At 40.7% G+C, this 121,896-nt stretch overlaps 2 protein-coding genes across 6 annotated transcripts; both read right to left on the reverse strand.

Moving 5' to 3' along the window:
• Nucleotides 1-19,134: 19,134 nt before the first annotated feature.
• elf3 (E74-like factor 3 (ets domain transcription factor, epithelial-specific)) lies at nt 19,135-24,735 on the reverse strand. Its single transcript, XM_042494668.2, has 9 exons — nt 24,600-24,735; nt 24,261-24,421; nt 23,065-23,298; nt 22,160-22,267; nt 21,924-22,070; nt 21,743-21,829; nt 21,523-21,642; nt 21,087-21,282; nt 19,135-20,329 (listed from the first exon to the last, which is right to left on the reverse strand). Exons 2-9 carry the CDS (start codon nt 24,412-24,414, stop codon nt 20,218-20,220), a joined length of 1,158 nt encoding a protein of 385 aa, XP_042350602.1. The 5' UTR covers nt 24,415-24,421; nt 24,600-24,735; the 3' UTR covers nt 19,135-20,217.
• Nucleotides 24,736-48,348: 23,613 nt separating this feature from the next.
• Nucleotides 48,349-121,120, reverse strand: fbln2 (fibulin 2). 5 transcript variants are annotated; one of them, XM_088082564.1, is made up of 18 exons: nt 120,991-121,120; nt 120,390-120,445; nt 119,299-119,436; nt 114,682-116,624; nt 91,597-91,720; nt 90,618-90,744; nt 89,453-89,639; nt 86,780-86,986; nt 84,746-84,859; nt 79,750-79,851; nt 64,226-64,363; nt 62,571-62,714; nt 60,841-60,969; nt 56,937-57,062; nt 55,269-55,385; nt 52,918-53,046; nt 51,039-51,162; nt 48,349-49,994 (listed from the first exon to the last, which is right to left on the reverse strand). In XM_088082564.1, exons 4-18 carry the CDS (start codon nt 116,516-116,518, stop codon nt 49,634-49,636), a joined length of 3,966 nt encoding a protein of 1,321 aa, XP_087938690.1. In that variant the 5' UTR covers nt 116,519-116,624; nt 119,299-119,436; nt 120,390-120,445; nt 120,991-121,120; the 3' UTR covers nt 48,349-49,633. The 5 variants fall into 5 exon arrangements, with proteins under 5 accessions (XP_087938690.1, XP_087938698.1, XP_042361236.2 ...); XM_088082572.1 differs by lacking the exon at nt 120,991-121,120 and adding an exon at nt 120,816-120,952; XM_042505302.2 differs by lacking the exon at nt 119,299-119,436.
• Nucleotides 121,121-121,896: the final 776 nt, after the last annotated feature.

A 121,896-nucleotide genomic window follows, 5' to 3' on the forward strand; every position in this document is an offset into this window, starting at 1 on the left:
ACAGCCAAATCTTAAACATCTTTTCACACAGGACACAGTACTAATGAATTAATGAATGAATGAAAACCTTTATTCCCCCTTAGGAAATTTGTCTTACACCGAGAGAATAATAAACATGAACAAAAAAGACATCAACATCCATACTGGACAGCACATAACAACATAAGCCAAAAACAACAGGTCTCGACTAACCCGGTCTGGGCAAAAAAAACAATCTACAAGGGTAGAATGAATAAGTCAATCTTTTTTCTCTTAATCGATCTCCTTAACTCAATACTATTATTCAAACTTCCTTTTCAAAGGTAATCAGCTATCGAGGATATACAACACTCTAATTATTATGAAATGAATAGGTACACATCACATCACACAAGATATATCTGTGCCAATGAACAATTGATCATGTACTCTTATTTCACAATATCTATTTAAACACACAAATGAAATCATAGTATGCACCTTTAACATCTTAAATCTACTGTATTTATGCTTTTTAAACATACCTTAAATATAGACTTAGACTTAGACACGTTTATTTATCCCACTTGTGGGAAATTCACTTGTCACAGCAGCCGTGTGTACAGAAAATAAAAATATATGTAAAAATATCAATATATACAAAATATAAAATATGAAATATACAATAGTGCAAAAATAGGCATGTGTCAAGGAAAACAAAAAATGTACAGGTTGTAAATACAAAAAGTCAGAGAGTGCAACTTTTATTGTAGTGAGTCCAGGTTATTGTTGGCTCAGGCTGGTGTTGTATAGCCTGATGGCCGATGGAAGGAAGGACCTGCGGTAGCGTTCCTTCCTGCAGCGTGGGTAACGCAGTCTGCTGCTGAAGGAGCTGCACAGGTCTCCCACAGTCTCATGAAGGGGGTGAGAGGGGTTGTCCATGATGGATGTCAGCCTGGCCTACATCCTCCTCTCACCCACCTCCTCGATGGAGTCCAGGGGACAGTCCAAGACTGAGCCGGCCCTCCTGACCAGCTTGTTCAGTCTCTTCCTGTCCCGCTCTGTGCTTCCACTGCCCCAGCAGACCACAGCATAGGAGATGGCTGATGCCACCACCGAGTCATAAAATGTCCTTAACAGAGTCCTGCTCACACCGAAGGACCTCAGTCTCCTAAACAGGTGGAGACGACTCTGGCCCTTCCTGTACAGGACATCTGTATTGTGTGCCCAGTCCAGTTTGTTGTTGAGGTGAACACCCAGGTGCCTGTACTTCTCCATGATCTCAATGTCCAGGCCCTGGATGTTCACCGGTGCAGGCTGAGGTGGTTTCCTCCTGAAGTCAATCACCACCTCCTTTGTCTTGCTGGCGTTGATGCTCAGGTGGCTCCGTTCGCACCAGCAGACAAAGGAGGTGATGACCTCCCTGTACTCCAGCTCGTCCCCCTCAGACACACATCCAACGATGGCTGTGTCATCGGAGAACTTCTGGATGTGGCAGCTGTCAGTGTTGTGGGTGAAGTCTGATGTGTACAGAGTAAACAGGAACGGGGAGAGCACTGTACCCTGTGGAGCCCCCGTGCTGCAGACTACCACATTCGACACACAGTCGCTGAGCCTCACATACTGCGGTCTGTTGGTGAGGTAGTCGATGGTCCATGCAGCCAGGTGACGGTCGACCCCGGCTCCCTCCAGCTTTCCCCTGAGCAGGGTAGGCTGGATGGTGTTGAAAGCACTTGAGAAGTCAAAGAACATGACTCTCACAGTGCTCCCGGGGCCCTCCAGGTGCGAAAGTGACCGGTGCAGCAGGTAGATGACGGCGTCGTCCACACCGATGCCCGGCCTGTACGCGAACTGCAGGGGGTCCCTCTCGCTGCTCACCAGGTGCCGGAGGTGGGTGAGAACAATCCTCTCCGTGGTCTTCATCAGGTGAGAGGTTAAAGCCACTGGCCTGAAGTGGTTGGGCTCCCTGGGGTGCGAGGTCTTTGGAACAGGGACCACACAGGAGGTTTTCCAGAGGAGTGGCACCTTCTCCAGACTGAGGCTCAGGTTAAAGATATGCAGAATAATTCCACAGAGCTGGTCTGCACAGTCTTTAAGCAGTCTGGAGTTGATGCCATCAGGGCCAGTGGCTTTCTTTGACTTTGTTCTCCTGAGCTCCCTCCTCACCTGGTCAGCAGTAATGGAGAGGCGGGGGGTGGAGCTGTGGTGTGGCTCCTGCTGAGTGTGGACGGGGGTGGAGTGTGTGGATCTGTCTGGTAGGGGGTGGAGGGTGGTGACATGGTGTGAGGGGGGGCTGTTGGTGTCTGAGGTGACACGGGGGAGGGGTGGCGGAGGTGTGAATGCCCAGACCGGTCAGGGCTTTGGTGGGTGGGGGAGGGTGAAGTGGTGGAGTCAAATCTGTTGAAAAACAAATTTAGCTTGTTGGCCCAGTTCTGGTCTCCAGATTCTGAGCCCCTTCCACTGTCCTTGGAGTGGCCAGAAATGGTTTTCAGGCCCCTCCAGACCTCCCTGGTGTTGCCCCCCTCGAGGCGCTCCTCCAGCTTCCTCCTGTAGCTATCCTTGCCCCTCCGTATCTCCCTCTTCAGCTCCCTCTGCACCCTCCTCAGCTCTTCGCTGTCACCAGATTTGAAAACCCTCCTCTTCTGGTTCAGCAGGGCTCTCAGTTCTGGTGTCACCCATGGTTTGCTGTTGGGAAAACACCGTACCCTCCTGGTAGGCACAGTGTTTTCCACACAGAAGTTGATGTAGTCTGTGATGCATGTGGTCAGGCTGTCTATGTCGTCCCCGTGAGGTTCACACAGCACATCCCAGTCTGTGGTGTTGAAGCAGTCCCTCAGTGCCATGCTGGTCTCCTCAGACCAGCACCGTACATACTTCTTGGTGGTTGGTTGTTTATTCACCATTGGAATGTATGCAGGGGACAGACGAACCAGGTTGTGGTCAGAATGACCCAGCGGGGGAAGGGGTGATGAGCTGTATGCATCCTTGGTATTTGCATACAGTAGGTCCAAGGTTCTATTGTCTCCGGTGTGGCATTTAACATACTGGGTGAAGGTTGGGAGAGTGGAGGAGAGGGAAGCATGATTGAAGTCCCCTGAGATGAGGATAAGGGACTGGGGATGGGATGTCTGAAACTTCGACACTGTGGTGTGAAGAGTCTCGCAAGCAGCAGCAGCGTCAGCCGACGGAGGGATGTACACTGTTATCGCGATAATGTGCGAGAATTCCCTCGGGAGGTAGTACGGTCGGATGCTAACCGCTAGCATCTCAATGTCCCTGCTGCAGAACTGCTCCTTCACCCTGATGTGTCCCGGGTTACACCATTTGTCGTTCACAAACATCGCCAAGCCCCCTCCTTTCCTCTTACCGCTCTCCTCCGCTTTCCTGTCCGCTCTCACCAGTTGAAACCCGTCCAGCATGACGTGTGAATCCGGTGAAAGTTCATTCAGCCACATCTCTGTGAAGCACATAATGCTGCACTCCCGGTACTCCCTCTGCAGCCTGTTTAGCGCCGTTAGCCATCTTATTAGGGAAAGATCTCACGTTCCCCATGATGACAGACGGTATACAGGGTTTATACCGTCTTTTCTTCTCCCGGCGCATCTGTCCAGCTCTGCATCCCCTTCTCCTTCTCCTTAGTTCAGCGGGGATCTCCGGTCTTTCCACAGGGAGTACCCCCGTGCTGCACAGTGCTAACAGCTGTTCCCGAGTGTAAACAATAGAGCCGTGGCTGAACGTGTTCGCAGAAGTCGATTTAAATAATTCCAGAAAAAGAAAGAGACACATGCATAGTCTCAGGAGGTGTGCAACCATAGGTGCACTCCTCCGGTTAAGACTGGTGCAAGACGAAACGCGACAAAGCAAAAAAAATACCCAAAAACAAGGTAAGAAACACGGAGCTACTGTAACAGGCAGCCACTCGGACGGCGCCATCTTGCTCAAAAATATATATATAACGATCGTTTCCAGTTATTCATAACTTATATCTCCAGTTATTCGCAACTTATAATCATCTGTATCTGTATCTTTGTAGTATTAAACACTTGTTTTTTTTTTTTAAGAAAGAACAGTATGATCACTTCAAGCAGTCAGAAGAGTCAATGGCACTCAAGTTGACATTAGCATTTCTTACTGGAGCTAAAACCCGCAAACAGCAGCGTTTCATTCCACTTCAAGCTTTACACAGTGTTTCACCCTAATAACAAACAACACGTTCACAGTTGGCACAAGAGGATTTTTTATGAATTTCTGGCTCTGAGAGTGTATTTCCATACCAGGAGTTCTCAGAGGCTGATTGTGTGTTCTCGGCATGGATGTATTATAGTGAAATCTGGATACAGCCGTGGGGGCGGGGCCTCATTCATTCCTATGAGAGCTGCTCAGTGGCGCATGAAGCAGAGAAAACTGTTTTTCTGGGTTTAGAAAAGTGTAAAATACCTAGATCTACTGGCCCATAGAGCATGCGTAGAAGTGATTAATGACAGCCGAACACGGCCAACTGTACCCAAGCATTGACTCCGACTCACTGGCTTGCTCACACAAGTTACCTGAATCGAGTGCTCAAAGTGAACAGCGCTCGTTCACGAGCATTCCTCTCGTAGTAGCTTAGCTTATTAGCAACATCAGCTAATCGGCGGTATAACGACAGCGGTGCTGTCGATTTTAGTATTTACGTGGTAATCAGATAATGATATATTTATCTTTCTCTCTACACACACACACACACACACACACATACATACAACTTGTCAGGGATCATAATAATCTCCGGTCATAATCACGACTGGAGAAATTAAATTAACAGAATCAAAAAGTGTTGTGCCCACAAAAATATAATAAAAGGTGGTGCCTTGTAATATTGCCCCGTGTACAGCTCAACTGTAGATAAATACTACATTCAGTACCTTTTAGTAACTGTCATTAGTGCTTCGCGCTGCTCACTGATAACTGGTAGTTTGAATGCAGACCATAGACTGTATATACGGTCTCTGATACAGACACGGTAAGACGTCCATATTATAGGATTTACAGCCAACAGTGTATGGATGTGTTGTAAAATAGTAAAAATGATTAATTATGATTCAAAAATATCCATTACAACGGCCGACACGAAGCCTGTGTTGTGTCAGGGACTCCAAGAGTTACATGCGCGTTCACGAAGTAGAGTCCTGCGGGTCCTATGCGTGTTCATTTTATGTCTGGAGAAATACCGAATTCCAAATCTTGATTCGGAAAAGGACGCATTTTACGTCTTTAGGACTTAATGTTTTAAATAATGGCTATTAAAAAATGCGTTCTGAAAAGTCAACATGTCTCAAAAAAAATTATCCAGTGATTTAAGGCGGCCTCTTTCCCAATGTTAAGCAAATGGGTAAAAGTCTTTCTGGGCCAGTGTGCATCACGTGACGCTGTAGTTCCACTTTCGGGCACTATGTAAATTTTGCTTCAGGGGTTGGCGCACTTCCTGGGGGCTTGGCTCTCGGGCCAACGTCTTTACCCGGAAAAGAGTGAATACAGGTTGAGAATCTCCCTATAGCGTATGCGCCACCCTCTGGCAGGGAAGGGAATCGCACTTCTCCACAAAGCAAGCTTAGTAACCTCATGTGGGTTACAATAAACCTGGTTGAGTGGTGAAGTGGTTGGTGAAGTGTAACGGGCAGCTCACCAATGGTGTAAACTGTAAATTAACACAAAAATGATAGTTCTGAACAACAAATCTGACAAACACTGGCAAACACTGACAAAAAGGGGCACCAATTGGGCATGATGGGAGTATCAACTAAGACACACGTTCACCTGCATCTCAACAGGATTTACATGAGTCAAAGCTTACACCACAATGAGTAGTTTTACAATGTATGACACAGGAACACTCAATGAACACCAAAAAAGTTTACTAATTAATGACATATGTTCAGCTGCATCATCTCTCCATATTACTTTCTCCTCCTGTTCATGTGGTGCTGCAGCTTTATCAGTGCCGCTATCAGTAAAAAAAACTTTGCAGCATCAGCCTTCAGAATTTTTTTTTTTAGTCTCTTACCTTCTCTGCTGCACCTTTTCATTTTTTTAGGTCTTTTATTCATCTAATTTGTATTTACAGTCCACTTACTTTTCTCTTTGTTCCTTGATTTCATTAATATCCTGCTTGACCTCTAACATTACATGGTGGGCCGATCCACTTGAAGGGTGGGGGGAGTTGACGGCCAGTACTTAGCACTCCTTCTCTGCTGTGAGTGACCCATTTAAAAGCTGTTTTATTTTATCCAAATCGCAATATTTTTAAAAATACCATGGTATTGACAGCAGACTCATTACAAAGTGTCAGTTTTAAGGTTTCTGTCAATATTTTTTTCATGCTTGTATGATAAAAACTTATGAAGATATTAATGTAAATATTAGAGATATTGATCAAAATCCTGGTGACCTCCACAAGTGGGGCTTTTGTCCCCCTAAGGCTAGGTAATAATGGAAAAGCACAATACAGGTATTTCCCTCAAGTTGTTCCTGAGATATTGCATTCACAAGAATGGGACTGGTTAACTGGCGGACAGACGGACAGGCAACTTAAAAACATGATGTCTCTGGCCACAGCTATTTCAGATGTCCAAGTATAAAAACGTGAATACAAAAGTAAATTCCCCTAAAGAACATTATGTTTTGACACATGCATGATTTCTGTAGTTGATAGTATGCAGAAGTAGTGGTCAATCAAAAACTATAAAAGAGAAGTATAACTACTTTGTGAGCTGTTGAATGAGGTCTGTAGATAAAACAATGGAGAGGAGTAGAATTTCAAACCGTACTAGATTAAAGATTTGGAGATTTTGTTAAATTACATGCAGGTATTGCATTGCTGAATCAGCATCCACACTATTAAATGCAGTACTCAACACAATTGTTATTGTAACACCTTGAGTCCTCTTTGGTGGGGTATAAGAGACAAATATTTTTTTTTCTTTAGATGATGTGATGGTTTAAGGGCACAGGGGTGTGGTATGCTGTAAATCCCTCTGGGGCAAACTGTGTTTTGTGATAATGGGCTTTATAAATAAAATTGAATTGAAATTTACCTAATATCTGTTTAGGAGTAAGTACACCTTAAATGACAGGTTGCACAATTTGACTGAAAACTTCTAATATGAACTAGTAACTGTGCACAGAACCTCTGTATTGATATGTCAAACTTTCCGCAACCAGGAAGTGTGATGTTTTTACTTGAGGACACAAGACTGGTACAAAAACAACTTCACCAAGATCACCGAGTGACACAGAGGCTAGTGCTAGCAACATGGCTAACATAGCTGGAGTCCTAAGTAAGTTGAAATCACTCTGAGCTGACTTCAGAGCAAAGTTGGACAATACTGACACACATGGCAAGCACTATTGCCGCATTGGAATGTAAAGTGAAAGACACAAGATGAGATCTCTCTTCCAATGCAATTTGTATCAAAGAGGCTGAGGGTCACATACATGAGGCAGGAAAAACATTAAAAAAAACAGAAGCTGTACTTGACTGTGCCATCAAGTGGATTGCTTACCTTGAGTCCAAAACAGATGACCTGGAGAACAATGGCAGAACAGGGACAACAAACACTGATTTTATTAACAGCATGTTACCACGATGGCTGGGACTGAGTCCTGACAGATCTTTCACTCTGGAGTACTCACACAAGCATTGGGGAGGCCCAACAGAGCGACCCTCATTCGCTTTTTAAAGTTCTAGGAGAAGGAGTCTGTCTATTGTGAGTCAAGGCAACAAGACATCATACATGCTGGGGTCAAGAAATCAGTCACACAGGATCTTTCTGCTAAAACGGTGAGGATCTGAAAGGGATTTAACCCAGTTACACAGCCATTTGTTGACATCAACACCTTCTGTGAATTCCAGCACATCCCCTGCAAACTGAGAGTGCTGTACAAAGGCAGAATCCATCTTTCTCAAATCCATCTCCAGCTTAAATGCTACTACACAGGTTAAATGCTACTACACAGGCAGAAACATTTAATTGGCCTTAAATGAAAGACACTAAGCTGGTTTAAATCATACTTATCAGATCGTTTTTAGTTTGTTCATATTAATGATCAGTCCTCCGGGCATACTAAGGTCTGCTTCGGACTACCACAAGGTTCTGTGCTCAGACCAATCTTTTTCACTTTATATATGTTTTACCTAGTCAACATTATTAGAAATCACTGTGGAAATTTCCATTGTTAAGCAGATGATGCACAACTGTACCTGATGATATGATAAAGCCAGAAGAATTGATTAAGCCAGAAGAAACTGTTATCTAGACTACAAGCATGTCATAAAAGACTGGATGAGCCTCAATGTCCTGATGTTAAATTCAGACAAATCTCTTATTATACTTGGCCCCAAACACCTCAGAAACTCTTTTTCTGCATGTATAGTTTCTCTAGATGGCATTGCTTTTGCCTCCAGTGCTACAGTAAGGAACCTCTGAGTAATATTTGATCAAGTTTTGTCTTTTGCCTCGAATAAAACAAACTTCAAAGACTGCATTCTTTCACTTGTATAATATTGCAAATTAGGCATATCCTGTCTCAAACAGAAGCATAAAAAATTTGTACACGTATTTGTTACTTCTAAGATGGATTATTAGAATTCTTTATTTTCAGGTTGCTTCAACAAGTCTCTTTAACTGGTCCAGAATGCTGCTGCACGTGTACACGTGTACTTAGGAACCAAGAAAAGAGATCATATTTCTCCTGGTTTAGCTTCTTTGCACTTGCTCCCTGTAAAATCGGGAGTTGAATTTAAAATCCTTCTACTTACTTACAAAGCTCTGAATGGTCAGACTTCATTATATCTTTTGGAACTCATAGTTCCCTATTAATCTTCCAGATCAATGTGCTCTGAGAATGCAGGGTTACTTGTGGTTCCTCTGTCTCAAAAAGTAGAATGGGAGCCAGAGCCTTCAGCTAACACACTCCTCTTTTGTGGAACCATCTTCTAGTTTCAGTCCGGGAGGAAGACACCGTCTCCACTGTTCAAAGCAAACTTAAGACTTTCTTCTTTGATGAAGCCTATTGTTAGGGCTGGCTCAGGCTTGCAATGGTCCAGCCCCCAGTTAGGCTGATATAGGTTTAGTCTGCTGGGGGACTTTCACTACTACACTGAGCCCCTTTCTCCTTCTCTCGCTCTATTCATTTGTAAACATTCTTGTCCTATTACTGCATAACATCAACTCGGCTTCTTCTCTGGATCGCTTCTGCTCCCTTATCTCATAGATTTCTCGGATCATGGCTACGCCTGGATCATGGTCATGGTTGTGCTGGTGCTGTGGTCCCACCTATGGCTGCACCGTGTCGTGATTGTACTGATGCTGTGCTCCTACCTGAGGCTGTGCCTGGATTGTGGGTAATGGTTGCACTAATGACATGATCCTACTCAACTCCAACTACTACTGCCATTATTATTAGTCATACCTCCACTATTGATTTACACACGACTATTATCGCCACATACATGGGCTGCAGCTTTTGCATGTAATTTTACATGCTATCATGGCTTGGTTTGTTGGTTTTTGCGTCTGTTGCTGTTGTTTTGTGTTGTGTTGTTTCTATTATTGTTCCTCCCTCTCTTTCTCTTTTTTTTCTCTCATCTACTGTAATTTAATTGTATTTTGCGACGTCTATTGCACGTCTGTCCATACTGGAGGAGGGATCCCTCCTCTGTCACTCTTCCTGAGGTCTGTACCTTTTTTTTCCCATTATGGGGTTTTTTGGGAGGAGTTTTTTCTTAGCTTATGTGAGGGTCTATGGACAGAGGGATGTGGTATGCTGTAAAGCCCTCTGAGGCAAACTGTGATTTAATAACAAGCTTACAGGCTTTATAAATAAAATTGAATGGAATGGAATGTCAAAGTGAGTTGAGACAAAGAACCCCAAACTGCCCTTGTACAACAATGTGTTTGTGGAGGGTTCCGGTGATGACGTCATACTGAAAGGATCGAAGCCACGTAGCTCCCGGCTGAACTATCCACAAACTTGTTTTTTACGAGTCATATTTGTAGCCATACTTAATATATTGAAACGTGACGAGTCGATGAACATCTCGGGCCGAGAAATGCCGACAAACAAGACCGCAAAGACGCCGGTCCAGAAAAATAGTAGCCAGCAAGTCGACAGCGAAGCTACTGCTAAAGATGGCGGAGTAGCAGGAGCTAACCTGGTAGCTGCGGTAACGGCGGAGATTTCGGCTAAAGTTGCAGCCATCGTGGAAGAGAAGATGTCCATGATTTCCAACAAATTGGATATCATTGCAGCCAAGCTGGAAAGTGAATCACAGCGTATTGAGGAGGCAGAAAACCGCATTTCTAGTGCTGAAGACATCATTGCTGATTTGGAGTGCAGGCTAGCAGACACGGAAAATAAACTCGCTACCCTCAGTAACCGCATGGATGACCAGGAGGCAAGATCCCGTAGGGATAATATAAGGATCTTTGGCATCAAAGAGGGGATTGAAGGGAGCAATGCGCTGCATTTTTTTGAAACCTGGCTGCCCAAAGTCCTCCACCTGGAAACCAAGAAAGGCAGGATCCGGCTGGACAGGTGCCACAGAGGGCTCGGTCGACCTAAACCTGGCGTGCCACGCGTAGTTATCATGAAGCTTCATTACCCGGCAGATAAAATGAAGATATTAGCGCTTGGTGCGAAACAGAAGCTCGAATATGAAGGGGCCAGGATCTCCATTCGACAAGACATCCCGCAGAATGTCCTGCAGCAACGGAGGAGTTTCAACGAGGTGTGCCAAAAGCTGATCTCCAAGAACATCAGGTTCAGGATGCAGTACCCGGCGATCCTCCGCTTTACCCACAACAACAAGGATTTCTCCTTCAACACAGCTGAGGAAGCTGCACACATCATCGGAGCTATGGATGCAGTTCCGTGAGTACTGTGAAGAGTTACAGCAGCATACACAGATCGGGGTGTTTTGGTGCATAAGTAAATTTATATAACATTGTGTTTAATGTATAGGGGCTCCGTTAAATGAGTTCATATGCCACCCCATGCGTACAGCGCCCTATGTGCTGCTACACACAAGTTGACTTTGCATTATACTGGCTACACACAAGGTGACTTTATTGTGGAGATTCCAGTCGGGAGTGAGTGGGTGTCATGACGGCTGCTTTTCACGGAGAATAACTGTGGACCATGGTCAAGTGCGCTCACAACGCGTTTTGTTTCCTCCCAGCTCCAAGGGACCCTTTGTTTTGTCTTCTTGAGAGGACAGTTCATGTTGAGTCCAAAGGGACATGTTCGTTCCAGATGAGTGTGTTCAATGACGTGTTCCTAGTACTGGTGATGTTTGAAGATAGGTTTAAAGGGAGTGAGTTAGGTCCCCCTTTTTTTTTTTTTTTTTTTTTTCTTTTCTTTTCTTTCCCCCTGCTCCTTTTGTGCCCTTGTACTACTTATTTTACAAGTTTTGCCTTAAAGCTAGATGCATTCATAGTCAATCATCTAATTGGGTAGAACAATGAACACCACTAAGTATGTTTCATTTAACATAAAGGGAATAAACAATGCTGTGAAACGTAAGAAACTATTATGCTGGCTAAAAAAAGGAAAAGCTAACATAGTCCTGTTAAAAGAAACCCATTTAGATGACAATGAACATGAAAAACTTAGGAGAGAATGGGTAGGACAAATTTATTATTCTTCATTTTCTACAAGAAAGAGAGGGGTAGCCATCTTAATAAATAAAAATACTCCGTTTACTTTAGAAAAGTGTGTTAAAGATTGTCAAGGTCGTTATGTGATTATTACAGGATTTTTATATGGGGAGCATATAATGATTGGATGTGCATACGCTCCAAATGTGTACCAAGAAGAATTCTACTCTAAATTATTAGCTGATGTCTCTGTAATGTCTGCAACATTCAGTATCCTTGGAGGAGACTTTAACTGTGTTATGAACCCTGGGGTAGACCAAAGCCCCCTGACTAAAGCCACATCTAAAATGAGGGAGGCCACTGGAGAACTATGTGTAGACTTACAGTTGTTTGATGCTTGGAGAATTCTCCACCCTCGAGGGAGAGATTATGCCTTTTTTTCACACCCACACCAAAGTTTTTCCCGAATAGATTATTTTTTTTGTTTCAAGGATGGTGCTAGATAGAGTGGAGGAATGTACTATAGGTACCCGTCTACTATCAGACCATGCAGATGTGTCTATTGTGGTTTCTCCCCCCTCTCCCCAACCCTCATCATACTGCTGGCGATTAAATCCCTCACTCTTTAATAATCCCTCCTTTATGACTTTTATGGAAGAACAAATTAATATTTTCCTTTCAATTAATGATAATGAGGATACCAATCCATCAATACTTTGGGATACACTTAAGGCTTACTTGAGAGGAGTCATAATTTCATACAGCACAGCCAGGAAAAGGGAAGCTTTGAGAGAGCAGCTGAATTTAGAGAAACAATTGAGTGATCTTGATAAACAGCTAAAGGATAATTACTCTGCAACCCTGTCCAAAAAAGCAGAAGCCACACGGTCAGCTCTTAACCAACTTTTGACGCAAAAGGCTGAAGCAAGTATCTTTTATGCAAAACATAGGCTATTTGAAATGGGTGACAAACCAGGGTGACTACTTGCACGTTTAGCAGCTGGTAGGCGTGACATTAGGGCTATCTCATCCTTAAAGGACGAAACTGGGAAAAATCATTATGAGACCCAAAAGATGGTGGAGATAATGAAGAGCTTTTATGAAAAACTTTATACCTCAGAATCCACTACATCATCACAGTGTATACAGAGTTTTCTAGAAAAGCTTAGCCTCCCCTCCTTATCTGAAGCAGATAAATCTGCACTTGGAAGACTGATAACCAGAGAAGAGGTGAAAAATGCAGTCAATTCCATGCAGAACGGAAAAGCTCCGGGACCAGATGGTTATGGTCCAGAGTTTTATAAAAAATTAGCAAACTCCATAGATAAACCTCTGCTCAAGATGTACCTCTATTCAATAGAGATAGGCTCCTTACCATGCTCTTTGTACGCTGCCAATATATCTTTAATCCTTAAAAAGGGAAAACCCCCTGATGAGTGCAGCTCATACCGCCCTATTAGCCTGATGAATGTGGACAGTAAAATCTTCTCAAAAATATTAGCGAAAAGACTTGAGAACTACCTGCCACTCTTAATTGGATCGGACCAGACAGGATTCATTAAAAGTAGGAACTCTTACACCAATATGAGAAAATTACTTAACATCATTCAATATGCAAATCCTAATCAGGCACAAGGTCTCGTTATTTCACTTGACGCCGAAAAGGCGTTTGACCGCGTGGAGTGGCTTTATCTATTCACCATCATGGAAAAATTCGGACTGGGGGAGGGATTTATTAAACTCATTAGGCTGATATATTTTTCACCCAGAGCGAGTGTACTTGTAAATGGTACAAAATCATCGGCGTTTAAGTTAGGGAGATCCACTCGGCAAGGGGACCCCTTGTCCCCGCTTATTTTTGCATTGGTCATTGAGCCACTGGCAGAGGCTATTAGAAGCCATAACAGCATAACGGGTTTCCAAATTAAATCCACATCATATAAGATTGCATTATATGCAGATGATGTTATTCTTTTTCTCACCAACCCAGAAGAGTCAATACCAGCTCTGATGTCTGTCATCCAGACCTTTGGATCTTTTTCTGGATACAAGATCAATTTTAGTAAGTCAATGGCTATGCCAATCGGATATGGTCATAATGTGCCAAATTTACCAAATTTTCCATTCCTTTGGTCTGCTTCAGGATTCTCATATTTAGGCATTTTTGTATCCCAGAATATTAATAATTTATTGAGACGAAATTTTAACACTGTATATAAAGATATCAAGCGCGATCTTAACAGATGGATAGATTTGCCAATTTCTTGGATGGGCAGGATTAATTTAATAAAAATGAATGTTCTGCCTCGGTTACTTTATCCCATGCAGATGTTGCCTCTGTATATTTCTAAAAAGGTAGCAAGAGAGGTTGAAAGGGATTTTTCAAAGTTCATTTGGCAAAAGAAAAAATCCAGGTTAAGTATGAAAACCTTACAGCTTCCAAGAGATAATGGAGGTCTAGCATTTCCTAATATTATATTATACAATTGGGCCTGTCATGGCAGATCGATCTATGATTGGGTTCACTGCTATTTAAAGGGAATAGAGGACCCACCTGAATCTTGGGCTTGTGCTCCATTTAGATTACTAGGAGAACTCTCTTGCAAAAAAACTGCCCCGCCCAAAGTAAGGGACAATCCAATACTCCAAAACTCTATTAAGATCTGGCACGACATGCATAGGTTTGTTGGTAGAAAGGGTACCTTTTCATATCTGACCCCACTTGTGGGTTACAGGGACTTCTTACCTGGCATTGAAAATGTTGTATTTCGCTCTTGGCAGGAAAGGGGAGTAAGAGTGGTTGGAGATTTGTTTGATGATAATAATGTCCTCATGTCCTTCCCACAAGTACAAAACAGATTTGGACTCCCACAGAAAGACTTTTTTGCCTATCTTCAAGTCCGTCACTTTATTATAAATACAAATTTCAACCCAACTCAAGCAGAAACACTGAAGGGACCAATTGATAAACTCATAATTAATTTTACATTGAATAAAGGTCTTATCACACATTTTTATAATAGACTTCAGAGTTGTAACCAACACAATGTTGATGGGCTTATTAAACGATGGGAGGAGGACATTCAAAGTGTATATGATGAAGATGCTTGGGAAGGATGTATTCAGACCACCCACTCTCTGTTTCTCAGCAAAGAAATGCAATATAAAATACTTCATAGACAACACAGGACACCTCATGTTATGAACAAAATTGATCCTAATAGATCACCATTGTGCCTGAAATTTAAATTAGCTAGTGGGACATATATACACTACTTCTGGAACTGTCCAAGAATATCAAAGTTCTGGTCATGTGTATCTAAGGAAGTGACAGCAATATTCAAACACAAGATTTGTAAAGATCCAGGCCAGTTCCTATTGGGGTTGCCACCTTTAAATAGAGTTTTGGATGTGAAAAGATTAAAATTGCTCAATAAACTCTTATTTCTGGCCAGGAAATGTATACTATTTAATTGGATCAGTGAGAAACCTCCCACTGTGACTCAGTGGTACAAAGAAATTTTTAGAGTTTTTCCTATGGAGAGACTAAGTGCCAAATTAAAAGGAAATGACGACACTTTTATGGACATATGGCAACCTCTAATAGACTACCTGCCTAAGGATCTAAGTGAAATTATCCAGAGGGGAAATACTGGCTTAGAAGCTTCCAAACAGAATGATTCAGAAATAAGAAATACTCATTAACAGGTACAGGGACACACGTATTTTCATTTGCTGATAAGTTGTTGATCTTTTTCTTTTTATTATTATTATTTTTTTAATTAATATTACTCTATATAAGTTTTTATTATTACTATTGTTTATTTCATTGTTTTTTATCCTTTCTCTCTCTCTTTTCTGTCATTCTCTTTCTACTTTATTTAAGTCTTCTCTCCTAGCTCAGACCAATGTCGGATGATGTATGGTTGCATTGTTGAGTTACAATTCTGAAAATAAAATAAAGTATGATTATTAAAAAACAATGTGTTTGTGGGGGGCACTTTGGAATAGGAGCACTTTACCTGATTTTTAGCAATGCTGCAGGAAGCTGAAAAGTTTTATAAAAACATCTTAAACACAATGTAGTTCCCAGTGGCGTGTGATCCGTGGGTTCAAAATGTCGCTCCACCGAGAGGTGTTTTTACAGCCACAACAAACTGAGGACTCCGACGGTTGAAACAGGTGAGCAGCCGACCATCAAGATGTGCAAAAGTAACTTTATAGTTTACATATGCTTGTGTGTGTGTGTGCGTGTGTGTGTGTGTGTGCGTGTGTGTTATACATACAGATACTATTTCTTTCATATTTCTCTACACTCACCTAATATAACTATTTTGTTGAATGAATATTGATGTATTATAATTAGGTTGATTTCACTAACAAATGTTGCAGTTAATGTTAATTAGTCCATTCCTCAAATTTTGTGGATCAGCATTACTATAAACTTGTACTTACCAGGGAGGGAATGCATTTCAGTTGGGGAAATGTTGGGGCTAAAGGTGGATGTTGAAGGCAACTTACAGTATGTGTTTGTGTGTGGGGGAAATGTCTGAGTGTGAGTGTGTATGAAAAATTAAGAATAAAATTCCACTTTTCCATTCCACATTTAGTAGACAGATTTTTTTTTTTTCAATTCTGTGTTTGACCTTTTTTTCATATAATTTAACAGTACCATAATGTAAAAATCCTGGCATTTGAAATGAAGATGATTTATTTAAGTACAAATAAATAATAATGTATGATACTGATGGTAGTTTTAGGAAACAGACATTTTTGTCCTCTACTGACACCAGAGCAATGCTTTTAAAGTGAGGCACGGGGGTTAAACAGACAGTAATTAGCCAGGATGGAATAGTGGCAGTGGTTGGAACTACAGCAAAGGAACTAGAGGAAGTTGTTATGCAACAGAAAACAATCCAGACATTATCATGCCCTGTCACTTCCAACAGGCCAGACCAGTTGTACACCAAGCTGAAACCATTAACACAGTCTGCCAGTGTCAGCCGAATGAAGTGTGTAAACCACAAAGCTCTATTTTACTGCAAAATGTTGGAAATCTAACAATGGTGGACTGATAGTGTCTCTGCAGTCAGAAGCACAACACAGCTGTCAAAGAGCGTTGTTAAGTCTGCTGTCATAATGTCATTATACACACATGCACGTGCACGCACACACACACACACACACACACACACACACACACACAGTGTAACTGCACCTGTACCTGTCATAGATTGTCTTCTTTTATTCATGCATGTCAACTTTCACGCAAGGGAGATGTGTCGCATGGTTCATTTGAAATCTTTAATGTAAGTGTCGGGTTGCATAATGTTATCACATGTGCATGTTCCAATAGTGCCAGTTAAAAGGTGTTATTGTGAAACACTGGAAATGTGTGTGACCATTCCAGTAAACAGGTCTAACAGGTTTTTATGGCACCACACTGTTGAGTGTACAGCATGCATCAGTATGATGGTTCATGGTGCACAGCAGGACTTCAGTGATGTTCTTGCTCAAATCTTTACTGTACATTCATTTGGAATGCAAAAAAAGCCAGTCAAATGCAGTCGGTCCTAGTTTATAATGAAGGTGATTATAATGACTGCCTGCCATTCATACTGTCATATCTTTTCACTTCAGTTTATGTATTAGTTCTCCATTACTGACTCTGTCTGTTAAAGCTATGCTATACACAGGACACCTCAGACAGCATTTTAGATCAGCAGCCAGAGGTATTCCCATGGGATCCATATTCACAACATAATGCAGAAGAACATTGGATCAGAAGATCAGTATTAATGTGCCAACTGCATTTAATGACACAATAAATAATCTCATTGTATATTTTGATTATCTGCATTATAAACACATTCACTTGAGGCTGGTCTTCTAGTGGTGGTAGGATTATTGTTTGATTCCAAACAGAACTGAGGGCGGCTGGGGACATGTCTTAAGAAACACAGAAGAAAAAACAATCAATTGTCAGTTAACATTTCAACTATACAATCATCTAGCAATATAAATTGCATGACAAATACAATGATTATTACAACACATTTCAACTCATGATCTCATATCCAAATGCCTGCAGTTATTATTAAAGCTATGAGCAAACACTCTGTAGACAGACTGCCTGCAGTGGAAGCTGAGGTGAGGTGGAAAGTGAGCAAAACAAAAAAAAAAAAAGTTGTGGCAGGCTCAGTTTTAAAACTGGACTGAGGATACTGATAAATTAAAGAAGACAGCCTAAGGCAGCCATTGGTATAAAACATGTCATGCTATCTCATTAGTATGCAGCTAAATAACGCTCCAAAGTTAACATTTTAGCAAAGGACTGCACCAACCTATCCCAGTTCAAAACACTTATCAAAACGCACTTTTACAAAACTGCTTTTAATGTTGTGTCGGGTGGCATGGTGGCGTCGTGGTTAGTACTGTTGCCTCACAGCAAGGGGATCCTTGGTTCAAAACCCGGTTGGAACAGGGTTCAGTCCATGAGCAGAGGCCCTTCTGTGCAGAGTTTGCGTGTTCTCCCCGTGTCTGCGTGGGTTCTCAATAGTCTGGCAACCTGTCCAGGGTGTACCCCGCCTTCCGCCCAATGACAGCCGAGATTGGCTCCAGCCCCCCTGTGACCCTTACAAGGACAAGCGGTTACAGAAAATGACTGACTGACTGGCTTTTAATGTGTGAATAGTGTATAATGTTGTGTGTACTTTAGTGTATTCTATTTTACAGTTTTTTAATAACTAATTTGAATTTCTTTGAGTACCATATGAAAATCGTTCTATAAATAAAATGTATTTTTACCAGCGGTATTATTAAATGTGCCATTGCCATTTGCAGAATGGTCTGTGTTTGAATATTTCTGCATACATACATGGTCCCTGAACAGCCTTGAAATTGCATAAATAAACACATTATACACACTGGCTTTGGGCTTTGGAAATGGTGATGAAATAGATTTTTTTCTCTCCTGTTTTTGTGAGGTAAAGAAGGTACTGAGCAGAGCATGGTCTGGATGGGTTTAAGCCATTCATTTTGCAAATGGCTGTCAGAGACTCCATCTCTGTAATTACAAGGCCAATGTTCCAGTACTTATTTGAAACTGCCAATGTTGGTATTAGCTTAAGGTGGCTGGTGGTGGTGTTAGAGTGAGTGTGGATGGCCCAAATTTGCAAAATTTTACCTCTTTGCCCATAATTCCTAACTGCTCTGGAATCTTTTTAAAAAATGTAATTCAAGTCTTCTCCTGTACTCATGATCACAAGCCCAATTGCTATCTCGGTGCTCTCATTAACTACCCAATAGCTAAATTCCCACTCAGAGCGATATAGGGCTGCTGGCTGCAATTTTTAAACAGTCTTTCCACTCCTGCAATTTTACATGAAGCAAGTACATATGGAGAGCTTAGTTTGGAGAAATACTGCAGACAACAGATGGATGATATTGTGCTCTATTTTTACATTCTCCATCCTTCACAATGGTCATCTTTACTATTAAGTTCTCTGAGTGCTTTAAAAATCAATCCCAGAACACCAAGTACATGTCAAAATGTATTTCTGTTAAAAAAATTCCCATTATTTCAAAGACATTATAAATAATATGACATTTACTCAACAGATATATATATATATATATATATGTGTGTGTGTGTGTGTGTGTGTGTGTGTGTGTGTTTGTATATATTGATTTTCAATCAAGTCTGTGTCACGGCAGTGTGGGGAGTGTGTGCAGATGAACAGTATTTGGCCTCCAGCATTTGGTTTTGAATCAGCATCCCATTGATCACACACATTTTTAAAAATCATACAACATGCAACTCATTTCTTACCAATCAATACAAACTGTATACTGGTGATGATCATACATAAGACATGTAATACAGTTACTCCTAAACTACTTTTTGCTTTGTATAAACACACTTTATAATAAGTGATACCAATAGACATGTAGTGCACATCCTTACTGTTTAAATGTGAAGTAAAATCACTATTTCTAGTTCAATCTTTTCTGTCTTTGTTTTCTTACTTTGAGTTTAGCAGTAGAGGGCTTTTCCGAATTTGTCCTTACATTCAGATCCATAACTGATTGGAAAACTTACAATGAAAGTTTTACCCTTTCAGAATAACAAGACAGTAATATAAAAGTTTAAAAAAGTAATGATATAATATTTCCACTGCCACAATATATTAATATACAAGTCATTAATGCCTATACACTAAAGCAAACCCACAGTGAGAGATGAGGATGAGTTAGCCCTGCATCACTAAAGTAACTCAGGCTAAATACAAATACCAGAGTGAATCCTGTACAATGTTAAAACTTTGCTTCTTCAGCTTACAGCATCCAAAATGATTCATTTGGTTGCACATAGTTAGGTTTCTGCAGTGACATTAAAAACATACAACAGGTACAACATCAATATTGGTTCATAAAACCTACAAGAGCCAAAAACACTGGCTTACATTTTCTGCAACACCTTCCTTCTACAAGGAAGTTAATGTCTTAAACATCTGGGAAAGCTAAGGGCTTTTTTTTCAGACAGGTCACACACATATTTCCAGTTCCTGAACTAATGCTCAGATCAGCTGTTGGGTTTTTTACGTGCTCAGTGACTGATGCCTCATATGCCCATGCCAATGTCCTCGATCTTCCAGCCACTCGAGTTCTTTCCAAATTTGTAGACGAGCCTTCGGCCATCCACACGCTCCAGGATCTCCCTCTTATAGTAATACCTGAGGAGGAGGAAGTCGAGGCTTAGTTCGCCAAGGTTTAAGACACAAAGCATTCAGTTCCCCTCATCATCTGCTGCACTAAATTAATTTAAAGCACCTAAATTAGAGTGTCAAACATGGCCTCTAGTCTCTTTAACCCTTTGAAACCTTGAGCCACATTACTTATCTTGCATTGCTTTCACAAGTATTTAAACCATTGAATGTTTCACAAATCGCAAAAAAATAAGTAAATTTGAAAAAAAAGGTAGGAAAAAATGTCTAGGTGGAAAAAAAATAAATGGGAAAAACTTTCTGTTTAATGATCATAATTAAATATGTAGGATTATTTTTACCAAGCCAATCTGACCATGTTTGCACAGACCAGCACAATTTCCAATTTCATATGTCACGATCACCTGATTAGTCATAAGGAGGATTACTTAGCTTTTCTTAACAGTTGTAATGTCTTCTGTGGCCCAACTGATATCTTCAGGGTCACTGTATCTCAGTTTAGAGACAGAGTAGTTTGTGTTACAAACTAGGCTGTGGTAAATCACTGTAGTGTCCATTTTTTTGGCCACATAAGGTAAAACTACACCATCTGCATGGTTGTCTGTGTTGGAACATCTTCTTTTCTTAGCGTTTTCTGTTTCAGGCTCAGCCAAACTGTCTAACAACTGCTGAGGCATTTCAAATTCTGGCAGACACAAAGAAAGCTGATTGGATCGCTGGAAATTCCATCTAAAACTCTTCCCTATTAGCTGCTACACAAGCTCACCTCATGGCCCGGCTGAGTTTTTCGTACGTCATGCTGCTGTTCTTCTTCTTCTGGCCCCACATCTGAGCCACAGCCTCAGACTTGAGGAACTTAAAGACACCCTCGCGGCGGTCCTCCCACTTCATCAGGCCCTGGTTCCTCTCTGGGTGGATCAGAATGTCCCTGATGAACTCCCACAGGTGGGTGCCACGAGGTGCTGCAGGCAAACAGTGCGTTCCAGTGAGCTTAATGTATGTGTGTGTGTGTGTGTGTGTGTGTGTCTGTGTGTGCGTGCGTGGGTGCATGGATGCAGCATAAGCGGATCAAACAGATATGCATCTGAATGGTGATAAATATGCAAAGCAGAATGTGTACAGCTGAGCAGTGTTCAGGTACAGAGATCTTTTCAGCAGTGTTTTACTTGATGAGAGACAGCCTGCTGAGGCTTCAAACATACCGTGTTTGTTTTTCTTTGGATTTTCATAAATGCTGCAGCTGTGCTGTCTGCTGGCTTTGGGAGGTCGGCCCCGGGGTCGCTTGACTCGAGACTCTCCTTTTTCTGTTTTGATGTGCTCCTCTGTCAACACATCAGCTGATTGTCAGATATTTACTTGAACTCAGTAGCTGAGACTGTAAAATGCACTGAGCTGTGCAATTGAGTTTTTCAGCATACTCACTTGAAATCAGAGGGTAGGAGAACTCCGGGTCTGATTCACCACTGCCAGACTCTGGAGAGCTGAGGCAGGAGAAGTCAAACATGCCACCTGAGGACGTGACAGACATGTGTCAGATATATAGCATTCTTAAGAAAGTGAGAGGCAGAAGAGTGGAGCAAGATGACGAGGATGGAATACTGACTGTTGGAGGAGGAGCTGTACTCGCTGTCAGAGTGGTTATCAGACAGGCACTCCGTGTCACCCAAGGGGGTCATGGGCTCCATGGTGAGACTTGTAAGATCATAATCATCCCTGTAGTCCAACTCCCTCTTGCCGACAGCTCCTTCAGCTGTGGAGAGGACGTAGCAGCATTAACCCTGTGATTTCCATTCAGTATCAATTTCATGTTGGCATGCAAAAACACTGTACAATATGCACCTTGGCCAATTCTAATGGTGCTCAGCAGAGGGAAATTGAGATTGACCAGAAAGTTGTCCAGGAGCTGGCAGGTCTCGTTCAGCTCTGGCCCTGACAGGCTCTGCAGCTCTGGAAACAAAAAGGAAACGAGGACATGAAAAATGAGAATATTTAGGCATCACAATGATCAAGGACAAAAAATCTCCTTTGGGATCAGAGGCCAAATCTACACTTTTGACTGCATAAATTCTATGTTTATTGGGGTTTATTTGTTAATATATGAAAGTTTAAGTTGATTGTAACAGAGGCCAGTTTTATTCTTTATGTGCTTTGTCAATTTTGAGTGCAGTTAACCCTTTTAAACCTGAGCAAATTGGTTTGATTTCCTTTAAAAACATGGAGCAAAGGTGATAAGAAACTTAAGAAGACATGGCTCAAAATTTAGTAAGAAATTGGTTGAAAAATTAAAAAATAACAGGTAAAACTACCTGAGAATAAGCCTAAAAAAGGGGAAAAAACCACTGTAATTTCAAATACGTGATAGCTAATATAGTTTTATATTATATATAAAACTATATTAGCTATCACATACACACACACACACACACACACACACACACACACTAATTTTAGCTTATTTTCTTGTTACCTTTTAGTAATTTCTCACAAGAAATTTCTTACCAGGTTGCACCATATTTTGAAATAACCATGTTGCTCAGATTTCAAAGGGTAAAATAGCATGTGAAAGGTGTCTGAATGCACAAGAAAACTGATGTTGATCCGGATAGTAAATGGTTAAACCTTTGACTTCCTAAAATCTTAACTCTGCAATTACAGTCCAGTACTCCATCAACATGAGCTATATATGAATGGATTTTAGTTGTAAACTTCTAAAAATCCATCTTACATGCCAGATTGAGTTTTACCATATTTGGTCTTGTGTTCCTGTAGACTCTGGTGGAGGCGTGGGCCGAGCTGCAGGCCAAAGACCTCGATCATCTGGTCGCGGTTCATCTGGCAGAGAGAGGGGCCATCAATGGCGCAGTATGCCAGACTCAGAGTACTGGCATCAAACTTGGTGCACTCCACGTGGTCACTGATCCACTCCAGGACATTCTCTGCTGTCCAGCAGTGAGGGCTCACCTGCCTGTACCACTGACCTGCACACACACAGGCAGCAGGAACATGAGATTCTACAGAGTTTCCAAGTCATATTGTGATCTTGTGTCATGTATTTAATTAAGATTACTTGTCTCTCCCAGAATACACCTACAATATGGCCAACCTTGCTTCTTAGATTTACTTTTTGAAAAATGTTAATTTCTTTACATGGCTGCGTGCTGAGCTGTCTACATCCTCACCTGCTCTGGGCTTGAGTCTCTAAGGTCAGACAAACAAAGCCCAAGCTGTTTCAGCTATGAGGTGACAGCATTCTCCTGTTTGACGGTTATGCCAGTTAAACATTGACTGCCTGGTAAATGATTAAGCCAACAGTGTCTAAATGAGGTCAAAGCAAAGTTCAGCCAGGTAATGGTTCCACTGGCTCAAGTCTGACAATAAAGGATCATGTTTACTGTGAGATTAGTCTTCAGCTGAAACTGCCCACTAAACTCAGACTGGACTACAATGGTTACCAGTGGCTTCATAGCAAAGATGCCACATTGTTTAAGTTTTCTTTGGTGCCACAAACATCAACAACAACTGCGCTCTTAACCCTTTGAAACCTGAGAACCTGGATTGATTTCTCTCAAAAACATGGGAAAATGAGGGATGTGAGCAACAAAAGAAGAAATGACCCAATTAGTAAAAAGTACAAGAAAATTACCTAAAAAAATTAATTATTAAAAATGACCAGGAAAAACTGCTTAAATCATGTTATCAAATATCTAATCAAATATTAACTTTTATAACATAATTATAAATATGTAATTATGATAACTATGACAATGGTAAGCTTTTTTCTTTATTCCCTAGACATCTTCCCTAGCGTTTAAAATCTTACATACTTGTGAAAGGCGACTGAAAGCAGCACGAGAAAAGTGATGTGGCTCCGGGTTCCAGAACGTTAAAGCATTGATAAGGACGAGCTGAGTGTCACAGCAACAGGCAGTGAGCCTCTTACCGCTCATGTTGGAGTTGTATGTTAGATTGCTGATGTGCAGGCTGTTAATGCTGGGAAGCACACTGGGCTGCTGCGGCAGCACATCAGGGATGCCAGTCTGATACATGGTGAGGTTGGCATTAGTCAGGATGCTGCTGAGGCAGGGTGATGACATGGAGACACTGAGAACCACAGAAAAACAGGCTTGTTTTAGCGCCAGTTTGAAAACTGAAAAGATGCTTCCAATTCAAGGAGAAGCTATACATAATGAACGCACTGATGTTGTTCAGCTTTCTCATATATTTGAAATCTGTAATGATTCTAAGCATGAGCACCAAATAGGTAACTAATATATTTTACCTGATTACAGCAAAAGCCACAGTATGATGCAAAGGAATTATGCTCCAAGATAATCCGCAGAGAGCGCGTGCTGTGTAATTCCCACTGTTCAGGTATGAGTGCTTTTCTCTGACTGCTCTGTGTAAAACTTTATACTCCTGGAAAGGAGCGGGGAGCGGACTCAGGTGAGTTCAGGGGAATTCCACCTGTAGCTGGCCACACCTCCATCCCTCCTCCCCCGCTTTCCTGAGAACTTGATCAACAAAACAAACCTGCTCTGCTCTTCTCCGTAAACTTTTTTTCTCTTTCACGCCATCAGTCAGCGTTTAATTATACTAGTATTTAAAGGATTAGCTTATACAGGTTCCTGTACAGATTCCTTTAAGTGAACAGCAGTGCTATCTGCAGTGCTGACGATCTTTATTTTGTACAATTACATAAAAGCAATTTGTCAAACTTGTGGTGTCAAATGTTTGGCTTCGGTAACATCAGTTTTTATAGATTCCATAACATAATATTTATACCTTTCTTGCCAAAAATGTAGACAAGGCGAGACAGCTTTATTTGTATAGCACATTTTGTACAACAGGGCAATTCAAAGTGCTTTACAGAGCAATAAAATATAAAACATAATAGAAAATACAGATTTATAATAAAATAGTAAAGAGATTAGATTAAAGGTACTTATTAGTGGTTTAAAGTAGAAAAATTAAAATTTGAAAAAAATCACCATTAAAAATAGCAAAATGCAGACAAGAAGTGCAAAATGTAAAAAAAAATATACAAGCTTTTCTTTTTCTTTTGTTTCTCTGTTTCCCTTTCCTATTTCTTTTATCATCTTAAGCATTTTATTTTAAAAAAAGTAATTATTTTCTGTCAGCAGTTAACACAAGGAATTACATTGTACAGTTTAACTATTTTGAACCGACTTGAACTTATTTTCCATGACACAGCCACCTGTCATCACTACAATGAAATTGGGGACTGTGGATGACAGAAGTGTGATGGTCACAGTTTCTAAAAATAGCTGTACACAAAGTGTAGACGGGAAACAGCCAACTGTGTCGACAGTCAGTATTATCAATTAATAGCTAAGCCTGTGAGTGTTAAAGCTAAAACAACTCTGTGTGTGTGTGCGAGCATTTGAGCCCTTACATGCTCAGATGAACCTCAGGGGAAACTGAATTGCGAAACACACACTAAACTCAGATAAGGTGAATAAATGGAATGTTGAGGCTAATTGTATCCTCACAGTGAGAAAGAAACTGCAGAGCAAACACACACAGTGTTCAGAAGCACTGTTCTGGTGTCTGGTTTCACAGAGAAAACTTGTTTCTGAGACTTGATGCGGCTCACTGCTGGTACCTAGTGGTATGTGATGGTAACTTTTATTTGAACACAGAAATACATCAAAGACACACACATATATATATATATATGTAAATAACTAATTTAACTTAAAGAGTAAAATAGAGCTGTAAGCAGCAACCCCTGGTTCAAGCCCTTTTTCAGCCAACAGCCCAATTGCCAATTGCCATTAAAGTGAAAAGTGGCAGCAAGCAGGTTTTGGAATTCACACAATTAAGCAAAGTCACCTCAGCTCTTTCATCTAAAGAAGGAGTGACACCAAGCACACACCTGTTTCATCATTTCAGCATTTCGATAACTGCACACTCAATTTCTTACCTTTAGCTCACTCTTATTCAATACCAATGAAAATTGCACACGGTTGGGACTGACTTCAGAATTTCTCCACTCACTGACCAGGTCAGATTTTTAGTTAAAGTGTTTGAAAGACCTTTTTTTTAAAAGAATAATATCCTTTTTGTTAAACCAGAAACAGCATTTTAATCGCCATCACCAAACCCTCCAAACTCCATATAAATAAACAGCAGTTTTATCACTGTAAAACACACTTCGTTCAATTAAAGAAAACAAAACTTGCACAAGCCTTCTTATTTTTTTTCAACCATCCAACAATCACCATCTCTGGTCCATTGAAATAAACCAATCCAGCCAGTTAGATATGGCAGTGTTCCAGCTCTGTGCACACTTTATTTATTCATATGTCTGGTGGGTTTGTTGATGGTATACTCAGAGATTGTCTGGTTACCAAAAAGGATCTTAATCTTAAAAAAAAAGTCTCTTCAGGAATCCTTTCTAATTTTGTTGTACACTTATAACAATCTAAGCATGTCGTTGGCAAAAGCAATAGCTTTTAGTGCAAAATGCCCTGAGGGGTTACACACTGCAGCCTGTTTGGCCAGCTTGCTTAACACTTGGACCAATTAGTTACCCTATAAATGAAGACAAAAATTTTGCCGAATCAGGGACTTGATATATTTTTTAATATATTTTTCAAAGGTGTGCTTATCAGCTGCTGAGTTAAAAGTAGACTATGAAGGAATTTCCTGATAAACAGCACACATCCTCATGCAAAATAAGCATCACCTACAAGCCAGAAGCCTGTGGTGGTGTAGCTGCTGAAACCAAGTAGCCTACTCTGCCTGTATTTTATTATTTTCTGGGTGTCAGTCTTGGGAAGGGTCTTTGGTGTCCCCTGCTCTGTAGAAGCAACCTGCAGGTCCGTTTCTGTTTGATTTTGAGCAAGGCTGAACCACACACGCATGCACACGCACACACACACACACACACACACACACACACACACACACACACACACACACACACACAGGACAGGATGAAACATGGACTTTGGCCAAATTCAAAGACTCTGGAAATGCATTATCTTTCTGCAGGGTTGTACAGAGGTGAGGGTGTGTTTTTGTGCTCAAGAATGCAACTGTCTTAAAACAATCAGGCATTAATATTTTGTTACTCTAATTCACTTCAATTTTATTTGACAAAATGTAAATAACACAAGGGCTTGAAAATCAATGAAATAAAAGATAGTGCAAGAATAAGGTACAACTAAAAAATGGATGGTTAAAGCTGAAATCTATGAAGGGCCGTGTTCACACACACAAGAAAACCACACACACATACAACTGAAATGCTTTCACAAACACAACTAAAAACTTTTCACACACACAACTGAAATCATTACACTCACACACAACTAAAATCCACACACACACACAACTGAAATCATTACACTCACACACAACTGAAAACCATTCTCACACAAAACTGAAATCATTACACTCACACACACAGCTGAAGACCATACACGCAGACAACTGAAAACCATTCATACACACAACTAAAAACCATACACGCACACAACTGAAAACCACACACACACACAGCTGAAAACCACACATGCACACAACTGAAAAACATATGCACACATAACTGAAAACCTCTCTCACACACACACACACACACACACTGGTGAATTGCTGGCAAAAGACACAGCGAAAAATTTCAGTAGAAATGGAACACATTTCAGTAGAAACGGAACACATTTCAGTAGAAACCGGAAGGCAGAGTTAAACCGGTTAGTGTAAATGGGGGGAAACTGCATGGATGTCTTCCCAACAACCTACAAATAATCTCACTGAGGCAGCGACTTCACACCATTTTGCCTCGCTGAGACCATAAGAACACTGACAAATATGACAACAGTTGGACAGCAACCAGTCGTTGCAACTCCGATTGTGGACACGTTGGATAGCCACCTGGCAACCCTCTTTCATCAGGCCAGCAACACAACATGCTGCGGCCATCTACAACTCCGGTCAGAGGAAGATAGCCCCTCAGAAAGTGTCCCTCACTGATCGGCATGCTTGCATGCACAGCGAGAGAGGAGAGAGAAGAAAAGATGCTGATTTAAATTACAGCTAACAGAGAGTACAACCACTGTACAATAATTGTGTGGATATTTCAAACCTTTCCCCAGATGATCTGAATGACTCTTTTCTCTGTGCTGACCTGTCTCATCAGTGTGCTGCCAATAATCTTGTTCCACCTCGATTTTTCAGTTATGTATTCTTTTTTTAAATTTCTTTCTTGGGAAAATGGACGTGTGGCTCGAGTGTCAGTTGCGTTGCGGGAAGGATTTAAAGACGGCTTTGTTCTAAAGTGTAAAAATAGGCTACTACTTTTACATGCATGCTTCTCATGAGGACCCTTTATCGTTTGCTGGTGACGTAAATAGCCCTGTTAAGTGTAGGGAATTCTGAGGGGCTATCTTCCTCTAGTATGGCACGGCAATATCAATGATTTTGAATCATGGACTTCCGACACCAGGAGAAAAAGTTAATGAATAGTCAGAGTTTGAAATCAGCGATATTGCCATGCTATACCCATTTTCCCATGCAATAAAAAAAAGAAAAAAAAGGACATACTGTATATCTGAAAATAGTGCAGTGAAACAAGGTAATTGGCAGCACACTGACGACACAGGTCAGCACAGAGAAACGAGTCATTCAGATCATCTGGGGAAAGGTTCGAAATATCCACAACGACTGGTTGCTGTCCAACTGTTTTCACATTTGTCAATGTTCTTATGGTCTCAGCTAGGCCAAAATGGTGTTGAATAAAGTCGCTCCCTCAGCAAGATTATTTGTAGTTTGTTGGGAAGACATCCGTGCAGTTTCCTCCCATTTACACTTCCTAGTTTAACTCCGCCTTCTGGTTTCTACTAAAATGTGTTCTGTTTCTACTGAAACAGTTGTGTGTGCATATGGTTTTCAGTTGTGTGCGTGTGTGGTTTTCAGTTGTGTGCTTGTGTGGTTTTCAATTGTGTTCGTGTGTGGTTTTCAGTTGTGTGCGTGTGTGGTTTTCAATTGTGTTCGTGTGTGGTTTTCAGTTGTGTGGTTTTCAGTTGTGTGCGTGTGTGGTTTTCAGTTTTGTGCGTGTATGGTTTTCAGCTGTGTGCATGTATGGTTTTCAGTTGTGTGCATGTATGGTTTTTAGTTGTGTGTGAGTGTGATGATTTCAGTTGTGTGTGTGAATGGTTTTCAGATGTGTTTGTGAAAGCATGTCAGTTGTGTGTGTTTGTGTGTGTGTGTGTGTGTGTGTGTGTGTGTGTGTGTGTGTGAGAATGATATCGGTTTCATATGTGAATGTGGGAGGTAATTATGAATAATGTCTCATGGCCCCTCATAGAAATCAGTTTAAATCCATGGCTTAAAATGTATAAATATATAGCTGAAAATGCAGAAATATATTACAACTTGCCAGATATAGCCAAAAAACTAGCAGAAATGAAAGCTGAACTGTTTGAAAGTGACGAAGCTACGAGTTGAACTGGAAGTGATAGTGTTGATGTTAACTGAAAAGGTTTAAAAATATAGAAATTTTTAGTCCTTTCACACAAACACAAAAATAGAAAATAAAATGAATGTAGTAAATGTCCACAAAGAGCATAGGTAATACTAGTAATAGTAGCAATATTAAAAGTACGGGGTGTCAGTGGCTGAGTAGATAAAGCAGGTGCCCCGTGAATAAAGGCAGTGTCCTTGCTGCAGTGGCCTCGCATTTGACTCCCGCTCATGACCCTGTGCTGCATGTCGTCCCCACTCTCTCTCCCCCTTTCACACTGTTAATCTGTCCTGTCTAATAAAAGGCTAAAATGCCAACAAAAAAAAAAAAAAAATAGAGGCAGTAATAGCAGTAGTAGGGGTAGTATTAGGTTTAGTAGTATTACAGTATTAATAACAATGGTAGAAGTACCAGTAGTAGTTGTAGAAGTATTAGTAGTAATATCAGTAGTGAGAGTAGAATAAGTTGTTGTAGAACTGAGGGGGGGGGGGGGTAGCAGTAACGGTAGCAACAGTAGTAGTAGAAGTTGTAGTAGTAATGGTAATAGCAGGAGTATAATTACTTGTACTAGTACTAGTACTAATAGTAGTAACAGTAGTTGTAGTAGATATAAAAGTAATACAAGTTTTTGTAGTAGTACTACTGTGTTAGTAGCAGCAGTAGTAGTATAAGAAGTGGCATTAGTATTAACAGTAGTAATAGCAGTGGTAGTGGAAGTCATAGTAGCATAACTACTACTACTGGTTCACTAATAGCAGTGGTAGCAGAAGAAGAAATAGTTGTAGTAGTAGTAATAGTAGTAAGCGTAGTAGTAATAGTATTTGTTGTGGTAACAGTGATACAGAGAGAGAGAAAGACAGAGACAGACAGAGAAGCAGAGAAAAAAGAGAGAGACAGACAGAAAGAGAGAGAGACAAAGAGAAACACAGACAGAGGGAATAGGCTGTAGTAATAGTAGTAGTAATAGTAGTATTTATTGCGGTAGCAATATTATTATAGAAACAAACAGGAGCTGATGGAGCTCTGACCTGCTAATCAGAAGCACCTGTGTGTGTGACAGTGATAAGTCATGGTCAGAACTGATAAAAGATAGAGAATTACTGCTTGAAAAAGACACCCTACAGCAAAAACTCTCAGTTATGCTGTAAAAATATGTAGACATTGAGCACCACAAGATGTTGCTGAAGAGACTGATATGTGTGTGGATAAAGTGAACAATGACTGAGAAAATCCAGTTTTAAAAAGTCCCTTTATCTGGGTTTTGCTGAGACTTAATGAGAGAAATTAACATTGCAGCAAATGAGAGCTGGAAGCTGCTCTGAGGCAGAAAAAGAAAACAAATATTAAGTCTATTGCTTAAATGAGCACATGAAGTGAAATGAGACAAAAATGCCTATGTTTTAAAGTAAACATTGTGTATGAAGACCTTAAATTGTGGGCACCAGAAGAGATTGTTTGAGAAATGTCTGTGAAAGAGCAGAGTCAGAAATATCTAGAGTGGGTGATGTGGTCAGTGATGTCAACCACTCCAGCTCCCATATGAGCCCATTATAAACTCAGAGAACGTCTGAAAGGAGCATAAAACTTAAATCGCAAGAATAAAAAGACAGTAAAAGATGTAAAAGAGCTGAATCATAGCTGAATAGAACTGAACATTTTGACGGTTGAATTTTTAAATAGCAGAAAGTATGCAAAAGTAGTAAGCTGCCAAAAACTGTACGGAATTAAGGAATAAAGAACAGGATAACACAAGTGTGGATGCTGTGGAAGTTTTTTCTAAAAAGAATTTTGCAATTTTCTTTTTGTCTAAAATTTTTTGGGGATTTTTAAAGAAAACATTTTACACAGTTTATCACAGCCAGAAAAAAAGGGATCATCAGATTTGTCCCACATCATGTGGGACAAACACTTCATGCATGCTTCAGTCAGGGAGGCTCAAGGAAAAATATTCATAGCTTTTAGGAGGGTAAAAAAAAACAAAGAAAACTTATAGAGTCAGTTATTCACAAACTCAAAATGGTCATGAGTCACTTGCAGTCCCATGACCCGCTTTTGGACCACGACCCACCAGGTGGGAACCACTGCCCTAGAAGAAAGCATGGGTCTTGAAGACATCAGACCTCAGCTGTCCTGCACCACAGAGACTCAATCGCCCAGCAACCGAGCTTCTTTGCAGCCAAGCGCCCCTGTGGACGCCTGAACATTGGACCGGAGCCCGAGTTGATTGTCTTGGACAACACCAATATGTTCATGAATCTGTTCACGAACATCCTGTCTGTTTCTGTGCTCCAGCCAGCCAACATCCTGTCTTTTTGTGCGTTGCAGGTTCCTGCAGACAACAAGTCTCTTCCTAAATCTGTTCCTGGGTCAGGGTACTTGAATTTGGGGTCCTGGATGATGTCCTATCTGTTCTTGTGTTGAGGTCCCAGCCAATGTCTCAAATGTTTCAGACTTTCAGTTTCTCTTCTTTATGAGTTTTATTTTTTTCTGAAAGGCGACTGTTTGTACAGAATTATGGTCTGAGCAAAGCTGCTGTCATTAGAAGGGAAGATGAAATAGGAGGTGTGGGCAGATGGTGATGTTGGCACATGCTTTTTCCTATAATTCCATTTAGCTTTGGCCTTTGGAATGTATTTCAACCAAGAAAGGTTGGCAAACCTCTACATGTTTTCTCCCAAATTTCACAACATCCCTCACACCCTGTTTCCACAGCAGGTTAGAGGAAAAGCTTGGCTTAGAATGGAATGCTGTCCCTCAGGTTTCTGCTTTCTGACGAGGCACCAGCTTTCATGTCCTGGGGCTGAACAGGCAAACAATTTCATCACTCGCTGTCTTTTCTCACCTCCCTTCATTACTCTTCTACACCTGGCATGTTGCGAAATGGCGGGGTTTTCCACAGATACGCTTTGTGTGCTTTTAAAGAGACTTGAGGAGTGAAGCAATATTGCAGTGTTGTAACTGTTATGCAGCTGTATTGGTCGATATCCATTATTTGCATTTTTTGGTGGTGAGATTAATAAAAATTAAATTCAAATTTTAAAATAAAAAAATCAGTTAAGCAAACAGGAAAACAGCACATCAAACATAAAAAGTAACAGCACTGAAGAGCAATAGCAAAGAAAGAAGTATAATAAGAGAAACCTTTATGAAACGCTGATAGATGGTCAAATATATATTGAACTATCCATATAAGCCACCATTCCTTCCTAGATTCTTTAAGAAACAAATTTCTACATGACAAACATATAAATTTGGTTTTCTTTTGGAATTTTTCTCTAAAGACTATATCTCAATTTGAGTTTGTTTCAATAAAAAGCAATTATTTTATTCCACCCCTGTCTCTTATGTTTAACAGCAAGAACTCTTTAAAGGAAATATAATGCTGACGGTATTCCATTTAATATTACCATCATGACGAAATGTTGCCAATTAAATACTAAGCAAGTAGCAAGTCTCACAAATTTTAATAATGAACATGTCAGCATGATGTTTACTGACAATGTTTTCCATTTTTTTTTTTTTTTGTTTTTTTTACGAAAACAGGTAATCTTGTAAAACACTACTTACTTGTAGTGCAGAGTGAATAATTAATTTATTATTACCTTTTTTATTAACCTTTTCACCAAACACTCCTCTCTAGGGTGAATGGCTTGCAGTCCCCAGCAGCCTTTCAGACTGCAGATGGGCCGTTAAACAGGCTTCACTAATGTTAATGTGGATGACATGGAGGTCACAGAATGTAGTGTATCAAATAAGATATAAATGGTATTATAGGATTAATGAGGAAAACAGTCTCCTGAAACATGATTTGTTATTAGGTTTTGTATTAAAATACAAGCTCCATACTGTATTAAAATAAAGGGCTATCCAGAAGGCAGGACAGAAATGAGTATTTTAGAGTCTTAAAAAAGGGAAGAAAACTATAAACCAAGCAGAATAAAACTTTACATAAAATGGTAAGCAGTAAGATTATCTCTTTTTAGGTTTAATTAAAATGATGTAACATCAGACTTAGACGAGGCCTTTCAAAGTTGTTCAGTTCCTGACCATACTTACCTCACCAGTTTTCACAAGCACTGAATGTCAATCAGTTTTTCAATAAACTTGTGTTCTTATTCTGCACTTATAGAAACACCATTTGTTTGTGGGTGCACATTACAGAAAAAAAGGTTCACACTTATATATACTATATAACAACATGAGTACACTGTTGGCTGGTACATACTGGCACAAGTTCCCTCTTGGATAGCATGGAGTGACATTCACACTCCACCATGTGAAGAACAAATAAGCACAATTGATAAGACTTATACAAAAAGAATCACCTAAATAATTTAGTAATTATGCCTCAACTATGATTACAATGACTATGATTACTATGATTATAACTTACACTATTTTACAATATGGCTTCCCAAGAGGGCATGGGGATACTTTCAAATCTAAAAAAGGGAGAAATAATAATAATAATAATAATAATAATAATAATAATAATAATGATGATGATGATGAACAGTAGAAGATTTGGAGAAAAAAAATACCAGCAAGATTCAATGAATTGACAATGAATTGCTAAAATCAGTTTATTATCAGAATTTTGACCTTGAGATTAGCTGTCCCCAAGTTTTTAGATGCACTAGAAGCATCAAATCTTATGCTGTACATATGTTTGTTGTTGTTTTGTTTTCCTGGAATGCATTTTATTTTTTGATCTACTCTAGAGGTATTTATTCATTTATTCATGCAAGTGAAAACAGTTAAGGTGCACATTTAACTGTGGTTTTGTAGTTTTTATCTTTTTGTAATTGAGCCCCCCCCCCCCAAAAAAAAAAAAAACAAAAAAAACAAAACTTTATTATCTTATTGGCTGAGATTAATAGGGTTCCAATGTTGGAGCTTTCATTCAGCAGTCCACACCACATAGCCTTCACTATCCAAGTGGGAACTTCTATTAGTGGTCATTTTAAAAATACAAAAATAGAACTGAAAATCTACTTTTGAGATCTTTCACAATATTACTGCAAATGTGATTTTTATAATTTTTTTAAAGAAATTGCCAAGAGGGGACTTGCAGCCTTGAGCGACATCTGTCTATTAAAGAGGGGACCTCCATATGCTGCAGTCAAACTGTCTGTCCCTGTTCTCTCACCTATTAAGAGTTTCTTTTCTGCAAAAAACTTCATTTGTATCTTTAAAAATGGATAAACTTTGATGCTATCAATATATCAACATTTTTTGTGATCAGTTTAGTCAAGTCAAGTCAATTTTAGTTATAGAGCCCATTATCACAAAACATGGTTTGCTTAGAGGGCTTTGTAGTGTATGACATCCCTCTGCCCTTAGACTGTCACATCACCCAAGGAAAAACTCCAGAAAAAGAACCCCTGTAACGGGGGGAAAAAAAGGAAGAAACCTCAGGAAGAGCGGCAGAGGATAATGAGGGACCCCTCTTCCAGGACGGACAGATGTGCAATAGAAGTCGTAAATAACAAATGAAATATAATCATGGCAAAAAGGAAAAAGAAAGAGAGAGGGGAGGAGAGGGGGAGATGGGGGAAAGGGTGATGACAAGAGTCTTATGCGCATATTGATAGGGAGTGTCCAAAGGCAAGATCACATCATCAGCAGACCTTAGTATGTGCGGAGGGTTGATCGTTGATGTGAACAAATTGGGAACGATCTGATAAGTATGACTTAAAGCAGGCTAGTGCCATTCCTTTAAGGCCAATTAACTGTTCCAGTCTGTGCAGTAAGATTTGATGGTCAATGGTGTCAAATGCAGCACTGAGATCTAATTGTATTAAAACAGAGACCAGACCTGTATCAGAAGCAATAAATAAGTCGTTATTAATTTTTGCTAGTGCCGTCTCTGTACTATGATGAACTCTAAAGCCTGACTGAAAGTCCTCGAATAAATGATTGTCGGAGAAAATGAGCTTTCTCCGTAGGGTGGCTGGGCTCTCCCTTAGAGATGGTCATCCGGGAGCATGGTCATCCGGGACAGGCTCGGAGTTGAGCCGCTGCTCCTCCGCGTTGGGAAGAGCCAGATGAGGTGGCTTGGGCATCTCATTAGGATGCCTCCCGGACGCCTCCCTGGTGAGGTGTTCAGGGCATGTCCCACTGGTAGGAGACCCTGGGGAAGACCCAGGACATGCTGGAGAGACTATGTCTCTCAGCTGGCCTGGGAACCCCTCGGGATCCCCCAGGAAGAGGAGAGGGAAGTCTGGGCTTCCCTGCTTAGGCTGCTGCCCCCACGACCCAACTCCAGATAAGCAGAAGAAAATGGATGGATGGATGGATGGAAAATTTGCATAAAATGAAGCAAATTATTTTAAAAAAAAGCTTTGCTGGTCCAAAGTTTTCTCTGTAAAACATCAGAGCCAGTCAGAAATATTTAGAGGGCAACAGCTAGGTCCACGAGTATAAAACAGACCCAGTGTAAAGACAGTGGGTATCAGGAATAATATGCTACATCACAAACAACACAAACGCCACAGATGATGTAAGCATCAGATTAGAGAAAGAAACCCACTGTGCATTTAAACAGCTGCAGTGGCAGGTGAGGGAGAACCCAATGTCCCATGGACAACTGTGACACTATTTTTAAAGTGTTGCAAATGTTATTTGTGAAGTCCAAAGCCTCAACAATTTCTCCAAACAATATTCTTTTTTTTTAAAGTGGATTGTTAAACTTCAATCTGCTTTTGAAATGATAAGTGTCCCTAGCTTTTTGATGCCAACAGTTCTTTCTGTCACTGTATGTGTGTGTCTCTGCCCAAGTCTAGGCAGCAGCCTCAAAATAAACAGAGAGAGGGGAACTGAGTTGATTAGTTGTGGGCAGATGTACAATGAAAATCAGATTTTAACTGGTTTAAATAGTCAAGTATTCTGTAAAGTTGCAGTGATTTGAAAAAAATTGCAAGGTCTCCCAGAATTCACAGGAATCAGCTGAATTTGCATTTATTGTTGTGGTCGCAATTATGAAATTATTAATTATGAAATCCAGTGTATGTGTGCCCTCAATCTATATTCATAGGAATCCATTTTATTTGTTGCTCCACATTACAGAAAAGAAGTTGAGTTAAGCTGAGTTGTATAAAGATATAAGAGTCCACTGTTTGCTGGTATATAATGACAGAAGTTCCTTCTTAGATAGGATAGAGTGACATTCACACTCTAGTATGGATAAATGACAATCAGAAGTAAGATGCATTATTTTTCAAAGAAAATAATCTCATAAAAATGTGATAATAAACATTTTTTTAGGAAACTGGAATAAGAAACGTCATTTTAGTTTTTTCATACATTGCTTTTTGAGTCGTGCACCTGAAAGTTTTTCAGTTGCTGTGTAGAGCGTGCTCCTTTTTTCCTTGTGTTGAAAACACATTGACAGCCCATCATGAAATAAATGAGTAGAGCAACAAAAACACCTAAGTACTATTTCTGGATATTGATTGTCAGTGACTTTCTTTAATGGTATTTATTATATCGGAGATTTTGTGAGTCATCAGTTTGTCTCAGATACAAGGATAAGTCAGTTAGAGGACGGATTGACCTCCGAAACCTTCTGTTCAGCTGCTGAGACAAACTTTTTCAAAGTACATAGGTTTTTGGCTGTACTTTTGGCTGTACTGGATTTTTCCCCTAATTGTCTACATTAACGTCATGAAAAAGCATACTGGAACTAAAGTGTCTCTTGTTTTTTTTTCTGATGACTAAAGTCTGTGTCACATAAAGTTATACATTAATTGACAAATTAAAAAGACAGACTTGAGGGCTCATGAATGATATAGTATTGTCGAAATGGCACAGAGAGTTTGCATAAAGTGAAAGGCACACAACGAATACTACATTAAGTTCACATTGATACTTCGGTATTGACGTTCATAGGTCTTTCCATCCCAGCATTATCAACTGAAGCATTTCTCTCACACTTATAGTCTAACTGGTATATTGGTGCTTTAAATGTGGATTGAAATAGTGATGAGCCACCAACAGCTCATCTCCGAACCATCACAACAGGATGCAGATCTATGAATAGGCTTTTATATGTTGACTTTTGTTTGGAACTTTAAATTCTAAAAAAGAAAAATCAGGTCCACACTTTGTCCCCTCTTGACCTGTACAAAATGACACTTGGTTCCTAGCAAGAAACCTCAGGGTTATCCTGGACTCTCATATAATTTCCACAGTCACATCAAATCAGTAACTTTATCTGCGTACTATCATTTAAAAAACATTGCCAGAGTCAGAGCAATGATGTCACAGCAAGACCTTGAAAGGCTCATCCACGACGTTATTTCCAGTAGATTAATGGTCTGTTTGTAGGCCTTTCAAAACAAGCTGTTCAGCATCTTCAGCTTATTCAGAAAGCTGCCACAAGAGTCCTGACAGAAACTAGCAAATGTGACCACATTACTCCAGTTCTAAAATCCTTACACTGGCTACCTGTCACTCAGAGAATTGATTTTAAAATATCACTGCTTGTCGACAAATCAATATGTGGCTCAGTGCCAAAATATATCTCTGACATAATTGTGTCAAATGAACCTTCAAGGACCCTCAGAACATCAGGGGCCGGCCTACTGAGCGTACCAGGAATCAGAACTAAACATGGTAAAGCAGGATTTTGTTATCATGCAGCACAATCCTGGAATAACCTCCCAGATGATGTTCGACAAGCCCATACTCTGATCACTAAGGCAAAGCTGAAAACATTCCTTTTTCACACTGCCTACTCCACCTGCTGACTACCAACTTATTTTTAAATTTGATTTTAAATCATTTTAAATTATCTTGTTATCTTTGCACCTGTTGTCTGCACTTTTTTAATCATTTAGTAATTGATTACAACTCGTATATCTTATCTCTTTCTCTTTTATTGTAAATATGTATCTTTTATTATGTTTTTATAATGTATTACTCTGTAAAGCACTTTGAATTGTCCTGTGTATGAAATGTGCTCTACAAATAAAGCTTCCTTGACTTTCCTTGCCTTGTTTTGTTTTGTTTTGTTTTGTTTTAACATCTCTCCAATGGTTTTTATTAATCTTAAATCTGCATTAGATTGACAAAATTGTATATACACATTCCTACATCTCAAAAAAACTAAAACAACAACCAAAGAAAAATAAAACAGCAAACAATACAAAAACTGCAGAACTAGAATTAAAACAAGAGTCATTCTCAAGTAGAGGTAAAATAAAAAATCACGTTGTGAGATTTGGATTTGGATTGTCTACTGTGTACTACCTAGAAAGTCTTCTGTCGTAGGAGAGGGTAATGTGTGTTTTTTAAAGAGTGTACTGACATACAAAATTACCAGCACATTTATGGACTGTGTCTTGAATGGAGGTTGACTACTCATTTTGTGTAGGATTAAATGATTTGCCATCTCTCTGTGTGTATGCTGCAGTGAGCACAGTGACTTATTATTATTCAACACAGTTTTGGTTTATTTCAAGAATTTCAAATTCTTTCATGGGTTTTCACTTCATGATGTGGCAATTAAACAATCCACATTGAAGGATTGGAGTGCCCAGCACCCATGTGCCTTTAAGGTTGCCTCTGAGAAGTGAATGACTTGGAGAGGGTGAGGGGTCAGTGTGTGCAGCTCTGTGTCAGTCCTTGATTCTCTGCAGTGTGGGGAGTGGTGTCTTTACAGTTGACGATGGTTAGGCCGTTCCACATTACGCTTCAGAGTTGCTAATTTCTCATTGCCAGAATGTTACATAAAATTCAGACCTCCTGAGACATGGGCCTATCCTCTGTCCTGGATTAAACAAGTGGCACACACTGCTTATTTTGGCTGGTACAACATCCCTGCATTATTGGGAAGAACATCCCAAAAGTGTACAGAGCAGGCATACAATTCTCTACTCAAATTCCCACTTTGAATACGGATTTTTACAAAACTTGTACTATTATGGATTTTTAAGAATTTGAACATATTTAATCACCTAATAATTACATCTGTTATTTCATGGCATATCAGTTTGATGTTACACAGGTTATTGCCTCAAGTTAACATTTCATTATTCTAATCATAATAAAAGGTTTAGTTTCAACTAAGAGGTAAAACAATACTAAAGAGTTACATAGATACTTTGTAAAGCATCTACAAACATTATTTAGATAGTTAGTATAAGCTTCCTCTTTGATAAAGCTTATAATTAGGGCTGGCTCAGGCTGCCTGGACCAGCCCATAGTTAGGCTGACATAGGTTTAACCTGCCGGGGGACTTCCTCTGATACGCTGAGCTCCTTTCCTTCTCTCAATGCCGCCATCAGAAATCATGCATGTCTGTTTACTGCATTGCCATGTGCAAGCTTAGCTTAGCTCTGTGATAGCCATGTGGTACTCTCACTACCTGGGGCTCGCGATTACAGAGCCTGGGTCTGTTGAACTGCACTACGCTAATCCTGTTGCCTCTCGGGAGCGTTCGTGCTCCCTTGTTTCCTAGTTTCCCTGGATCCTGGCCGTAACCTTGACTGTGCCTGACCGTGGTGATAGCTGTGCTGATGCCGCAACCCTGCCTTTGGTTGTGCTCGTGCTGTGGCTGTACTGATTCTGTGCCCCCCGCTCGCCCTGATCGTGGTCTGGTCCTGGTTGCGTCGATGCTGTGATCTTGCCTTTGGACAACTCCCTTTCACATATGCATGAGACTGTTATCATCTCTATCAACATCATCATAGAGAGCAATTACTAATTTCACACCTACCATTATTGTAATATGACATGCATCTGTTTCTATTATTGCTGTGCCCCCCCCCCTCCTCTCTCCCCCACCCTCTCTCCCCCTCTCTCTTTCTCTTTCCTTTTTTGCCATGATTGTATTTCATTTGCTATTTACGACATCTATTGCTCGTCTGTCCGTCCTGGAAGAGGGATCCCTCACTATCCTCTACCACTCTTCCTGAGGTTTCTTCCTCTTTTTTTTTCCCCGTTACAGGGGTTCTTTTTGGGGAGTTTTTCCTTGGGTGATGTGAGGGTCTAAGGGCAGAGGGATGTCGTACACTGTAAAGCCCTCTGAGGTGAACCATGTTTTGTGATAATGGGCTATATAAATAAAACTGACTTGACTTAAAACTGACTAGTTAAAATGTTAATGGTTATTGATTACATGGAGTAAAACTAATTTGGCCATGTTAAATATTTTATAGGTGTTCTGTAAAAAGAGTACATATTTGTGCCCTGATTGTCTGATTATCATTTTAAACAAATTTATGAACAGAAAGTCAACGTTAACATGCAACTTTGAGCCAGAGACAAATGTAGTGGGTTATTGTTGTTTTGTAACTTTTGTAACCTATTAAACATTTATTGGAGGGCAAACATGTGTATGCATACTTTACAAAGTGCTTAGAAACAAACCATTTATTAAGTGACTGTAAAGATTTAAAACAGGAACTGCAACATTATAATGGTCTTCCAAATAATATTTCAAGATTTGCTACATGGTATTTATTAACATTTTAACAATACATTACCATAAGCAGTTGCAACTTTATAGAAACCATCCAAACAATGTTTATAGACAGTTTTCAAGCCAACTGTTAATTATTTATATTATTTACAAAGGTTTACAAATCATTTGGAAAACATTAATACTTAGTTTATGTATTTTTTAAAAATTATATAAGTCTTGTGGCATTAAACGGATAAAATAAAAATCTATAGCTTTACTTATGACCGGTAAAGTTAATTAGTTATCATTTCTTCATTAGTTAACAAGTAGTATTGCATTTTTTTCCACTTTTGAAAAATGTTGAAATGTTGAATCCATTATTCAGCTCCTTATAAATGTAACTGTTAAAAAAGGAAATAGAGTGTGGACAAACTTTTTATTTCTTTGTAGAGTGCAAAGTTCCAAACAAAAGTCAACATATGAAGGCCTATTCATAGATGTGTATCCTATTGTAATGGTTCTGAGATGAGGTGTTGGTGGCTCATCATCATTTTTACTCCATGCACACTCTCTGTGCCACTGTGACAATGCTGCATGCCAGCCTTGTATTTGTCAACTAATTTATGTGTTACAGACTGTAGTCCTCAAAAAACAACCAAACAAAATAAATTAATAAATAAATAAAGCTTGGTTCTAAGGTGCCCAAACTTCTTTGAATGGGGTCTGGAATAGATAATGTTAAAATACACTTACAAACACAGCTGTTTCATTCATCACTGAATACAATGGAATACAGTCCAAAAACAAGGTATTTGGTGTTCAAACCCATTATCTAGCTATAATCTGTAACAGCATCAAAAGATTCAGAGAACCTGGAGAAATCTCTGCATGAAAAATGAATGACCATGACCTTTGACCCATAAAGTTGCATTGTATCTAATACCAACATGACAGTAGGATATCACAAAATGAGCTTAGGGACACTGAAAACCACTGCCAGTGTACACAGTTCATCACTGCATCTACAAATGCAAGTTAAGACTCTACTATGCAAAGTGAAAGCCAGATATCAACAAAATCCAGAAACACCACTGACTTCTCTGGACCGAAGCTCATCTGTCATGTCACACAGTGGGAAAGATGCGCCTTTGCCAAATTTCTTCTGAGGTGTTGCAGGCATCCAATTCAGAATGAGGGTATATCTCCAAAAATACTTAAGTTTATCAGTTTGAACATTAAATATTGTTAGAGGTAAACACAGCATACCAACTTTTATTTTGGAATTGGGGTTTTATATTCTGACTGACCTAATGTCAATATCTGTAATAGTACTTAAGTGTTTTTGTTACTATAGTGAATATTATTACTGGTTGTAATTGTGTTTTTATAGTATAGGCCATATTTCAAAAAGCTACAATGACAACAATTCTGGTGCCAATTTACTAAACAAAAAACAGCATTACAGAACAGATAATGTTTTATATTAGATTGTTTTCTCTTAACAAAATGCGCCTTTCTGTGTCTTTTTTATTAATCCATGCTGGAGTGTGAATATCACTGTATCCTATCCAAGAGAGAACTTGTGTCATTATGTGCCAGCCAACTGTGGACCCCCGTTGCTTTATTCTATACAAGTGTGGACCTTTTTTCTGTAATGTTGATCAACAAAGAAAATGCATTCTTATGCATATAGATTGAAAACACACATACATTGTAAAACAGATACAGTGCTTGTAAGAACTCATAAAGGGAATTTCCAGTAAAAGCCTGATAATAAATCTATTTTTATGATTAATCAGAAAATATTGTTGCTGACCTTGATATTATTTTGGTCCTTTCTGGAAGACCCTTCACTGTAAAGGTGAACATCTAAATAAGGCATTCCAGTATGTTTCTTCCGTGGCCAAGGGATCAACCAATACGTGTTATCTCTCTCTGATCCAGAAACTAGAGAAAGAAGTCTCAAACTTGTAATGTCATGAAGTATAAAGTCTGGAGCTGCTCCTCCTGCTGACTGAGAACCTAATTTTGTGGGTCAACAGAATGTTTGTTTTCTCTTACACCCAAATGAACAGAAAAACAGAAAATGTTCCCATATACTCATAACATTGCTCTGGCTGCTCTCAGTGTCATCTAGAAATTCTTTCACCATTCATTATCAATGGAGCAGTGCTACACTTTATACCCCATGACATCACAGGCACTCCAGTTTTTGGATATGGGAGAGAGTTTCCCATGTTTATTAATATTTTAGACTGTCTTAGACCATAGAAATAACATGCATGTATTTTAAAAATGGACATAATTACCCATTAATACAGTAACAAGCCATAAAAAGGTTAAGCCATCCACTAAAGTTGAGCCTTTTCATTCTATTACAAAAACATAATAACAAATCATATTTGAAGAAGAATTGCTACATCATTCAGATGAGGTTCTTTTTCATAAGTATTATTAATTGTGTTTCTATGTGCTTTACATGGTGGAGTGTGAACGTCACTCCATGCTATCGAAGAGGGAACTTGTGTCATTATGTACTAGCCAACTGTGGACTCATGTCGTCATAGCCTACACTGTTGAGCTGAATCTCAGTACATGGGACTACACTTCCCAGAGTGCAACAGCGAGAGGCAAGAGGGTGCTTGATTGCACTCTGATTTAGAGCACCTGGGAAGGACTGGGGAAGCTCAACAGTCACACACACACACAGAGGAGAAAGGAGCAAGAGGAGACAAAGGAGAGGAGACCCAAGTCCACCTTTGGATTCAGGCCAAAGACGCCAATGGTCTGTAGAATGTTTATTTGCTTCTTGTCGTCTGAAATGTGCAGCATTTATTTGATTTTCTGTCCAATAAGCTATTAAGATATTTAATTTTGAGCTTAAATAGAGTAAAAATATAGCATATATATTCTGTTAAATGTTAAAACACTACTCTTTTTCTTGATTATTCTTTATTCAATTTAAGGCTTAAATAATTCATTAATTGAAAATGGGTAATGTGCCAACTTTTTGGTTCTGTGCTGGATGGTAATTTTGTTTTCTGTCTTTAAAGGTTTACAACCTAAGAAACAAGACGACCAACCAACTAAAAATAAAATAAAAGTTTGAGTTGGAACCTTGAATCGAGTTGTCCTCGCGTCAATTTGGTGGAAAAAAGAGGTGGACTTGACATACACAAGTGTGGACCTTCTTCTGTAATGTGAACCCACAAACAAATTAAATTTCTTTAAGTGCAGACTGACAACACAAGTATATTGGAAACTTGACTGACATTCAGTATTTGTGAAACTGGCCAGGTAAGTATTTTTGGGATATAACAATTTTAAAGGTCTAGTCAAAGTCTGATATTGCATAATTTTATGTATAATGTGACTCCTTTATACATTTATTTTTCTGAATTTTTAGTGATACTAAAGTACTATTTTCCTTCCTTCTGGGTTGACTTTTTACATTGATAGATTGGTAGATGCAAGACTCCAGCAAAGTTATTTAAAGTAAATATAAAATAAAATACAACTAAATCCACAGGATGATGGGAGCCTTCTTTAAAAGGTATACTTTGCTTTGGCAAGTATTATTTCTGTAATATTTATTATCACTAAAAAATTTGATACATTGATAGCATTAAAGTCTATACATTTTTAAAGATACAAATGAACAAATGAACTTTTTTGTGGAAAAGAAACTCGGTGAGAGAACAGGGACGGACAGTTTGACTGCAGTATATGGAGGTCCCCTCTTTAATAGACAGACATAGCTCAAGGCTACAGGTCCCCGCCTGGCAATTTCTTTGAAAAATTATAAAAAATCATATTTGCAATAATATTGTAAAAGAAGACCTCAAAAGTAGATTTTCAATTCTATTTTTGTATTTTAAAATGACCACTAAAAGAAGTTCCCACTTGGATAGTGAAGGCTAACAGTCCCCTGTTGTTAATGTTGACGTGTGTGTGTGTGTGTGTGTTTGTGTGGACTGCTGAATGAAAGCTCTTACCTTGGAACTCTATTAATCTCAGGCAATAAGGACTTTCTTTTTGTCCCTTAAGTGCAGTAGGGATAGTTTGACCTGCAAAAAAAGGTTTTGGTTTGGGGCGGTTTGGTTTTTTGTTGCCTCAATTACAAAAAGATAAAAACTAGGAAACCACAGTTAAAACGTGCACCTTAACTGTTTTCATCTTCACTTGAATTAATAAATGAATAAATGGAAAAATCATGGCCTGTTCATTATTCATTTAAAACCAAAACACAAAAAGAGAAACAAAACAGATTTTCTTTTCTGTGGTCTGAATCAAAAGAGAGAGAGATTCCATTATTTTGTTTGAAATAGAACAATGAAGGAAGACAGAAGGTAACCTGAAAGTTATAATAATATCAAAATAAAAGCCCATGAGTGGCATTTTAACAGCAGTAGCTATGGTTAATTAGGCAACATTAATATTGTGCATTTATATATGTACACAGCAGTCAAGTCTTGGATCAGTGAGTACTGTAACCTATATAGGAGTCACTCTGGGGTCACATGGTGTAAAAAAAAAAAAAAAATAATTAAATAAACTCATAAATGTATGCAAATGGTTGTTAAATGCCAGGCTACTGTAGACAAATGTAAAGAACTGTTATATAGTGTTATGATAATGTAGCTCTTCCGGGATTTGAGCTTTTAAATGCCTTATTTTGATCAGCCCACTGCAACCAACCTAATTTTGTGAGAGCTTATCCTATTAGAGGTAACACCTAAAACTTTCAATATCATGTGCATGCAAAGGGTGCCTTTTGGCATTGTGCACTTATTCCAAAGGCTCTGACAGAGTGGCACTTTTTACAAGTTCAGAGGAAGAGCAGGCTGGATGGAGCTACATTGTAAATATGGTTTAGATATATCGTATAAAGTAATGAAAATGCACGAAGGGAATGTGAATACAGGAAAGGAATGTGAAATGTCAATATCTTTAAGCTCTGCTGCCTCTTTTTCTAATGATGAATATTGATAAACTGGAAATAAGTCTTTTTGTTTTTTTTTAGAAACAGCAATTTCATAGGGTAATGACAAGACTAAACAAGATCTGGGGACCTCTGGTGAGGAACAAAGTTTACAATATTGTAACCCTAGTTCTATTAGCACAAGTTCTCTACTAGATTCATTCTGTAATACTACCTTGATCAGAAGAATACATTCACACTTTGAGAAAAGAATTAACATCACCATCCAATCAATCAATTCATCAGTTTCCATAGAGGAGTAATCCTTAAAGTAATCCAAGTGTTAATTTGAGTAATCTCATGGAATATGTCACAAATGAGGACATGTATTCAGTTATCTGTAGTGGATTACATTTTACTAATAAAAATAACTCTCCCAACATTGTCACTATGTGTTTACTTCAGTTAGTTGCTGTATAAGAGAGGTAACAGGGGCCTAAAGCACTATTTAACATTTTTATACCAACAATGGATTGAATGGCTGTGTGTATTGCGAAATGGGTCAAACTGTCCAGATAAACATTACAATACAAGTGACCAACATGAAAACAGACAGCATGGAACAAGACAAGGAGGGGAACAATGGTAAAATTAGACAGAGAGGTCAGTTTGTTTGAGTGTGTGTGTGTGTGTGTGTGTGAGGGGGTGGGTTGGGTGCTCTCAGTGTTTGCTTTATCCTTGTTTCAGTCCTTACACACACATTAGGCTCATTCGTCCTTCCCCTGTTTTAGTCTGTTTTAGGGGTCTTCTGATCAGGTGCAAATATTTCATTTTGAACACCTAGGGAACAGTAAAACAGGGAAAAAATCAAAAATCCAATGTAAGAACTAGAGAGCACAAGGCCTCATTGAAATGGTCGATGAGAATGAACATGATGTGAATTAAATGCTATGGCCCTTACAGTCTCCAGATCTATCCTATGGGAGATTCTAACCACTGCAACGCACATACTCATTTTTCTTTTTCTATGCAGGGGCTGGGGGTGTTGGGCAACAGCAAGTGAACAGTAGATGCCAAATAGAAGTGGCATGTATCATCTGAAAACAGGAAACCTGAAGATTAATTTGACATGCAGTTCATCACTGAGCTGTTCTAGTCATAGGTAAGAAACATTCTTTTTTTTCTATGCGATATGATGGTGAGCACTTCTGTTCTGGAGCTTTAATGTTTCATGAGGCTGTGGTCATACTAAAAGTCACTATAGGTCATTTTAAACAGTGATGTCCATTTTCAAGAAGTGGTCTGCAATGAAATGAATACAAACATCATCACTCTCAAGTAAAACTGGGCTAATTGAATCCATAAGAATCTCAGCTTTCCGGTTCATCTTATAGGTTTTTTAACCCTTAGGACCCACTTTAGTATTACGCACGCTAATTTCACTCTGCACTTTTCAAAATCAGGCTATAAAAAAATATTATACATTGATATTATTCCTCTACTGTATTTTCTCCATATGCCAAATATGGGCAAAATGAAAAATTTCAAGGCAAAAGCCCAGAATGACTCTCAGAAATTATACAATGCATGTTTTTATGCTTTGATGGAGCTTTTTTTTTTTTTTAACCATAACAGTCTGAATGTAACAGTTTTGTTTCCATGGTGTATTTTAGACTTATTGTAGGAGTTGAACTGGAAATTCCAAGATTAAACAAAACGGTCCCAAAGGGTTAAGACACTCTACGTTGGTTTGTTTATCATATAATTTCCACCCAACCGCCTCAGGCCAAACATACATGTGATGATATTATCTTCTAAAACCTTTGTATAGGTCAGACTGTGGTCAGACTGTGGTGTTTATTCATATGGTGAACTGTGACAGATTCACCCCTCAGTGCATCTTATTTGCAAAATAATCCTTAATGCCTTCCATCTCATAGTGAAAGCTGAATTAAACTGCCTAGCCTTGTGTTGAAAGGTGCTATAAAAATAAAACTACCTTACCTTGCCTTTTATAGAGAGATGCATTGAGTGGCGAGGACTTGTTCTGCTGACAACCATTACCAATAGATGGGGATGTTGGCTCACTGTTCAAGCACAATGACAGTCATAGCACTGCACTAGTAAACAAAATTGATGGGCGGAGTAGGGGATTATATGGCCCTGACACTCTAGAATTTGATGTGTAGCCTGCTAATATTGGGCTAATGACAACAATTTGATTATCATTTATTGATTGGTTTATAGATACAAATGTCATATGGCAGCTGAAACTGTACAGACTGTTACAACAGCTGTCCTGCAAACTGCACAGAATTGTATACATGATTGCATGATTTTAACCCTGAGATAATTACAATACTTTAACATAGAGAGATGCATCAAGTTAAAAGAAAAATATGAAATATACAATAAAAAGATCAACAGTAACACTTCTCAGTGCTGAAATTTACCATGCATGACTTGTTTACATTTTTAGTGTGAATTAACATTATGTTTCAATACTTAAATCTCATCAGATCACAGCTAAAAAAAATCACACACGCCCCAAAAAGTAAACTATTACTACTACTATTTGAAGGATCTGCTACTTGTTTCCTAACCTCACAAGTAATTCGGGTGGTTCTTGTGGAGGACCAAAACTGACAGAAGTAACAGAAACACATAAATAATGGAGAATTTGAATGTAGCTAATGTATAAGCTAATTGTTTAGTTTGCAATAGTTTTAGTTTAATCAATTGCACTGAAGTAAAAAAATAAGTTAATTTGTAATTTATTTGCACAACCAAGCAGTGGTAATGAGAGAAAAGGCAGCTTAGGTTTTTCTTACCCATTGGAAGGGAAAATCATAAATTCAATAATAATTTATTATTTGTTTTACATTTAATTGTAATTTTTAATTAATTGATGTATTAAGTTATGTTTTTGACTATTCTGAGTCAGGAAGCTTTGAGCGCATTTTGTCAGCTTTGGGCCTCCACAGCTGACAGTTATCTTTAACTTTGAGAGCTGCAAAATTTTATTGGTTTATTTGGATTGTCATGAATAATCCTCATAAAAATTTACATTTACATATGGAGGTTAAAATGCAGTTCTTAAAGACAGTAGAGCAGTGCACAAAACTCATACTCAGACTTGTGCAGTGACCTGCGCAGCACCTTGCCACCATCTGTAAGAATCAGCAGCTAGAGTAGATACTAACAATGGTGCTGCATATCAGCTACATTACCTTAACAAGAGGCAAACAGAAAATTAATTTCAATACTGTAAGTACAAATACAAGGTATCTCAGTAAATATGGTTGTGGTAATAAGTCTGAGGAAACAAGCAAAATGACCTGCCAATGATAAGGCAAGCAAACCAAACAAAGTCTTTGGCAACATTCAACATGATTTCTGAATAATGCTGATTGTGGGGAGGCATTACCAAAAGAGTCTGCACATATAAATCTTTGGCACCATATAAAGTTTCCAGTCCCTCTCTGTTTTTCTCTTGTGTTATGCAGCACTAGATGTGATGAAGACATATATCCTGGCAAGAAAGGAGGTGAAGGTCCCTTGCCTCAGCAGCTTCATCTCCACATCTATCAGGAAGTCTTGAGGCTGGCGGACTTGTCTCTGCAGGTAAACAGCGCCCATAAAGCTGTTGAGCTTCTTGGTGCTGAAGTAGCCCTTCTCGTTACCTTTGATAATGCTGATGACAATGTGGTCACCGGAGTAGGCAGGGGATGGTCCGATCCGGAATATCTGGGCAGGAATTATGATGTTGGTCTGGAAGCTGAGCTGATAATATGTGATGCGGATGGGGGAGTTTTGACAATCTAAGGAGTTAGTGGGACAGCTGATCCGCTCACAGCGTCTAAAAATGACGCAAGAAAGAAGAGAGGAGATCAGCATGACAATATTTGAAGGCTTTGTACTTTGGGTCTATTGAAAGACTAACCAGCTAGAGAGTGCACATTCAAAAACATTCCAGCATTGTCCCTGACGGTCTTGATGTTGAACTCTTCAAAGGGTAAGGGGATGTTGTCTGGGGGACTTTTAGAGATAATTCAGGACATTTTGGGAACGATCAGGATGTTCCCTCTAGGTCTCTGCACTATGACCTTTAATGCCACTACAGCAACCTTTAAGGAGCCAACCTATATTGTTTTTGGTTATATTTAGGCCCTTCAATCATGTTACCAGAATGTTTTCAGAACCGCTATGGGACCAAATTGGAATGCTGTTTTTGGTCATTGCATCAAGTTCCCAGGACATCTCCCAAACCCTTACTAAGTGTTGTTAAAAAGAAACAGTGATGTCACACAGGGGTAAACATGCTCCTATCTCAACTTTTTTTGAAACATGTTGCAGCACACAATTCAGAATGAGTTTATATCAGAAATACTGCCACGCAGTTTATGCCTCTGTGCACCACTCAAAATATGGATGCTTCACACACATCTTCCCCCAACAGCACTGGAGATCTTTACAGTCACCACTGTTACAAGATTATTGTCACCAATTCAGTCTCTGAACACATCTCCCCTTCTTTGTATAATGGCCAAAAAAGTGTTTTTGCAGAACATTTTGTCCCAGTGAAGTTGATCTTAGAGGTGCTGCAACAGAGGGCAGTATGAGACACATGATGTGTTTTTTGAGCTGTATAGCATGTATTGCTTTCACAAGAATCAGACAAATGTGGGGTTACAGTAGCCTATGGCCACTAAAATCTAATCAGTCAATCCTTGAGTTGAAGTGGATACATATGCTACATTTAAAGACAATGCCGTATCTTTGTATATGTCCTGTTAAAAAAAAGAAGAAAAAAACTCTAAAAAGGTTTAGCTTAAAAAAAAGGGGCAAACTGGAGTAAAACATTTCAAAATTGTAAAGATGCTGAGAGAAAAATGTGACTCACGTGTCTGACACCTTCTTGTAGTTGTGAGGGCAGTCAAAGGACAGACATCTGAAGCTCCCCTGCAGGTTGTAGCAGCTCTGTCCATATGAACAGTTGTGGCTGCCAGTGGTGCATTCATCAATATCTGGAAAAATAAACGGTAACACTTTCTATGAAGACCACATCTAATAATAATAATGCATTATGACAGCCTTCATAGTGAATTATAATGCTTTATGAATGATTTATAAGTGGCAAGTGTCTTATGGATGCTCTTGACTTGTTATAAACTAGAGGTTGAATGCTAGGGCTTATAATGCATTATAAATATCTATACCCACAAATCAACAATCAACTGTTGTAAGGACTCATAGTGTGATATAACAGTCCATGCTGTATCATAAGTTATCATTGTATGTGTTAAGTAAAGTGAGGTACATAATGATGCATTTATAATAATTACTGATTCATCATGACGTTTCACTGTAGGTGTTAAGTAAAGTGTAATCATTTTCATGCATTTATAAAAATGTATGCTGCGTCATAAGTGATTAATGTGTACCATACACTAAAATACTTTGAAAATACATTTAGAAGATTGAATTCTGACAATGTGCCAGAGAGTTTTTAGCCACAGAATTAGATTCCACAAAGACTAGGGATCTTGCAGTGTCAGAAGTGTAGAGAAACTGTTGCAGTCCTTGAAATCCACAGTGAGTATGCTATATGCTGCAGCTAGCTAACTAGCTAATCACTGTCCCCATACCAAACAGGCTATTTGCAAGCTAAGTTAGCCACTGGGATGTCTGCTATTTTATTATTACACCTGTTTTTTGCAAGTAATAGGATGGTCTCATACTCATTTATTATGGATTAAATCATAGCACACACTGAGAGAAAAAAACTAGAGTGGATTTTATATTGGGATTATTTACTCATACTGTATCTCCAAAAATGAATTGGTTTTGTTCAGCTTTATGTGATTAAATTGCAATCAAAAAAGGAGCTAGCTTCATATTTCTAGTTGAGTTTCATCATCCTCACAGCTGTGAATGTCATGTGATAACCCTAAAAGTGCAGATTTTAGGAACATGTGCAGTTCTTTCTCATTAGTAGTAGTTTTTCTTTAATGTTTATTGATTTTTACACACAAGAAACATAGAAGGAACTGAAAAAGTAAGTCATTCTGGTATTAAGTGAGGCCAACTTTTGCATTTTTAACAAGTTCCTTGTCAGTTTTATTTTATTCCCTTCAGAAAAAAAGTTTCTATTATAAAAAGATATTGCAGAACACTTAATATAAACAAATCCACTAATGCATTCAACAGCATACTATCTACTTCAGAATAGTTTCAAATTAAGTAGTTTTAGATGCTGGATCAGATTGCAGTTATACATAAAATACATTCAGTGATAGCAATTACAAATTCTTTAAAGATGTTTTTTTTTTCTCTTGACATAAATCAAAGTGAGAAATTATCAGTAAAGTTATCAAGTGGTCGTAAATGTACAATGTAGGTGTCTGTTTGTCCATAACAAAATCAGCTTCAGCAGCACATGGGGACAGGAGGAAACAATTTTCAGTTAAAAAAAACTCTAAAACTTTTTATCCCACACTTTTTAATTATTTTCAAGAAGATGAAAGAGAGAGGATACCATGGGAGAGCCCGTCTACAAACCAATCAATGTCAAATACAGAGACACGCAGCTCATAGTTTTTGGGTGTGCTCAATTGCAACATGAAACACAACCTAACAGGATCAAATGTATACAATGTAAAAAAAATGCAAACCTTGGTTTGGACTTTCAGCTGTGAAAGGCCAAAAAACTTTAATAATGTGATGCATTTATGATGTGTTCAAAAACATTTGATGGGTACGTCTGTCTACTGAGGCCTCACCTCTGCAGGTACGTCCATTGGAGGACGTGACATATCCGTGAGGAGGACAGGCACAGTGGTAGCTGCCGACAACATTTACACACTGGAAGGTACAAAGGTTCCCGACGCTCTGAGAGCACTCATCAATATCTGTTAAAGAAGTCACACACATTTCAGTCACATGAGAGCTCTGTGTGCAAGCAGGCAAGTTTACATAAAGCAGGAGTTTTTCCCATTATGTGTGTGTGAGTGAGAGAGAGAGAGTGTGTGTGTGTGTGTGTGTGTGTGTGTTCTCTACACCTGTGTCACTGTGTTTTCCTGTCTGAGGATTAGTCCGAGGAGCTACCCATCAGCCCTGACAGCTGAAATCTGTTAGTGGTGACAAGAGTGCTGATGCTGTTCTCTTTAGTGGGTGTGTCAGTTTAGCCTTTTTCCAGTGGTGCTGGTGGCACTGCTGTTTTTTGAGACATGGGTTCAGTTCCTGTCTTGGCTCCATTTAGCAAAATAAAGCTGGTTTCAGGTTTGGTGTCTGGTGAAGTGGCAGTTGTTGGCTCTTTGTTTCCAGTTGAAGGGGATGATATGATCCTGGGAAATGATTTCGCTGGTGATTGCATGTGACCTGACGACTATGTGGGTTACATGGCTAAACATTTTTCAGCCAGTGCAGTTACCAAAGCCATGAGCCTTACTGATTCAGATATTACTCAGGAAAAAAGAGTAAAGGCATATTAAATGAATCTGAAGTGTAGTCCATTTCCTCCAGTGAGCTGGCAGCGGAAGCTGCTCAGGTGACGAAGGAAGTGTAACAGGCCCAGACGATGAAAGCATCAGTTGGTCTCTGCGCCATCAGGTTCTGGTTTTGTATTTACTGCTGGCTTTGCCGTTTCAGGTTTGACCATTTGCAGTTGTGTGTCAGCTTTCTAAGCAAATCTCTCTGGATGCCTCAAAACCTGACTGTGTCATCTGCGTGCATCTGGTCTGTTCTTTGTCTCCATATTGTGCTTCCTCTCCACTCGGGGAGGACTCCTTGGAAATTCGGAAGTGTTTGGAACCATGCAGTACTGTTTGTGGCATTTGGATTAGGTTGAGCGTGTTGGAGTTGGTTGAGCTCACAGTTATTCTGTGTTGACATTATTGTTTGGGCCATGTCATGCTCTGCACCTCATCGTGCTGTGTGTCATTTCATGTGTCATCCTGATTTATACAATTCATCTTAAATGTTTTTGCCAGGTTTTCTCCCTCAATTGTTTACTTCCTGGCTATTCTCAAAAAAACCTTATATGGTTAAATGGTAATGGCTTTTTTCTAGTCCTTGTATTTTACTGTGGATAATGTTGATCTAGATGTTATGTCCCTGGTCAGCTATATATTATTGTTACTATGTCAATGTATTTTAGATTTGATTCACTGGTATTATAAATCTATGGAGATTGCATTACTGTTGTTATTGCAATGTGACTAGCACAAGAGTGTGTTTCTTTTGTGTGGAATTTATTGTGGCTTTGATGTTTTTGCCATTAATGTAGTGCTGTTGAGCCTGTTGTTCTGTGTTTTTTCTGGTGTCTGTTGTGTCTTTTTATGTCAAGTACTAGTACTAGCTGCAAAACAAATTGCCCACTTGGGGACAATAAAGATTGACTAACTAACTAATTTAATGTACCTGTACTTGCTTTAATACTACATGTCACATTCACATACTGTTGGCCCAGGCTACCATACATCATGAGACCTGCTACTCAGTTTTTAACCATTCACACACACTGATGGAACAGCCATCAGGAGCTATTTGGGGATCATTATCTTGCCCAAGGATACTTAAACATGTTGACCAGAGGAGTCAGGGATCAAACTGCCAACTGTAGATAATGAAGTAGGTGACCCACTCTACCTCTGAGCCACAGTAGCCCCCACTGACCACTGAGTGCACCTCTGGCATGTTATTGCCTCATTAAGTTGTTGTTCCAAATGTGGTAACAATAAATTGCACATTCATACATCCAGTAGATTCCGAGCACCGTATTATACTACAGTACTCCTTTGAAGTTGTGTGTCTGTTCACTGGCTGATGTCAGTCTGATGTTTGTATTGTACTGGTACTATTTTAAATATACGCAAGTGACATCAACACGGGTATTGATAGGACAGGAAGAAGTCTGTGGGTAATGGGATTACGCGGGAGAGGTAGTTCGTGTACAGTTCAGTTAGTCTCAGTCCCGTGTTATGTTATGACTCATGTCAATAAAGTCAACAAAGACAGATACCGCATCCGACGATATTTCTACATAACACTACAATGTTCGCTCCCCTTTTAGATTTGCTTTGGTCTCCGCCAACTCTACCAGTCTCTAAGTAGTAACTTGAATAGAAAATACCTTCACAGGTGTGCCCGTCCTCTTTCAGGTAGTATCCTTGGCGACAGTAACATTGATATGAGCTGTAGGTGTTGGTGCACTCCTGGCTGCAGGGGTTTTTGTCACATTCATTGACATCTAAACACAGAAAAAAGATGATTAGAATTCTTCCTGTTCTATATTCTTACAGGATTAGGATGACCCTTTTTATTGCCAACAAATCCTATGAAAAGACTACTATTTAAAAATGCTTATCTTATATGCATAGAAGACTCAATACTCTCCAATGACCTCAAGCTCACTGGTTCCCACAGAAGATGTAACTCTCCTAAAAGTGAGTCACACATGTATAGTTTCATCTTTTCTACAATCTAAACACATTTCCATTACTGCTGCTCACTGATCTATAGCAAACAATACTCAGGATGGAAAATAACAGGAGGAAATGGGCATTTTTGGGGGGAGTTTTTTCATCTGTAAATCAATAAACATTTGGAAAATTGAGTGAAAATAAACTAGAATGTGTGTGTGTGTGTGTTCATGGCAATGAAGGACCATGTCACTGTGGCTTATTGTGTTTTTAAAAGCTCTTGGAAAACAGAGGAGATCTATGGTACAGAGGAATAAGGTACAAGACACCAACAATAATTCTTAGTAGGATACATTCATTGTTTGTTTCCATCTTTTCATAGGATTTGTTGACATAATAAAAATATAACATACCATCATACATTTCAACACATTAAAAAGCACCACCCACTGAAACATCAATAGAAGAAAATTATTAAGTAAAAATTAGTTCTTGTCATGACTTCTAGGAAATGCATTGAGGAATAAGTCTTCAGTCATTTTAAAGATGTAATGATTCTTTTTTAACAAGGTCCCTGTGACCTTCATGTTCGACCAACAAAAGTTAATCACTTCATCCTTAAGTCTACTCGGATGTTTGTGTCGAATTTGAAGAAATTCCCTCAAGGTGTTTTTGAGTTTTCATGTTCACAAGAATGAGACAAGCAAGGTCACAGTGACCTTGACAGTTGACCACCAAAATGGAATCAGTTCATTCTTGAGTTCAAGTAAATGTTTGTGCCAAAATTAGTATTCTTGAGACATTGTGTTCACGAGAATGGGACGTGTGTATGTACAGACAATCTGAAAATGTAATGGCCACAGCTATCGCCAGTGCGATGGCATTAAGAGCAAATAAATTACATGAAATAAGATAAAAGCTTCACCAAAAAGTTTCAGCTTTGGATTGTGAACCAAAACTGTCACAACATGACAAAGTACCCTGAGTAAATGCTGTGACAACCTGAACATAGTGAGAATCACATATCTGATCAGCTTTGCTGTTTAAAGCACAACCTCATCAACACGCTGATGACTGACAGTTCCTGAACATGGAGACTATTATGTCTGCACCATCACACACCTCCACATATCGAACTTGGAGACTATATTAAACTCAAACAGAAAGCTGTTCTTACTGATAACAAAGACTTACAAAGGACTCATAAACCCTTTTCTGTCAATTCATGTTTGTCCAAAGGCTACATGGCTTTTGATGCTAACACTGTTCTCAGAGGCTTACCTCTGTGACTTGAATTCCTCATGGAAAAAAGACAGTCCATAGAAACAAGATGGCTTTTAAATTATCTATTTAAAAAAAAAAAAAAAAGTCTAGCTTACCTTCACAGTTCTTGCCATCAAATGCTAGGGAGAAGCCCACTGTGCAGGAGCAATGGTAGGAGCCCGGGGTGTTTTCACAGGTCTGGGCACACAGCCGGCCAGGATAGCGCCAGCACTCATTTACATCTGTCAGTGTAGGAGGACCGGCTATTAGACAGTGGACAGACACCTCTAGGCCACTAAAGACACAATGCCAGTTCTCATTCACACACACACACACACACACACACACACACACACACACAGTGATGAGTAAAGTGACTCTTTCACCTTGTTAGCTAATTGACATTCAAAAACCAGCCTGCTAGCTCCTTCCAAAGGGCTGATCTCAACACATCTGATGATTGGAGCCACAAGTAGAAAAAAACAGCAGAATCTTCATAATGTTAAAGTTAGGATGAGGAATTAAGAGAGGCCATCTAACAAAGGCTGAGTAAAAAAGGACTAACCAGCATCCCACTGCCAGTGTGGTGGTTTGACCATTGTGACTGTGCGTGTGTGCTTGGGTTGTCTTTTCTGTCTGTCTGTGTTGCAGGGGCTGGGCATGGCTTCCCAGTACTGGAGCTCTTAGCACACTCTCTCACCTGCGCCTCATCATCAATCAACCTCTCACTGCTGAAATACACGGACTTCATGTCTCCTTGGCGCCAGATTATTTCCCACTCCACAAGTCGTAGATCGGCCATCTCATTCTAAGATTCTTTCTGTGCTTTTTGGATTCGTTTTTGTGTCTCTCAGATTTTTGCTCATTGTGCCTCTCTGTGTTTTTCTCCAGTGCCTCCCATCTCACGCCTCACCACCCTCACCTCGTCTTCATGCTCAGGCAGAGCAGGGCGACCCCGTAAAGCTGTTCCACCTCCTGCAGAACATTCTCCCTCAGTGCTCCCCAGCACCTCTCAGACCACTTCCCAGTCCCCTGCACCCCCTGTCATCCTGGAGGAGCCCATGCAGTTGGGTTGTGCCTGGCTTACTCCTGCTGAACGCCAACGCCGGAGGAATCAAAACCTGTGCATTTATTGTGGCCTAGCCGGTCACTACATGGCTTCCTCCTCTTCCAGCTCTCCCCGTTGGGTTTCTCTGCCCGCTGCCATTCGATGAAACAATCAATCCCTCCAGATACAAATGTTAATAGACTCAGGAGCTGATGACAATTTCATGGATGCAGATTGGGCTGACAGGAGCGGTCTTCCCCTCGAACCCCTGGAAAATCCTAAGTGACTTGCTCTGGCGAGTCGGATCTCATTGTTCCGGCCTCCTGCGTCGTTGGGGCAGTTCACTGAGAGGTGGTGAGACAGGCTTAGCGTGATCAACCGGACCCAGGGGAGGGTCCCCCTAACCTTCTCTTCGTTTCTGACTCTGCCCGCTCTCCTGTTCTCCAGTGGGGCCACTCTTCCAACCTCACCTGTCATCCCAGAGCCAAGAGAACACTCCTGTTCCTGCGCTAGCGATTCTGGTGGCTGAGCATGGAGAAGGACACAAGGGAGTTCGTGGCGGCCTGCTCTGTCTGTGCTCAAGGAAAGGCCTCCCATCATCCCCCGGCTGGTCTGCTGCGCCCTCTGCCTTTCCCCTGCTGTCCCTGGTCCCACATCGCCATAGGCGTCGTCACAGGCTTGCCTCCTTCTGAGGGTAACATGGTGATTTTGACCATTGTTGATCGTTTCTCCTAATCTGTTCACTATGTACCTTTAAAGAAGTTACCTACGGCTCTAGATACTGCTAATATACTCACTGAACATGTTTTCAAGTTTCATGGTTTCATGGTTTGGACATTTCGTCGGACCGTGGTCCCCAGTTTGCATCACAGGTTTGGCGATCATTCTGCATGTCGGTGGGCACAGCGGCCAGCCTTTATTCTGGATATCATCCCCAAACCAATGGCCAGACAGAATGGGCCAACCAAGATCTGGAGGCGGCTCTGTGTTGCATCACTGTTCATCACCCTGTTTCCTGGAGTACCTTTCTACCATGGATCGAATACGCCCACAACTCCCTCACCTGCTCAGCCACAGGTATGTCACCTTTTATGGTGTGTCTTGGTTATCAACCTCCCTTATTCCCTGACCAGGAGGAGGCGGTGGCGGTTCCGGCGGTTGAGGATCACCTCCAGCAGATCAGGGGAGTCTGGCGGACCGTGCGAGCGGCCCTACAGCGCACAGCAGACAGGAACAAACGATTGGCGGATGTTTATCATACTCCTGCCCCCGAGTATCGCTTGGGACAACAGGTCTGGCTCTCGTCTCGTGATCTTCCCCTCCAATCAGAGTCACGTAAGCTCTCACCACACTTTGTTGGTCCCTTTGAAATAGTGAAGATTGTTAATCCAGCCACTGTAAAATTAAAGCTGGCCTCGTCGATGAACATTCACCCCGTGTTCCATGTATCCCTGCTCAAGCCTGTATCTTCCAGTGACCTTAGCCCTCGGACCATTCTCCCTCCTCCCCCCCGGCTCATAGATGGCCATGCGGCTTTCGCCGTGTCCCGAATTTTGGATGTGCGGCCCCATCGCCACAGTTTTCAGTTCCTGGTAGACTGGGAGGGTTACGGTCCAAAGGAGCAATCCTGGGTCTTTCGGGGGCTCATCTTGGACGATTCGCTTTTTGGATGACTTTAATCGCCTGCACCCTCTCAAGCCTGGCAGTCCGCCTGGAGGCGTCCGTTGAGGAGGGGGTTCTGTGGTGGTTTGACCATTGTGACTGTGTGTGTATGCTTGGGTTGTCTTTTCTGTCTGTCTGTGTTGCAGGGGCTGGGTGTGGCTTCCGGGTGCTGGAGCTCTGGGCACACTTTCTCACCTGTGCCTCCTCATCAATCAACCTCTCACTGCTTAAATGCTCGGACTTCACGTCTCCTCGGTGCCAGATTATATCCCGCTACACAAGTGGTAGATCAGCCATCTTATTCTGAGATTCTTTCTGTGCTTTTTGGATTTGTTTTTGTGTCTCTCAGATTTTTGCTCATTGTGCCTCTCTGTGTTTTTCTCCAGTGCCTCCCGTCTCACACTCCAGCGCCTCACCACCCAGCCCCTCATCTTCGTGCTCAGCCACCACCTCGGGACTTCACCACACCAACCTCACCTGCCCTTGCTGCCTGCACCATACCAACCTCACCTGCCATACATTCCCACGTGGTTCCCCAGCTCCCTTTCCCCCTATTCCCTCTCATCACATTTTCCTCATTAAAAGTTACACTGTTCAACTCCCAGTCCCTGTCTGAGTGTTTGCTCGTGGGTCCTTCCCCATTCACGGTGCCCAGGCCATCACAACCAGCATGGTTCTCAACAATTCTCAAATTTTTCGGGACAAGACCGATGAGTTACAGGCAAATGGCAAACACATTGTTTTTTGCCTGTGTGCATTAGGTCCAAGTGAGTCTTTGAAATTTTCTTTTTTCTGCATTCATAACATAGACTGTAAAAACAATGGATGTAGCTATTATGATGTCACTGTGGATTCTGGACTCTGTGGGTTTTGGGGACCAGAGGTGACCATATTTGGTTAGAGGCTGGTGCAGTAGAGGATTGAGGGGTGGATCTGACTGAGAAGTCAAGGACCCAATCATCAGACATCCTGTCACTGAAAGCAGCCCGACCTCAATAATGTGTCCCCTTCTTTTCATGAACTGAGGCAATTTAGCTAGAGCTATTAGCTCTTTGTATCAGGCTGTAAACATGTTTCTATCTGCTGTAAAGTTGGGCATTTTAACATGGGGATCTGTAAGGACAGGCTTGCTCCTAGAACCAGCCTCTTGCGGCCATACGGCACTTCTGGGCACCTCCATGTTGGCTTAATTTTTCAGTGCTGAAATTTGCTGCTTGCACCTGAGCAGATCTGGCTTTACAAATTGTTTGAATGACTCATCCTCCAATTCGCTCAGCATCAATTCACAGACTTGACACAACAATACCTACCCGTGCAAACTTTGTGAAGGGCGTCATACTGGTAGCCCGTCGGACAGTCACAGCGGTAGCTGCCAGGGAGGTTGTGACAGATCTGACCCACTCCACAGCGGTGTGTCCCCATCTGACACTCATCAGTGTCTGAGCAGAGAAAAAGATAAAGCATGTCATTAATGACCCACTCTGACACAAAAACTCATTCACAACATCAGACACAGTACAAACACAAACGCATACTCAGACTTGCATAGACATTTCATTCTCAGGTTCTCTCTCTGTCTCTCATTCAGAGGGTCACAAAAATCACTGGAACCAGCAAAAAACACCAGAGCACAACTGCTTTCCCCCCCTGCCCTCAAGCAGCCTTTAGACACAAAATCAGAAGGACATACGTTGTAGATGTTGCTGGGATATGCATGTTAACACACTGAACCTTCTAACACAGAGGACACCATCACCCAGATGTGGCTAAGTGGTGGCAAAGTGGTGTGAATAAATGAAAAAAATTAAACCAACAAACATTTAATTTTGGGCAGTAACCCATTATGTGACATTGTAAAAGTAACAAAATGAGGCAAAATCCTGTGGCGTCTTACTTTTGCAACGCGTTACATTAAACACTGGTGATTAATCAGTGGTGTTATCATCAAACAAAACACTCATCATTAGTGAAATCTTCGGATTCACAACTGTTGGTGAGACACATTAAGCCAACTGATGACGTCACCTCAGGCTCAAATGTTACAGTCACACTGCAATCCTTGGTGCTCAATTCAAATTTATTGCTCAGAGCAAACTATTTTGTTTGGCTGTTCACATTTTTTATGTGAACAGCCAAACACATTTATCAAATGTGGTCAATATCAGAATCAAGAGGGAAGAGAGTGGAGTTAAGGCCTAAGCTAACCCAGCTGGACCTAAGGTTACCCCGCTACACAGCTTGTCTTCTGTCTGGTGTCAGGGAAATACTAGAAATGCTGCCACATGGTTGTATGCCTCTATGCACCAGTCAAGTTGCACTGCAATCATAACATTTAATGTTATGAGTGTGCAAAGTTTACAGTTTACTCCCATGTCTGTGAAAACAAGGATTCTTCACACACATCTTCCCCAGGCAGCACAGAAGATCTCTACAGTCAGCGCAGTTTGTAGATCAGTGTGACCAATTCAGTATCTGACCAAATGTCTCGCCTTCTGTTCCTGTTGTATGACATTAACTAATGGCCAGAAAAGTGTATAAAATGGCAGAACTTCATTATTATATCCTATTAGACATTCATATAAAATTTGAGTGTATTAATTGTGTTATGACCAAAAACATGTTGAATGAGTTCACTGTGACCTTGACCTTTGACCTTTGACCATAAGGTGCTAATCAGGTCATTCTTGAGCCCAAGTGTATGTTTCTCTCTTTAAGGCCATTTTTAGATATTGTCCTCACAGAATAAGATGAATACAAGGTCATAGTGACCTTGACCTTTGAACACCAAATTCTAATCAGTTCATTGTTGAGCCAGATATGAAGAAATTCAAATTTGAATGAATTCTCTCAAGCTGTTTTTGAGATATTGATATTGGAGGTCACCTTCGACGTTTGACCACCAAAATCTAAAAACCCAAAACATAATGATTCTGGCCAAAGCTGTCAACAGCATTAAAACAATATCAAATTTTTCATCAAATCTGCCCATAGCCGTGAGCCTCCTTTGTCCATGCTGTTGTGTTGAAGAGGTAAATCTCACCTACACACTTGGCTCCGTCAGGGCTGCTGTGGTAGCCATGGCTGCACATTATGATCTTCTTCTGGCATGTGTAGGAGCCCACTGTGTTGATACAGTTAAAGCCTGAACTGCACAGCTCGCTCAGACTGCTGCACTCATTAATGTCTGCAGAAACACACAACACAGACACACACACACACAGAGACACACACACACACACAAAATGTCTTCAGTGTCATGATCAGCCTAAGCAGCCACCTGGCAGAGACCTGTCCACTCATCCAAAGTTGTCACACTTTACCGCTTTGCAGTGGACTTTTGCGCATCTACATATTACGATCTGGGTATCCTTCTGTGTCTGCTCTATATGTTCTGGGATGCCACAACTGTGATATCAACACAAGCACATGTATTATGCTGCATGTGGTTATGATTTGGACACAAAAGCACATGGCAACCAATGCTGGAACGTCAATGCTCATGCTTAAATGGACGGTTAAGATGAGGAGAAACATGGTTAGGTATAGAAAAAACCCATCACATTCAGATGTGAAGCAAACACCAGACTCCCGCATGAAAGTCTGGGGTTTGTTTGACCCATCCACTGCCCCTGCATCTGCCCTATAGGCGCCCTCGTGCTCCTTATATTACAGACATATCATGCGGACATGACAGGTTCTGCCTGGCTGCGTTCTCGAGTGATGCAGTCAGTCCATGTATCATGATGCTTCACCAGGTGCTGTCCAGCTGTCTGCCGGTGTACAATAACACTGTGACCATTTCTGTCCAGCTGCGTTGTCAGTTGATGTCGAGCAGGGGCATATCATGCAAAAGGGGGCTTTTGGCGTTGGGATGGAAAGACATATGCACTGTCAGAGCAGCGGTATTTGACGACTTCAGAATGAGAAGAGGCTGGAGTGTCCTTGTATAGTTTTAAATCATGTTTTGGGATATATTTTGCCTTTACAAAATGGCAGACTGGAGACATGACAGGAAATGGGTTGAGAGAGATGTGGAATGACATGCAACAAAGATTTCTGGTCTGATGCAAACTAGGGACATTATAGTTGATGGTTGGCACCCTCAGACCACCAGGCTGCCCTGAAATATTAATTTAAAGTAGCTATAATTGGTGATTTTACAATAACATTACATAAAAATAACATTGCATAAAATGACAATTTTGAAAACAATGACAGTGTGAAAGGGGACCCTGATAGTGATGAACGTACAGAGAATTATCAGCTGGATCTACAGCTCCCCTGCCTGTCAGAGCTTTACAATGAGTTTCAGCTCATTGTTTAACTGTATGGCCACAACTTCAGGGTTTCAGTCCACTCTCACTGCTCTCCAACAGGAAAGTGTTTTTCAAAAAGCCACTGTGCACTTCCTGCTGCAGCAAACAGCATGCAGACACAGCTAGAGAATAGCTAGTGAACATAGTGAGACATTTAACAGCTAAACAGACAGATTTTGTGCAGGAGTTGATAGTGACCAAGAACAGAGCTAAAAGGATAATACATGTCAGACTTACAATCTCTAAGTAGTCAGAAGCACAACTCTCAATGAGTGCCTATATGTAATACATTCCTAAAGTAATATAGTAAAGTAGCATAGAAAAATGACACACTGTATAGACAGCGTGAGGGTATGAAGCAGCACTGACAGTCTCTTACCGACACAGTTGCCATGGGAGTCTTGTGTGAAGCCACTGATGCACTTGTGTTTGGGACTGCACAGAAAGGAGCCCACTGTGTTCTCACACAAAGAGCCCATACCACAGTTATGGGTTTGCAGATCACATTCATCAATGTCTGGAAGAAAAAACAAGGAACACATACTGTACTAATGGTATCTTGAGAAAATAGTCTACAGTTCAGTTAGTTGTTAAGAGTTTAAATGTGCTGTTTACTCTCTCATCTTTTTAACAGCACAGTAGGTGGCACTGTGGCTATAGAATAAATGTGCAGCTTCCGAAAAACTCTCACCCAGTCAGTGTTTAACAGTGTTAAATATCACAACTCTGCAACTGACAAAAAGTTGAACAAAACTTCTTGGATCATAGTTATTGAATCTCAAGAATGATGGAGGAGTTTTAAATAGAAGATTTATGCTGCTTATGATGCTTTGTGCTGTGAGTTCACGTTGTATTCAGTCCTCTGAGAACATACATGGCTGTGTACTTGTCAGTAGGAACAAGCTCCCTCATGATGCAGCAGGAGCTACAAGAGGTGTTATTGCATCACATAACTCTTTAAAATCTGAGCAAGTCATCTGGACGTTCTGAATCCGCAGTTCCTCTGTGAAATCATGGATCAGCTCCCAGAAATCCCTCAAACGTAGCCGCTCCCATGTATAAGGGGCTTGACTTTCCATTGTCACTCACATAACATTATCACTCACATAACACGCCTATGTGACCTTGGATTGTAAATAATGACAGCTAGTGTGGTGGCTGCAGTCGCAGAACATCACTCACACACGCACACATATGCATGAGACTGTTATCATCTCTATCAACATCATCATAGAGAGCAATTACTAATTTCACACCTACCATTATTGTAATATGACATGCATCTGTTTCTATTATTACTGTGCCCCCCCCCCCTCCCTCCTCTCTCCCCACCCTCTCTCCCCCTCTCTCTTTCTCTTTCCTTTTTTGCCATGATTGTATTTCATTTGCTATTTACGACATCTATTGCTCGTCTGTCCGTCCTGGAAGAGGGATCCCTCACTATCCTCTACCGCTCTTCCTGAGGTTTCTTCCTCTTTTTTTTCCCCGTTACAGGGGTTCTTTTTGGGGAGTTTTTCCTTGGGTGATGTGAGGGTCTAAGGGCAGAGGGATGTCGTACACTGTAAAGCCCTCTGAGGCAAACCATGTTTTGTGATAATGGGCTATATAAATAAAACTGACTTGACTTGACTTGACTCAGTGGAAACAAAGTCATCCCGCAATTATGTTTTCAAATCTGTTATGGAAACAGCTCTTCCTGAGCTTCACTGCGTTGGTCGGCTCCTCCAGTCAACATGTCGAAGTATCCTTGGACATGACACTGAATGCCAAAGTTCTTCTGATGGCTGTACCTTGGGTGTGTGAGTGGTTAACCGAGTAGCAGGTGGCACTTTGTACAGTAGCCTCGGCCACTTGTGCGTTAATGGCTGAGTGAGACATGTAGTGTAAAAGCACGTTGACTGTTCAGAAAATTAGAAAGTTGCCAATGAAGTGCAATCCATTTCATTTACCAAAGGGCTATTATCTGAATGGTTGGGATCCTTGATAATTCTGCTAGCCTTGCAGTACCAACTGTAAATGTTAAGCAGGTGCTGATGGTGCAGGAGTAGAAATTCCTGAGCATTTCAGGGGATACATAATTTCCTCAAGATTCAAAGAAGCTGTCTCTGTGTCACCATTGAATCAATATGCAGTGCCCATATCAGGCTCTCAGTGGTGTGGACACCAAGGTACTTGATATTTTGTGCTTGTTCAACTGCGGTTGTTTTTAAACACGCTCTACAGATAAAGTTTGACTTGACATGATCCACCCTCTCCATCAAGGATATGTTAATATATTAATGTCCACTATCATCTCTAGTTTAAAAAAAAATAAATAAAATCTTGGTTTTACTAACATTCAGGAGTAGGTTGTCCTGACACCAGCGGGTCAGGTCCTCTTTCAGCTAGGCCTTTTAATAGTTATCCGTAATCAGATGATTATAGGGTGGAGGTGAGGCTGACTGTCAGAGGTCGATTATTGATGGGACCTGTACGTAAAACTTTCCCCCAATCGGCCCTGACTGTAACCATGATGGGTATCAATGAGTCAGCAGTAGGTGGACGTCCGCAAAAAATACTAACAAAAGAAAGTCATTCCTACATCTAGAAGTAAGAGGATTCCCAGGAAATTACATGTTTTGTATGAAAATCTTTCTTAGTTTCAGGCTGAAACGCTTTTACTGGAAACACAAAGGTTTTACTCCTGAAAGGAAGCATGCCTTTGGTGATCATCATGACTGCTCTTTTAGCCTCAAAGCCTTCGAGTGGGCTGGCCAGAAGGCCCAATTTCCTGTTAAGCCCAATTAATGGAATTGTGTATTATTGGGCCTCAGCAACAACATTCTCTAAAATTTCATCTTATACTTTCTCTTAATTTTCTGTAAAGAGAAAATATCAGAGAAGTCAACTCCAGATGCACTGAATGCTCTTAAACATCCAAATCTGCTCTGACCAGGTGTGCTCAATGCTGAATTCCACTGATCATAAGTCACCTGTTAGCACAGATAACGCCCAAAAAACAAACACTGTATAAGGGCACGTTTGTTTGATGGGTGATGTTTTTTTTCTGTTTTTACACAAAGTAAATATGATTTAAGGGAAATGTATTGGCGTAGTAAAAGTCAAAGTAGGCATGCAAAAATGATTAAATAAATTTAAAAGATCAAAATAATTAAAATAAGTGCCAAGTCCTTATACATACAGTATTTATAAAAAGCTGGAACCATGATTTTTTTACATGAAAAATAACTGGCATGATTAACTGTATCTGCTGCACAAGTGTATTTTCATATGGTTTGTGTGGAAAAAAACCTTAATTTGGGAAGCAGTTATCTAATTATACTAGTGGAGTAAAAATTACAATATTTCCCTCTGAAGTCCAATGCAGTAGAAGTGGAAAGTGGCATGAAATTATATTACTTAAGTGACACAAAAGTTCCTCAGATTTGTACTTAAGTACAGTACTTGACTAAATGTACTTAGTTATACATTATAGCTCTGGTCAGCAGAGGGACGCACAGTAACCGAAATTACTGTAACTGGGATCAATGCACCAATCATAGTAGTATTTTTTAGCCCTGAAATTCAATAATCCAGTCATAATTACTCTGAAACATAATCTAAATGTGATTATATGATATTTATGCATTTTTTAAATGTTCATCAAATGTAAAACTTATTTTTTATTGCACTAGGTAACAATTTGTTGACTGTTAAACTCATGAGTTTTTCTCTTATCTTGGTAAGAGTGCTCTCGACCACATTTTCTCTCACCGAAGAGAAGAGCAGAAATAAGAAAACAAAAGTCCAAAAAATCAATGGGTACTAACAAAATAAGAACAAATCCTGCATACAAGAAACAATAAGGGAAAATGTGTTTGTATATTGTGTCTTGCATGAGGCCCATTATCCCAAAAAGCTGTAAAACAAATTCTTTGTCGACTGAAATCCAAACTAGAATTATCCCCCAATGGTTGTATGCCTACGCGCACCACTCAAGTTTCTCTTAGAATTTACATCCATGTTTGTGAAGACATGGATGCTTCACATTCATCATGGATGTATGTGTGTCAAACATCGAGTAAGACAGACTCACGGTTTAGGTGTCAAGCCTTTCAAAGTTTTTCACTTTTTTTTAGCACTACTGTTTGACCAATTGGGATCATATATCATGAAAAGCATCGGGACTTCATTCCCAGTTATGGTGCCAAGTTTTAATACTTTATCTCACTCCATCTCTCAGTAAGTTGTGCTAAGGCATAATTTACTATATAATGTTAAATAGGCCACGCTTACGTACACCTATCACTATGACACCTCAGATCCTGGATAATACTTTGGCCCAAAGCATGTACACCAGTTTTTGAGAAATTCAGTCTACCTGTTTTTAGATAGACATTTATGGTATGTTTTGACTGCTATGGGTTGGGCTCAAGGTGCTTTGGTACTCCCCCAGTATTTTATGATGACATCAGATTTATGATTATTGGAGCTTAGCCCCACCCTTTGCAAAGGTTTTTGACTGATGACGGTTATGTTTTAAACCAAACTTGCTCATTTAAAGTGGAAGTGTGTGTTAGATTTGGTATTAGATCCCCAAAAGTCTGTTCATAGAACTGTTTTTTACATAACACAAATTAGCAAAGAATCCCTCCTGGCTGACTTCTGGTCCAAGAGGAGTTTTTTAGAGAGCACATGGATATGTGTCCCAAATTTCAAGGCAGGTGGACTTATGTTGTGAGGGGCATGGCCTTCCCAAAATGTGATCAAAAGTCTGGGCATGTTCAAATGGTGGCACTTCTATAAGATATGCTGACGAATAGGCTTTTTCATGCACAGAGCTTGTTGATATATCCACAGACAGGAGGTGGCACCATTGAACTCAAAACTGTATAATATATGTAACAGAACATGGGACATGTTTTTAAATATCTGACTTGTATGCCGTTGCAGGAAAAAAACAGGAAATGTAATTTTAGCTGGACTGAATGAGTACCTCACTGTCACAGAATCTACAGCAGTTGACAGATATAGCAGCTCACGGGTGGGGGGGGGGGCTTTACTATTTACCACCCTGTGACACTCATCTTTGAACTGTTGCTTCATTACCCCCTGTAAAAGTTTGTGACTGTACAGTATCTGACACACGGACAGATTGACAAAGTGAAGACAGCTCTGCTATGGCAGCTGAGGTCAAAGCAAAAGCCGATATTTTGCTTGTTATTGCTTGTTAGTGTGAAATAAAATACACATTTGCAAAGCTTTAAATCTTTATCAGTCAAACAGCAGCACAGCCAACAGACCCTGCTGATTTATGACACTAGTGGCTTCATGCTGAGACAGAGGGTCACTGCTCTGTTGTGACTCACAATCTGCTACATTCCCTTATCGTGCATCACAGTGCACAGGCGATTAGCTAGATGCACTGATAGCACAGACCTGGAAATACAGTGTGTGTAACTGCATATTGTTATGCACACAGGATCGTTGCAGTCATTTGGATTTGAAGATCACCCAAAAATATGTGACAATTATCAGGAAACCTGTTGAAAAGGTCTTGTACAAATGCAAGAACCCAAAGCTGATTAACAGAGGGGAGGAACAAGAGGGGAACACATTCTCCTGTGCTGTCCATGTATCTCTCAGTGGTCCCTCACTACAAGCTTTTGCTACAGAAAATTTGAATGAACTTTTTATCCTTACAACACCTTCCCATGAGGAGCAGGCGGAGCAAAAGCACTGATCGGAGTTTTTCAGGGGAAGCTGATGAGTAACTGTGAGTAACATCTTGCAGCTCTCCTCCCATCCAGTTCTTCACCTTAGAGAAGAAAACATAAAAATAAAAGGAAACACTGCCTTATGCTTCAAGGTCTCTATGCCTCCTCTGAATGACGGGAACAGCCATACTGCACATAGTGACGTGATCCACTCCAGGGTGGAAACAAAGACTTTGCACAGGAAGATGTCTGAGAGGCTGCACTGTTGGGCACACAAGCAAACATCCACCCTGTCATACTTTCACACTGGACCCAGCAGACAATGCAAATTTTGCAAAGTTCAGATGAAGGATGAAGTCAGCCTTGGCTTATTTGTAGATTTGGTTTGAGACAGGAGGGTCAGGTCTCACACAGATGAAGACTGGAGCTGCTGTGAGGATCACAAGCTATGAGCATGATTTTTCAATCATCAGTGACAGGGGATAAAGTCAGAAGGATGTGCCACACAAAGGGTGCAGGGTGCAAACTTAGGTGTGTGTGAGCAATATTGTTTTTTAAGCTTCATTGGAGAAATATTTCACTAAAATAAATAGAGTCCTCACTTAAGACTAGTCTGTCTCTATAGCAGAAAGATTCAGATACTTTTAAAATTGGTGCTACATGAGCAGAGAAAACCAGAAAAAAAGGAGGAGAGAAATATGCAACTCACTAATAGAATCTTGGTTGATATTTGATCAGTGCTGCTTAGTGTTATCGTTTGATCACAGTTTTTCAGCCTGTTTTCATTGTGTTCAAAAACTGTTCAAAAACCTGTTCAAAAACCCTGGCTATTACAGCTAAACAGGATGTTAAGATATCTGGGTTAGTTTCTGTAACCGCTTGTCCTCGTAAGGGTCGCGGGGGGGCTGGAGCCAATCCCAGGAAGGCGGGGTACACCCTGGACAGTTCGCCAGACTATCGCAGGGCGAACAACCATACACACTCACAGTCACACCTAAGGGCAATTTAGAGTCATCAATGAACCTGAATGAACCTTTGGACTGTGGGAGGAAGCCAGAGACCCCGGAGAGAACCCACGCGGACACGGGGAGACATGCAAACTCCACACAGAAGGGCCCCCGCCCGGACCGAACCCCGTTCCAACCGGGATTTGAACCAGGGACCCTCTTGCTGTGAGGCAACAGTGCTAACCACAAAGCCACCGTGCCGCCCCTGTTTTCATTCAAAGTTGGTTAAAAATCAAACTATCCCTTTTAGCAACTGAACAAATCCAACTGCTGAGAAAGGCTACAAGATGGATGGAATGAAAAAAATCATGTGATGAAAACTATAGTGAAATGATGCTGTGCTGAAAATGAAGCTATTCTCATGTGTGCTGTAGAGAACTAAGCTATAAACTATCAAGGTTATAAAAACACCATTATGCATAGCTGTTGCTTGCATTAGTCTTGGCTACAAGACAAGTTTTCCTTTGGGGACAATAAAGTTATAGTTGAAGTTGTGCTTCTATGAAAATGTAGCCCCTAGAGGAATACTATCATGCCTTTTAATAGGAAATAGCTCTAAGCTGAAACTCTCTGCAGGGAGATGATATCAATTTTAATGATTTTTTACTCTGAGTGCAACAGCTAAAGGCATAATCAATACACTGGATCAAACCCCATAGCTTCTCTCTTTGATACACTCTACAAAGTTTGGTGGAGCAGAGTAACATCAACCTCTAGCAATGCCAGCCAAATGCAAGTCTGACTAGGATGTTAGCATTTTAACCAGAGAGGATGACACAGTGGGCCCTGGTGACTGTAAAGCCTCATTCCAACTGCACAAAAAAACCTGCTATCAGCCGCTAACATCTGGCATTTTAATGCAATGGTAATACGTACAATCAGCAATCACAACCGGGTCAAATGACTCTGCAGTAGACACAGGTTTTTATCCCACACAGCACCTGGGTGAACGCGGTAATTTCAGCTCCTTAACCGGCAAGATGCAATGATGCACCATCACTAATTATTGTCCGTGTCCACCTAAGTAGCAAAAACACTGATTCAAATACATCTGCACTGTGTTTGAAAGGGGAATTTAATAAGTAAGAAATAAATAATGAGAAGAAACCACTAAAAAGTTTTCAAAGACCTCTGTTCCTGCTGCTGTCTACTGTTTACCTGTTCTCTGCCTGTTTATGACGCTGTACCTACTCACCAACAAGACAACGAGCACACACACACACACGCCAGCTGACAGAAAGTCTGACTTGCTTTCCAGCTGTAAATTCAGTGGCAGTGGGAATACAGACATTTAGCGGGTTTACCCAAGCTTCTTTGAACTGGCTCCCTGTGAAATCCAGGATTGAATTTAAAATCCTCCTCCTTACTTACAAAGCTCTAAATGGTCAGGCTCCATCCTATCTGTCACAGCTCATAGTTCCTTACCAACCCTCAAGATCACTGCGCTCTGAAAACGCAGGGTTACTTGTGGTTCCCAAAATTTCCAAAATTAGGTTAGGAACCAGAGCCTTCAGCTACCACGCTCCTCTCCTATGGCACCATCTTCCATTTTCGGTCAGGGAGGCAGACACCGTTTCAACTTTTAAGGGTAGACTTAAGACCTTCCTCTTTGATAAAGCTTATAATTAGGGCTGGCTCAGGCTGCCTGGACCAGCCCATAGTTAGGCTGACATAGGTTTAACCTGCCGGGGGACTTCCTCTGATACGCTGAGCTCCTTTCCTTCTCTCAATGCCGCCATCAGAAATCATGCATGTCTGTTTACTGCATTGCCATGTGCAAGCTTAGCTTAGCTCTGTGATAGCCATGTGGTACTCTCACTACCTGGGGCTCGCGATTACAGAGCCTGGGTCTGTTGAACTGCACTACGCTAATCCTGTTGCCTCTCGGGAGCGTTCCTGCTCCCTTGTTTCCTAGTTTCCCTGGATCCTGGCCGTAACCTTGACTGTGCCTGACCGTGGTGATAGCTGTGCTGATGCTGCGACCCTGCCTTTGGTTGTGCTCGTGCTGTGGCTGTACTGATTCTGTGCCCCCCGCTCGCCCTGATCGTGGTCTGGTCCTAGTTGCGCCGATGCTGTGATCTTGCCTTTGGACAACTCCCTTTCACATATGCACGAGACTGTTATCATCTCTATCAACATCATCATAGAGAGCAATTACTAATTTCACACCTACCATTATTGTAATGTGACATGCATCTGTTTCTATTATTCTGTGCCTCCCCCCCTCTCTTTCTCTTTCCTTTTTTGCCATGATTGTATTTCACTTGCTATTTACGACATCTATTGCTCGTCTGTCCGTCCTGGAAGAGGGATCCCTCACTATCCTCTACCGCTCTTCCTGAGGTTTCTTCCTCTTTTTTTTCCCCGTTACAGGGGTTCTTTTTGGGGAGTTTTTCCTTGGGTGATGTGAGGGTCTAAGGGCAGAGGGATGTCGTACACTGTAAAGCCCTCTGAGGCAAACCATGTTTTGTGATAATGGGCTATATAAATAAAACTGACTTGACTTGACTTGACCCATGCTTAAAAAACCTGCGCTCACCGACTAATTGTGGTGGGAATGAGGTATAAGTGTCATCCATAGTCATCATCCATGTATTATATCTGAAAGCAGTTCTTGTGCACCCTTTTAAAGAACTCAAAACAAATCCAACCCTACCTCCAACAGTTTGTTTAGTCCTCAGAGAACACTTCATACCCCTGGTGTGAAGTGTTCTCTGAGGACTAAAGGACTCTGAGGACTGAAGCTGGCGTGGCAGCCATGTGTGTTAGAAACCACTGGATAATGTCTAGATCTGGTTTGTCAGTGTGTTTACATGGGAAATTTAAGAATATACATTTATAGTCTGGTGATGAGCAGAAATATTGTCAGAGCCAAAGTAAGGCTGATTTCCTAGTTTTACACAAGCACCCACTGCTGTCTTCTCTCAGCGGCTTTGCTGTACAATCACACAGCCATTCACACACTACTAGACTGTAATTCACATTGGCGGTAATGACACCCGGTTACACCAATTAGAGGTCACTAAGTTTAACACAGAGTCGGTGTGTACTTTTGCAAAGAGTCTTACATGCTTCTCTGTGCGTCCTCTAGTACAGTCATACACCCAGAAAGTAATAAAAACGCTGTCTGTCCCCCAAACACTTAAATTATTTAAATCTAAAATAAACAAAAGGGGAGTTGTACAATTAAAATCTAATAAAAATTAACACATCTGCTATCAAGGAGCATCATAACAGAAGAATGAAAGGACAAGCGGTTACGGAAAATTAATGAATGAATATTCTGTCTCATGGAGACCTGGCTGTGTCCTGACGAGTATGTTAGCCTGAATAAATCCACTCCGCCTGGTCACATAAAAACTCACATTCCTCGAGCCACTGGCCGAGGAGGGGGAGTTGCTGCCATTTTTGATTCAAGCTTAGTAATTCATCCTAAAGCTAAACTAAATCATAATTCATTTAAAAACCTTTTCTCAGTCTCTCACACCCATCCTGGAAAACTCTACAGTCCACTGTTCTAATGTACCGTGCTCCTGGCCCATACTCTTACTTACTTTATATCAAGTTAAGTACGTAAACAAAATTATTATTGTAGGTGAATTTAACATTCACGTGGACATAAACACTGATAGCCTCAGTGTTGCATTCATCACAATATTGGACTCTATTGGCTTCAGTCAGAATGTACATAAACCCACCCACTGCTTCAACCACACCCTAGATCTTGTTCTGGCGTACAGCATCGAAATCGAAGATTTAATAGTCTTTCCTGAGAATCCTGCTCTGTCAGATCATTATTTAATAACTTTTGATTTCTTATTACTTGATTACACACCACGCAGTTACTAAAGTAGATGTCTGTCCAATGGTGTTGTATCTAAATTTAAGGAACTGATTCCATCAGTATTAATTTCATTACCCTGTCTCAATGTAACTAAGAATGCTTTTACTAATTTAAGCCCCTCAAAAGTTGATTATCTTGTTGATAGTCCTTGGTGGCTCATGGGGATAAACTTTTGACTCTGTTACACCTCTTGAGGAGAAAATCATGAAACAAAGAAAATTAGCTCCTTGGTTTAATCCCTAGACCCACAAAATTAAAACGATTATCACGGAAATTTGGAGGAAATTGTTGTTCAGTCAACCTGGAAGAGTCCTGTTTATTCTAGCAGGACAGTCTTAAAACATAAAGAAAGGCCATCTGCCATGCAAGAGCAAACTACTATTCATCATTAATTAAGGAAAATAAAAACAATCCTAGGTTTCTTTTCAACGCTGTAGCCAGGCTGACTCAGAATCACAGCTCCATAGAGCATTGTATTCCTATGGCCCTCAGTAGCGATGACTCTATGAATTTTTTAATGATAAAATTAAAATTATAACTATTAAAAAAATCAATCACCTCCTGCCCTCAAGTGACCTCAAATATAGGTAGTTTAGACGTGGTATGTACTGTAAGGCCTAAAATTTACCTGGATTGTGTTTCCTCCATTGACCTTCACTAACTAACTTCAACAATTTCCACATCCAAGTCATCAACTTGCCTGTTAGACCCCATCCCAACTAGGCTACTTAAGGAAGTTTTACCCTTAGTTGACAGTTCTTTGTTAGGGATAATCAATGTGTCTCTATTAACAGGCTATGTACCATAGTCCTCTAAAGTAGCTGTCATTAAACCTCTTCTAAAGAAGCCCACTTTTGATCCAGAGGTTTTAGCAAACTATTGACCTATATCTAATCTCCTCTTTATTTCTAAAATTGAGAAAATGAGAAAGTAGTTGCTAATCACCTTAGTGACTTTCTTCAAGATAATAGTTCATGAGGATTTTCAGTCAGGATTTAGAGTGCATCATAGTATAAAGATGGCACTAGTAAAAATTACTAATGATTTATTGATTGCCTCTGATGGTCGCTGTATTAATCTTATTAGATCCCAGTGCGGCATTTTGACACCATTGACCATCAATTCTTACTCCACAGACTGGAACACCTAATTGGCCTAAAAGGAACGGCACAAGGCTGGTTTAAATCATACTTATCAGATCGTTCTCAGTCTGTTCATATTAATGATCAATCCTCTTTACATACGAAAGTCTGTTTCGGAGTACCACAAGGTTCTATGCTTGGAACAATCCTTCTCACTTTATATATGCTTCCCCAGGCAACATAATTATTGTTATACAGATGATATGCAACTGCATTTATCGATGAAGCCAGGTGAAACGGATCAGTTATTTATACTACAAGCGTGTTTTAAGGACATAAAAGCCTGGATAAGCCGCAATTTCATGATGTTAAATTTAGACAAAACTGAAGTTATTGTTCTTGGCCCAAAACACATCAGAAACTTAATTTCTCTAGATGGCATTGCCTTGGCCTCTAGCACAACTGTAAGGAACCTCGGATTTATATATCTGATCAAGATTTATCTCTTGCCTGTAAAACAAACTTCAAGGACTGCATTTTTTCACTTGCATAATATTGCAAAAATCAGGTATATCCTGTCTCAAAAAATAGTGCACACATTTGTTACATCTAGGCTGGATTACTGTTATTCCCTATTATCAGGCTGCCCCAACAAATCTCTAATGCTTCTTCAATTGGTCCAGAACATTGCAGCATGTTTACCAATGAGAATTTAAAATCTCTCTCCTTACTTACAAAGCTCTAAACGGTCAAGCTCCATCATATCTTTCAGAGCTCATAGTTTCCTATTAACCCTCAAGAAAATTGTGCTGAAAATGCAGGGTTACTTGTGGTTCCGAAAGTCTCCATGAGTAGGATGGGAGCCAGAGCCTTCAGCTATCAGGCTCCTCTTTTGTACAACCATCTTCCAGTTTTGATTCAAGAGACAAACACCATCTCCACATTTAAGAGTAGACTTAAGACTTTTCTCTTGAATAAAGCTTTTAGTTAGGCCTGGCTCAGGCTTGCCTTGGACCAGCCCCTAGTTGGGCTGACATTCTGACCTCCTATGATACACTGAGCTCCTCTCTCCTTCTCACTCTCATCTGCAAACACTCATTTCCTTTTACTGCATATCATTAATTAGGCTTCTTCTCCAGGGTGTTTGTGCTCCATTATATTGTAGATTTCCCAGATCTTGGCTGCGCCTGGATCATGGTCATAATTGTGCTGTGGTCCTGTCTGTTGCTGCGTCTGTGTCATGAGTCTTGCTTGCACTGATGCCGTGATCCTACTTAAGGGCAACCTCTACTGCAAGTATTGTTAGTCATGCCTCCATGATTAATATACACTTATGACTGTCATCACCACTTACATAAACTGCAAAATTTGCATGTAACATTACATGCTATCATAGATTACATTTATTATTCTTATGTCTATTACGATAGTTATATGTTAAGTTATTGTTATTATTATCATTATAGTTGCTGTGCATCTCTCCCTCTCAATCTCATCAGCAGTCTCATCAGCGAATGGTAGCACTTCTTCTAGAAGTGTTACCATTCGCTAAACAAATGTCTGATTACTCTGCAAATATTCTAGCTATTAATGCAGCTACACCAACCAGTCCGCCATATTTTATTTCACAGTCTAGTCACATCTCCTTTAAATCTTCAGATTTTTGTTTGATTTGTTCCATTCTAGTCGAAAACAATAGTTGCCCATTCACGTCCTCACATGTGGGAACACTTTTAGTACTTTGCTCATGAATGGAATGAAAAAGGAGGGGAAACACTAGCTCTTATGCATTCAGAGGCATTATCCTGTCTGCTGACTGAAAGACAGATTAAAATAAACTCAGCCAGGACTGCACTTCCACTGTATACATTCACTGGCACACAAGAACAGGCCAAGCAGGCCTTTACTATTCAAGGAGCACATGGCCTGAGAAAAAGCATTCTTACAAGGAAACTCTTTTTTAATGTTAATACTAAAATGATGTCATGAGGCACAGATGCTTCCAGCTTCCTCTCTGTCAGCTCTGCTAAGTTTGTGCTAAATTTAGGCTCCTTTGTCTATTGTGCAGGTCTTGGCAGTGCTTTTTGCGATTGGTGTGTGGCTGCAGGACATCATCAAGATGAGAAAATCAACTTACCAGTCTGTAAACTCATACCAGCCTCTACTTAGGTTGAGGTTTTCAAATGTAATAATCAGTAAACATCAAGTTAGATGGAGGAGAAACAGCCACCAGCCAAACTGACATCATGCTAGCCACCATACAGGCATCGGAAACCACCTCTGTGCCACATTAACAGGATATCATGAACTAGCAGGGGATTTTGGGAGAGAAGGAGAGAAGCAGTGTGTGCTTTAAGGTAAATAAGGGCTGGTGTGACAGTGGGAATGTAATGTGCTGTCCCAGCCAGTCCTGCTGTGGATCACTGCATGGCAGCTGCAGTGCAGCACTGCCGTCCTCAGAAAGAGCAACCATGCAGCCGTCTAATGGGGTCTCGTTTAGGTCAGGATGTGTGGACAGTTAAATCATTCCATAACCAGAAACCATGAATTACAAGAACCATCCAGAAACACAGACGATTACATAATAACAATTGTATAACGCAGCAGCCAACAATGTAAGAAGACGCAATAAGGACTAATTTACAGTGTATGATGGGATCAAATTTCAGTTGTACTTTGTATAATTACATGTGACAAATGATTGATGGATGGATGGACGGATGGATGGATGGAGTGACTGACATCACTCACTTCCTACCTGTTTATATCTATAATGACATCATGTACACTTAAGTTATGGGAAATAGAGTCCCCCATTTTTCCAAGACAAATTGCTGCCACATTTTGTTCCTTCTGCAAATTTATGGATCAATACTAACTACTAAATGCATTACTGTAAGACCATTCATGGAAAAATTACTTTGGCATGGTAAATATTGTGTAGTCTTTTGGAGAGAGGTTTTACTAGCATGGACCAAACCATCACCAAGATTTTAAACAATTTATTCATGAAAAATGATTGGTGTGAAAAGCTTGAAACTCACTTGTATTTCTTCATAGCAGCTGGTCGTTTTGATACGCTCATCCTTTAACTCCAAAGATGTAGCAGGATCAGGGACAAACTTTAATTATATTTTTTAAACTACATTTAAAAAATAATTCTCCTATCTACCTTGTACCTCACACTTTTTGTCTGTGTTGTGAGGAAGCTTCAGTAGGGAACCATAACACTAGAGAGCAAGGGACCTCCAAACCTCCCGTTAATTAAAACAAATCGAGTTTATTTCTAGTGCAGCCACCGCACTAGCCGTCTTTATTTCCGATCCAAGGCCACATAGATGTGTTGTGCACCGACAATGGAAAGGCAAGCCCCTTATACATTGGAGCGGGCACATATGAGGGATTTCTGGGAGGTGATAGTCCACGATTTCATAGAGGAATTGTGGATTCAAAACTTCGGGATGATCCACTGTATTCAATAGGAGGGAACTGCTGCGAGCAGAGTGGGGAAGTTGGGAAGTATAAAGACAAGCTAAATTTTTGTTGCAAAAAATAAAAATATAGAATATCAGCAGCCTATATGACTAAAAAAGCTGACACTTATAGAGAATATATGATATATTTTTGTTATTATGAGATGATTTCATTCAGATAATTGTGTTACCTGGGTTTTCTTCACACATAGCAAACACCAAGAAGCGCAAGCTTGTTTGTTGTCATTTGATGAACAAACTTCAGTTGTGAATTTTGACCTGCATATGTCAGAGGTGCCACTGTTTGCCAGATTGCCAAAAGCTGTACGAACGGAAGGTAACTCAGTGCCACAGAGTAATTGGCTATGGTTGACTATGCTATCCTCTATATTACTTGGACCTGATCAGACGTAGCACTCATAATTTCGTTGTATACTTTATGTACAATGACAATAAAGGCATTCTATTCTATTCTATTCTAATGCTGCGGGCATCAGTCTCAACCACCAGGAAGTGGGACCCCAAGCAGTCGTTGCAATGTTTAGAATCACAAGACTGTTTTCCTCCATCACAGGTGACAGCATCCAATTAGAAAAAGTCCCAATGTCTGGATATTCTGCTCCATTGCACTTTTGTTGTGTTGATCATTTGTATAGCGGTGAGCGGTATTGTTGATGTGTGGGGTTGTTTGTCACCTTATGCAAACCCTGCTTGAGGGAGATGGCTTAATGGATACATACAAGCATTGGGAATCACTCCACTGCTAACAGTGCCACAACAAGAAGGAGCGGCAGGCCTCACCTTCACACATGCGTCCATCTTTCATCAGCAAGAACCCTGGGAAGCAGGAGCAGTGAGCCCTTCCTGCCACCTCCGTACACCGTTGACTGCAAGAACCGTTTTCTGCAAGACACAAAAATGAAAGTAGCATGATAACAATCATCTCTAGATTACACACAGCTACGCCTCACTCATAATGTATTAAATGTGTCATCTTTGATCTGTTTCTCTGTTGTCTTGATCATTCATTACACTGTTGATTATTACACCGCACTCAAAACAGCAGATCAACTCTCTGTTTAACAGCCTGAAAGTACTTTTTGACTGAAAGTTGTGCGCTTCCCAGTGTCTGGACCTGTTGGAAGCGGATGCTGGTGGACTGTGCAAACTTTAAACATGTCATGAAATTGCAGTTTAGAATGGACCTCGGTAACATGTCATATCCTGCAGTGCGCTGAGGCATAGTGGCGGTAAAGAAGAGAGAGAAACAGTCACTGAGTTGCTTTATTTGTTGTATTTGCCTGTTGGATTTCATGTAATTCACTGTGTTGGTTGCAGTTGTTCACCACACAAATAAATAATATTATGAACATAAACAACTCACCAAACTAAGGCGAAGGAGACTAGAAAAATAAAATGAAGCCGAGTTAACTAATGTAATAAGTTAGGGTAGCTAAATAAACTGAAAAAGAGAAACTAACACACTTACAAAAATGTGTATGATGTTTATAACAGTTTATAACAGTGCGCCTGCAGAAGCATCGTGGACAATGTGTGACTTGCAGAGTCTACTTTAGTTATACATAATTTTCCTGTTAACCCATTAAATCTAAGCAAATTGGAAATTGTTTTGATTTCTAGCAAAAAATAAAAAACCTCAAAAAAGTAAGAAATTGGTGAAAAGTAAAAAACAAAAACAAACAAGAAAATTACCTGAAAAAGAAAACTAAAAGATGTATGTTTTTTTCTGTTTCATAATTTTAATCTATAATTATAATGATTCTAGTTCAGAAAACTGATGAAAACCAGACAGGTTTTAAAGGGATAAAGCAGACACCCAGAGAGTCTCGGCCGGGGAATCGGAAGCGTCATCGAGGACATCCCCCTCACTGGTCAATGAGGCTGCAGACGGGGGATCCCCCTCAGGAATGGCAGGCAGGAACGAAGCAACGCCAGGAGGGCGAAGACCCCCAGGGGGTGCAGCAGAACTGGCAGGAATGTCGGGGCGGCAACAATGGAAGTCAGCGATGAGGTCCAGATCCAGGACGTGCCGGGAAGGGACCCAGGACCTTTCTTCCGTCCCATACCCCTCCCAGTCGACGAGACACTGGAGCCCCCGTCCACTGAAGACGAGACCGGATCAGGCGCCAGACAATGTAAGCTGGGGACCCATCAACCAGGCGAGGAGGAGGAGGAGGTGGCACCACAGGGGACAGCGGGCTCTCGTGCACGGCTTGAGTTTGGACACATGGAAGGTGGGATGGACCCACATAGTGCACGGGAGCTGGAGCCGTACTGCTGTCGGGCTGATGATCCGTTGGATGGGGAAAGGACTGACGAACCTGGGCACCAGCTTTTGGGAGTCAACCCAGAAACGGAGGTTGTGAATCGAGAGCCACACCTTCTGGCCCACTTGGTAGACCGGGGCCGGGGAGCGCCGGCGGTTGGCCGCAGAGGCGTAACGCTGAACAGAGTGCTGGAGGGTGGCACGTGCTCGGACCCAGGTTCGCCAACAGCGATGGTTAAAAGCTTGGACCAATGGGCAGGCAGACTCTTTCTCCAAGGTCGGAAACAGGGGGAGCTGGTAGCTGTAAGCACACTGTAAAGGGGAGAGGCCCGTGGCAGAACTGGTCAGGGTGTTATGGGCGTACTCGATCCAAGGAAGCTGCAGGGACCAGGAAGATGGGTCAAAAGAGACCATACAACGAAGGGCAGTCTCCATCCCCTGATTGGCCCTCTCTGTCTGCCCGTTAGACTGGGGATGAAACCCCGAGGAAAGACTAGCGGAGGCCCCCAGGAGCTTGCAGAACTGCAGTCCCTAGTCCGAAACCACATCAACTGGAATGCCATGGAGGCGAAAAAAGTGGAGGAGCACCAGCTGGGCCATCTCCTTGGGGGGACAAAATGGGCCATTTTACTAAAACGGTCCACAACAGTGAGGATAGCGGTGTGGCCGTGAGAGTAGGGTAGACCGGTGTCAAAGTCCAGAGATATGTGAGACCAGGGACAGTGAGGAATGGGAAGGGGTTGGAGGAGACCCGCCGGGGCCTGGTGGATGCTCTTGTGCTGACAGCATACAGGACAAGCTTTAACAAAACAACAAGTGTCCTCTTCCATTGAAGCCCACCAGAACCGCGGATAATGTCAAAGGTGCGTTTCGAACCAGAGTGGCAGGTGAACTGGGAGGTGTGGACCCATTGAAGAACCTCCAACAGCAGGGCTTCAGGCACGTACAGACAGTCGGAGGGGCAGGAACTGGGCCTCGGCAGCCAACCTCACCCTTTCCTCCATGTCCCAGTTAAGAGAGGCGATGACACATGGGGAAGGAAAATTGGGCGCCAGACCATCCGCGGGGCCTTCCTCCCTCTGGAACTGGCGGGTAAGGGCGTCGGGTTTGACATTGCGAGAGCCTGGGCGATAGGAGAGGATGAAGCGGAACCTGGTGAAGTACAGGGCCCAGCGGGCCTGGCGAGAGTTCAGTCTCTTTGCGGTACAGATGTATTCCAAATTCTTATAATCAGTCCATACCGAAAAAGGTTCTTTGGCTCCCTCCAGCCAGTGCTGCCATTCCTCCAAATCCTCCTTGATTGCTAACAGTACGCGGTTCCCGATGTCATAGTTGCTCTCTGCAGGGGACAGGCGTCAGGAGAAGAAAGCACAGGGATGGAGCTTCTGGTCCAAAATGGCCCTTTGAGAGAGGACTGCCCCAATCCCTGTGTCTGATGCGTCCACCTCTACCACAAATTGTCAGTCGGGGTCAGGGGTCAGGAGGACAGGAGAAGAGGTGAACCGGACCTTCAGGGTCTGGAATGCCTCACTGGCTGCAGGAGACCACTGGAAGGGGACCTTGGAGCTGGTAAGGGCAGTGAGAGGAGCAGCCACGGAACTGTAGTTGTGGATGAAGCGGTGATAAAAGTTGGTGAAGCCCAGGAACCGCTGCAGCTGTTTGCGGGTCTTGGGGATGGGCCAGGAGGCAACTGCGGAGACCTTGGCTGGATCCATCTGAAGGCTGCCCTCTGCCACAATGAAGCCAAGGAAAGGCACTGAGGAGACATGGAATTCACTTTTTTCTGCTTTGACAAAGAGCGAGTTCTCCATAAGCCGTTGCAGGATGGCCTGGACATGTCCAATGTGTTCATCACAGGACCGGGAAAAGACCTTTTCATACTTGTATTCCCTGTTTGAGTGTTTGTTAATACAGTGGCTAACAGGAAGGAAGCTAGCGTTAGCTTAATTTCCAGTTTTGCTGGTCTGGTCTGGTGTACGAGCTGAAACCAGTTTGATTCATGCAAACTGATCCCGCATTTGTCATTATATCCCATTCTAGCAATTTTAAAAACAATCTACCACAGCGCTAAATGCAACTCAAATTGCATTAGTAATAAGCAATATGAGAGCATGATTAATACAATATCATGTTTAACTTACTAATGGAGCAACTAATGTCATACAGGTCGAGTGTAATTTACTGCCGAAGCGAGGAGGTGATGAGATCTTGAGGTGAAAGATCTGAAATGACAGAGTTAGTCTATTAAAAATACTAAAACTGCACCAATAAGTCAATATTTTGAAGCCAATGAAAGAGCTGACCTTACTGGCTGCAGGTGTGTGAGCTGAACTCTTGTTGGACACTGTGTTTTTTTATTTATATCTGATGCTCGCTTTGAAACTGCAGCAGTGGAAGAGGACCAGCTGATTCATGACGTTAAAATAATTATTCAAATTAAACAACCTTTTTTCACTACAAACACTTAAACACAGTGTCAGCTGGGTGGAGGGAGATCACCAGGAAGCTTAAAGTTTCTTCTGAGGTAAGTGACCATCACTACAAACAAGCTAGGCTTTTGTTACTTGCTGTTTGCTGTGCTTAATATAATTTCCATATCACAATTTAAAACATGTTATCTGATTCAAAAAGTAAGATTACAAAAGTGGAAAAATAGCACTCACCAACTTTTAAGTGTATACATCTCCAGTATGACCTCGAGCACACAGCTGATAGCTCCGTAGTTTCTTTAAACGAAGTAACAGGTCATATTTTAACTGATCAATATTTTACCTCTTGTTACCTTATTTATTGTTTTATTCCTATTTTACTCCTTGTTAACTTATTTATTGTTTTAATAATGTTTTATCTCTTGTTAACTTATTTACTCTTATTCTTTACACTAGTATAACATTTATTTATTTATACAGTTATTTATTCACTCATTGATTCAATTAATTATTTGTATTTATTTTGTATTAGCTTCACACTTTTTTTTCTTATTCTTTTTCTTTCCTCATACCTCCAGTGCTTCCTCATCTGAGATAGCGTTTCCTCAGCTGATAATGCCTGTTGTTACCTAGTTTATTAATGTAGATGTAGATTAATGTTGTAGCCTTATGCAGGGTGGGGGGTTGGGCGATGGATGGTGGGGTGGCGGCTTGTATTTTTCTTTTATCTGACATTAATCTGTCTGTTTGTCAAGTACTTTGTGCTACAATGTTTTTTTGTTTGAGAAGTGCTATATAAATAAAGTTGGATTGATTGATTGATATTTGGCTGTTTCAGTATGGACAGAGAGCTACGTGAGTTTGACACTCGTTCAAGTGGTATAGTGTAGGTATAGTGTAAGTATAGTTATATGAGTAGGCAAAGGTAGACAACTAATGAATGTTTTAATGAATCTACATATAATCTGGTCGGGTTTGTTTCAATTTTTAATATCACTGATGGACTTCACGGGCAGCACAGTGATGTAGTGGTTACCACTATTGACTGTTTCCATGCTGTGCAATGAAATGTCAGCATTACCTGCACATGGATGATGGTAGACGGAGCTGCTGGTGGTTGCTCTGGTGGCAGTAGTCGTAGTTTGTGTTGGAAGCACAGCCAGACTGTGCTCTTGCACTCTGTTGTCTGGACTCACTGCACATGCAAATACAACAGAGACCAGGAATCACATGTCAGTTTAAGAAGTCCTCAAGCTTAATGAAGGGTTAAACTACTCCATAAAATGACTATATATCCCCACATTAATGGGAAAGAATAAATAAAAAGTTACACATTTGTAATATATGAAATCAATTTTTAAAAGAAAAAGATTCAGCATATCTATTTTCTAATTATAAAACACAGTTTGACCCATGCTGGATGTCTTTATAGAGTAAAGAGCAGAGACGAGCAGAGAAGACTGTGAATAAATCATCTGTGGGGAATTTTGATGAGCTTGTTAAACCCCTTGAACCCTGAGCAAATCAGTCTGAATTCTTTTGAAAAGATATGGGAAAAATAGCAATGACCATCTTGGAGAGATATGACCTGTAAATTGCAAGAAATTAGTAGATTTTGAAAATTTCCTCTGCTGCACTGCAAGTCCTCGCTGACTCTGTCTGGTATATATCAGCTGAGACCTGACGGGAGATTTGAGCTCCACTCACGTCCACTCTGATAAATGCAAAGCTTTCCGTGAAAATGACCGTATGCCCAATATTTTGTCCTCATCATTAGTTCTGTAAATGAGAGTCATTTTAAATAAGCAAGAATGAATATCAGTTTGACGGTGTAACATGTCGTCTGTGAATGTGTGAGGCAGAACTCTTCATGTTCTGTTCAAATAAAGTTACCAGGATCTTTTCATTCTTCGGCTTAGTGGTTGGTGTCAGCTGAGGTTCATATCTGTGACTAAGCTGCCACCTGGTTAGGGTTATCATGTTGAAATATCATCTAATGTTACAGGCTTTTTCAAAATATAATAGATATATAATAGAATATTAGTCAGTCAGTCAGTCATTTTCTGTAACCGCTTGTCCTCGTAAGGGTCGCGGGGGGCTGGAACCAATCCCAGCTGTCATTGGGTGGAAGGCGGGGTACACCCTGGATAGGTTGCCAGACTATTGCAGGGCCGACACATATAGACAGACAACCATACACGCTCACAGTCACACCTAAGGGCAATTTAGAGTCACCAATCAACCTGAGGTGCATGTCTTTGGACTGTGGGAGGAAGCCGGAGACCCCGGAGAGAACACACGCAGACACGGGGAGAACGTGCAAACTGCACAGAAGGGCCCCTGCCCATGGACCAAACCCCGTTCCAACTGGTTTTCCTACCAGGGACCCTCTTATTTTCATTGACATCAAAACGCTTGAATGATGAGACTGTGGATGTTATGATGTTTATAGTCACATAAACCTGTTTGATATCAGAGTGAGTCATATGCATACAACTGTAGATTTACCACTAAAACTGTGTGCACACAGAGGCAGAAACATGCAGATGCATTCTTTTGGTCAGACTTATTAAGCTGTGTGTACACCTGATTCTGTTTTATGAATCTCAATCTTTGTGGCACTGAGCACATGGGCACAAGCCTCATTTCCACACCCACAGTTCAATACAAATGGACATAAAAACGCCCTGAACTCCACCATCATTACACCAGTCAGTGAGTAATACAGTAAAGAAAGAGACATTTCACGGCTGTGTTGGATCAGCGAGGGTCTCGAACAGAGCAGCCTTCATTACACACAGCTATGGATATTTGTAGCGACTGTACCAATAATTCATCACATTTCTGCAAGCCAAAAAAAAACCAACCTTAAAACATCATTTTCCATCCCCCAGCCTATATTCCAGTATATACCAGTTTATGTGTGGGGAAAAAGAATACCAATGGTTTTTGTACGTACACATAATTTGTGTATCTGACCCCTGAGCTTTTCAAACAATGCGTACAAGCTCAACTGGTTAATTATTACCAACATGTTGAAATTTACAACCAAAACCAGAAGGCTGAAGTCACAGAGTTTTTATGTAAATAAACCCTCCAATGTGAGTCACAGTACCTGGCGCACAGGAGTGACTGTCCTGTTGCAGGATGTAGCCCTGGTTGCAGCCACAGCGGTAGGAGCCCCTCATGTTGGTGCATATGTGCTGACACAGCTGGCACCCATCCACAGCCTCCTGCTCCTCCACTGCGTTGGCACTTTCATCTGTGGCACTGATGGAGAAGGCCTCCTTGGGGATCTTTCCTGCCCACTTACCTCGTGAATCTGATTCGTAAACAAACAAAAAAAATATCCGCTTCCCTTACATCCACATTCATTGTATTGCTTTTCACCACAGATTCCATTCCTAAATTAGGAGCACAAGAAGAAACCACCAATACCAAGGTCAAAGGTCAGGGCCTAAGCAGAGCATTTTTAGAAGTCTTCTGACCATGGGACACTATAATAATAATAATAGCTAGTTGAAAAGATGTTTAATGTTACCTCCACATTAGACTGTATCATGAAGAGACATCTTTAAAGTACTTAACCATGGGAAAAAAGCAGAATCATGCACAAGAACAGTTCTACTAAAAACAGAAAAGTCTTTCCTTTCCTTTCCTTTTTTTTTTTTTCCTCCTTGTTTTTTTACTTAAAAATCTGCATTGACATGACAACATTGTGAAAACGACCCTTGTGTAAACCCTAGGCCAGTAGTTGACAGTGTAACTTTGAAATGATACGCCATAGATAACACCGAGCACATGCGCAAAGTGCAGCCGTGACGTCACCATTCTAACAGGATCCACACATTTCCTTTACTATGTTGTTTTAAGTAAATCTTCCTAGCTGGTGTTTAAATTCAGAGGAGCAAGCTGATTAAATGTTTCTAATTTTAATTTAAAGCAGTGAGTCATGAGACTTACAACATACCCCCATGGAGATAATTACAGTCCATCTCAGTCACATTTTCAGCCATTAAACACTCACAAAGTAAAGGCATCCTTCATGCAGTCTGAGAGCTGAGAGAGAGAGAGAGAGAGAGAGAGAGAGAGAGAGAGTGTGTGTTGTACACACACTAACTGAGAGCTTGAACTGTTTCTGCTGCTCATAAAGCTCTCACAGCTTTCAGCAGGTTAATTGATTCCCACTTCAGGATGACATCATTCAAATGAGCCTTTTAAAGCTGAAGGAAATGAGCTGCAGTCAATGGTTAGAGCAGAGCCCATTAAAGGCGGACTGGAAGGAATCCCTCTGATGTTGAATGAAATAACAGGTTATGGCACTGAGGAGACTGACCTTACCTCACCATCACACTGGGATACAACTATTCCCATTAAAGTAAAACCACAGAGGCTGACTAATGATCAACAGCACATGTGTGTCTCCTCCCAGTATAGAAACTAAAAAGCTAAATAAAGTTCTGTCAAATCCCAAATCCATGATTTAGGAAAAAGCTCTCAGCTCTTGAGCTAAGACTTTTTCTTGTGCTTTTCTAAAAGGTATTTTATTCTCTAACTGCACAGGAGAGTACAGACAAACACTCTTGCAAATACAGTGTTGCGTCTTTGTAAAGTCTTATTTCAGCCAACACACATCTGATGTCACTGATGAGAAACAGGCTAACTGTTTCTCTTGAAGCGTCCACCTGCAAACATATATAGGTCATATTGAGAGGCCAGTGCACTGTCCACACGTACAACTGTTCACTAACAAACTGGTTCAACCATGTTTTTGTAGATATAAGGCTACTGGAATGCTTTTGTTTAGAGGCATGTTCATTCTGAACCTCTGAACGTACTTACAGTAAATATACTTTGTTGGCAGAGATGCTGAGGAGGCAGAATTAATCAAAGTGACATTTGTCAAAGTGACATTTCCAGTTTGTACAATACCTAAAAGATCTATCGGACTTGTTTTGAGATGAGCATGGCTGTGCTGAATGGATCATTGGGTTCATGCTGGACAGATCTCTCTGCCACTTGTTTTAAACCTTGAAATCGTCAAAGTGAAACGTCAAAACAACATCAGTTTTTAGTTGCTCTTCACTAATTCCCAGACCTCAGTGCATGATTGGAACGATTCATACATCTTGTCTTCATGTAAGTTTCCTCAGTTAAAATAGCCTACATGTTGTGAAATTGATACATGAAGTCCAAGGGGCTGCATCAATGAATTACAAATTTTCCAGATAAAATATATGAAAGTCAGCAGGATTTATTTCCAACACATTCTCAAGTCATCACATGTTGCCACTTTGCAGTGGACTCCAGCATCTATATGTTACGCTCAAGGTATCCTTCTGCATCTGCTGTTTACATTCTGGGACTACACAAACACATGATGTGATTGCACTGCACATGGTTATGTTTCAGCAACATAAGCACATGGCAACAAACACCAGGACATCAACAAAAGCACACGCTGGTATGGATGATTAGGATTAGGGGTGGAAGGCACCTGGTAAGGTGTAGAAAAACACTGTCACATTCAGATGGGAAGCAAACACTGGACTCGCGGGTGAAAATCTGGGTTTTGGTGGCCCCATCCACATCCCTTCCGCTGCCCTATAGATGCCCATGTGCTCCTTATATTATGTCATTACTAGCAGCATTTCAATGTGAAGCCCCCCTGTGGCGTACCATGTGGACACGACCGGTTTGGTCTGGCTCGGTTCTCAAGTGACGCACCAATAATGTGCATGATGAATGTGTTTTCCTTTTCAGTGAAACATTGTTGGAGAGAACATACCTTTTCTGGACACAGAAGTTGTTCTGTGCTTCTGTTTTCTCCTCAGAAGGATCTGGCTCGGACCTTCCTCCTCCTCACAGCAGGTGAGGAAGACATGACCGCATGGGTAGCCCAGGTACTGGTGAGCATCGCAACCCTGTCCTTCGCTGCGCACCCGCAAACCAAGAGCACAGCAGCTGCAGCACACCTGCCCATCCAGACACAACAACAGAGCCTATTAGCAGTGTGTCACTAACTGCCCTCCACCAGCCCTGTTCTGTAACCAGGGTAGGGACACACACACAGCTAAACAGGCAAGCAGGCTAGTTGATCCTTGTGAACATACTGGATTTCAGCTGCTGCCTCAAGCTAAACCACATGTCACACAAAAAGAGCCAGACTTGCACCTTTTTTTTACTTTGCTGCTTCATCTCATGAACAGCTGGCTCCGGAGCCAAACCACTGGGTTTCCTCTTGGACAAGTGGGGAATGCTGGCTGACTCTGAGCAAAGACATGTTTCCTATCAATATGTAAGTATTCATATTATTTATGTTCGTATGTCTGAAGGATGTGCACAGACATGAGACATTTTGCATGTTCTTTTTTAATGTATTTAACATATTTGCCATTAAAAAAAACCCAAAAAACAACAACAACTGTCGAACCTTCAAAAGAGGCCTCATTGCTGGGATAGGTATCTGAACTTGAAATCTCACTCTGGTCAAACAGTGACAAAAACATCCATTGGAATGCAACAGTGCATTCCAATGGATGTTTTTTGTATAAAATACACAAGATGGCAAACTCAATTTTCACCATGTTAATGTGGCAGCTCCAAAGAGTTCACAGTACTCCACTACTGCCTCTGGTTCCAGCTACTGGTTGTCTTGAACTATTTGTGAGTAATAACTGCTTCACAAAACAGTTAACCTTTTATTCTAGAGGAAGACCTTACTACTTTTAATCAATTCAGTGTTATGTGTTTTAAGGAGAACCTGATCTCTTGAAAATGTGTGTGCCATCATTTCTTTCCAGTCATAACTCAACTATCTCCCTCTTGCTCTTCTCTACTCTCCTCCTGAGTACTATCTAACAAAAATGAAGAGGAAAACTCTGGTTGGGTGCCTGAACATTTGAAAACAAAAACAAACATTTACTTGTCATAGTGGTGAGACAGTGGTATACCTGGTAGAAGTCATCTGTGCACTGATCCTCCTCCACTCCACAGGTGTCCCCTCCTCTGGCTGAAGTCATACCTGATTCACACTTGCTCTCCTTTACAGAGCTCAGACAGCACTGTTTCTCTGCAACACTGACACACACAAATATGCATTCCCACACTATACTACTGAATGAAAAATTATGTTGTTGTTGTTGTATGCACACAAAAAAGAAGAAGTCGATTTTATCTCAAAAGGTGAGGCCAAGATGGTAATCATGAATGAGCGCAGCCTTTAAATTCTTGACTTTTAAATAGCGTTCTCATTTGTCAGTGGGGTGCATGTGTTATCTGTGTCATTAGTAAAGGTGAGCATCTATTCCTCTGGATCTGTTGAGTACATTTTCTATCAATTATTTTTTTGTCTTATAGAATAATGAAACGTTCAACTCCTGTAAGATCCTATCACCTAGTTTAACTTGTAGCAATTTAACCCTTTATTGTGTTTTAACATTGTTGGCTGCGTCTTTATAATAAGTCTGTAGTTTTTGGATGGTTCTGGTAATCCATGGCTTCTGGTTGTGGAATGATTGAACTTTCCACACATCAGGACCTTGACGGCCGTAAGTATGAGTATGATTTATGGCCTTTAATTTAGTCATTTAATGTCAGCCAGAATGGGATTCTACATTGTTATTTTTACTCAGATGCATGCAAGTAGATTGGGCTGGAGAAAAAAAAACATATTAGAAGGATCAAACATCCTGTTTTGGATTTTAAATTATCAAAATGGAAAACTCAACTTGATTGATTTTCGATTCAAAATTGTGAAACCTCTCCTAGCACCTCTTTAAAAAAGGCATTGTGGTTGTTTGGCTGTACCCACTGTTTCTTCCACCCAGTAAAATTTTATGAATGTTTTGTATATTTCCTCCTCAAAAGAAGCTTCCTGAAATATTTGTTAAAGTAACATCACAATGTGAATTTTAGGACATTGTCATCTACCTGCATGTGGAGTGCTGGTCAGTGTTGAGCAGGGGCATGTGGTTGCAGTGATGGTTTTCTGAGGCCCATCTTTGGCCAGCAGCACAGCAGCTCTGCAGCAGGTCTTCAGCAGACATAGCTGGACCTGCAGCCCAGACACATGTGCAAATGCACACATCAGCACACACAAGACTGATGGAATAAAAACAGTTGAACAGTAAATCCTCTGTGCCTGCACTGAATGGAACCGACAGAAGCCTGAAGAGGGAAGTGAATACAGTCAGCAGTCAGACAGAAACATATGGTAGACTGCACCAGGCCTCAGAGGCGCCTTTAATAGTTCTACAGCTGACGACAGAGGAGCAGTCACGTTACCAGAATACAGCAGCACATTTTATGTCTGGATTTTTTTTACTTCAGTCTGGGGAAAAATGCAGTTTATTCTATAAATAGTTTTCATTGAATGTCATGGCAGTCCATAAATAAAGTTAAGAACAAGAAGCGTGACAGATTGACAAGTAGTCAGTAGTTGGGGCATGCAGGGTTTAGAAAATAAAAATCACATTCATTTTGAAACAATGTTGCATAACAGGCAGCAGGAGCACTGGGGCTTGGATAAACATAAAACTCTCCTGGATCACTCATCAGAGCAAAAGATGAACAACTGGAATAAAAAAATTATTTGGTTTTAGTCCACAGCTGCACTCACAGTCCTGTAAGGTCACAATGCTTTGTGCCGACATCAGCTAACATGCTCAGTCTAACAAAATTACTAATGATAATGAAATGATGCCAACGCAGAAGTACCAAAAGCTGCATTTCCTCTAATTCCCTTTCTTTGAGCAGTAACACTATCGTTATAAGCAGCGCTGCGACAGGTGTGGCTCTGCTGCTGCTCAGCTGCACAACATCCTAGAGAACAGGAGTCTTGCCTATTTTGTCTATGTAATGCCTGTGGTTTGAATAAAAAAAAAGTAAAACTGGTGTTATCATAATCACATAATCATAATCACATTGGTATTGCAACACCTTTTACAATAGTTTCAAGGTCTTCAGCAGACAAGAAATATATATATATATATATATATATATATTTCTTATATATAAAAGAAATATATAAATATATAAACTCAACGCTTCTTCTTTCCATTTCAAAATAAAAGCCCTATGTTTCTTGTTTCTTCTCATAATGTGGTCCACCTGCTCCCTCAGTCATTCAGTGAAAGATTGCCAAAGCAAACTTCCAGTAAAGGCTCTTCCTTAAAACCATCTCCACTTTGCAATTTTTGTTTCTATGTCTATCACTGTTGTTATATTTTATCTTATTGTTACCATTATAGCTGTCCCCCCCTCCTCCCTCTCTCTTGCTGCTGCTGCTGCTGCTACTGCTGCTACCTGGCACTGCAGAGCACCAACAGCTCATCAGCTTCCCCATCACCTCCTCATCAGACCCACAGCCACATCACCCTGCTGCTTTCATCCACATATTAGCATGAAGGCTGCAGCACACGCACACATGCACGCACGCACACACACACACCCACACACACACACACACACACATACATAAACACCAAACTTCTCTCTGCTCCCTTTGAAAAAAAGCCTCTGACAAAGACCTTTTGTTTTTCAACTCAATAAACCTTTGTTGGCTTCTTTGCTGTACACAACATTTGCATATTCTTCATATTCACACTACCGTGAAATGAAGTTTGAATTCAAAACTCTGAAGACATGAACTTAATTTATGTCAACAAAATCAAAGTAAATACTGAAAGAATAGAATAACTCTACCTGTTTGGATGCATAAAAGCATCTAGTCACAGATGCACTTCTGTCTCACACACACACACACACACACACACACACAGAGTTATTATAATTCATAGTGAATTCCTGATGAAATATAAAGCTTATTTCATGTAATTAAAAACAGTTCCACCAGAGAGTGCATCCACGGGTGTCAAACAAAGCCTTGTGATCAGATTAAGCTGTGTCATGTATTATTCCTTGATGTAATAGCCATTGTATTCACCTCCAAGTATAATATGTCTCAACTATGCTAATCCCACACTGCACAATGTACATTCAGATAAAAAAAGAACCATTGCAAGGAATGCCTTCAATAGCTCTGCTTAGAGCTTCACTTACTTGTTAAAGTTATTATATTTCACTTGGCTGTATTCAGTTTCAGTTGCAGCTCCTTCAAAATTCAGTGCGCCATCATTTAAAGCAAAGGCTATCTTGCATAATTCATAAGCACTGTCTTCAGAAAATAGTGTCAAGGTTAGAGAAGAGGACCCTTGAAAGTAAAAGCAACTTCTTATTACACCCCTAAACATTTGTGTTTCAAAAAAATCTTCTACAAAGCATGTCCTTGTCCAAAACCTATTTGAAAAAGACTTGAATGTCAGTCTATTTAATGAGTCTCAGTTCTGTCTGTAAGATCTGTCGCTAATCCCAACAAGAAGGTAATTAACATGCGTGTCCTGTCATTATTATCAGCTCTAAGGACAGATGAATAAACAGGTCCGTTCCCATTCAAAAGTCATCATATGCTGCTGCTTTTGCAGTGCTTTCAGCTTAAGATCTCAACAACCAAAAGCCACCTTTCACGTTTGGAAGTTGTCAGCTGAGAACACAGCCAGACAGAACTGTTTGGGTTGTTATACGCCACCAGACAGAACCTGCCACATCTGCAGTATACGCAGACAGGTAGCATCACTAGAGAAGGCGGCTGGATAGAACCTGTCGCATTCGCATGATGCGCTGCTGGACGGCGTCAGGAGACTTACATTCAGGAATCGAGTGTTCACTTTCCTTCTAAATGTGATGTTTTTTTTCCCACACTTTAACATCTGCCCTTTTGCCTAAACTTAGTGCTTTCATTGACGTCTGGGCGTTGGCTGCCATGTGCTGTTGTTGCTGCTTGTGCTTGTGTTGTTGACTTGGGATAAAAATATGTTGCAACCTCTAACAAACCCAGGACTTTGATGCTGGAGTCTGTTTTTCACTTCTTGTCTGAATTTGTGTTTTTTCTACACCTACCATGTGCCTATTTTGCTTAAACCTAACCATCCATGCCAGCATGTGCATTTGTTGACATCCCGACGTTGGCTGCCATGTGTTGTAGTCTAAACATAGTCATATGCAGGGTCATCCCACCATGTGCTTATGTTGACATCATTTTAGCATCAGGAGACACAGAAGGATACTTAGAGCATAATATGTAGATGTGCAGTCCACTGCAAAGTGGCAACATGTAAAGACTTGGATAAGAATGTGTTATAATAAACACAACATGAATAGATTGCTCACAACCAGGGGCGTCGTTGTGGGGGGAAAAGTGGGATTGACTACCCAGGGCCCCAGTGGGGAGGGGGGCCCTTAATGGGCCTGAAATAAAAAATTAATTTTTTATTTCCATTTTTTTCCTCTCTAAGTTATAACTGCAGGTTAACTAAAATTGTCTGAATAAATAAACAAAATTCCTTTCTGGGATTTTCTTTCAGAATTCCTTCTGGAAAAAAATGTGTCTCTCTCAGAGGCCTCTCTCACCCCTACTAAATGTGCAAAATGGCTTAGTCCGCCCGGTGCCAGTCGACTGGATTGATCTGTCAGCAGTCAGTCAAGCGTGAGAGTGAGTGATGTTGCAGGTTGCAGCACCATGTCTCTCCCCAAAAAAACGAAGTCAGGGTATCAAAAAAGTAAAGAAAGAAAAGAGAAACAAACGAAGCAAGCTGAAGTTAAAAGAGCAACTTTTAACGACTTTCTTTCAAAAGAAAGTTGGGCACAACTTACACAGTTTAAGAATGGTTTAAGTTAATACCAGCAATTAAGGTTCAAGTCAGTCAGCCACAAGGAGTCTAGCTTGGATTATATTTGCATTTTATTTAAAAGTTCATTATATTCATAAATTACTCAGCATCATAGGTACAATCTCAAATGACATTATATTTATAGATATTACCTTGCGGTAAAGTCAGTCAACTTTGGAGCGATATTTAGCTAATTTCCCAGTGAGTTAGCCAACGGATTTATTACAATCTCTAGATTCATATGATATAACTGACTTCACTTTCTAGCTTTAAAAGCCTGCTAATGCCGTACAAACAAGGTATATTTAATTTCAAGTAAGATTATTTCCATTAGTGTTAAATAAGTAAACTAAGATAATTTTAGGGTCATAGCATCAAGTGTGGCTGAATCTGACTGAAAATTAACTGTAGTTTTTTTGAATTTTTTTTCACTTTGAGGGCTTAGATTATACAAAACAAGCCCTTGTTATTCAACAAGTCACTTGGCTTCAAATAATCTTGTTTAAAGAGGTGGACAGTCTGAAGGGAAGTATTGTGCATGGTAGGCAGGTAAAAAGCATATGCACATAACTGCTATGTAAAGACAGTGAAATTTGGGAAATTGGTATTTTGAGTTCAGGTAAACATAAAGGCCTCTAGTGGTTGTCAATTGACTACTCCAAACCGACAGCAGGGATGTGATGTGTCTCTGTGTTTGTAAAAATAAATAGCAGATCTTGCTGAAGAAATATTAGATTAACTCAACAATTATCAGGGGTGTAAAACAAAGTTATAGTTATTTATTGCTTTTAATGGGTCATTGGGTAATGCAGGTGTGGTTATAACAATTGTGCAGGATTGGCTTGGGCCGTGGTGATGGGGCCCAATGAGATATGTTTTCATGGGGCCCAAAATTCCTGGCGATGCCTCTGCCCACAACATCTCCAAAGGTTTGGTTTTCATTGATCCTCTGAAAGTTTTCAGGTTTTTAGGCAGTAGAAACTTGATCCCATTCACAACTGTCTAGGTTCATTATTTTGCTGGAGGCAGGGTCATTTCCTTCTGTTATGTTATGTTCCAGGAGTGCCTGTCAGAAGACAAACATGAGGTTCAGCCTGAGGGTCAGATGGAGCTTAACAGTTAGGAGTGGCCGACTAATTACCTGAGAAACAATGGAAACAGGCACATCTATTTATAGTTTTCACTTTTTGAGTCAACATGATTAATGAAAGAGCAGCTGCCTCTGCCCAAATGGGTCTGTTATGTAGCAGATAGTCCAAAACTAACAGACATCCGTCCACTTAAGCAGCTCCCATGGGGTTTGTGTGAACTGATTAGCCCGGCCTCACACTGCTCAGCCATCATTACTCTGTCTGGCCAAACACTGACCTGCCTCACACCACGCTGAGACACGTCAGACACATGTGCAGTGCCTAAGAATGTAAAACAAAATCCAGACACCAACTGCATCATGTGACACACTGCCACATTGGCCACTCATGTCTCTGGAATATGGAGAATTTTTCACACTGATGTCCAGAACTGACATCCAATTCCTGTTGACCAATGCTGATAAAATGCAGGTTCCTCTCTGATTAAAATGCACAAAACAGAGAGTCTGTAAAAACTGCATTGAAATGGTGCCATATTTGGAAATGCATTTACAGTATTTATCTAATCATCTACTAATATTGACATTAGTTCTTCATTTGAAGACACTAATGGTCTGTGGGCCACTTGGGACCCTATCACTGGAAAAATATGGCCCACGGCCAGAAGTTGACTACCACTGCTCTGCACTAATGGCTACACCTCAGGAGACCCACCTGTTAACTCTTTATAACCTGGATCAACATCAGTTTTTTCATAGGCATTCAGACGCCTTTGAAAGTATTTAAACATTTGAACGCTCAGCAAATTTGTTGGATTCCTTGGAAAAACAAGGGGAAAAGACAAAAGAACAACATGGAAAGAAATGTCCCACAAATTGCAAGAAATAAATAGAACTGAAAAAAAAAGACAGGGAAAAGCTTATTTTCAGGTACTTTTCTTGTACATTTCATTAATCTCTTGACAATTTCTGGGTCATTTTATCTAAAGTTCCCACCTGCATTATTTCCATGTTTTGGAAAGAAATCAAACCAATTTGCTCAGGTTTCAAAGGGTTAAACTACCGCGTAGTTCTTCTGCATGATATGCACACAGGTAGGGTGGACAGGAAGAGCAATGGATGGATCAAACATCTCTTCAACCACGTGCAGCAGAATCCCACCATGTGCTTGTCCTAACATCATGGTAATGCCATCCCAAAATGTACAGCAGTTGCAGAAGGATTCCTGGAGTGTAATATGTAGACACAAAGGTCCACTGCAAAGTTGCAAAAGTGGCAATATGTGATGACTGGGCATAAGAATGTGTTTAAAATTCTGGTGGGAATGAACATCTTGCATAAAACATTTGCAATGGCAGCTAATTAATAAACAAGAAAAATGGATGTATTCATGGGTTATTATAACCCCATTAAGCCCAGGCACACAGCATGAAAAAACCTTGGCAAACAAACCAACTGGACCAAAACAAAGCAACTGTCTCCACAACATTTTTCTTTTTTAAAGAAAAAAAAAACTTTATTTACTGTTGAATTACCTAGAACATGATGGATTTGTTTATTTGTGAGGTCAATGTGAATGAACTGATGAGGCCCTCAAGGCATTTATTTGGTGTTGTTTTTACCACATAATACAAGCAGGCCAGAGAGAGTAATGGCTCAGAACAATGGGAGGAAGCAGATTACACTGCCCTCACAAAGATACAAGCTTCTCTCGTCCACATAAACACAGTCATTTATAAATATGCTCTACAAATAAACCAGAGTGGACTTTCACTTCTTATCCACAACAGTATGAGGAGCCTGTCACCAACACTTCCCCCTCCAGCTGAGAAAACAGATTATTGACAGTTCACACAATACACTTAAAATTCCTCTAAATTTTTTTAAGCACTTTTTTAAGCACCTTAAAAATTTGCTGCTGCTACCGTGATGTCAACACAAGCACATGGTCGAATTACGTTGCACGTGGTTGTGTTTAGGCAACAACAGCACATGGCAACCAACGCTGGCACGTCAATAAACACACCGTGGCAGGGATGGTTAGGGTTAGGGGAAGACAACATCACATTCAGATGGAAAGCAAACAACAGATTTCTGCATTAAAGTCCAGAAGTTGTTGGACCCATCCACCACCTCTGCCACCCACCCTTGCATTCCTCATACTATGTTGTTACCAGCAGCATTTGAACCGGACGCCGTCCTGCTGCATTTCTTGCAGACAAGGCAGGTGCTGTTTTGCTGTCCACCGGCATATAATAACACCGCAATCAGTTTTGTCCAGTTACATTCTCAGCTGATGCCCAGCAGCATTTCATGCAGGTATGAAAGGTGGATTTTGGCATCTCAATCTTACGCCAAAAGTACTGTCAAAGCGGCAGTATTTTACAAGTTCAGAATGAGAATGGGCTGATTTAAACATCTCAATATGACATATGCATAATTCTTCTGTTCCTTTCTTGTAGATGCATATGTAAAGAATCATTACAAAGCCAGCCTGCTGACTTTGACCAGCTTGTGCTGCAATGTCTCCAGGAAAGCTTGACACAAGTAAAGGAAATTATTTAAAACACAAACAGAGGAGGCGCTGCGGGTGCCGGTCCGGAGCAAAGCTGAGAGAGAGGAGAAGGAGATTTAAACCCTTGATCCTGTCCATCATCATGGGGAACGTGAGGTCGCTGGCAAATAAGATGGACGAGCTGTGTGCAATGATTCGGATCCAGAAGGAGTACCAAGAGAGCAGCTTTTTGTGCTTCATGGACACCTGGCTGCACTCCGACTTCTCAGACCACAGTGCATCCATACACAGCTTCAGGACGATACGGGCGGACAGGGATGTGACGCTTAGTGGTAAGAAGAGGGGAGGAGAGACTGAAGTGTATGTGAATGAAAGGTGGTGCAATTCTTTACATGTTACTGTTAAGGAATGTCTCTGCTCTCCAGACATTGAAATGTTAGCCGTGAGTATGTGCCCATATTATTTGCCACGAGAGTTCTCCTCTGCCATACTGCTGGCGAGCCAGCAGCATGTGACGTGATACGCACCTCTTCATCCTCTGCCGCTCTACCTGAGGTTTCTTCGTTCTTTTGCCTCGTTACAGGAGTTCTTTTTTGGGAGTTTTTCCTTAGGTGATGTGAGGGTCTATGGGGAGAGGGATGTCATATGCTGTAAAGCTCTCTGAGGCAAACTGTGTTTTGTGAATATGGGCTTTATGAAATTGGCTTTACTTGACACCACTGGTGCCAAGCTACTGACCAAACATCCCGAGGCTTTTGTGAAAATCAGTGGAGATTTTACTTATGTCAACCTGGACTCAGCTCTCCCAACTTTTTACAGTTTGTTGACTGCAGCACCCGTGAAAACAGAACCCTGGACCTTCTGGACGCTAATGCTAAGGACGCATACAGAGCCAGTGCCCTGCTCCCACTTGGCAGATCAGACCACATTCTGGTCTAGTTGACACCCCAGTATGTCCCTGCAGTTCAAAGACAGTCTGTTTCTACAAGGATGGCAAGAAGGTAGACTCAGGATGCCAATGAAGCACTGCAGAACTGCTCTGAATGTATATACTGGAATGTGCTCTGTGAACCACACGGGGAGCTGAATATGTTTTTTCGAGGTTCAGCACCCTGCTGGACCCTCCCACACAGGATCTGTCCTCTTCACACCCTCCTTAGGCACCTAATCAACCCCAGCCTTCCCCACGCCCACCCTGGATCATTATCCCCACACTTCAACTCATTATCCCCACACTTCAACTCCAACCTCTTCAGGGACCACAGCATCCCACATGACGGTGACAATTGGCCAGGTGAGTAGACAGCTAAAGAGACTTCACCAGAGCAAGGCTGCAGGCCCTGATGGCATCAGTCCCAGGGTCCTGAAGTCCTGCACACCCCAGCTTTCTGGAATCCTGCAACATATCTACAACCTGAATCTGTTGCAGGAAAAAGGTACATCATATATAGTACCGGTACCGAAGAAAGCCACCTCATCTGGTCTCAGTGACTTCAGACCTGTTGCCCTCAAGTCACATGTCACAAAGGTACTGGAGAGACTGGTCCTGGTCCATCTTTGACCACTGGTAAAACCTGCACTTGATCAACTTCAGTTTGCCCACCAGATCCATATAGGTGTGGATGATGCTGTCTACCTACTGCAGCATACCCTCTCTCACCTGGATTGTGAGGATCATGTTTTTTGATTTCTCTGGTGTCTTCAATACCATTCAACCAGACCTGTTGAGTGGGAAGCTGCTCAGGATGGGTGTCAGTTGATCCACTGTCTACTGGATCTCTGAATATCTGTCAGACAGGCCCCACTTTGTGCGTCTGAGGAGCTTCGTGTCTGATGTGGTGGTCAGTAACACAGAGGCACATCAGTGGACAGTTCTGTTCCATTCCTGTTCACTTTGTACACCTCCGATTTTCTGTACAATTCTGAATCTTGCCACTTGCAGAAGTTCTCTGATGACTCTGCGGTGGTTGGGTGTATCAGAGATGGGCAGGAGTCGGAGTACAGGCGGCTTGTGGATGACTTTGTGGATTGGTGGGGCAGGAATCATCTGCTCCTGAATGTTACAAAGATGTGAGATGGTGGTTGACTTCAGGAGGACCAGAACCACGATGACGCCAATCAAGATCCTGGTTGAGGAGGTTGGACTCATAGAGAACTACAAGTACTTCGGTGTCCATTTGAGCCAGAGACTGGACTAGAGTACCCACACCGACACTGTGTACAATAGGGGGATGACCTTCAGTGTATGCAGCAAGATGTTGGAGATCTTCTGCCAGTCTGTGGTGGCAAGTGCCATCTATTGTGCTGTAGTCTGCTGGAGGAGCAGCATCAGTGCCAGGGACGCCAGCAGTTTGAACAAACTGATCCGCAAGGCTGGATCTGTCATTGGCCACAACCTCCACTCATTCCAGTCAGTGACAAACAGGCGGTCCCTGAACAAACTGCTGTCTATCAACAATCCATCCCATCCCCTTCATGACACTATTCAGAGACAGCGGAGCTCATTCTCCAACAGACTCCTTCAGCTCTGCTGTCACAAAGAGTACTGTTAACAATCAATTCTCCCATCTGCAATAAGACTTTTTAACAGCTCCCGTCTGTGTGGCAAGTGAACTCACGATCTGCACTGAAGTCACTTGCACATCCATCTTCACTTTTTGCACACTTATTTGCAAATTTCTTCTTTTTTTATTGCTCTTTTTAAACTTTTTGGCTTTTTGTTTGTTCTCTATACATACTGTACATATCTTTATTATAATTATTGTTATTTTATTTTATTTCATTTTATTCTATTCTATTCTATTCTATTCTATTCTATTCTATTCTATGTTAGGTCCCTTCCTTTGTAAATATAGATTTGCATTATTTTGCCTTTTTAACGAGTATTTCATTAAGTTGCTGCCTTCTTATTTGCTGCTGCAACAAAACAATTTCCCTCACGGGATCTATATAGTATTTCTATTCTATTCTATTCTATACTATATAACTAAATCGAGTGCTGATTACAACCTACTACATCCATCTATGGTGTTGCCTAACAGGACTACAAGTTAGTTACATATTTGACTGCTGCTGCATAATATCCTCAACGTGATGCAACTACTAATGAAGTCTGTTGATCATTTCTCGTCTGGTCAGTTATAGTTGACTTATGTAGGCTTTGAAAACTTACAATTTTAGTAACAATGGTTACATAACCTTTGAGATGAGCCACAGCCACTGCACAAAAAACAAAACAAATGCCCCCTTATCCCCTTAGCTTTTTAATGCAATGGGAACAATACGATCAGCATTTCCAACTGTGTCAACTGACTGCAGTACACAGGGGTTTTTATCACCTTCAGCTCCAATCAGCATTGACAGGAACACACCACCCGGGTGAACACACTAATTTCAGCTCCTTGAACGGCAGGATGTAATGATGTGCCATCACTCATTACCATCCGTCTACTCCTAAGCAGCACTAATACATCAATCCATATTTATATTCTGCACCGAGTTTGAAAAAGAGACTGAATAAGTAAGAGATATATATAGAGAAGTAACTACCATAAAGTTTTCATAGACCTCTGTTCCTGTATGGAGCCGGATCAAGGCCAAAAAGTTTCTTAATTTGAAGAAAATAATAATAATAATAATAATAACAATAATAATAATAATAATAATAATAATAATAATAATAATAATAATAATAATAATAATAATTGAAAAAAATACAATTTGAAAGTTTTGATCTTGAATTATGAAAAAAAAAAAATTTCCAAATAAAAAAAGAAGTGTAGGAAAAAGCTTAATTCAATTTAAATATAACTTTTTTTTTTTAATTCTGATATTCTTTTGAATAAACTATTTATTTCTAAACGTATATATTTAGGGCCCGAGCACCGAACAGGTGTGAGGACCCTATTGAAATCCAAGGAATTATTAGGGCCCAAGCATTGAATGGTGCGAGGACCCTCTTGAAACTGAAGGAATTATTAGGGCCCGAGCACGGAACGGTGCCAAAATAAAACAGCATTTTCATTAGATTGTCAGCTAAGTTTCTTGTACATTTTTTAAATTGAAGCAATCTTTTAATTAGCTAAATAAAAAAACTATGGTCTGTACAGTGCCCCCTCAGCATTACACCCTTCCTTCCTCAGCGGCGAAACTACAATAGTATTTCCTACTTACCCTTTGCCTCTTTTTTCAGCAATAACAGAGCTAGAAGCTTTGTTGTTGCCCTCAACAATTACTGCTCTTTCCGCAGAAAGGCTAATCTCCTGCACTGCCCAGTGTGCCCATGCAGCCTCCCACCACCACTCAGCCCTTTTCATGTCTGGCAGTCTCTCAGCCCCAGACACCCGTCAGCAGCACCCTGTCGTCAGCGCACCCAGGGCCCAGTTCCAGCTGCCTCAGGAGAAATGTTGACTGCTGTTTTTTCCAAACATGAGACAGCAGGGTTGCTCCAACACAAAATCCTTCAAAACATTATTTCACCGTTTGATCAGAATGCAGCCTGACAGGGTCCACATCTGATTTAGCTTTTAATGTACAGATCTGGTGAAATGCTACCATGCCACCATGCTACTATGCTGATAGAATAATGTATAAACTCTAAAACTTTTCAACTGGAAGAAAGTAATGAGTAGTCTTGCATATATTGGGACATCTCCTCTCTGTCACACTTGATTATGCTCAATGCTGCCATGCTTCATCAGGCAGGGCCATTCAGGTAAAAATCCTGCAGCAGCAGCAGTCTGACCACACATGGCCCTGTAAGCAGAGTTTGAACAGACTATCCTCCCAGAAACAAAATGCAAGACATTTCTTCGAATCATCCTCTCACACCTGCCAGTCAGAGCCACCCCGCTATGGAAAGTTCTAGCCCCATGTCTATGAAAACATGGATGCTTCACACAGAAGATCTCTACAACAAGCATAGCCTCAAGATTAGTGTCAGCAATTTAGTATCTGACCAAATGTCACCCTTCTGGATATTGACAGTGATACTCAATGGCCCATGGGCCAAATCTGGCCCCCTAGCCATTTTCGAAATCACGATTAAAGTGAAGTGATTCAGGCTGCCAACTGTTTTTGTACTTTTAGTATCCATAAGGTGACAGAGCACATAAAACAGCATCAAAATAGAGCTTGTTTATCAAAAAAGAGCCAGTGGAGGATCCCCCACCCCTTGACAGAGGTCCTAGCTAAGCCCCCTAATGCCCTAAAATCCTTGAAATGTCCTAAAATCTTAGTAATGTCTTTAAAATCTCAGAAATGTCCTAAAATCTCAGAAATGTCCTAAAATCTTCCAAACATCCTTAAAACCTAGAAATTAGCTAGAATCCTTGAAAGGGCCTAAAATTCTAGAAATGTCCTAAAATCCTAGAAAAATCCAAAAATCCTAGAAAAATGTGTGTGGCTGCTGCAACTGTCCCCTTGTCTCCTGTCTTTTACAAAGTGGCTCACAAGCAAAGCAAGTTGAGTATCCCTGGCCAAAGACTTTTGACCATGAAATTCTGATCAGTACATTCTTAAGTGTGTTTGTACCAATATTCAGAAAACTCCCTCAAGGCCTTTTTGAGGTATCATGCTCATTAGAATGAGACTGACACAAGGTCACTGTGATCTTTGACCTTTGACCACCAGATTCTAATTAGTTCATTGTTGAGTCCAAGTAAATGTATTTGTCATATGTGAAAGGATTCCCTCCAGGTGTTCTTAAGATATAGCGTTCATGAGATGAGATGGATACAGATCGTACAGATCGTGTTGACCTCTGGCCACAGCTGTCTCTGATACAGCAGCATGAAAATGCGGAATGAGAATAATTTGTTCCTGCTAGAGCTGTGGCTCAGAGGTAGAGAGGTCATCCTCTAATTGGAAGGTGAGTGGTTCAATTCGATGTTGAAGTATCCTTGGGCAAGATACTGAACCCCAAATTGCTCCCAATGCTGTGTCATTGGAGTGTGCATGTGTATGAATGGTTACTGAGTAGTAGACGGCACCTTGTATGGTAGCCTCAGACACTAGTATGTGAAAGGTGAATGCGACCTGTAGTGTGAAAGTGCTTTGAGTGGTCAAAAGACTAGAAAAGCACTATACAAGTGCAGTCTATTTACCATTTACTCAGTAACCATTCATATGCAATCATACTGCAATGATGCAGCAATTTGGGGTTCAGTTTCTTGCCCAAGGATACTTCGACATGTTGCCTGGAGTAGCTTGGGATCTAACTGCTCATCTTCTGATTAGAGGACGACACGCTCTACCTCTGAGTCACAGCCGCCCCATAAGAAGGTGACTGCTGCGGAGGTTCCAGACACCAAAACATGCTTATTCACTGTCTTGCCAAGAGAAATGTGTTTAGTTTATCTTAGCATTGACTGGGAGCAGGGCAAAAAGCCTCAAACCCCTAAAATGACACATGTCCTGCTGGTTTTACAAAATAGGTTTTATGGTTTTGGACAGAATTGTGTGGTGAATCTGTCTTTGTTACCAACAGCAGCCTGCAGTGACTTTGGGCAGCTTCCTGGAATCTGTCACCATAACAGTGTAGCTAAGTTTGGTGCCGTCACACATGTTTAGAGACCCAAACCAAACCTTGGCTCACTGATGAAATCTGGAAACTCACTGTAGTTTGACAGAAGTACCACCACACATTACACAAACAAGATGCAATGTGTTAATTCATGTTTTGACTTTAGATAGCACAAAGCTAGCTGCTTCCATTTGCTCACCGTCTTTCAAAATAAGCTAGGCCACTATGTCCTGCTCAGGCACATAACACACTGGCACCAGACTGGTTTTTTTACCTCTCACTCCTAGAGGAAATAGTTTAATTCTCTAAAATGTCAAACCATTTTTTTCAGGCAGCTCTTGTGTACACCTGTGTTACATATTAGTAAGATTTTTTTCACTTGATATGCTTGTATTGGGCATATTCTTTAACATGCAATAAACAATTTTGGCCACTTGGGGGCAGCAGACAGAAGTTGTGAACAAAACATTAACGTATCAACACACTTTAAGTCGATGAGAACTTCTGTGTTTGAAGGTCAGTGTTCGGCCACAGCAAGCTACAAGGGAAATGTCTGTCTCTTTAGCTGTCTGCTGTTTGGTGCTCACCAGGTAGTGTACAGGGGGTTTTAGAGCTTTTCTGTAACAACAGAAATGACACAGCGATGAGAAGAGCGGTGACATTGAACCGACACTGCAAAGTTGCGGGCAGAAAGCTTAACATTGAGCTCAAACTAGGAAGCTCTGTAAAGGTGACGGGGAGCTTCTAATTGAGGAAATAATTCTTTGTAGATTCATCAGTATGAAGGAGCCCTTTCTAATTTTTTTTCATTTGTCATTCTATACATCGTCATAAATATTTATTAGAAACAGCCAGTTAGATAAATATTTGCTTCAGAATACCTCACTGCATTTTCTACTGCTATTCATTTACAACCCATATTGGTTTTTTGCCTGTGACTTTCCCCAGCTACTTGACTCCTTTCAAAATTAAAAACAGATTGAAATGAACGTTTTTGATTTCTTTCAAAAACAAGGGAGAAAGGCAAGTGAGCAACTAAAGAAAAAAATAACAAATTAGAAAGAAACTAGTAAAAAGTACAAAAATACCTACAAATTAGCAAATAAATAAAAATAATAATAATATACACTAGTTCTCTGAACAATTTTCCCAAACTTTTTGATGTAAATCTACTAATTTTGTAATGCAATTTTCAGAAAAATTGTGCATAGTTGCGCATTGCCTTTTGCCCCATGTTTTTGAAAGAAATCAAACCAATTTGCTCATAGTTGTGAAGGGCGTCTGAGAGCAGCAAGTGATGGTTTTAGGTTTCGATTTAGGTCAGGTTTTAAAGGGTTAATAATCAACATTCAAAAGCAGGATCTGCAACTTTCTCAGTTTCCCCCTGCCAACTGCCTACTTGTGCGCATCCAAAGACACAGCAAAGCTTACTGCTAACCTTCAGCTACAATTTTCAAGACGTCATGGCAAATGACAGAGAAACGGAAATAAAAAATCCCCCTTGTTTATCATAGTTTCTGCAAAGACTAAATAAGACCAAAGTCACCTATACAGTTATATGTACCACTAGTTTTATGACCCTTTAAAGATGATATGGGATAAGATTGTAGAGATACAGGATGTCTCGGTTTGATTCCCCCTTAAGTTCAGACTCTGCTTTAGCTTAAGCCTCAACTTCCAACTGTTCCACATGCTCTCCTCATAAAACTATGTTATTACAAGCAAGCGTGTTGCCTTGATTCTGTTCTGTTTCTCTAATTACCTCCACTCCTCCTCAAGAAGATACAAAGAATGTTTTTGTACTCCTGGCAGGTGCCATTGAAAGCAACTAGACTGGGGTCATGACACAATGAAGCTGCCTGAGCTCCTGACCCAGCTATTCCTCCACATTAAGAGATAAGGAAAATGACCCTGGAGACTGATGAGGGACCCTCTCTACATCATCATCCGCTTTATTTAGAGGACGTGCTCCTGCCAACGAGGCCCACAAGCAAAAACAGCAGTGACATTGACTGAGAACAAAGCAGGAGATAGCGCACTGAAAGGCGAGAGCTTTCACAGATCCACTTAAGATATGTAAAAGAAAGCCATCAAGCTGAGTTATATGCAAGAAATATACTGGGAAATGAGAATCAATATCATCCATTATTCACCATATCTCTGCCAGTTGCTTTAAAGGCTGACATCTGAAGAGACACTCTCTCCAACAGCTTTAAAAAAATCTGTCTCTGATTTTCCATCCAGAGTTCTGCTCCAGGCTGCTCAGTATCGTTCCATGTTCAACTCAGATTTCACCCCGCTCTGCTAAAAGCGCTCACCGCTTGTTCAGTTTCCTTTTGAACATACTTTGTGAACTGCAGCGTTGAGGCTGCAGCAGCCAACACTGTAGTTACAGAGCAACCTGCAGCACATGCACACACACACACGTGTGAGCAAAACATCACCTAAACCATCTTAGAAGAGTGACAGATATTACAAAACTATAGTGCTGGTGACATCTCTACGATGTAAATCTACACCACACCCTCATCATGCACACTTGCTGACACCACTACAAAACACTTTTTCTGTTATCTGAACATTGTCCCATTAACTTGATAGGGAGCAATCTAATGTGTCATTTAGGTTTTGTGTTAACTTTGTGTTTAGATGGGTTAAAGTAACCAGACTGCCTGTGAACACACAAATGGTAAAATGCAGTCCAAATTCAGTCCTATTAGAATGGCCTCTTGTCCTCATAGCATCAGGTTTCTCAAAAAAGCTCATGCACACAAGCACTCACAGCACCCAAGCAGCCTGTTACATGCAGACTGATTACACCACACATCACATGTATGAGGGACCAGATGGAAGTTTTGAAAGTTTGAGAAAGTATGGTATGAAATTTATTTAGGAAGTAGAAAGGTTAGATTAACAACATGTTTTCTGGACAAAGGAGGCTGCAGCTGTTTCTGTATCTCTGTCTCAGAATGAGCTGTATGGAGCTCCGTGTCCACAAGTGTCACTGGCCAAGCCTGCTGGATGGCAGTGGAAGGTTTTTGAAATATGGCTCCACAATCAGATGTAGCTGACTGACTTCAGTCCCACAGATTGGGATCACACAATGCTACACAGCAAAAGGGGTGATGTATTCACTGCCTTAGTTAAGAGAACAACTGAGCTCATTCCTACTGTGAATAGGACACACACCATGGTTCAAGAAATAACGGCTGACATGGCTGAATTATCCGAGGCGCCGACTGAATTACTGTAGATATGATGTTGACCTGATGAAAGGTGCGACACCCTTGGTGATTCACCCAAAGTCTGATTCTGACCATGCATGAAACAATAGCCATTTGAATGCAAAGCACTCAAAAGTATTTGACCTATTTTTGATTCATTGTTACAGGCTGGAGTCATTTCTTCCCTGTCATGACTCTCCTGTGCAATCACCCATCATTCCTGTAAAGAAAATTCATAATACCGGCCAGCCATTGCAGTGACGTTTTATCTGGCATTTGCTAGCAGTTAATGCCTCTATTCATCCATGTGCGTTGTGAATTTTGAATTAACACACAATTTTGTAAGTGATTCCACACGAAGCCACACAATTTTTCATCACTAATTTGGTAAACGCGTTTTTCAGTATTTCCGTGCGCCAAGATTCCCAGTACTGGTTCATGTTTTCTTTCAAAGATAACATCAACAACAAAGTTTAGCTTCACCTGTTTAGCTATGGGTTTCTGTAAAAATTCAGCAATTTAAAATGCAGGATAAAAAGAAAACCTGGAAAGCCTAACTTTGCCAGGTGGAAGTGCACATCTATGATATGTTTATGATTTAATGATCTGTTCACCATTAAAAAAGAGGCCTGCAAGGCAAATACATTAGAACTGTTGCAACACTTGGCAAATAATGGTCACAAAACTAGTTCAAGCAAATTGCAATGGGTTCAAAAAGTGACCTTTTGGAGGACATGTGGTCAACCTATTTCTAAATATAAAAAATAAATTAAAAAACGGTATGATGTCATACTGTAAACATTGGATTCCATGTTACTTAGACAGAGGCACCTCTCTCTCCCATGATTCATAGTTAAATCTCAGTGTGCACAACAAACTGACTTAAAAGCTCTTCACAGACTGACCCTCAGACTGCCTAAACCCGACCTACCTGTTACTCAGTTTGTTGACTTAAAGGACAGTGACATGACATCTTTTTGACACAAAATCATAGCCTGATGCTTTTATTTTTTTTTTTAACTAACTTTGATCCTGTTGCAGCGGGACTCCCTCTGTGTCTTTGAGCTGTAGCTGCAGCAGTAAAGCCTGTGGTTGTGTCTCATGTTGGGCCTGCTAGCCACTATTTAGCTCCCTGCCTTCATTTCTGTAGACAAATGTGATGCTTATCCTATGCTTATTTTTTATTTTTTTACAGGAAATGCTGCAGCTTATGCAGCTACTATGTATGGTTCAAGATTCCCTCCATGTTGTCTCGCTGAAACATGGACTTGTTCTATGTAATCCTTTGAAACCTGGGCAAATTGACTTGTTTTCTTTCAAAAACATGGGAAGAGGGCAATGAGCAACTTCATGACATAGAAGAAATTAGCATGAAATTAGTAAAAAGCAAAAGAAAATTACCTGAAAATTAGCAAAAACACAAAACAAAAACAGACAAAGACCCCAAACAAACAAAAACAAAAAATCGGAAAAGTTAAAAAAAAATAGCTTAAAAATGTATAATATTATTATTATTGTAAAATAATTTACAATATAATAATAATGATAATGATAATGTCAAATATACAGTTCTGAGAACATTTTCCCTAGTTTTTTAAAAACGTTTCATGCCAAGTTGTAATTTGCCTTTTTTTTCACATGCTTTTGAAAAAAATCAAAGGTCTCTATACTTCTGAAAGGTGTCTGAATGCAGCACAAGAAAAGACATGTTGCTCCAGGTTTCCAAGGGTTAAAGAGCTCAGATTAAATGTGTTGAGCGTGTGCGTCTCAATGTGATGACATTTTAGTGGCGAGCTTTACACACACAATAACAACACCTTCATAATCCAGCGCAATATAAAAACAACAATCAATCCTGTATTTATGAAGAGTCCAGTATTTGTTGGGATCTCAGAGAGGAAACTACTCCTTATATTTAAAACTGGACAGCGTAATGTTTTGGGCTGCAACTTGTTGAGATGTTTTTTTCTTTTTTTTTTTTTCCACTAACCCCCCAAAAAACATCTTTTTATCTGAAATTAAAAGGTTATTTTTGACCTAAATTCTTCTTTCTGTCAGTCATGATTCTTGTCTCTTTTCAGATCAAAAGGTCACTACTGTGTAGTAATACTGAACTCAGTGTCTAAATAAACAAGCATGCTGAAATGTAATGGTTTTCCTATGCCTATTTTTGTTGCCTATTTTTTATTTTGATTTGATTTTTTTTTTTTATTTTAGCATTCTGTTTTTACACACTCCTGTAATCATTATGAGTAACTTTTGTCCCAGTGATTTTTGGATGTGAAACTTTTAAACAGATACACAAACAATGTCTAACTCTCTGTTATAGAGGGCTGCTCGTTAAGGGGTTTGCTAATAATTCAGTTCATGATATTTAACAGAATAAGTAAGCAATGCACAGTCACGGTCAACAGGCCTAAATTAATTAATGATCAGATAATTATTCCAGTCATTTTTCCAACATTTGCCAAACACTGGTCTGTTCCTGCTGTTCAGATGTATAGATTTGCTGCGTTTTTTTAATAAAAAGGTTAACTAAACATCTTTTGGTTTAGTAGTTTTGGATGAACAAAACAAGTAATTTAAAGATATCAGCTTGTGCTCTGGGAATGTATCACTTCTATCATATCACATATTTATGTTATATAGAGGATAATTTTCACACAATTGTTCCCTGCAGCCAGTTAGAAAAATGAAGGTACCCATTTCAAAAATCATGAACCAGAGAAAATCAGTAAATCTTCACATTTCAGACATTGGTATGCATTTACTATTTTTACTCAACTAATAACTTTAACATTTGGTGGGTTGTTAGAAAGTTGGCTTTTTTTGTTGGTTTTCAAATCAGCCAATAATTCCCACAATAATAATGCCTTTAATTTATGTCCCAAAAATCTTATGTATTTATTACTATTTTTGTGCTCACTCCATGTTTCTATGTATGTGCTGAACTTTGTATATCTGAACCCTCCCAAGGCTCCAACATCTGGAGCTGATATTGCCTCCTGCTGCACACACCTTTTAAAAGAGATGTCATCAGCTTCAAACATCTCAGCTATCCCACATCAAGTGCTAAGCTAGTTGGACCAAATGTTTATGAAGTAATTTATGACCATATGCTTCAGTCTTGCATCACTTTATATAACACACTTTGATTTAATCCATAGCGAGTTCATTTACTGTTTTAGAGTCCAGGAATACATGTCTTTCACTTTTCCGCTGTCTTTGAAGTAAACAGAAAAGCTCTGTGTGTCCAGGGTAGAATTGCCCCTGTAATGCATGACTGACAAGGTGTCACCTTTTGTTCAGCAGAAAATCCAAGAATCAGACATCACAGACTGTTTGATGGACACTGCATAAGATCTGGATACCAACAAATACAACACTGATAGCGAGATAGTTCCTATGGCAACATGATGCATACAATTTACTGCACTCTATTTGCCTGGCAACACACCGAAGCCAGAAACCATAACTGAATTTCAGGAATTTATTCAATTTACTGTCGATGTGTATAGGTTAGCTAAAAACTATGTCACCACGGCTTTAATTGACAAAGCTTTAATTTGAAGGAGTACACTTATTTTAAGAAACAAAACACTGACTGGGAACAACTTAGGAGACACTCACGGCTACTGAGAATCAGTGGTGGTGCATGCCACAGGCGGTATGGGCGGCCGCCTAGGGCGCCATTCTGAGGGAGCGCTAAAATTACACGTAGAATAAAGTACAAGTGAGTCATCACAGCCTTGACACGCAATGCCACCTTTGATGAGTAACTCTGAAGTTAAAGTGGGGTCAAGTAGACGTCACAGGACAGTATGTTTGGATTAGGGCTGTGTCAAGCAATAAAAAGAATGAATCAACTAGATCAACTTTTGCGATGAAAGTATTTAAAACACTACATTTTTTCTCCTCTTTTCTGCGCCATAAAGCTGCTGGATTTTGAACACAAATGTGCTATTCAATGGCAGCTTGTAAGCTGTGTCAGAGGATGCTATCTGTAAAGCCTGTGATAGCCGCCTGTCCTCTACCACCCAAACTGCTCTGCAGTCCATTGAAATCCGTGTTGCAAGTGAGTTAGTTAGTCATTCACAGGTAGACTTAGTGTGCATCTGAAGGCCTGGTCGAGTGTGGCGTGACGAGGCTGGCTGCTAGCTCTAGCATCAGAGGCTGTGCTAGCTCAAACCTCCAGGTTCGTTGCTAAATGCTTTGCGCTGAGGTGATATTTCAGGCTTGAAGTACTCCGATGGTACGATAATTCATGTTACAAAGCTAATGTGGCCCAGTGATGCACTGGGTCAAAGCGCATCATGGAACATATGTTTATAAAGGCTTTGAGGCAGTTTTTTGAAGATGTCTATCATGTGAAAAGTTACCTTAAAGAGCAAGTGGATGATAAAATCATTGGATCTGTGCTTATTTAAAGGTAATGGCACAGATTTATTTGTTTCCTTGGCACAAAATAATACATAATGATACCTAGGGCACAGAATGTGAACGTGCTAAAACCACGACTGCCCAGGACTACAATATCTTGAGGTGTTGAAGGGTTTAAGGGCACCCTTGAAAATGGCTATACCAGATATTCCTTCGTCAACACTTTGGGGCTATGCTAACAGGGTTGGTACCGATGGATACCTCAGGTTGTCTAGTTTTACAAAATATCTGCCTTCACACTAGCTTAAAAAATGAGCCCACACAGCTTCTTAAATATAGTAGTGTCTGCTTCAATTATTTTCGCCAAGGGAGGCCATTTGGGGAACCAGTTGTATCATGGCGGCCATGGCCCCCCTGGGTACCACTCCTTTATCTCCCCAACATCTCAGACAGAACAACAACAAAAAGCATCACATACACAGACTCTCACAGTAGCATGAACTCCTTCTCACTGATCACAATCCTCAAAACCCATAGAATTAAACAAGCTTGTATCATATAAACAACCTGATTCATAATGTGTTTTTTAAAAAATAGATACAATGGACTGAAATACCTGGAGTACAGGGCCTGGTGAAGAAGCAGAGGAGCAACCTTTTCACAGAGTGCATAGCAACAGATCAGTGAAATACCAACTAAAATAACAAATATAGCTTGTTTTTTTTTATTATGTGTTTTACGCTTATATTATAGTAATATGTTTATAGTTATTATTTTTGTTAGTGAACATATCAGACTGAAATACTGACATTTGAACTTTGACCTCTGTGGGTGTTCATAAAAGCTGTCATGTGAGTGCAGCCAACAACTGGGGGTGCTGTCATCTAGGAGTCAAATATGGTTAAGATTAATTTCATCTGGTTTAACAATTGTATAAATGTGTTGACCATCTTTTTAAACATAACTCTTCAACATACTGTCCATTCAGTATCTACAGCTTCCAATTCTGGGAAAACACTAATATTTAAAAACAAAACAAACAAAAAAAAACTACCTACAGTTCCCTAGAGCAATGCCACAAAGCTTGGTACAAATCTGCACCACAGTTGTAGTTGTTTTGCTTTGGAAAGAAATAGGATCATAAAAAGGTATATCTACCAAATGTATCAAATATCTAGTACAACAGAAGTAGGTTACACCACATTATCCATGTTTAAAAAAAAAGTAAAGTCAGTTTATTTCAGAGCTGTTAGCTAAAATTCTATGAATTGGTTTTGGGTTGGCAATGAGATCTTTCAGTATTCAGAGAAGGTTGTCGATAAATACACAATAGGAAGCAATTGACCAAAACAAAACAAACAAAAAAAAATTAGAGGCATTATTATTAAACTAGGTTTTACTGAAGACCAGTGTAGCTATTACACATTTTTCTGTGAGACTGGGTTTTGAAGAAATAATGTCGCTATTTTGAAACAAAACCAAACCTGGTATATTTTTTTTAAAACTGTTAAAGTAGGTTAATTCAATTACATTCTGAAATAGAATCACCATCTTACCTCCATCTGGTTTGATGGGCAAAACAAGGCGATCTTTCCCCTCCCCGTCTCTCTCCATCACCTGGTCTTCACTGTGAAGGGTAAACAGCCTCTGAGCTGGCTTTTGGCTGGGCTCACTCTCATTCAGAGTAACCATTTTTGGTGACTGGGTGGTGGTTATATAGTGGACTGTGGGGGTTGCTGGGTACTCAGGCCCTCTGGGTGAGCTGGTGCTTGGCTTGGTTTTGGTCTTTTCATAGCTGCTGGTTGGATCGCTGCCCTCTGACTCTGTATAGTGTCTCTCCTGTTGCACTGACTGTATCTTGTAGGAAACATTCCTCTCTTCAGGCCCAGTGACAGTATGAAATGTTACTATTTCCTCCTCCTCCACTATCTCTTTTTCATCTATCCGTCTTTCAGTGTCTGCAGCCACTGCGCCCTGTAATTTGTTTGGACCATTTGAACTGGCCTGGATATGGACTGGGCTCTCTGGACCTTTCAGTATGTACAGTGGAAAATTCACTCTGTCTGATTGTCTCTGCTTATTGATTTGACTGTCCGTGCCCCTCACTGGATGACTAACAATCTGACTCCTCGAACCGCTGGGTGTCACACTATCTGGTGCATTTTGGTCATGTGTCTTCACCTCAGAGCTTCTCTGATGCAGAACTGCATTCTCTGGGCTCATATTTGGATCCTCTGGGTGTTTTGCACTCCCCAATCCTCGCTTCAGTGGAAACACAACACTTCCACTTCCTGAACTTGTGAGTGCATTAAATGGATTCTCCAAATCTCTCTGTGTTGTCGAATCAGTGAATGAGACACTCTGCACACTTGTTAGACCCTGTGAGGGCTGCGGAGAAGTAATGTCATCCTTGTGAATATGAGGCCTGATAGATCTCTGCTCTGCTCTCAGAGGACTTTCTGTCACTCCCTGTCTGTATGCAGGATGGTCATGAACTCCGTATCCTTCTCTCAGCTCCAGCCTGCTCTCTCTGTCGGAGCTCTGAAAGGCAGAGGTTCTGTCAGGTCTGTCGGTGCCTTGGGACACCAAGATGACTTTGTTGGAGGAGGGGGACTTTGTGGGGAAGACTAGAGATTGAGGGTAAATCTCTGAAAAGTCTTCAGGACTGTAATTATACCCCTCTGCCCCCTCCTTATCCAAAGGCAATGGTTTGAAGAGAGGAAGATTCCCACTGGGCAGGTGGTGATGCAGAGTGGAGAACTGATCCATGCGTCCTTGTTGGTCCAACCTGTAGGGGTTACTGTGGTGCCTGCTGGCTGTGTCCTTCCCTGCTGGTGCAGCTAACGGGGGTTTATAGACCTTAAGCGGGTCACAGTCAGGCACAGGGTAGCACATCAGCTTCCCTCCTTCATTTGGGCAGTGGCAGACCTGACAGGGGTCAATATGGATTGAGTGTCCGGCATTGTACTTTTGCTCGTCGTGGACACATCCGACACGTTCACACTGCATGCAACCATCACCATCAGGCTCTGACACCTCAATGCAGTTTTGTGCCACATCAGGACAGCTGATGAAGTGGCAGCTGATCCGGCCCCCTCCCGTGGGGCAGGAGCACTCTGTGCTGCCATAGTCAACAAAGTATGACTCTCCTTCTGCCAGTTTGCCATTCTTGAATCCAGCATTGATGCAGTCATAGTATTGGTAACCCTCACATGTGCATCCTTTTCGCAGGCATGAAGCACAACAACTGCCACTCTCCAGCACTTCTTCGATGCAGTTATCCAGCTGGGGACAGTCTACACCGGTGCAGTCACGCTGGCACCGGCAGACACTCAGGTGGAGAAACAGCAACGCACACCTAAGCAGTGTCACCTTAGCTGTTAGACCAGCCATGGCAACAGGAGTGCACACAACAATCAAAGGAGGTTAGGTAATGTTCACTGCCTTCAGTTTATCCTCAAGGAGTCTGGCGTATTCTGCCCACGTGAACCATCTCACACTGTAAGAAATAGAGAGAGACAGACAGGCAGAAAAAGGCTCATTTCACAAAATGAAAGCAGACCAACACCTGACTCCATTGTTGAGATCAGGAGAGTCCAGTTTTTTAGCCTCCTAGTTGTCCTAACATTAACACTGCACTTGTAATTACCATCAGCTGCAATGCTGTGTGTTGAATCATTACTCAGGCTGTGATAATCAAACTTGTTTGCAATCAACCCTGAAGTGTAACTGCTAAACATAAAATGCTTTCGCTGTTGATTTTGATAGAAATTGATTACACTTTATGGAAAGTACATTCTCTCAAGTATTAAGTGAGGTAGAGTTTAAAGTACACTGTATTAAGTAGTCACATTTGACTAATGATTCTTGGTCTAAATTATGCATTTTAAAGAGCTGCAGTTTCAAACTCAAAGTGACTGCTTTCACACAGCTCCATTCTGCAGCACTAACCTGGTTCTTACTTATCAGATTGTTCCCAATTTGTTCACATCAATGATCAATCCTCCACGCATACTAAGGTCTGCTTCGGAGTTCCACAAGGTTCTGTGCTTGAACCAATCCTTTTTACTTTATATATGCTTCCTCTAGGTAACATTATTAGAAAACACTATAAATTTTCACTGATATGCTGACGATACGCAATTGTATATATCTATGAAACCAGATGAAAATGATCAGCTATCTAAACTAGTTAACATGTCTTAAGGACATAAAACCCTGTATGAGCCAAAATTTCTTGATCTTGAATTCAGACAAAACTGAAGTTATTGTTCTTGGCCCCAAACACCTCAGAAACTCCCTTTCTAACGATGCAATTTTCTCTAGATGGCATTACCTTGGCCTCTAGCACATCTGTAAGGAACCTCAGAGTTTTGTTTGATCAAGATTTATCTTTTGCTTCCCATATAAAACAAACTTCAAGGACTGCTTTATTTCACTTGCATAACCACAAAAATTAGACATATCCTATCCCTGACAGATGCTGAAAATTAGTACATGCATTTGTCACCTCTAGGCTGAATTACTGTAATTCTCTTTTATTCGGTTGCCCCAACAAATCACTTAGATCTCTCCAACTGGCGCAGAACACTGCTGCACGTGTTCTAACGGGAACCAAGAAAAGGGACTATATTTCTCCTGTTTTAGTTTCGTTGCAACCTGTAAAATCCAGGATTGAATTTAAAATCCTCCTCCTAACTTACAAAGCTCTAAATGGTCAGGCTCCATCCTGTCTGTCACAGCTCATAGTTCCTTACCAACCCTCAAGATCACTGCGCTCTAAAAATGCAGGATTACTTGTGGTTCCCAAAGTTTCCAAATGTAGGTTAGGAACCAGAGCCTTCAGCTACCATGCTCCTCTCTTCCATCTTCCAGTTTCGGTCAGGGAGGCAGACACCGTTTCCACTTTTAAGGGTAGACTTAAGACCTTCCTCTTTGAGAAAGTTCATAATTAGGGCTGGCTCAGGTTGCCCGGACCAGCCCGTAGTTAGGCTGACATAGGTTTAACCTGCCGGGGGACTTTCTATATGGGTCATAGAGCAGTGGGACTAACACTGCTCCCTGACCTTTATATTTAAGCCATAATAGCTGATTAGTGACCCTAGTTTCGTTAGTGTGTATATTCAGTTGAAATCCCTGTCCGTGTGACGGGGAGGAGGGAGAGTTAGCAGAGCTTTCAGCCCGATCTGGCGGGGTGGTTTTGAGTCTGTTACGACCTGCCACTCTGGCTCTGCTTCCTCTCTCTTTCTTTCTTTTCTTTCTTTTGTATTACTGCTTTCTGGCATTCATATTTAAGTCGTAATTGCTGATCAGTAGCTCTAGGATCCTCCTTGAGTGCTTATCCTTTATACTGCTCACCACCTTGGGTCTGTTGAACTGCACTACGCTAATCCCACTGCCTCTCCGGAGCATTCCTGCTCCCTTGTTTCCTTGCTTTCCCAAATCCTGGCTGCAACCTTGGCTGTGCCTGATCATGGTGATATCTGTGCTGGCGCTGTGACCCTGCCTTTGGTTGCGCTCTTACTATGGCTGCACTGATACTGTACCCCCCGCTGGCCCTGATCGTGGTCTTGGTCCTGGTTGCGCCAATGCCGTGATCATGCCTTTGGACACCTTCCTATCAATATATGCATGAGACTCTTATCAACACCCACAATATCATCATAGAGTGCATTTGATAATTTCACACCTGTTGTTATTGTAATATGACATGTGTCTGTCTCCACTATTTTTCCTTGGGTGATGTGAGGGATGTTGTAACACTGTAAAGCCCTCTGAGGCAAACCATGTTTTGTGATAATGGGCACTATAAATAAAATTGACTTGACTGGACTTGCAGTCACTACATTAGTTCATTTCATTATGATGAAATGCAGAAATCAAAGCTAATTATTATTAGCAAAAATCATTAACTCTTGTTAAATTTGCAAAATATAATCAACAGAAGAATCACAGCCTCAAATTAGACACAAATCCCCTCTGCTCCACACTGTTCTGTTCTGAGTTTTCCAAAACCTACTTTTTATTCTCACTGATGCAACGTCTTTAAGCAGATCTAATAGATACAGACAATAAAGACACAGCATATTTTCCAATGGCATGGATGCTGACTAACCTGTAGGTCATCTCCAAAAGTAAACACACACACACACACATAAACATCAAAATCATACTTCTCTGTTCCTGGGCTGATATTCATGAAGTATCTACCACGTGCTGAATTCAACACTGTATTGTCACAAAAGCTGCTGTCTGCAGGCCGTTAATCTGCTCAACAAGAGCACATCATCATCTGTGATCTGCATCATGAGCTTCACATAAAAAACAAACAGAGAATGAGCGAATCCGCTTCAGAATAGTTTGCACATTTTACCCATAACAGTGTGTTACCTTTGCCATGCTTTTGCATGTAGCCATTAACACTTTGATACCTGAGCAAAGTGGCTTGATTTCTTTCTAAACATGGGAAGAAGGCACTGAGCAACAAAAGAAGAAAGAAATTAGTAAGTACAAGAAAATTACCTGAAAATTAGTTTAACAAAAGACCAGGCAAAAAAAGAAAAAAAAAGAAACAAGGACATACCCACAAAAAGGTGCTTAGAAATTAAAATTATGTAACATAATTTTTAAAATGTAATTGAAATCATTTTAAATATCGCTTTTCCCTTTACAGTTTTTGCTAGCTTTTAAAAAAATATATACAGTATATTTTCTAAATCTACAAATTTCCCAATTTGTTGAACATTTCTCAGCAAGTTGCTCATTGCCTTTTTCCTAAGTTTTTGAAATAATTCGCCTCAATGTGCTCAGGGCTCAAAGGTTTAAATACTTGTGAAAGGCATCTGAAAGCAGCCGAAGAAGTGATGTTGCTCCAGGTTTCAAGGGGTTAAAGCCTTCTCAAACCCTTTAATATTTATAGATATTTTAGGAGCTTCTCAAACCATTCTAACAAAAAAGCTGTTACTTTTATCCAAAGTTAGGCAGTTAGAGCCATGACAACCATGCAGTAAGGAGAGAAATAGATGAGGAGTTGAAAAATTGGCATTTCTAGCTCTAAACTTTTAGAGCTGAAGCTTCTGTAACAGTATCCCTGAGGGGTGAACTGTACCCAGCTCTTCCCAAAGGTCTTCTGTCACCAAACTGAGCTTATTTCCAGCCTCAGAAGTGAGTTTTGTCAGTGAAAGTGACATGCAGCCCGACTGTTGTGGACATAATAAGAGCTGGCAAGGCAAAGCTGCAAAAGAATGCAAACTGAGACGCCTACACAGCCTGGTGTTTCCCAGAGTCCCGACGGATGGGGGATCCCTCGGTTTCCTCTTTCTGCATACACACACACACAGACAGACGGATAGACAAACAGACACACACACACACACACGCACACACTGTTAGCGCTCTCAGACAGATCCTACGCACCACTGCAGAAAGATTCACATCTGATTCAGGCAGATTTAAACATGCAATGACAATATTACAAAAGTCTGGAGTTCCCCTGCTGTTGTCGCGCACTGTCGCACTTTAATACAATTAGTAACATGACAAATTTGCGAGCCTTTAGATGAGTCCTGTGCGGTAGATTCGACCAAAGACACTAAACCCATAATGTATATCTTTCTATATACCTTACATCTGACAGACCAACCGAAACATTGATGGCTCAGTAACAGTCAACACGAAGTAAACCCCAAACCTGAAATCCTCAGTAAAACGTGTGTACTCGGTACCGACAAAGTCGTGAGGTTTTTATCCCAGCAGGTCTGGATCAAACTCTATATTTTACGCAGGCTAATGGTGCCCCGACACAAAGCTGATGACGCCTTCATTGTCCACCTAGTGCAACAGTTAGCAGACACCGTGTGTGTTACCTTTGCGGCGCTGGGACTGATGGGCTGCCTGTCCTCTGAGCGCATACACCGGGAGGCTCTGTGAGCCTCCGCGCTGCTAGGACGTTACAGGCAGGCGGAGGGGGAGGTCCGAAAAGTTTCCCCTCTGGAGGAGATTCCATCATGATCCATAATGAGGAGCAGACATGCAGAAGAATCAGGAGCATACAGGGGCGTTTCTAGGACTTGAGGAAATTGGGGACTTAGCCCTGACCTTAGAAGGGGAGTCCATGGGATCCTTTTATAAACAAACTATATTGTGTTTCTTCTTATGCACTATTTACATTTTTTCTTTACTTTCTTGAGTATATTTGAATTGTGATGAGAGAAATATAAGTAGATGATGGTAATTAGTGTTCAGCAAAAATGTATAGACTAGAATTGGAAAGATAGTTAAATTTATGTATTTATACAAGTGTAACCAAGTTTTGTTTTTGTTTTTTTTTTCTCCCAAGCACAAGTACAATCTGCATGACGGAATATCAGATCCGGGGCTTTTTAGGCTTTCTCTTATTTTTGAAAAATATGGCCTATATTTAAGGCCAGAGCAATTTATGAAACATTCTGGGCTGAAGTCTCAGACACAGTCTCTGGCGACATCTTTCTTACTGTTTATCAATAGTTATAGCATGAAAATACATTTATTTTTGTGAAGACATTAAACAAATACGATTTGTGTTAACAGCAAACTTTAGAGATGCTAGTTGGTTATTTTTCATCTTTTGACAAAGCTGAACTATCTATGTCCTAGCTCTAACTCTGTATATACATACATGAGTATCTATCTTCTCTCAGATCTATGTCTTGGCAAGAAAGTGAATACCTGTATTTTTCAAAAGGCAGAACCATTCCTTTGAAGAAATAGATGAGCATAAGTGGCTGTGGCAC

This window comes from Plectropomus leopardus, chromosome 2 (assembly GCF_026936395.1).
Source record: "Plectropomus leopardus strain MGB_pleo_1.0 chromosome 2, ASM2693639v1, whole genome shotgun sequence".
NCBI classification, from domain to species: domain Eukaryota; kingdom Metazoa; phylum Chordata; class Actinopteri; order Perciformes; family Serranidae; genus Plectropomus; species Plectropomus leopardus.

Bases quoted from the DNA above. Each gene is read 5' to 3' on its own strand.
- elf3 (XM_042494668.2), bottom strand. From the start codon at position 24,414: ATGTCATCACCCTGCCTCAGCAGCATCCTGACTAATGCCAACCTCACC. The intron at 22,071-22,159 runs GTGCATATTGTA...TCCTCTCCACAG, and splicing joins CACCATTAGAATTGGCCAAG to CTGAAGGAGCTGTCGGCAAG. The intron at 21,830-21,923 runs GTCAGTATTCCA...TCACGTCCTCAG, and splicing joins GTACAGCTCCTCCTCCAACA to GTGGCATGTTTGACTTCTCC.
- fbln2 (XM_042505302.2), bottom strand. From the start codon at position 116,518: ATGGCTGGTCTAACAGCTAAGGTGACACTGCTTAGGTGTGCGTTGCTG. The intron at 84,860-86,779 runs GTACTGTGACTC...TTGCATGTGCAG, and splicing joins CAGTCACTCCTGTGCGCCAG to TGAGTCCAGACAACAGAGTG. The intron at 49,995-51,038 runs GTGAGTCACATT...CGTCATTTTTAG, and splicing joins TACAAGAAGGTGTCAGACAC to ACGCTGTGAGCGGATCAGCT.